At 43.3% G+C, this 144,179-nt stretch overlaps 1 long non-coding RNA gene across 5 annotated transcripts; it reads right to left on the minus strand.

Annotated features, from left to right (window-relative positions):
* Window positions 1-21,330: 21,330 nt before the first annotated feature.
* LOC125425882 lies at window positions 21,331-68,477 on the minus strand. Of its 5 annotated transcripts, none has more exons than XR_007243467.1 (4): window positions 68,364-68,477; window positions 33,814-33,937; window positions 29,459-29,583; window positions 21,331-27,406 (listed from the first exon to the last, which is right to left on the minus strand). It is a non-coding gene; the product is annotated as an uncharacterized LOC125425882 (long non-coding RNA). The 5 variants fall into 5 exon arrangements; XR_007243469.1 differs by lacking the exon at window positions 68,364-68,477 and adding an exon at window positions 39,226-39,599 and having other exon boundaries at window positions 29,459-29,580; XR_007243470.1 differs by lacking the exon at window positions 68,364-68,477 and adding an exon at window positions 39,226-39,599 and having other exon boundaries at window positions 21,331-26,412.
* Window positions 68,478-144,179: the final 75,702 nt, after the last annotated feature.

The following is a 144,179-nucleotide window of genomic DNA, read 5'->3' on the forward strand; positions in this document are numbered from 1 at the left end:
ATTTTCCTCCATTTTGGGGCTAATACAATTGGACCCTCTAACTCAATTGGAGTTCTTACTCTGCCATTCATTCTTTAATAGTAGTGCAAGTTTCATGTCCAGTATCATCCTAAAGACCATTGAGACTTTAAAGGTGTAAGCTTTAGAGGGCCAAACCTTCCTTTGTCAAATAAGAACTTTGACTGAGCTTATACACTAGAAATCTTGTTGTTTTTTAAGGTGCTACTAAACTTGACTCTTGCTCTTCTACTGCAGGCCAACAGATCTATCCTGAAATTCATTCATTAATAGTGCAATCGTAAGCAGAGTTCCACTTTTCTAAATCCTTTGAAAATGAAGAGAAGGAAACTATTTCTTGTCAGCCTTGTATATTAGTGTGGATCTCCCTAATATAATTAACATAAAAGGGAAAAAGAGGCTATCAAATATTTTTTTTCCAAATTAAATTTCATTTTAAAAATTTCTAAAGGAAATTTCAAAGCATTAATAAAGAAAAGTAGTGGAAGATGCACTGAACCAAGTTACACCCATCCAAAATTCAGGAAGCAAAGAAAGCTCTCTTGGCCTCCTTCACTGCTCTCTTGTAGGCCCCTCTTCAAAAACCCACTGCCACACTCACTCAAGCTGCCTCAATGCCTGTTTTGCCCTTCGCAGCTTCTCAGTATACCAAGGTGCTGACCTGGCATGGGAGCGGAGAGGGCCTCTTGGGGCAACTAGCTCTATGATATTAGACAGTCTGGTCTCCCAGCTCCCTACCAGCACATCAAGAGTTTTACCAGTAGGTGGGATCTCCTGCAGGATGTCCTGGAACCAGGCAGGGTCTATTAATCTCTGTGGGTGGGCCCAAATACACCCGTTGCCTAGACAGGGGGGCATGGCAACATCAATTCGGGCCTTTAGTGGTCAGACCATGGAGGATAAGACCACATGCATTCCTGCTGGGAAAATCAGGTCCAGAGTGTTGCCTCTCTGTTGAGTAGAATCCCTGGTGTTAACCAGTGTTAACCAGCCTATCATCCCCATGGATGACACTAGATCAGTGGCTACTGAGGAGGAGGTTGAATCGGCATAGACATTGAAATCACCCCAAACAATCAAGTTTGGGTGCTGCAATGCCCACCCAGAGATGACCTCCAATAGCCGCAACAGGCTGTCTGCCTATGCGCTAGGCAACCAGTACACCAGCAGACAGCCAGTCTCTCAAGGCAATCCCAATGAACGACCAAACACTCTATGCCCGTGGTGGCGAACCTATGGCACTCCAGATGTTCATGGACTACAAATCCCATCAGCCCCTGCCAGCATGGCCAATTGGTCATGCTGGCAGGGGCTGATGGGAATTGTAGTACATGAACATCTGGAGTGCCATAGGTTCGCCACCACTGCTCTATGCCATCAATCTCTGGGACAGGGGATGTCCCAAAGGGAATAGTATCACAAATGAGCATCACCACGCCACCGCCCCACTGGCACTGTGTCTGAGGCTGCTGGACTGTCACAGTACCATCCGGCATGAGGTTCTTGAGGGCAGCTGTCTCCCCTCCCTCAGCCAGGTTTCCATGACACATACAAGGTCAACAGCTTGCTCTTCGAGGTAATCCTGGAGAGTAGCAATTTTGTTGTTAATAAACCTCGCATTCATTAATAGCAGCCTTGGAGCAGAGTTATGAACCCCTACCATACAACCTGCATCCCTCAGGATAGGCCACAGGTCAGACAAAGAGCAAGCATATCTGTATCTCCCCCTGTGTCTTGCATTCGGCACTAGTAATATTTACAGGAAACCAGTTGTCATTTCAGATTCAGGATGGAGTGGGGGGGGGGGGAGAGGTTACATTGATTACTAATTTTGGGGTAGAACATTACCAGTTTGGGATTCAAATATTTGTAAGTTTTTTCAGATTCTGGAGTTTTAGGACTATTATTTTAAATAGGTAACCAATTTGAATATCTGGGATAGCAGTTTTTAAAGTCAATGCATTAAATTTGCACAGAAAATAGTCCTCTCTCTATTCTAAAGACCCTTTAGGTTTCAAGCAGATTGAACAAAAGGGTTCACTCTTACAGACCTATGGAGTAGATGCCTATTGGCACAAACACACCTCTTTACTGAAAAAAAGAGCCCAATTTTTACAAAGGAAGGAAGGAGTGACCATGGCAGCAGCTCTGCTGGGTCTTGTGCTTGGTTTGTATCTAGCAGGAGCCACCTTCCCTGGGCCCCTACCTGGGAAATTTGGAAAATCAAAGAAGCACAAGATACCTGTTGTAGCTCAACATAAAAAAGAGCTATATGTGTTTTCTTTTTTTCTCTATTGGGTGTGTGTGCCTTTTGTAATGTCTCAGAATTCCGGCTTTGTGTAACCCCAAACCCTTATATTTAGTACACATTATGTACAGGCAAGCAACACTGCCAGTTGAGGTTTTTGCTCAGTAGGGTTTCTGATTGGCCACAGGAGATCTCATTGAGTGTGCAGAAATTTTTTAAAAAGTTGCTTCTACAGCAAGTGCCACCCCAACACAAGGATCTTCACTGTGTGAGACAAAGTAAATAGCCTGTATGTAAGAAAAATATTTTTAAACAAAGTATTGCTTTTAAAATGTACCCTGTTAAGCACAGTTTTTGCCTGAAATGTTGAAGAGTTCCTATTAGAGTTATGCATGACCTAACTCGCTGACATTTTTTGGCAGCAATTTTGTAGCTACCAGTTCTGCCTCGGGTGGCGATAGTTTTAAAGTTGCATCAACCTCTTGTTTCAGAATTCTAAAGGTACCTGCAGGCTCAAAAGGTTGGGAAATCCTGATCTAATTGCTGCTGCTGCTTGTCAAAGGTCATTATCGCTTCCAAATACTCAGCCTCACTCTCTTGTTAGACTTTCTGTGTTATTGATGTTTTGTGATTTTAATACTGAGGTTTTTGTTTTATTTTTATAAGCTATGTTGAACCCTGCTTTGCAGGACAAAAATACTGAAATGAGTTGTATTGCTTTTTCTTGTACAGTACAGCAAAATACAGCCTTCTTCTCTTTACATTTAGTTGTCTTTTACCTTGTCTAATGCAACCTTCTTCTTCCTGGTTTTTTAAATGAAACCTCAGCAATCTTGCTTGTATCCAGAATTCTGCGGTTAAATCATTGGGCTTTTGTGCACTTACTACTTCCCATGAAGCTTTTTGCTTTGCAGTGGGGTTTACCTGTGTTCTTTTTGTTTAACCAGGGATCCTCCTGTTGTGAAGTATCCCCAGCTGAGCTGCCATTTTGCTCACACACTTCCTTGGTCTTTCTGTACAACCTGCCATCTTCTTTTGGGGGTGGGGGTGGGGTGAGGTGGTCTGTGGTCTGTGGTCTGGAAATACTTTGCGGGATTATAAATCTCAGGTCAATTTCAAGGGTCTATTGATCAAGCAATAGATTCAAAACATTTAAATAAAAAAAGAAAACTCTTTGAATTGCTTTGTAATGCTGGCCTGGTGAGTGAGAGGAACTGCTGTTGGGTGGATGGGGGAGCGGGGAGGAGCCATAAAACCCAAAGAAAGTGAAATGCATGATGATTCCCATTGGGAGTTCTACTTTACGGGTTTTGAAAACCATAGAAATTCTCTAATCTGAAAGCAGTGAGTTTTGGACTGAGAATCCAATCTCAAGAGAATGTATACTCAATGTCATAGAGATCCCAAGTGCATAAATGACCCTTGAATTCCCCCCCCCACACACACACACAAACACACATTCACACCATGAAAAGCCAATCCTTAAATCCCTTAGTCCAATCCTAGCTCCAAACCCTCAATTATGCATTTAAAAATCAATATGGGAGAATTTAAATAAGAAAATTTAAGAAATATGCCATTAGATTGTAACGATGTATTATTTCCAACTTTATATACAGTAAGGTTTTTTTTAATGTATAATGCAAGATATCTATTATTGTATTATATTTTAATTTACTAATAAACTTATTAATTAATTTAAAAAATCAATATGGACTTGTCCTTCTCTCTCTATTGGTATGTCTGCATATGATCATTGTTCTTCCATTGATATGATGTTCATCTCTGCCACATTTAACAATCCTACAATCTCCCATGAGGCCTCATCTTGCCTTTCTTCCTTTTTTTATGAAGCCCTTGATTTAACTCCTAATTTTCATTTTGTGCTAAAAACTAAGGATCAAACTATAGGACACACTAGAATTCCATGGCTGGAATAACAAATATGTAGTTTGGCCATGAAAAACAGGATCATTCTATAAAGAGAGCAGGGCACGAGTCAGGGCAGAGCCCCAAGCTCCTTGACCATATGGCCTCTACTGCCTGGTCTCTTCTTATGTGCCAAGCAGGCTACAGCCCTTGACCACCACAACCCAACTCCTGCCCACACACTTCCTGACCCCAGCCCACTCATCCCAACAACTTCCCCTCTTTTCTGCATCCTGGTCTTGAACCACAAACACAGCTCTGGGTGAGCCCAGAGGGGTGGGCTTCTTTTGGTTTTTTTACATGCTGCTTGAGTCTTGCTACCCAACAGAACAATTGTAGCTCTGTACCAGCCAGAAGACTGGAGACTCTATTGTACATGGGGAACAATATGCTAGCACAGCAGTTTACAGGCATGTGAAAATATATGTAATAATGTAGTTTTAATTTATAAAAGCACAATAATACAAGAAAAGGTGATGAGGCAGAAAGTAGAAAAAATGATAATTCCATATTTTAGGAAATGCAATCTGATAGAAAATCAATAATACACTGAAGCCCATTTAGACAAATGTCTTGTAATAATAAACCTCTTCAAAGAATACATGCAATGTATGCCAGTAATTTCCCCCCTTTTTAATTTGCACTTTAAAGCAAAATTTCTTTTAAATGAATTTATTATGGCTTGGTTTATGGAGTTCAATTTAAAGGCGAAATAAAAAGGCATTTAAATTAATATGAAGAAGGACAGCCAATTTTTACACATACCAGGAAAGATTAAGAATAATCTAGTCACTGAGTCTGGAAAATTCCAGCAAAGAATTCAGAAACATGGTCTTAAACTAAAACAAAATAGGTAAAAAAAAAAGAGAAAGAGAATATACTCAACCAGTGAGTTCAGTCAGACTCCGAAAACTTGGATTAAAGTTGGATTCCACCTCAGTGGAAATGTATGAATATTCAGTTTTTCAATGTATTGTTGAAGGCTTTCATGACTGGAATCAACTAGCTGTTGTTGGTTTTGTAGGCTGTGTGGCCACTGTCTAGTAGTTTTTGCCTCTAATATTTTACCCTTTGACTGGCATCTTCAGAGTCTTGGCATGATAAGATCTGTTCCTCTCCAAACAGCCTGGAAAACTCACAACAGCTAGCATTTAATTTTTCATTTCTTTTAATTTTTGTAAATATTACATCTGTGTGCATTAGTCCAGCCTGTTTTCTTTGTTGGTTTCCCCATTATATATGTATTTTCTGATAGCATTTTTCTCACCTTTGATGTCATTTATATGTTACAGGCTATATTTGTTCAATATTGACAGTTTCTATTTTATTCTTGGAAAATATGACTAAAATTTCATTCTGAACTCTAAGAAACCATAAAAGACATGCCATTTTTGAACTGAAACAGAGTAGTTAGGAAATTCAGCAACATTTCAACACTTTAGCTGTCAATGGACTGTGAATAATGATGTCAATGTTCAACCTCAATTTCCCCAGTATCCTACCTAGTAGAGTTGCTGTTCAGTTTATATGAATTCTGGGAAAAGTGCATGTACAGGAGCCAAAACTCAGAGCTACTCAATTCTATTCATTCTATCTTTAGCTCCACTGGTTTCCTTTATTCACTCCATTTCCCATGTATGTGTTTTATTAAACTAATACAAGGGCGGGAAATGACTGGATTTCCTCACTGTGCCTTTTAACCAATACATCAACTTCCCATGGCTCACCAGAGTGAGTATGAAGCTGCCATATACCAAAGGAAACTGTTGGTCCATCTAACTCGGTATTTTTTTGCTCTAAGGAGCAAGAGATCTGCAGAACCTGTGGTAAAAAAAGAAGAGTCTATCCCAATATCTGGTGCCTGAAATAATTTAACTATAAATTCCAAGGATTAAACCTAGGACTTTTTTTCTTTTCTTTTTTTCAGATGTCCACTGTTCCACTAGATCATCTTAAATCAGTTTTCCATAGGCAGGCTGGTTGGTGGGTATCTACATATATAAAAGCCACTTTGTAACACTATGGCCTTTTCTCCACAGCACAAATAAAATGTATTGAGGATGTTAAGTATTTTGCAGAGTTAACTCCACAGAGGTTTCCCCCCCCCCAGGTTTTATTTGTCCCACCTCCCCTGCCAGCACCTACTTTCACTTTCCACTGAGCAGTTCACAGGAGCTATTTTCTGCCCTCTTCAGTAGACTCCTCATTGCAGCCATTTGCAGAATGTTCCCATAGAGTTTGATCTACTTGCAGCTAATGTGTGCATTTGAACTTGGTCTGCCAGCTCAGTGGCTCTTGAAATGCAAACCTTTGGATCTAGAAGCCAGCCTAAAAATCCAGGAACCAAACTTATCTTTCACTTACCTCCTGACATCACCATGTGCATTAGGAGTTTAGAAACATGTTTAGTAGTGTATAAACAATATTTCAAGCATCAGTTTGGAGAGTCTTCTAAATGTTCCCATTTTAAAAATATTTTGGAAGAAATAAGATGTTTCAAGTAATAAGGTAAATTTCAGGGTAAATTATGAAGGAAGGAGAGCAGTATGTTTGCAAAACTACAGTATTAATGCAGTCAGATTGGCTAGCTACTCCTATGGTTTTACAGAAGAGATGAAAGCACTTCTGACTTTTCCATATCTTGGTGCCATGAGTAGCTGAAAACGGTCTCTTGGGGCTTGCAGTTAACAACCTGACACCTGACTCTATCAGGTACCATATTACATAAATGTAAAACCTAGTTTAAATCTAGTACCTGTTCAACTTTTTTAAAAGATTAAGAATATTAGAATGTGTGGGTTATTTTTATTTTAAGTACACATCATGTCTATGTTACAATGCCAGCTTCTGCAGTCAACTTCCATTGATGCTATTGTCTTCTCTTTTAAAGTTTAATAAAGATACTTGGGCATTTTTGGCAATTCAGGATATCCAAATCATCAAGCCTAGTTTCTACCATTGTTCCAAATCAATTTCAGTTTGGGTTAATTTAGGTTTCATTAATTGTCTAATTTCTTGGGGAATCTGACTATTAAAAGAATGTTGAATGAGATCCATGGCTAAGGCTAAATTTAGACTATTGGACTGGATGCATGCCAGTGCTTGAGAAATGTTTTGTTGTAGGGATAAAATTCCATGAGTGAGTAAATTAAAGTCTGCAGTGGTAAGCTGTTGCCATATTAAATGAATGGTAGCTATTGAATGTTGAGTGTCAGAGAGAGTGTTCATGGACTGTGTGGTCCAATTGGCCATGCTGGTAGGGGCTGATGGGAATTGTAGTTCCTGAACATCTGGAGAGCCGCAGGTTCCCTACCCCTGGTGTGGTCAGATCTCCTAGCTTTGCCATATTTGCCGTGACATATGACAATTTATTTCCCAGGATTTCCATGTTGGCTGCATCTATGAGGGAGGTGCCTGCTCTGATTGGACCCAACCAGTCTTGCAGGCTATGTTTAAGGCGTTTGGGGTTGTTGAGCCACTCCACATGAGGATCCATTCTACCCAACCTCTCTCACTACGGTGTAAATAGGGAGCACATTCAGTGACCATGAGGGAGTATTGAGTCCCATTAAACTAACTTTTACCTTTTTAATGGACATTTGCGGTTGGATTTCAACTGTTTCCTGAATGTCTGTTTTGTGCACATGAGAACCCACCACTGGATAAGCTGCCTTCTGGAGTGTCTCTGGAGTGAAAATAGTGGGGTTGTAAGTGCCAAAAGTGAGAGTGTAATTGCCTTCTAGATGTGAATCATGAAAAGTAATGACTCCAGCAGATCAGAAAGTGATGGTTGGTGGCTATAAATCACACAGGGAGCCAGCCGTGACCACAACCCAATCTGGGGGACCGGACCTAATAAGGTCTTGACCTGGTAGACACCTTTTGTAAAGATGCCAATTTGCTACAGACAGATTGTGAGAGAATTCTGGGGGGGGGGGGTAGTCAGAGAGACTGCTAACAGATCTCTGGCTATTCGCTATTCAAAAGTACCAACTACAATACAAATTGTGAGGGGATCCCCTGAGTTTCAGACAGCAGCCGATACTAATGACAACTCACAGTACTGATGGAGCTCATCCTGGGATAAATCATTGTCCTTAATGGTTTGTTTCTGGAGAGGCTTGCAATAAGCAAGTATATATGGAGGAGGCATAACTTTCCAAGTGTAACAAAAATCTTCTGATTTCCCTGATATCTTGTGAATGTAACAGGCTAAAAAGTCAGGGGCTGTCTATTGCATTCCCAGACATGGAAAAGATGGATTCCCAGACATGGAAAAGATATGGAGCATTCATAGTATCTGGGGTTTCAGAATTAATATAGTGCCTGGTAAAGTTACAAAACATATGATCATGGGGAGTTATTTTCAATTGGCAGTCCCAATTAAAAGCTTGGAATGGATTTTGCTGACATACTGAAAGAAAAAGATACAAGGAGGATCCAGAGAGGAAAAAGCAACATTCTCACCTCCTTCGGCAAACAGTGGAAATTTGAAGAATCTGATGTCAGAAAAAGAACACAACATTTAGATTTTGTTCTGCTTAAAGAGCAATAAAAGCTTCACACAAATCTATGATTCTGTGGGCAGGTCATGGCTTTAAAGAGACCTGCCTTATAAGATTAATTTTTGCAGGAGCAAGATCAATAGGATAAGTTGGAAGATCAGAACTTGGGAGGTTGGGGACTCTGCCCTTCCATTCTTTAAGTTGTGAGTCATGGAAGTACTTTTTCCACCCACCCCCCCTTTTGGTAATCTCCACCTGATAAACTGCTGGGCTGATCTTTTGTCACATGCTCACTGGATCTTGTCATTTGGCAGTCTGGGCATGTTTCTTTTCAGGAAATTTTCTGTACATGACTAGTTGCCCTTCACATTCCCAGGGATTGTTGACCCAACCCAGATATCTATTCTTGGACTGCTGAGGGGAGCCTATTTGCTCTGCCACCTTTTTATGAATGGAGGACACTTCGTCTATCAGTGTACATACCCACTCATTATTGATGACTATTGGTTCCAGATCAGGGGGATGGTCAGTGGTAATCCAGAAGTTTTCAGGAAGCAACATTTTTCACCCAGTCATGACTTGATGAGAGGAAAACCCATGAACAGAGTTGATGCCGCATAGTTTTTTTCAAACCTCATGACTTTTTCAAACCTCATGACTTCTCTGACTTCTTCAAACACTCTTCAAATTTTGTGTTGGTTTCTTTGAGGGGTCCAATACATTCTTCTGGGCAAGCCACATGCCCCCATGTGACTTCAGCATCTTTCTTAGACTCACACCATTTCTTTGCCTCACCATGTCCTTGGAAGGCATCTTTAAGTGTGTTAATAGGATCAGGACAGTGAAAAGAATCCATATCCCAAGGATTTTTCCCTGTCTTGGCTATCCATTTTTCTAATTTGCTATCAAAAAATATTATTTTTCTGAGCATGTTGGCAGTTCTTCCTCACTGCAAGAGAATGAAAAACTGAGAAACCACACAGATGGGATAGAGCTGCTCCTGGCCAAGGAGGGGCTATATCTTGGTGTATCTGTTCAACTCCACAGAACTCTTAACGAATATTCCCTGCAGCTACAGTCACAGATCTGTGCAGGGACTTCTGGCCCAAGGACAGGGTTTTTTTTATTTATTCTGGTGCCTACTAAACTTTACGGCAGCCTTTCTCAGACGGTGCTGGGGAATACTGAGAACCCTATCACAATTACAAATGCCCTAATTACAGAAGACCCCATTTCGTGCGATCCTCCTTGTCTAATTACAAACTACCTCCCATGGTTGAGATAGCCAGGATTCACTTATTTTTGATCCCCTTGCAGTGTACCACAGCTTGACTCTTGCAAAAAGCTGGATATGTGAAGCTAGATTGAAACCGGTAAATTGGTGAAGAGAAATCTCTCTTTTCCAAGAATCACCACTAGACACAAGCATACAGAACTCATTCACACTCTCACTCAAACTATGGTTTCCACACAAGAGTGTGGAATCTACATCTGTGGCACAGAAGATAGGTGCATCTACATTATTGTTCTGTGGAACAGGGTACTGCCTGCGTGATCCACCAATATAGTGAGGAATATTAGCTTAGAGCAGACTGCTTATTAATGTTGCAAGAGACTGGGTAAGGAATCTTTAGTACCAGTCTATATGAATAGCTCTTGGAAGAAAATTTACAGAGAAGGATATAATGCAAATTTTACAGTCTTTATTGTAAGGAGGAGGAGGAGGAGAGGGTGAAGGAGAGTTTGGATTTATATCCCCCTTCGCTCTTGTAAGGAGACTCAAAGGGGCTTACAATCTCCTTTCCCTTCCCCCATCCCATAACAAACACCCTGTGAGGTGGGTGGGGCTGAGAGAACTCAGAACTGTTTCTAGCCCTGAGCAAATGGCCCTTTGGGAGGGAAAATTAGTATTACAAGCAGGGAAAACTTGTTATTTACTTTCAAATTTCACAGCACTGCTAAGTTTTGCTAAGGCTAAGTTGCATCAGTGCAGAGTGCTGGAAGATGCCCTAGAACCAGAACAAGAGTAATTAAGCTATAGTCTCATGACCTTTCTTTTGTCTCCTGGTATTGCACATTCATTTTATCCTTCACTGTAGAGACTCTCCTCAGTTTCCATTTGGGACCAGGGCATTGCTTTTATACTCAGTTATAACTTAGAAACATTTTAATTAAACATGAGCCATTTTTGCTTTCATGCAATTGTTTCTGATGTATGGACATTTGTATACATGTCAAAACAAGTGCATACAGCAAGGAAAGTTTCACAGGACAGTCCCCAAACTGTTACCCAAAATAGTTGGGATCTGTCCCTTTTAGAGTTTGGGAATTAGCAAGTGCAGACCTTATGCTTAGGAAAGGTTTGGCAGGCTTGGAATCTTTGTTGCCAACTTTTACAAAAAATTGCTGAAGCAGGAAATCCACTGGAAAGTATATAAAGTTTCACAATTTATTAAAGAAAAATAATCACACAATAATCAAATCAGCAGAGCACTCACACAGTCTCAGGCTATAGAAAACATTGAGTGGATAGGTCTGAAATAGTTGGAGGGAATTGCGGGAATTTTCAGGGTATTACTGTTCCAGATTTTGGAGCAGAATGGTCCAATGAACAGAGTTGAATAACCCATGCCAGCTCTGGTAGAAGAAACATTGTGTTGGGCACCATATCAACAGACAAAGAGATGTCCAGAGATATTGAACTCTGGCTACTGGGAGGGGGGCTTCTTATAAACGAAAAGGGACCCTCATGGTTATACAAAGTGATCCTTAATTTCCCAACGCAAAGGGGAGTCCTTTCCAGGGAAAGACAAGAGAAAAGTGATCAACTTGAGTGGCAAAACTGAAACTGATGGGTGAAATACTTGAAAGTAATATTTGGTTGTTAGTGTTAATGGGCTAAGCCTGGAAGTGACTTGGGCCGTATCCACATGGCACAATCATACCTGGTTACAACCAATTTCTTATGATCCAGGTCTGTTTTATCCTGGTTTCTCCCTTCACATGGCTGACCATTTTGTGAAGGAATTCAGTGAAGACCGGGAGGCAATACTCCAATTTCTTTTGCACGGGCCCCGGATTTCTGTATTTACATTGCAAGCATATCTGAGCATGCCGGGTGTCCTGCATTCTGATTGGCTGTTGTTTTTGAGTGGCAGCCTGAATGAATATCAGGTGAGGAGATCAGGAAAGTGGGCTGGTAGATCAGGTGGCTGGGCAGGAAAAATGAACCCTTTCTGCTCCCGTGGTGTTTGCATGGTAGTGGGGTCACACCAGGATTTTGGAAAAGAATCGCCAATTTGGCGATTTTTGAATACCCCTGGACGAAGGAAATATTGCAGGGCAAACCCGCTTGAGGTCCAAGAACCATGTAAAATTCTTGTACGGAATCAGGTATTTCTCCTGCTCAAGCCAGGATATTTGGACCATGCAGAAATGTCCTTGATCAGGGCTGCAAGAAAATGGGAATGTAAATAAGGGTGGTCTTTAGAGATAAATTAGAAGAAGTTTAAGGTTAGCAAAGTACTTGCAGGACACTTGGGGCATCCCAAGGATTTTCTGTCCTTGTGGGTACATCAGCCAGTACAGAGAATGAGATCTGCACTGCTGGGCACCCCAAGGGTTGGCATGATGGAAGGATGGGTAGAGACACATCTTAAAACAGAGGCCCCACTTACCCACCCACCATAGGTCAGCCTAGTAACAGTATTTCTTCCTTCTCAGTGTGGGCATTTGGAAAAGGGGAGTGCAGAAGGGAAGTGAGAGAAGCAGAGGGGGTGAAAAAGGAGAGAAAGTGCCAGTGGGAGGAAAGGGGAAGAGAGACAAGGTCATGCATCCCTACATAAGTGCCATAAAGTTGCACCTTAAATGGGGACTTCAATGTAAATTAGAATCAAAGGCAGTTTGCCATTGCCTTCCTCTTGAGTCTTCCTTGATGGTCTCTCAATCAAATACCCATTCTGCTTAGCAGCTGAGACATGCCAAGACTAGGCTATAGTCCCAGAGAAGTCAGTAGGAGGCAGAAAGAAAGAAAGAAAGAAAGAAAGAAAGAAAGAAAGAAAGAAAGAAAGAAAGAAAGAAAGAAAGAAAGAAAGAAAGAAAGAAAGAAAGAAAGAACTATGAGATTCCCCACTGTGAATCTGAGGGGCTCCCATTTATACATTACATTGTTGCAATCATGACAACAGCCCTCAGAGACATATGTATATTTTTATGTCACAAACTGAGGTTGTAGCTTGCCTAAAGCTACCTAGCAAGCTTATGGTACAGGCAAGATTCAGACCAGGGTCTTCATGAGTTGTATCTTAGTCTCCTAACCCCTGCATTATAACAATGTTTGCTAAGCACCGAGGTTGGAGAGGGAAGCCTGCCTGCCTGTCCTACCCCCTTTGGAGGGGAGGGGGCAGCCAGAAGGCCTTCTCAACAGTGGCCCTTCACTGTGGAATGCCCTCCCATTAGAGGCTCGCCAGGCACCTACTCTCTTTGAGTTTTGGTGCCTGGTAAAAACCAGACTCTTCACCTGCATTTGGCTAATTTCTACTGGGATAGGGGTGGGAGGTAAAGGTATCCTGTATACTCCTCCTACTTTTGGGGGTGGTTTGGTTTGGGAGTTTTAGGTTAGAATGTTTTTCAGTTTTAGGATTGCTTGGTTTTATAGTGCTTTATTGTGATAGTGTATGAGATTTTATTATGGCTTTTATTGTAACTGGTCCTGAGATTGTCATAAAGGGCAGGGAATAAATCTAAATAATATGTAAACTAAATTATATCTTCTGCTCTGAGATATAAACTGTTAAATTATTCCTATGTCTGTTATCATACCCCCTGCCCTCCATATGCACACACATACACACACTAGGGAGTACACTAGACAAACACAGCACTGGCATCTTATGGAGAACAATTTCTTTGGATTTATACTTTCTTTTAAATCAGATACAGTGACTTAAATTTGCTCTTGTGCTCTGAGGTTTAACTTATTTAGATTCCTCTTCTTTCTCCCCTTACTATTCCAGCAGATATTTCCCCTTTCCCCTTCTTATCTAGCTCTTTCTGCTATTTTAACCTTGGTTCTTCTCATTTTCTACACTCCATCTAAAGCATCACTCAAAAATTTCCCACAGCTCATCTCCATAGCAGTGTAGTTACAAGTTCCCTCTGTCGGTACATAACTGCAGTTTGGAAGAAAGGAGAGTTCCTGTCAGCCTTGCATGTATGGATATCTGATGCATTTCTCTTTAAGTCTCACTTCAATGTTTCTCATTATAGCTCCCAAATTCTGCTGATCTGAGGCACCAAGGAGAAATTTCAAGGCATTAAAGAAGATTTATTTCAGCAATAAAGGAGATGTGATCTCTTCCATTTCTCTGAAAGCTAAAGAAGGAAAATATGAGACACAGAGTATTTCCTTATGGGATTGACAAAAAGGGGAACCTAATTAAACATTTTTATGAAAACTCCAGCAATCAGACTTGGCGCTTAGTAGTCTAGTATGTATTTACCTGGGGTAAAATGGCATTCAGTACAACAGTGCATATAACTCTTTAAAATGGCTGTTATGACAAGCGGGCTTCCATTTTCACCACACAATTTTAATTATGTGTTTTGATTTTTGATCTATCTCCTTAGGGTTCAAAAGTATACACACAAGTGAAATAATATAAATTGAAATATGAATGAATTCACTTATATAGCATCATAATTTCTGGAAAATCCTGTGATACTTACATTGGTCTCTTTGCTTTCTCATCTTGCTACAAAAACTGAATATTCAACTAAGCATTATTGACATTTAAAGTACCACAGTTGAGAGCCAGCATGGTGTAGTGGTTGAGAGCAGTGATCTCTAATTTGGTAAAGTGGGTTTGTTCTCCCCACTCCTCCACATGAAGCCTGCTAAGTGACTTTAGGCCGCTCACAGTTCTCTCAGAACTCTCTCAAGCCTATGTGGAGATAGGCAATGGCAAACCACCTCTGAAAGTCTTACAGAGTTGCCGTAAGTCAGCTATGATTCAACAGCATACATACACATATGAACGCCATAAGTAATGGTTCAGTGACTTACTGTGCAATCCTCTTTATTTACTTTTTTCTATAACCCATCTTTCTCACTAAGGCTCAAAGTAATTACATAGTATAAGACAATGTGATTAAATAACAGCTGACATTCAACAAACAATGCAAAAGGACTAGGATAAAAAATAGAAATGATGGCAAGCAATGGTCTGTGTCATAAACAGTACATTTAAAAAAATGAATTGCAAAAGCTGGAAAACCCTGCATGTGAGCAAGATGTAATGCAATGGACTGCAAACCTTTTCCCTTTATAAAAGCACCCTCCCGAACAATTCTATTTTGCTTAAGATGTGGTAGCCTTCCTGACTATTTTAGTTGCTGCCAGGCATAGTGGGATCAATGTCGATTAAGATGAAGGAACTTACCTGAAGAGAAGGAAGAGGGCAAAAACACCCTCCTGCCTTGAAAGTGGTAAGAGCCCTTTGAGTTGCATGGCTATTAGTCCATGTGGGTACAATGACCATGGAAATCAACCTTCCTAGGTCAGAAAGGATTTCAGAGGATCCCCAGTCCTTGGGATTCAAGCTATGCTCACATAAGAGATGCATGATATTTAACAGTTCTTAAACTGTCAGATCCCAGGATTAAGCAGGAATTAACTGTAATAATTGCAAAAAGGTAGTTAGCACTATACTCCTAACAACAGGATGTGCATTTGGATGTGCATTGGAACATAATAATCCTTCAGTCTCTACTAGCTCAGCCAGGAGTTTATAAATTCTACCATTTTCCATCTCAGAATTCTTTGAGTAAGAATTTCCTTAGAATGGTTTGCATCATCCCAGAATAAGCTGCTGATATGGTGAAATTGCTATCTCTGTAGTATTGGTTGAAATTACATCATTGTGAAGCTGAGCTGCTTTGTTTGAGGTAAAATACTTTTGGCATTGATTCACTACTTTCTCAAACCAACCTAACCTTCTATAACTTGGAATGGGTTCTACAACATCATTAAATTGCTCAGAGATGCACACTGATAGATTATGGATATTAAGTTCCAGAGTAATTGGGAGATGGGCATTATCTTGTCAAGTTTCTACTTCTAGGTAGCTATTGTAGCTAAGCAGCTCATAAGATGTCAAAATAAAATCTATTGTACTTGCCACATGCTTAGACCAATATGTATACTACCCAGAAATATCTCCTTGGGTTGCCACATTAAGGATGGAGAGATCTAGCTTAGATGCAAGCTGTAATAAGTGGTAGCCTTTCCAGTTTAAGTTACTATCCTCAGAGATTCTAGGAGTGATAATATTTGGAAAGTCTTTTGCTGGTAGAGCTAAATTGAGTATATAATAATTCATCTGAAGGCTCGAGTCTGGCACTGAAATTTCCTGCAATCACTTAAGATACATTTAAGGATGACAGGAGCAGCGAGTCTAAATATAGCTCAAACGTGGACCAAATTTTATATACCCATTATCCAGTGCCATAAGAAGGTAAATAGACATTAATCATCAAGAGCAGTGGTGGGATTCAGCAGGTTCGCACCACTTCAGCAGAACCAGTTGTTAAAATGGTGCTTGTAAACAACCCGTTATTAAATTATTTGAATCTCACCACCGGACGGGTTGCAAAATTAGTCGAATCCCACCACAGATCAAGAGGGTTGGTTTGCTAAGTTGGAGTGTGCAGCCCTGTGCACAGTGTTCATATGATGGCAGCAAGGTGACCTTTGCCTGCAATTTGGTTGCTGAAAAAGAGCCAGGCCTCCCTTAGCCCTTCTTTCTGTTCTTCTGAAGTAGCTAAAAGGTTGATTATGGAATCCAGTGGGTCTTTGAGAAAGAATTCATTCAGGAGAAAGTCATAAGAAACATCCATAAGAAGTTTAATGATACTTGCTTGCATCAGAACTAGAGCATCAGGATCAGAAAACTAACCTACATGATTAGTATGGCAGTATGGCATCTAACCCATCTAAACATTTCACAGAATTCTCCTCTAGCAATATTCATTACTAATAATGTGGAATTGTGAGTAAAAGTCACACTGTTCTGTAAAATCTCATCATCATTTCCTGCCTGGCTGCCAGACCACAAATTCTGGCTGCTGGCCAGGTATGAGACCACAAGAGGAAATAAGGGAACTTATCAAGATGAGATTCTACATTTTAATCACTCCAGAAAACATTTCTGATGGACTGATTAAAGCTTGAATGAAGCAAAGCCTTCCTTGCCATTGCTCAAAAGTACATAAACCCAACATTTGTCCAGAGGTTTTTTCCATTTTTTACAGCCTTAGGGTATAAGACTAGTGAATAAAGGTTCAAGACATCACAAAATGTTGTTTTGCATTCACTTAGTAATTGAAACAGGTGAGACCTGAGAGGGTAGGTTAGGAGATTGTAAGTAGTTCAAGTTTACAATGCAACAACACAACAAGTTGTTAAAGGCCTATTACACATGGGACACTTACCTCTCTGTGCAGTGAGCTCACAGTGGTCTCTCCTCGTAATCCTCTGTTTACACATGGCGACACAGCCTGCAGCATAGCTTGTCTGCTGAACTGTGCTGGGCCTCTCCTTCTCTTCATTCTCTTAACTCCACCCATCAACAGCCTTAAAGGCACAGAACTGATACTGTCTTCCCCCCCTCCCTTCTGCCACACACACACAGTATCTCTGTTGCTGTCACAAGAGAAGAGAAGAGGAGAGAGAGGCTTGTTTTAGAAGAGTCATGCTTGAAATAAAGTTTTAAAAGCCCTCCCAGCCATTGGGAGGTCAGAAGCAAAGTGGGAGGAGGTGGGGTGGAGCCAAAAAGACACCTGCTTGTACTGTTTCTTGAAAAAGCCCTTTCTGTTGTTACTTTACATCAAGAGATTGATCTCCTGATCTCTCAGCATGTGTACTTTAGAGAAGCAAGGAGCCAGCAGCATAGTGGGGGAGCCAGGGGGAAGGCTCCAAGGCACCTGGCAGCTGAGGCTGTGCTGTGCTGAGGCTGTGCAGATAGAGTAGAGATTGAACACAAACATTAGACAGAGATGGGGGGGCTCATTCACCCACCACTATGCTTATGAGATATTGATCTCTCAAGTCTCTTGATAAGTGCACTCAGGGAAGCAGAAAGGAGCTAACCACATAAAGAGGAGGTGGGGGAAAAAAGGCGTGCAAAGTGGTGTGAAGGAGTGGAAAGGCTGGCCCTGGACTGAGAGAATATGTCTGGGGCAAAGCTGTGCTCAGTGGCAAATCTGTCCTGCTCTGGCAGTGAAGCAAGATTTAAATCATGCTATAAGTGGTTTTGCTTGCCACTGAGAGAGTGGAAAATATGGCCATACAATAAATCATGCTGTGGCGAACACTGGCCTTCACTACTCAGCAAAGACCTTGTGCATAATCGACCAAAGTTTCTTTTTTTTCCCCAAAGCAAGAACACTTCCGTTTCATTTATGCCATGAGTGGCTGAATGTAGTTGATATCTTAAATTCAGAACAGACTGTCATACTTAGCCAGGAACCCCTTGAATGCTTCCTGTACTTGATCCCTCTTCCTCCTTGAGAACAGCACAAATTTAAAAGTGATCAAACAAGATTATCTCCTCTCTTCCCAGAAACCAATCAAAGATGTTGGACTTCCCTTTAAGTCAGTTTTCCATCACTTTTGAAAATTCTCAATGTAATTCCATTATTTCTTATTCCCCCCGTCCCACACACAGCCACTGTTGTGCATGCGGAATGTTACACCAGGTCCTTCTAGAGACGGGAGTGTTGAATCGAAAGTTTCACTGTAAATTGGGAGAGTTGTTGTGGAAGAGATGACAGATGCCCCAAATAAACTACCAGCCTGTTTTATGGAAGAGACCATAAAAAGCTACTCTAGGCAAGGGACACACTATTCCTTTGATAAATTAGGTAGAACTTGAGATGAGCCCTGGAGTTGGTTCCAACCATTTGATGTTGTCACAGAGCAAGGATGGATTGTTTTCAATATCAGATTCCAAAGTTTTGAAATGGAGATAGGGTAGGATGTGGATGTCAAGAACCTATAGTCCAAAATGGGCAGACAACAAACAATATTGCAGAACTTTGAGGTATGAGTCCTCATACCTCAGTTATAAAAACTGCCACCAGCTCCTTTGTCTACCCAAACAGTCAGAAACCAAGGGGAAAGCTTCCAACCTTCCTGTAATTAAAGACAATAAAGTCTTTTGTACAAGACAGGCAACTAACAGAATGAGTTTCACAAAGTAGTTAACCTGTTCGTTGTAGCCACATAAGCCTGAATACTGGAATTAGACTGACACCACCTGAAGACAAAAACACCACAATATTATAATTAAAGTGAGTTATTAAAATTGTTCAATAATATTTGTAAAAGCAGGGAACAGTAAGGATTAAAATCAGAAAGACTAACAACATAGGATAATATTATTTCAGTTTATGAGCTACTACCCTTCCAGCTAAAGTCCTCCAAGTATGCAAAGTCCACTCTTATCCAAGAGCATGAACAGGAAGCAAGTCTAAATCACAAGACTGGTAAGTCCAAAGCTCAAAGGTCCAAAGTTGGATCAAGGAACCATTATCAAGTCACCCAGAATAAGACTAGAATGACAATGCTAAACTTTATGACTGGATCTGAATGGATTTGAGACCAATTAACCAATCAGATCTGTGGTTGGTGATGTTAATCAACTACAAAACCCTGTTACTAGTCATGGGACCAACTGAGTGGTCAAAAGTTATATGGTGTGGCCAAGGGCAGAGTGAGGGGAAACTGCGCCCGAGGCGTGCGAGCACCCTGCGCCCCTGCCTCAGTGCCATCCACCCCCACCCTGGAATGCCCTGGAATGCCCCAGCCATGCCCCGACCACAGCACTCAACCGAGGCGTCACGCCCCCTGCCCCATTGGTGCTAAACCACTGGGTGTGGCTATGTTTATCTGAAGCTAAACCTGCCCACTTCTTACACATCTATGCTGGAGCACGGAGATATAAGCATTATAATCTGAATTGATTTTATTCTTGTAAATTTGTCTGTTGTGAGCTCCCTGAGCCCATACAATATTTATTTGTTTGTTTGTTTGTTTGTTTGTTTGTTTGTTTGTTTGTTTGTTTGTTTGTTTGTTTGTTTGTTTGTTTGTTTGTTTGTTTGTTTGTTTGTTTGTTTGTTTGTTTGTTTGTTTGTTTAATGGATTTTAGAACTGCCCACCCCCGGAGGGCTCCGGGCGGTGTACATCAAACCAGAATCAACAATACACACAATAAATAAGTTAAATTCAATTAAAATCATATTACAAACTCTATAAAAACAAAGCAGTGTTACAAATATGCTGGAGGCAATCCCAAGGCGCCCGATCCCAATGGGGATGGGTGGCCTGTAAATCTAATAAAATAAAAAAATATTCTAAGATGATCCTGCATTGATCAGGGGATTGGACTAAATGGCCTGAATTTCCAGTTCTATGCTTCTAAGTATTTTTTCTGTTCCCATTAATTTATTTACCAGTTGATGATGAGCATTAAGTGTTGACTTATACAAATGAGTTTGCTATGCTCAGGAAAAAGTTATTATAGATATATGGACTCAGGCCTAAGCACTAGTGATATCTGTGGAGACAAACACAGTTTGGCAAGCCATGGCAGTGTGTATGGAATGTTTAGGATAGCTGTGTCATGCTTGATATGGAGGTAGCTTGCCATAAGAGATAAACATAGTAGAGCTTCATAGCAGCAGAATCCCATGTATAATAACTATAGAAGATTTAGGTGATGCCCTTAAGCATTCCACTTTACAATTAACTTCAGCTAGATGCAGAGAGACTGCAATTTAAACACTGTTGTCCGGCAATCTAAGATGATCAAAAGGAAACTTTGAAACCTTTGACAGAGTTTGAAACATTGTGTTATATATGTGAATCTCAAGCTTTGTGGTTCTCCTGCTCCATGTAATATCTTTCAGGATTGTATGAACTTTTCACTGCTGCCACAGTGTGTTGACTGTCTGAATATCTGGGATGTCAGCACTTGTGTTTATTAATTTAAATGGAGAAAAATTAAGTGTCAAGGTCAATGGGGTTTAACTGGCCATTACCGTTGAACAAGTTTTATAGACCTGACAGTTACATTGATTATTTGAATATCTATCCACATGGCTAGCTAGAATCATAAGGTTAGAACTTCAGCTGACAAAGCTTACAGTAAGCAATTTTCTGAGACTCAGATGACAGAACTATTAATCCAATATGCTGCAGAGAGAAGAATGAGTGAATGACTTATATGCAGGCAGAGCTTCAGTATAACAAATATGGTCCCCATTTTATAAGATGATCTGTCTTAGTAACAATGGAGAGCCATTCTCCATTCCAGACAAATCCAGCAACTTTATCATACATGAAACTAGGGGGAAAAACAAATTGTATGACAGAGGCAATTGTATACTTTCTTTGTTAAAGATAGTTCAGTCATAATGGGACCTATGGAAAGGAAAGGTCTTGAGGACATCTTATTTCTGTATGTCCCTTTCCACCAAAACAAAATGTGTTACACATAACTGCAAGTTTAAATCGCAGTATTTTCTTTTTAAAAAACATTATTTATTTGATTTTAATAACATACACATCCATTAAAAAAGTAAAGAATTTTTCATGCTAATGTAAAGCAATACACGTGCGTCATGACTTATTTAGTGACAATAGTTCAAATAACGAAATTAAAGCAGATGAATAAACAATAGCAATTATAACAAAAATACAAAGGAGGCAATTAAGAAATACAGTAAAGTTTGTATAAACATATGTTATGAACCCACTTGGGTTCATTTTCTATGTGAACTCCATCATCCAATTGAACTATTTCCACCAACCAGAATGAAAGGGAGACAAGAGATTACTTTACAATTTAAGAAAAATAGACCTAACACCCATCCCCTCCCCCTCCCTTTTCCCAGACTCCCCCTACAGAACTTTCCACCTTCCTGAACCATCTTACATACATATTACTATAGCTAAGCCGTTTATAATATCAAATACAAAGATTGTTTAAAAGATTTAATATCTATAGTTAACATCAGATCTAAGAAGACTTATGTAATTCTCACTGATTCTTTGTAGATAACATTCATAATTATAACATCAGTATTCAATTGGATTAACGTGATCTTAGTAGTTTTGGATAAGTACTGAAACCAGGGTTCCCATTTTGCTTTGTAGTCATCTGAAGAAAGTTCTTTCAGTTGGTTCAGTAACCTGTCCATATTCACGTAGTATGATACTTTAGTTTCCCAGTCTTCCCTAAGTGGCAGTTTGTCTGTCTTCCATAGTTTTGCTAAAGTTATCCTAGCCGCTGTAATCATATATGAAAATAAGTGTGAATGTGATTCCAATTTACATGTCCCCTCCAATGCATGATGTAAAATGCTGGGCAATTGAGCTTCCCCCACCTCCTAGTGGCAGCCCTATCTGGGGCAACTGTTCCATGCACTGCAGAACATGCAATCACTTCCAGCTAATGAAGCCTTCCCTAGCTCCTGGCAGCAGCCCAATTGGGAGAACTAGCCATGTGCACTGCAGAACAAGACCTGTCTCCTCTTAGCAAAAGAATGGGGAGTGTGTGCTGCAGAACAAGTCCTCTTTGCTGGGCAATTGAGCCTCCCCTCCCCTCCCCTCCCCTCATAGCAGTAGCCCAATTGGGGGAATCAGCCACTTGTGTTGCAGAACAAGCCAACTCTTCTGTGCAATTGAGCCTCCTCTAGCTCCTATCAGTAGCATAAACCAGGGAAGGGTGTGCTCATGATGTAGAATGAGTCATTTCTGCAGTGCAATTGAGCCTCCCACACCTTCTAGAAGCAGCCTAATCATGCAAATAGGCATGCATACTTTAAAACAAGCCATCTCTTCTGGGCAATTGAGCCTTCCCCACCTCCTGTCATTGTAGAAATCTGCCAGCTGTCATTTTTCAGGGTTCCCAATCAACTGGAAGGGCACGAGGTTATATTCTCTGTTTTTTATGTTGATTTCTTTGATGTATATTACTGTCGAGATTTCAATAAAACTGTTTTCCTTCATCATTTGCATGCTTATTACCTCCAAATCCCTCAGTTCTAAAAAAAAAATTTTTGCCTCTTGGCGGTACAGTTCGCTCAGTGAAACCTGAAAAAAATCTAACTGTTCAGTTTCTCATTCAGTTAAGTAAGACAGTTAGCTTAATCAGTTCTTTTGGTATTGAGTCAACAACTTGAAAGACATCTTGTAATTATGAATCTGTAGAACTTATGACTTTCTGTTGAGCATCATATACTATTGGAATTAAACTGAGTGTTTTGTATGCTGTTAATTCAATAATAGACACTTCTTTTCCTGAACCAATTACAAACTGAATCATTACAATATTTCCCTTGTGTGTAGTTTCCAGTTCACAAACACCTATAACTAGAATGAGATCCATATTATGTGCTCAGAGCTGAAGTTTTCTATCCTCTGAGCAAACATGCTTGATTTTCATTTTTCTAACAATGAATTCAGGAATAATATTAACTTGTTCATGAGCCTCTAATTTTAAAATACTGTCATTGTCATCCCCCTAGTGACACTTTTGCTATTTTATTTATTTAAGCCTCAGTTATACCCTTAGTTAGAATGGGCTTAGGTTTTTTGTATAGTATTCTGTGGGAAGGAACCTTAGTTAGACCCTGTCCCTTTAAAAAGCCCTCTATAGGCAAGGAGCAATACAGCATTTTTTATTAGTTAGCAGTCCCCTTTTTCAGTTTGTTTTAGCTTCAGGTGTCTGGGGAAGGCTGGAGACAGAAATATTTCAGACATTTAAGGTGTTAGAGATCCTTAGAACTCAGATTAAGCAAGTTTCAACAGGATTGTAGGACAAACAGAGTTCAGTTACAGGATACTGGGAGAACTCAGAAGAAGAATAACTGGACTAGACTTTCTTGGAAGCAAGCAAGGAAGAGTTGGTGTCCATAAGCTCCTCAATAATCTCTAATTGTTTCCAACATCACAAGTATTCTTCAATAGTTAGACTTCATGGGAGGAGTCAGAGTCCTAAACTTTCAATATTATTAAATCATTTTTGAACTATTATTCATTCATCTGTGGGTCTTACACTCTGTTCTGGCCAAGTGCAAGGCTCCTGATTTTAGTTTGTTTGGGGAACAGAAAAGTCATTGTATTGGTTTCGAGAGAAAAATTCCTTTATGGTGTTGTATTTTCCACCTACACACTTGACTTTGGCCCTTTCTGCACAAGTGTAACACAGCGGTCCAGGGACAGCAAAAACGTGGTCCCTGGGTTGCTGTTCGCATTGCAGCAGCGCTGTCTTGGCCACCTGGGAGCGGCGTGAAGCGAGATTTTTCCAAAGCACTGTCTTCCCATCGGTGCGGTGCGAACAGCACCGGCGGGAATACGCTTCTTTCCCCCTCCCCTCCACTCACTGTCCAGCGTCACTCTGGAGGGCTGCAGAGACCCTCCCATGTGCTCTCTAACCCCTGGAGGCATGGAGCCGCCTCTTCGGCTGAGGGAGAAGTGCCAGCCGCTCGCACGCTAGTGTGCAAACGGCCCCCGAGCCTCCGCCTGCATAAATTATGCCGGTGGAGGCTCGGTTCTGTGCGGGTGTGGAAAGGTCTTAATCTTGAGCACTGCCAAAGTGGAGGTGGATGGCTGAAGCTGCAGCTGCACCACTGGTCTCTTCCCCTAGAAGAGACCCACTAAGTCCAGGGACCAGGAAAGCAATCCGATGGAGCAAGGGGAGGACACATTGGTCACAGCCATGCCAGAAATCCTAGCAACTGCACAATTGAGCACATCATAGCGGCATAATGAGGTAGTTGGAATGGACACAGGAAACCAATCAATCAAAAAGTAGCAGCTATAAGGATCTTCCCTGCTAGTCATGCCACACCCATTAGCACATCCTCTTAAAGGCACAGGCCCCCACCAAACAGAATGGAGAGAAAGGAGGGAGTGCATGATCAATGGGACTTTCTTAAAAGTGAGATTTTGAAGGCATAATTTCATTCTTGTAAATTGGAAGTGGGTTCTGGGCAGTATGAGTTTTTATCCAGTTCAGTGGAGACTTGGTAGATCTCTCAGGGGCCAATGGTGAGGTCGTCTTTAGAAGTTCTAGCAGGGTAGCCTCTGGCATTGCAGGAAGATTGTCTATAGGTGTGACTGCAGTGACAGACCTTCCCTGGTCTCTCTGGTCTTTGTGTTTGTCATGTTAATCAAGTAAAACCTCTCATGCCTGCCTAGAAAATAAATGTTCTTCAAAAAGTTGCCAACCAGAAACTACTAAAAATGTTCTGAATTGAACTAGATTGATATCCAAAAACAAATAGGCTGTTAGAAGTTTAAAAGGGGTTATTTTTAAAAAGAAGATTGGCATAGAAACATTCCACTTTTATGGGAAAAGAAGAGTCCATTTTCATTATTTAAATAATATGTACAAGCACTAAGATTAGGTAATTTTAAATAGAAACAATATAATGGGAAGTCCAGTTTGTCATAGGTTGGGAAATATAAACAAAAGAGGATAATTTCATGCCATATATAACTCTGGGAAGCAGGAAAAGAAGTTCAAACACTTAAAATATGTCATGTAAACACATTTTAATCGTGTCTTTTAAGATGACATAAAACTGCTAAAAAGGACAGTAAAAAAAGCAATCATGAAAATGACCATAAGGGCAGCAAAACACTCAATTTTGGATTGGGGCAGGGGAGCTTTGGGAGCAGTGTTCCACAGACATTAAAGACCCCCAGAGTAACTGAAAATGTGTAGGTTCATATATCCCTAAAAACAAAGGTAGCATTTTCACAAATATAAATCAGTGACTTGGAATAGAATTTTGCTTGCCTATCTTTCCATTCATCTTTTACCACAAGATAGCATTCCATACAAACCTTCCTTCTCTTGCTGTGAATGGTAATTTATCCCAAGTGAAGAACTATGTAAGTATTTAGTAGTGCATGCTTATGCAGAATGACACCAGTTTCAGCCCATTGCCAGGGAAGCATAACATTATAGCTACTTCAGCCTCTCTTTCTTTCCAAGTCTAAATGACATCATAATCTCCTCCCCCCCCCCCATCCCATTCTAAAAGCAGTCAGCATGCATGTTTCTTTGGAGTCATAAAAGGCATAGCTCTTCCCTTGAGGCTTTCCCTTAGAACTACTGCAAAATGGGATCTAATATGCTTCACTGATATGCCTTTTTACATGCTAACAAAATACATTTGCTTGGCTGACCTAAGAACAAGGTGGCCACATCTCCTTCCATGCTTTCCTGCTAAATATAACTCATACAAGGAGAAGAAGAAAATAAGAATTATTCAGTAATTCAAAACAACGAACTCTTTCTAACCAGATAGTCCCTATGCCTGCAAAAGGGGTTCTTTTCATGCACTGTTTAAATTCAGAATGTATTATTTTCCATATATATTTTCTGCAAAAGGCTAATGGAGGATGTTTTCATTAAATGAGGCCTTCTGTGTTGTTCTTCTTTGCTGCCAAATATATTCAGGGGCTGACAAAAAACACATTTCTAAGGGAGCTCAAATATGCCTGAGCATCTGATGCTATCTCTTCAGTGATAACAAAACCTCTCAGAAAAGGAAGAAAAAAAGGTGGGGGGGAAGGAGTTCTGTGCAAAGCCCAAGAGGCACAGACATGAAGTGATGATAAAAGAAGCAAAATGTTACCTAAAGATTTAAAGTGGAGATATAGATTAAAACCAAAAAGGAAAAAATTCATCACAAAATCAACTTCAGTGGGAGCTTCAATAAAACTTTGAACTCTTCTTTTAGAACCATAGATTTGTTTTTGTTAGACATTAAGCAAAAAACGTGGCTTCTACCCATACAGAGAGAGAATAACATTGACGATTGAGTAGGAATATCTTTGTATGATCTTTCATGTCTGTTCATTTTCTTAACTGCACTGGGACTATTAAAAAGCCACCATTTGAGAATGTTCACTTCTGAAAACTGTATTTGTATAGAAAGCCTTCTGTACAGAATAGGTAAGATTCGAACATTTTATCTAGTTGTTATTTAGAAATAGTACACTACTACTTCTACTACTTCTACTACTACTACTACTAGAGATGTATGTTATTATTAATTGTAGTAGCAGCAGCAGCACCACATCTCTGGAGGTAGTGTGGTGTAATAGTTAGAAGAGGCGGACTCTAATTTGGAGAACCAGGTTTAATTCCCCACTTTTCCACATGGAGCCTGCTGAGTGACCTTGGGCCAGACAGATCTCTCAGAACTCTCTCAGCCCTATCTACCTGACAAGGTGTCTATTGTGGAAAGGGGAAGGGAAAGTTCACCTGAATGCAATAAAGAGTATTTCATCTACCTACATTAAGTCATGCATGGTTTCAGTTAAGGAGATAAGAAAATAGATTTTTTTAAACTGGAACACCATTCAGTCTAAAATATTTGTTATGCCATTCTGAGAAATTTATATCTTGTTTCAGTAAACAGAGATCCCATCTACTTGAAATGTATTACAGATGAGCACCATGGAGGATAGCAGAAGGAAATAGTCATAGTAAACAAAACTGGATATGGTTCTGGTGGATTTTCTGGGCTGTGTGACGATGGTCTGGTGGATCTTGTTCCTAATGTTTCGCCTGCATCTGTGGCTGGCATCTTCAGGGGTGTATCACAGGGGGAAGTCTGTTACACACTGTGTCCAGAGAGAAGGGAATGTTTGGGGTATATATTATCCATGTCCCAGGGTGGGGAACCAATCAGTACGTGTTTGGGTGGAACTTGTTATGCAAAGATGTGGTTGATAGTTGATAGTATTTTATTGTATTGTCAGACTGCACAGGGAGGCCATTGAAATTCACAAACACCAAGACAACTTCAACAGGAAAGAAGAGACTCTGAGAATTAACAAAGCTTGGCTACCAGTACTTCAAAACACCAAAAGCAAACCCCAAGGGCATGCTAAGTTCATGAACAATGGACTCCACCCAAACACAGGATTTGCATTCACCAATACTGCTGCTGCTACAGAGCATGAAAATGTGAATCACTCCCTGGACTGATAAACCCCACCCACAATACAATACTATCAACCACATCTTTAAGTTCCAGCCCAGAAAACCCACCAGAACCAGTTGAATCCGGCCATGAAAGCCTTCGACAAAACTGGAAATGATCAAGTGCTGCCAAGATACGGTTACATATCTATAGTCACACATGCCTCCAGTTGACAAATATCCTCCTATAGTCTATTTCTTAGATGACACTGAATGTCATTTTTTCGATTTTCTATTCTGAGATCTGGAGAGGCCTGAAAATTGCCTAAATAAAAATATCCTGCCCAGTAACTCTGATTACATAGCATGAAGCAATATCTGTTGTATTTTGGAATGTAAAAGTAGTTTTAAATTTCTGTTAAATCATTTTGTTTTTCATACTTTATAGACAAAACAAAAAGCAATAAAATATGCATATTATATCTGCTCTGTGAATGGTGTGTTTGTGTGCATGAGAGGGAGGGGAAGGATGGAGCAAGTGAAAGAGAGAGCTTTCTTTTTGAAATAATGATTCAGAATCTCCCCAACTGCTTCTTGGTTAATATGCTTCAACATTTGATAGAGGAATAATATTTATACTTTTTTGTCTTTGCTATTGTGTGAGGCTCAAACTAAATGAACAAGCTGTTATTTGGGTAGTTTGGTGAGATGGCCTGCTTGAAAAGACCTGAAAAAATGCTTGGTAGTCATTTGCTAGTCATTTCTCTATATCCCCCAAAGTTTTAATTCATTTTAGAAATGCCATACATCTGGACAATTTTCTTTCTAATATTCTCTGAGCAGTCCTTTTCAACACCAAGGAATTGTTCCTGGGATAACAGTAGCTGCATGAGTTAACAGCCATACTGGTCAGGCTGAAAAGGGTTATGCAAAGGAAGCAAAACTGTCCCCTCCTCTTCTGTCAACAGAAGATGCGCTTCCTAATACACATCCCATTCCATGTGATAATGCTAATTTAAACCCAAAACAAGCTGGATCAATGAGGATAAGAACCACATTCAAGACTAGGCTTGGCGATCCGGAGCCACCAGAACCACGTTCTGGCCGAGCTCAACGAGTTTTGGGCAATTTTCGGGCATGCTTTCCCGACCCCAGGCTTCCCGAAACTCGCTCTCTCTGAAACCCATGGTTTCGGAGGAGCTGCTGCTCTGAGGCAGAAAAAAAAAGCAGGGGGGAGGAACGCAAGCTGAGCAACGTGATCCTTCTTGGCTGCTGGAAGGAGTTTTTTTCCCTTCCAGCAGCCAAGAAGGATCACGTTGCTCGGCTCGCGTTCCTCCCCCCTCCTGCTTTTTTACTATCATCTGCTGCCTTGGACTGGTGAGGGTTTGGAGGAGGGCTGCTAAGTGGCCGGCTGCAGTGCTGACTGGGAGCAGGACCTTCCCAATTCCCCTCCAGTCCAAGGCAGCAGATGATAGTACAAAAAAGTGGGGGGGACACAAGGCAGAAGGAAAATAAAACACACAAAACAATCCCAGCACCCACCACCCTGGCAAGGGCCCACTCCCACCCCCCAAAAAACACTCAACCCCAAGACTCCCCCTCCCTCCACACTCAAAGTTCAAAAAAGAAAAAAAATGGGGAAAAATTAAAACCCCAGCAAAAAGGGAAGGAAAACAATTCCACTTGCCCCCCCAAAATTCCACAACCCAAAAAAAGCCTCCCATCCCCTCCAAAAGCCCAACTCCACTTACCCAGCGTCGATCCTGCTGACACATCCTAGGTCACCGACTGACTGACTGACTGAATGACTGGAGTTGCAGTAGGCCAGCCAGTACAAGGCTTGGGTGCTGTATGGTGCAGGTACTGTTGAAAACTGCTGAAAAAGTAGAAGAACAACCTAAGAATCTCCTGCTAGTTTTGAAATGTTGTCCATTCCAAAGCACATTTTTACAGAACTTTAACTATAATACATTTACCTGATCTAACAACTGTGCCTCAGGAATCCCCCCCCTTGGACTCTTCCTTTACTTACATCAAAGAATTTCACGCTTTAGATGTAGTGGCCCCATCCCCCCCCATTATTTCCAATGGGTGCTAATAGGAGATGGGGGCTACCCTTTTGAGGGTCCATAACTTTGGCCCTCATTAATCAAACTTCACCAAACCTGGGGGGGTGTCATAAGGACAGTCTCCAGGTGATACCCTGAAAGTTTGGTGCTGCTAGCTTTAAAAATTCTGGTTTGTGTTTTTCACCCCTCCTCCACATGAAGCCTGCTGGAGTGAGTGAGCAGTGAAAAACACAAACCAGAATTTGTAAAGCTAGCAGCACCAAACTTTCAGGGTATCACCTGGAGACTCTCCTGATGATGTTCCCCAAGTTTGGTGAAGTTTGGATCATGGGGGCCAAAGGTATGGACCCTCAAAGGTGTAGCCACATCTCCTATTAGCTCCCATTGGAAACAATGGGGGATGGGGCACCCCCTTTGAGGGTCCATAACTTTGGCCTCCATGATCCAAACTTCACCAAACTTGGGGGGTAGCATAAGGACAGTCTCCTGATGACACCCTGAAATTTTGGTGCCAATATGTCAAAAATACGCCCCCTGCAGGCTGAAATGTGAAAAACACCCCCAAAAAATAAAAAAAACACCCAAAATTCCCGATTTTCCCACAGATTCGGCCCAGTCCAAATCTGCAAGGTTCAGAATTCGGCCAATCCAAACCCATTGATCCGAATGTGGGCTGAATCCGAATTGGAACAAATCTGGCTGGTATTGACCAACCCTATCAGGACTACAAAATGTTTCAAGTGACTGGTTGCCTATGAATAAATACTGCTGAATGGGAACCATAGGTGACCTGGCAACTGTCAATTTTTGGTTACAGAGATCATATCATTTCCTGTGCTGAAAGATCTCCACCAGTTACCCATCTATTTCCGGGTGCAATTCAAAGTTTTTTGTGGTTCTGTTAAAAACTTTAAGGTTCAAGCAAGGGAACCTGAAGGCCCATCTCTTCCCATGCTATTCAGCCTGCCAATTAAGATCTTTCTCTTAAGCTCTGATTTCTTTGCCTGCACTTTCAGATGTGAAGTGAGTTGTGACTAGTAACATAGTATATTTTGTGGTGGCATTTTTTTTGATGTTAGAATGCTGTTTCCAGACAGACCTATGATAGAACAGGGTGCCCCTGTTTTTAGGACAATGCTGTACCTCCAGAGATGCCATGGACAGTACAAGCCAAGATGGGTGCAATATCCTGGGCTTGAGCTTTGGTGTCAATAGGAAGAATCTGTCTGGACAAGTCCCTCATGAGTATGCATACTTGCCAGCTGCACATCTCCTGGTGCCTCAGTATTGCTGTTTAGAAGATGATGACCACAGCCATTGAAAATGGCCACAGACCTGATACCAGCACACCTGCTCTCTGGTTCACACAAAGGTATGCTAAGCATCCACAAGCCTAATACAATCAGTTTTTCCTACCAGCTATTCTTTCCTTGCTAATCCTATCACACCCTTCCTGCTCCATTTTCCCACCACAGAACTTGCTGAAGAGTTGGGAGATTCTGTGTTCTGAAGTGGTTGCATTGCAGCCAGTGGGGAATTTCTGGGGTGGGGGGTCTTTGGGGTGCACATTTTTAAAGCTAGCACCACAATTTCAGGATGTCTTCAGGAGACTCTCTTGATGATACTACCCAAGTTTGGTGAAGTTATCTGCAGAGTTTAAAGTGGAGCTACTCTGGTAAGATGAGAAGTCTTTAGACTTCTTGCACTCGTTGCAACCTTCTAACACACTTGGAAAATAATACTCTCCACACAAGATGTTCTTTCTAGGAAGGTTTTACTTTAGCAGTTGCAAGGTTGCACAAGTCTATTCTATACAAGACTATAAGACTATACAGAACTCTTCAGCAATAACAAAGTCCAACACACACAGAACTTAATTCAGTCTCTACCTCTATCTCAACTTAGCATAGCATATAAAATACATACATCCAACAGGATACTTTTTTCCCATCCTGGCATCAGCCTCTCATTGGTCTAGAGAGTCACAGTTGAATTCACCAACCATGTTAAAGTTTAACTGCTCCTTCGCCCCTAGACTGACTGTCTCCAGCCTGTGGGTTTTGCAAACTTCTGCTAACTTGAAATTACCTTTTTTATGAACCTTTATTCTCTTTTTTATATATCATGACAGAAGTTTGGTTCAGGGGGTCCAAAATTATGAACCCTCAAAGGGGTAGCTCCATCTCCTGTTAGCTCCCATTGGAAACAATGGGAGATGGGGCACCCCCTTTGGGGGTCCATAACTTGGGACCCCCTGAACTAAACATCACTAAGCTCAGATGTTACCATGAGGACATTCTCTGAAAGATACCTTGAAATTTTGGTGCCACTAGGCACCCCCAGCAGGCCAAAAACCCCCAAAACACAAAAAATACACAAAGGCCCCTTCTGCACACGCAAAATAATGTGTTTTCAAACCACTTTCACAACTGTTTGCAAGTGGATTTTGCTATTCCGCACAGCTTCAAAGAGCACTGAAAGCAGTTTGAAAGTGCATTATTCTGCAAGTGCAGAATGAGCCAAACAATCAGACGGACTCGAATTTTTCGGGATACCTGAATATATTCGGGTATCCCAAAAAATTCAGGTCCATCTGATTTTTTTTGTATTTTTGATGTTTTTTTCGGGTATACCAAATATATTTGGGTATATATTCAGGTATACCAAATATGATATTTATCTTATTCAGGTATACAGATAATTTTATGCCCAGATAAACCCACATCTTAATTTTACCAACTATTTCCAGTATTGCTCAACCCTAGTCTCCCCCAAACTCTGGGTGCATTTATTTACCATTTGTGTGTGTAATTTATATTATTTTACTTTTTCAGTAAAAATGGTTCAACTTTTTTTCTGGCCTCCTGCAGTTTCCTAAGGGAAAGACCCCTGCAAACCTAGGTCACAAATATCTTGGTTACCCCCCTCTTGTAATATAAGGCCTGTTACCTGCTAATTTACCATCCTAAAAGGGGATAGACCCTACCTTTTCAGGTAACAATGCCCGCTCACTTGAGGCTTGCCTAATGTCTAGGTTCTGGGCTAAAATACATTCTTTACCAAGGATTTTAATAAATGGCTTATCTTATGGGTAGCTTTTTATAATGCTTATGGCCAGTGGCTTGTGTTTTAATGCTGTGATTTTAACTGTAAGCTGCCTCAAGCAGGTTCCTAGAGAAGAGGAATAGTTTCTCATTCTCAAGGCTCTGTGGTTGCCAGCTCAACAGCCCCTTTTAAAACTTTCCCATCAGCTTCAAACCAGTCAGACTGTGGAGAGAAGCAACACTGGAGCAGAGGGGTAGGGAGGATTCCTCAGTCCCATTCACCTATCTCTAGGACACAGTCTCGACAGCTAAACAACAACAACAACTGTGCTCGTGGCTACAGACCCTTGAAAGCAGGAGAAAAGAATCCTTCTCATTCCAACTTGTGGCACACAATATGCAATGTTTTGTTGCAGGTCGCACTTGCCTTTTTTTAATAAATAAAAATAAATATTCTTGCCTTCACAAAACAAGTTATGCATTTTATTCTAACATGTTTCTTTTTTTAATTTGACAGTTTAATGTTTTTAATGCTGTTTTTAGTATGCTATTATTTTTAGTATTATTTTAGTATTACTTGAAGTTTTTTTTGTGTATGCTAGTTTTGAAATAACAAAGTGTTATGTAACTCAAAAGAACTTCTCCACATTTAGCCAGATTGGAGGCACTTTGCTGAAAACCAAGATTTAACAAAACATAATGAAAGAAGTCCAGTTTGTGGTCATGCCCCTTCTTTTGTCCAGAACAATATAGTCTGTTTCAGTGGCTAGTACTTTAAGTACCCTGCATTTATTTCACCAACCTGAAGATAAGTGAAAGAGCATGACACCTGGAAAATATAAAGGTTTACTGAGGTCTATGTCAGAAATCATAATAAGATGTCTGGTGGTGGTCTGGTTCATACGGTGGAAGAGCCACTTACATCAAAGCCTGCTAAGAATGAAGGAAGGTTTCATATTATGCTCAATAAAGAGGTGGGATACAAGCCATTACCTGCCTTGAGGTTCAGGAAAGGGCAAGAAAGCATCCAGATGTCACTCAAAGGGTAATGGAGAAGTCATATCTATGCTGTTTCTTTCTCAGCTATTTAAGAGGTTGCAGTGCATCCGTTTTCCCACTGGCAAACAGGAGAGGAAGGAAAACGAAAAAATAAACAAGGAAGGCAGTTATAAAAGCAAAATAAAAACTACAAACAGTTGTTCAGAACTAGGGTCATGTCAAGATCTTGAAGGTGATGTTTTAAAAGACACTTTGTGTTCCTCTGTGCTATTTATGCTACAAGTAAATGACAAAAGAAAATGGCAAGAAGTTTTAACTTCAATGTAGGGAATGTTCATATTTTTAGTAATACAAATGGGGGAACCCCAAGACTCAGATGATGGGGGAAATTCTTTCCTATCCTTTTATCTTGATTCTTCCTCAGCCACCCAGCATCCTCCCCCCCCCTTTTGGATCTTTGCTTTCACTTTCTTCTTCTGCTCCTGCCTGGGGCACTTTTCCTCCTTTTCTGTCCCCTGCTTCTGTTGCTTCCCCTACCCATACCCCCTTATCTACCCTTTCCATCACTTTTCCAACCCCTCCTCATATTCTCATTTTTTATCAGAGTTGCTGCTGCCTTCTCCCTTCTTCCTCCTCTACCTGGGCTCAATTGGCTGTGTTGGTTCCTCGCCCACCCACTGCTGTCTTACTCATCATCAGCCAGCATAGCTTGCTATAGTGCCATTGCCACCTGTGCCTGCCTGGCTCAGGCTTGCCGTGGCACCTTCTCCTTTCTGCTTCCTTCTGCTACTTCCCTTTCACTTGCTCCTCTGCTGCTGCTTCACACTTCTCCTCTACCTCTCCTTCCCTGTTTTCTTATTATTCTTTGAGACACTGCCCACCTGCATAATGGCTGTCCGCTCCCTTTGCCATTGTCTGTGGTGTTCCCTTCCTGTCTCATCACTATTCATTCTTTCATTTCCTACTTTCAATGTGAAGCTTCTCTAAAGGGAAGCCCTATTTATAGCACATAAGATAGTTAAAATATGTAATTGCTAATAACCATGTTTGATTCCCAGAAGGGAGATGTGGTGAAGAAAAAAATACCTTCCATGTTAATATTCTAAGGTAAAACAAGGAGTAATCCCTGTAATATCCAAGTTCCCTACAGTTATATGGTATAATTTATGTATATAATAAAATATGCAACTTATCAGACTGCAGTTTTGCTCAATTGCTACCTACTTTGGTCAGCTGCCTGAATTAGAAATGGTCTTGGGAACATCTCTAATGATTTGAGAATTTTCAGCCATATATGAGCTTTATACTCATTCATTCTCTTGAGCTACAATCCTTATTTCACTTATTCTATGGCAGTTTAATTTAAATTAATGATCCTATTTCAGCAACAATGGCTTGTCTTCTTTCCTTTACTACTGAATTGGCCCCTCTATGTCAAATGTACAGCAAGCATACCTATCTGCAAGAAATATTTCCAGTTCAAGCTTAAAAAAAGTACCTGCACAATATATTGAGAAAAGAGTGCATGAGAAAGAGAAGTGAAGGAAACAGAGAGAGAGAGAAAGAATGCTGATACACTGTACCAGGCTAGATCTATTCCATCAAAAGGTGATGTATAGCCTCATATGGAGAAACTAACAGTTTAAACTTTTTCCTTGAATCTGCAGTTTTTATCTAAGAAGTAATTTTCAACCAAGAGGAAGAAAGATAATATCTTTTAATCTCGCAGGGCTTTAGAAAGCTGGTGTTGGTGTCCCAAATACATCGAACCATTTTCTAAACAGCAAAATAATTTTAAATTAATACCTCTCATTTATATAGCCCTTTTCATCTTGATGGAAGGCCACAGTACATTCAAGACAATCAGTTGTAGTCGATAATGCTGCAAACATTCCCTGAAACATCTCTTTATCTGCTATGGAACTGTAACTTTTTATGCAGTGAAAAGAGGAATGGTTTAATAGACTACAATATTACACAACAGTTTAAGAAACGATGTGGCTGAAAAATACAACAGCTAAACAAAACACAGAAGAAATGTTGCCCAAGCAGCAGGGCCAGAGCTAGAGGAAACTGCACCCGGGGCAAGCGTGCACCTTGTGCTGCTGTCATGCCCATGCCCTTGCCTGCCCCATTCCAGAACACACCCAGAACACCACACCATGCCCCCAGAATGCCGCTGCCACACTCCCTGCCATGCCGCCGCTCCAGCGTGCACCCAGTGCATCGTGCCCCCTGCCCCCTTGGTGCTGTGCCACTGACAAGCAGAAGGTACAATAAGCAAAACCAATGTCAATGAAGTCCTGCTCCAAGTCTGATCTTATGAAACAAGAGAAGGACCATTGTGATTTCCCCTGTGGTTGGATCCTATAACTCTTTGCTTGTCATCCTCTCTTGGCTTTTGAATCTCAGCATTTTCTACATAAGACTATGTCAGTCTGTTTCAGGAAATAACAGCACTAGAATCAACTAGGCCGTAATTGCGACAGGGTGCAGGGCACATGGTGAGCTCCAGAGCAGTGAGCATGCATGCCCTGGGTCGGCTGGGCGACCAAGCCACACCCAGCCTGATCGTGTGATGCACACAAGGGGTGGAGAATGCTCCCTATATATTAGACAGCACACAGTTGTTCCGGCCTTCTCTGATGCCTGGAGCAAACTGAACCAGTGCTTGCTGTTTTTAGTGGAGCTATGCCATTCAGAGGGCAAGGGAAGGCTTGCCAGAAGAGTTTTGGTACTTGTGGATTTGGGGGACTCTTCCCGCCCTCATTTCCCTCCCCTCTCCTTGTCGGGAGGTGGTACGGTCAGTATTTGGCACCAAAGAAATTCAACGGGGGTCGCATAGTCACCCAAACATCAGCAGGGGAGGAAGTAGTGAATGGAACCCCGGGCATTCAGGCTGGTGGGGTTTTTCAGGCCCCGCAGTAGGTGGTATCTTTCAGGGCTGGGTTTACAGCCAGCGCTGAACCCTCCCCTCACTGTCCAAAGGGCTCAGGAGCCAGGGGCTCCACGGCAGGACAGGGGGGGACTCCCTCCACAGTTTCATTGACATCCTAGCTGGTTGCTGCACAATTACCTCCAAGCTTCGCCGTGCCGCCATTGGCAATGACGTGGCCAGGTTGTAGTATACCCGTGCACTCGTTTTGGGCCATGAGATGCCCGGGTTCAGTTTACGTGAGCCAATCTACCCCTGGAGGTGGCCCCCTTTCCCTATTTTATTCCCCAGATAGGGTCTTTTAGTGGTGGTATGGCAATGCCAGGGATTTCAGGGCCCCCGACAGCTGCTCCTATAATTCTGGCTTATATGGCGAGTGCCCACCAGTGCAAGGGTTATACCTGGTGCATCTGGGTAGTAGCCCCTCCCCCCAGGGCCTACTTCAACTGGCTGCAGTATTACACATGGGCATTGGCAGGCTTGGCATTCCTCCTGGTGAGTTTGGCCTTCATTCAGGATTGCAGCCGCCACTTTGGCTGCCTGCGTTGGCTGTTTCCCTGTGCAAAATCCAGGCGGTGGGTCTTTTAAGGCTGTTAGGTTACAAAATATACAGGAAATTTCACCTGTTATTTAATGTCTATGGAGAGCCGCAAAACAGGTGACCCGGATTTGGATCATCAGGCACAGTAATGTCCACTGGGTGGGCCAGTATGTTTTCTCATCTGCCTGGGATGCAGATTTGGAACTTGGAAAGGATGTGGACATTGTTTGGCTTGGCTAGCGGGGTATGTACTGGGAGTCTCTGTTGCCCGCTATCCAGGGGCCCCCTTCAAAGGTTTTGTGTGCCTCAAGTGATTGACATCCACCTCAGCGAGAATGACCTCCCAGCTTTGAAAGACCTGGAACCATCCTTTTGAATGGCGGCCAACCTCCGTGAGGTGATGGAATTTCTACAAGGCATTAAATTAATTTAGTCCTGCCTCCTCCCAAGGCTCTTGTGGATGGAGCTGAAAAAAGGGAGCTGGAAAAAAGTGGTTGTGGCATGCTGAAAAGTGTGCAAGGGGGAAGCGCAGGTGGTCTGGGAGCTTGGTGGTAATGTTATCCCACACCCAGGCACAACCACTCAAGAGCAGGTGCTCTTTCGCTCAGATGGTGTGCACCTGTCCGAATTTGGCTGGTTTGAAGGCTTGGGAAGTGTGGTGGGTGGGTCAGCTCTGTAGTGATTGGGCAGAGGAGCACATACTTGTGGGGAGGCCAAGCTTGCACTCAGGACCTCCCCGTGGTTGGGGGCCTCCTTAAGAGGCTTGGGGTGGGGAGGGCTCATGGTGCATGCTGCAGAGGCCTCTGCAATTCGAGCCTGACACCCCAGCAGTTTGGGGGCCACAAAGGGCGAACGCCCTGGTGGCCCAGTACCTCTCCATCCTCCCCAATAGGGATTGGGGTTGTTGCTGGGGTCAGCCAGGGGTGTTGACCGGCTGCTGAACAGATGTGCTCCTCTTGCTTGCAACAGAGGAGTGCATCCTTTTGGGGAGGCCAAGCTTGCGCATGGGAACTCCCTGTGGTTGGAGGCCTCCTTAAGAGGCTTAGGGTGAGGCGGGCTCATGACGCATTGTCTTATTCTGGCATGCAAATAATTTTATGCCTGAATAAATTCAAATCCAAATTTTACCAAATTTCTAGGGTATTGACGAAGCCTAGAGAGAAGATTAAGAAGAATAACTCATGTGAAAGATGTTGCATCTATAGCAGTTCAATTCTATGTAGTTACTCCAGTTATTCTGTGTGTGTGTGTGTGTGTTTATGTGTGTGAAAACTAGATGACAAGCCAAATTGTTATGTCTTAACTTTCTTCCTATGCAAACATTTTTTTAGAAAAACCAACCTTATGGCTCTCTTTAGTTAATACTTCAATGTGATCCCCCAGCCATAGTCTGAAGTGGTATGGTCCTGGAACATTTAACAATCAGTCAATCATCTGTTTCTGTCACAGGCTGTCTAAGCATTCCTGACATCTGGCTTTTGGTAACGCGCATGATGAGTTTAAGAGGAAAAAATGTACCTGCTTCTCCCCAGGAAAATTTTGAAGTATTATGATAGAATATGCTGCTGTCTAGACAAGCCCCTAAATTTTCTATTCTACTGTTATGTTTTATTAATCCTACTTACACCTGCCGAGATCAACCCATCATTTATCGTTTTTGTGACATATTTATATCTTGTAATACTTGTAGGCAATCATTCCATACTGCATAAACATTTAATTCATTAAACCTTTGCATTATCTAGTGAAGCTGTTGGGAAAAAAAACATTCCAGCACAAAATAGGAATTATGCAGATTTCACTTTAGCACAGGTACACCAAAGTTTTAGAAAATAATGTCTGAATGAAAATAATATTTATACTTTATGTATACTTTCTGAAGGATTTTATTTGTCATTAATTAAAGATGACAGTATTTAAGCAAACACACCTGAGTCAGAGTGGCTGGAAAAAAGAGAAGACATCTGGGAATATCCTTACAGATGAGGCAAGGTTTCAAGGAACATAAGGCATTTAGCTTGGTGTTCATATTCATTGTGGATTCATTTTTTTCAGGAATATCAGATTAGGCTTTGTTATGCACTGTATTCTGACTTGATTTTTCATGTCTTCTTTCTTTCCCCAAACAGTATCAATACAACATCCATAGTTTCTTTCCTTGAAATTTTAAAAAATTAAGCTCTGCAGTTGTACAAAGTAGATCTAGGGGAGGGGGAAGTATAAGAAGGCATTACTTTCTAAATTCAAAGTAACTTCATTCCATTCAAACAGGGTTAAACAACTGTATAACCAAATGTATGGCAACTTTTTGGTCTGAACTTTTTTACTTTACAGTTCAACGGATATTCAGAAAATACACTTACTGGGGGAAAATGCTTTCTGCTGGTAGCCAAGGACTCTGGAATCTACACTACTGAGCTAATATGTGTGCTGAAGCCTCTGTTTCATAGATTCCTCACATTAATACCCTAGCTTTGCTTTAATTAACTCTGGACACAGGAGCAGACCAGAAAGTGAAAGTGGTCCCCACTGGAAACAATGGAGGATGGGAGCATCCCCTTTGGGTGTCCATAACTTTGCCCCTCCTGAACTTAACTTCACCAAACTCAGGTGGTATCATCAGGACAGTTTTTGGGTGATACTTTGATATTATGGTGCCACTAGCTTTAGAAATGCACCCCTGTAGTCCAAAACGTGAAAAAAACACCAAAAATACCACCAAAAAACAAACCAGAATACCTTGCATTCGGATTAGTTCATATTTGGGCAGGACATATGCAGACAATTTTTATCTGAATATGCCCGAATTCACCCCAATTCAGGCTGAATCTGGTATTTGTTTCATCTGAATCTCCAACCCTAGCTCCGAATCAGGGCGCTTGAATTTGGTCTGAATCTTAGCCAACTTGTGCAAATTGGGCCCAATTCAGCCATGCCAAATTGCTAAGCCTACTGGACTCTTTCATGTTAATTCACTTCCTTCCTAAGCTGTGGTGCCCAGAACTAAACACAACACTCCAGGTATTATCTAACCAAAGTAGTATACCAATATCTCATGTGATCTCAACACTACATTTTTGTTGATGCAGCCTAAAAGCATGTTAACCTTTTTTTTACTCCCACATATTAAACTCATGATCCATTGGAATCCCCAAATCTTTTTCCAGCTGAACTTCATCTATAAGTGTGTGTGAATGTGTGTTTTGTCAACACTTCACACTAGTTCATTTTAAACTTCATTTTATTTTCCTGGGCTCAATCCTCCACGTTCGGCTGCATTCTATTTCTATTCTCCAAGTTATTAAATATTCTATCCAGTTTATCACTATAAGCAAACTTCATGAGCACATTCTTATTTAAGTCATTGATAAAGATACTAAATAGCATTGGGGCCAGAACAGAACTCTGATGCACTCCACTTTTCACCTCTCTCTAGGTTGATGGGAAACCACTATCACCATTTGGGTATATATTGAGATTCGACAGTCCAAACTGAATTTTACTGGATCCATCGATCTCGGATACAGATTCGATGAGTAGGCCGAATCTGAGCTGTCCGGTCCAAACAGATCCGAATCCATGGGATCTGGATTACCAGCCAATCTGTGTTTCTTATTTTGCGTTTTTTCACATTTCGGCCTGTAGGAGACATTTTAAATATACTAGCATCTAATGAGAGTCATTTGAGACTGTCCTGATTTCTCTGTTTGCGTGACGATGGGGCCAGGCTATGGGACCCCAAAGTAGTCCCTATCCCCCCCATCCCCTTCCAAATGGGAACTATGAGATGAGGGCTACCCCTTTGAGGGTCCAATCCCATTCTGAACCAAACTGCACCAACTGAGGGTACCGGTAATTCCTATTTAAGGCACTGTACATTGGTACTGATACATTCATAATGTACTTTCTTAGTACTCTGTATTTAATAAGATTCTTTTCTTTCAAGCAAGGACTTAGCTGCATTGTCATCAATAGGGAATTTCTTGAGGGGTTGTGGAGTGCACATCTTTCTCATGAATCCCATTAGGGTCTTCAGGGGCTAGGAGAAGTCTGATGACACTATCTGGTGGCCTGGGGGAACTCTACTCAGGGAAAGGGAGATGGGCCCTGTACCCTTTGGGTCCCAAGGAATTAAAAACCCCAAGCAAAATTCCCAAACCTGATGGTACAATCCAGAGACTCTCCAAGATACCCTGAAAGCCTTGTGACCATACCTTCAGAATGTGCACCTCACAGCCCTCTACTCAGAAATTGACAGCAAATACAGCCAAGCCACTTAAAATTTAACTTTGGGCAAATTTCTGGGTGCTCCTGCAGGGGACGCAGTATTCTGAGATGTATTGGCACCCAAATTATCAGGGTATCATCAGGCACTGTCCTGATGCTGTCACCAAGTTTGGTGCAGTTTGTCTAGGTATGGACCCCCCGTGTAAGTGTAACTATCCCCCATTGTTCTAATGGGAGCTGATAGGGGATGTAGCTGCACCTTTGAGAGTCCATAACTTTGGTCTCTGAAGAACTGCACTAAACTTTTGGGTACTACTGTGGACAGTCTCCTGATGTTACCCCAAGCTCTGGTGTCACTAGCTTTAAAATGCTGGTTTTATGCAGCTCCCACCGGGCCACCTAGCAGGCTCCCCATGTGCAGGAGCGTGAAACATGAAAAACTGAATTTTGTAGCTAGTGGCATTGTTCTCAGGAGTCATCAGAGACTGGTCCCTGATGACACCCCCAAGCTCTGCGTAGCTTGGTCTAGGGGGCCAAAGTTAAGACCCTCAAAGGGGGCCTCTATCCCCCATTGTTCTTAAATAGAGCTATGAGATGGTATACCATTTTGAGGGTCCATAACTTCTAGCCCCTAAACCAAACTGCACTAAGTAAGGCCACAGACAGTCCTCTGATGATACCCCTGATATTCTTTGGTGCTGGATAAGGTTCAAAATGCTTCTGCAGGCACCCCAAAAATTCTGTCTGGTTCTTTTTTCTGCAGACTCTGCATTGGTTGTCAATGGGAATTTTTGGTGGAGGGAGTTGTGGGGTGCAAGACGACATAGTACAGCCTAACAAATTAGGGGTATCTTCAGGAGTTTTGATGACACCATCCAGGTTTGAGGAACTTTGCTTCTATGGGGGCAGGAGAAGGGACCCCTACCCATAACATTGGAACCCCTTGAAGCCAACGGGTCAAATTAAAACCTGGATGTGGTGCCACAAGAGACTCTCCCAAAGACACCCTGAAAGCTTTGTGGGTTTGCCTATGAGAATGTGCACTCCACAGTTCCTCCTCCTCCCACAGAAATTCCTCCCATTGGCTGCAAATGGAGCCAGCCAGCCACCAGCAGAGCACAGAATCTGGGGGGAAATTTCTTTGGTGACTGTGGTGGGTGTGCAGTTTTAGAGCTACTGTCACCAAAAAATTCTCAGACATAAATGTACTGTCTCCTATGATACTCCTTAAGCTCTGGTGAAGTTTGGTTTAGGGTCCAATGTTATGGACCTTCAAAGTGTAGCCCCCTCATCTCCTGCTAGCTCTCCATTGGAACAAATGGGGATGGGCACCCTTTGAGGGTCAGCTAACTCTTGTCTCCTGAACTAAACTGGGTACTAAACTTGAGAGGACTCACTAGACAGTCTCCAGATGATATCCTAAAATTTTGCTGCCATTTCTAAAATTGCGTCCCCTGCAGGCCAAACGTGTAAAAATAATTCAAAAAAATTCAAAAAATAATAAATGGACTCAATTTTCTGGATTTACCTGAATTTTCGGGTATATCCGAATCATTATGATTTGGATTCGGGCATACAAAATCATATTCTTGTATAGCCCTAAAATACCCAAATCCGAATTTTACCGAATTTTTTTAGTATTGACCAACCCTATTTGGGTATGATCTACCAACCTGGCCTTAATCCACTGAAACAATAATAGGGTCTAGTCCATATTTCACTAACTTCGCAACAAGAAATCATTGGGACCAATGTCAGAAGCTTTCCTAAAATCCAAATATACCGCATCTATAGCACTATCATGATTCACTATTAACTCTACTGAAAAAAGAAACTGGATTGTTCTGCCAAGACTTATTCCAATGAAAGTTGCTGACCTGATTTACTGACCTCAGGAACTCTGAACTGGAGAGCACAGTCTCTGGGTGTCAAGTTCTTTGTAAAACCTGATAGTCTCTTGGTCTCCCCATTTTCCTCAGGCAAATCCACTAGTAGCTTTGTGGACTTGGCCATTACTTATGAAGCCTGCATTGATAATCTCTAGTTGTAGTGTCACTTCAGACCATAGATACCTAAAATGAACTCCAAGTATTTGAGAAAGATCTAAGACATCTTTTAAATCCAACGCAAAAGCACCTCGCAGATTGAGGCCCTAAGTGGTTTTAAAGAACAGAACATTTTCTGAAGTGACAAACAGAGGTTGCCATTCAAGTTCCAACACCAGCAAAAGCATTTGGGAGTTGGAAACAGGTAAAAAGGGCATCACATAACACCACAATATCATTTCCAGCCAGCAACTGCATCATTAATGCTCTAGAATCTCCTAGAATCGTCTCATGTGATACGGTAACTTCTACCTCTATGGGTTCTACCTCCTCCACTGAGAACTAGCAGGGAAAGCTCTATATATACCATTATCTTCAATGATAAGTAAAAGGGATGTTTGTAACACTATATCTCATTCCGTGGAGAGTGCAAAAATATTTTTGTATATTAGTATCTCCATTTGGGACAGAAAGGGGGTTAAAATATGTAGCACTCATTTACATTATGAATTATTTGCATTTTATGAAGATCTATTAGATAGACATTATATAAGGTACTGTTCACTGCTCACTTCTGTTCACTGCTCATACATGAAAATTCTTTGTGTGATATAGAAGAGTTGATTTATAATTTTCCCTATTTATATAGTTGCTTGAGCTCCGTGGAAGATTATCTATATCCTTATGTACCTGCCTGACTTTGTATCAGCACAGCAGTAGAACAATCAATTTTATCCAGGAGTAGTTCCCACAATCAATTACTACACTGTAGGAGATATCAAAGCTGTATTAAAAGAGGGAAATGGTAGTAAAATGCCAGCAGGCGTTTAAGTGATGCATTAAGTTCCTATGTTGAGTAACACTGAGCCTGCAAGTCACTATTAAAGCTCATTTATGCTGGCAAACAAGGACATGGATTGTCTCTTGTTCTAAACTTCCAATTGAGAATAAGCCTGTTTTACACAAAGAATCCTTCCGCGACTTCCAAAAGTCGCTGGCAGGTATTAGAGATTTCTTTGATCCCACTCCCCCCCCCCCTAACGCTCCATTAACCTCCAACATCTGTTCTCTCTGCATTAGCCACAAAGGCTCTGCTAATCTCCCTATCTCCTCTCCTTCCCTACTAAAACAGTCATCCTTTAATAGAACAGTGCCCTCTCTACAACTCCCTTTGCTTTGTACTCTGCCCAGCCACAGGGGAACTTAAGTAGCACCGTAGTGCAGAGGTTTTCCCCATCCCAGCACCATGTGGGCCTAAAGTTGGCCACCTGGCCCATTAGAAATTAGTGTGAAACAACTGATGCATCTTACTGTAGCACATTAAATTCTTTTCCTTTCTGTAAAATGAAAGGCTGCTTCCGGTGGGAATCTGCTGGTTGAGTTTTATACCGCTTCAGACGCGGCGGAACGGGCGGCAGGTCGGCGCATTGCGCCACCGGGAATTCTGAAGACGCTTTCTGGGACCGGGCCTTGCATGGACGGGTTCTGAGGCGCAGCTAAGGTACGCCGGGCGCCAAGGAGCTGGTGCCCGACTCAGCCTAATCTGAGTCGGCGGCTACGCTGAGGTTCAGATATTGGCCCCTGCGCTACCAGCAGGCGACAGGGCTAAGGGTGGTCCCAGGCTCGCGACGCTTCGGAGGCCCGGGAGAAGGTGGAGTGCCGGGTGGGAGGTGGCGCAGAGCTGAAGCCAGCTGTCACTACCAGCGGGAGCTTGATGGCCGGGCGCTTCTCAAAAGAGGCCAGCCTGGGAACGCTACTTCGAGGGCCGGCCGGGCGGCTGCGCTGCGAGCAAGGCCAGGCCACGTGCGTATAGGACATGCCTGGGAGACGGGCAGGTTTCTACCGTCTCCAGGGCCGGCCATGACCCTGCCCGTGCAGAAACGGCCTATGTTTCTTGCAAATTGGAACCTTTTTCAGGTGTTTTCTGCTCTGATATTGATTGTGTCATATGTCACTTATGCTGAAAGGTATTAGAAAAAGTATTAGGACAATGGCCAGAATGCCATACTGCTGTGTGAATGCTGTGTCTGGTGCTGTGTACAAAGAGTGTTAAGAAACTCCAAATACTTTTAAAATATGGTGGCTAGGAAGCAAGCAAATGGGACTTATAGATGCCATGTATTGCCAGCATCAAAAGATCTTCACTGACTTCTGCTTTGTTTCTAGAGCAAAGTTAAAGAGCTCATTATTACCTATAAAGCACTACATAGACTGGCACCAGGGCACAAACTTGCTAATTGGTTAAGATCATCATTACTCTGTGTCTCCCAACCTTAGAGGCCAGTTGGATGAACACCAAAGCAACTCAGTAGTGGTACACCTACAACTGCTTGTCTGCTTCTGCAATTATTTTAAATTTTGTACACCAAAGCAACTCAGTAGTGGTACACCTACAACTGCTTGTCTGCTTCTGCAATTATTTTAAATTTTGTTTGATGTACCTCAGGGGGAGTCTTCAACAGTCTTGGGGCCACTTCTGACAAAGCTCTATCTCTGGTATCTACCTTTTTTCACTTTTTAAAAATCCACTGAAGATGTTGGTACCACTAGAAGGGCTTCGTCTGCTGATCTCAGGGCATGGGCAGGTCAATATGGAAGGAGGCATTCCTTTAGATATTTGGGGCACAAACCTCATGGGGAAGAGTTGAGATAAAATATTAGGAAGGAAGGAAGGAAGGAAGGAAGGAAGGAAGGAAGGAAGGAAGGAAGGAAGGAAGGAAGGAAGGAAGGAAGGAAGGAAGGAAGGAAGGAAGGAAGGAAGGAAGGAAGGAAGGAAGGAAGGAAGGAAGGAAGGAAGACAGACTTTGAATGATCGATAAGACTGCCTTTGAAAGTATCTTGGAAACTTCAGTTGCTGCACAGCATGGCAGCTCACTTATTAGTACAGTCATCACATCAGCCTTAAAACAGCTACAGGTGTTTTCCCAAGTGTTCTAATCTCATATAACATGTTGATTCTTACATCTAAAGTTCCATCATAGTTTGGACCTGTATACCTGCTTATCAGCTTCCCATTGTCACCTTATGTAAACAGACAAATGTTTGTAGCAGTTGATCCTTTAATGAGCACAGTATAATCAGCTCTGTGGTGGTCCTAACACTGAGGAACAGAATGCTGGAGGAAACCCAGCATTGTCCCTCTCTTTTATCTTTTTAAGGAGCTGCTAAAGTTGCTTTTGGCCTGTACCAAGGCAAATTTGTTGTAATAGGCCTGTTTATATGGGTTGTTCAATATGGTTTTGAGGCTTATTGTCTAATTCTTCATTCATTGAACTTGGGGGGGGGGGGTTAATTGTATTTTAATGTGTGTGTACTGTTAGTTTTAGAAAATCAAGATATATATATTAAAATAAATACATACGTACTCACACAGTTAATAAAAGTGCTATTGGATATGCCTAAATCCTTAAATCCATGGTACGGTTGGAAGGTACATAATATAGCAAAATTGTTGGAAGCCAGAATCTGGTAAGGGTTTGGATGCAAGCACGTAGGTAAGGGGGTTCTCGGGTTTGAACCCCCCCCCCCATTCATGTCCGAAGCTCCGCGCACCCGTTTGTGGGTTTTTAAAACATTTTTAGTGTTTTTCGGTTTTTGGCCTGCAGGGGGCGCATTGTTCGGGCTAGCAGCACCAAACTTTCAGGGATTGTTTGGTGGACTCTCCTGATGATACTACCCAGGTTTGGTGAGGTTTGGTTCAGGGGGTCCAAAGTTATGGACTCCCAAAGTGGGTGCCCCATCCTCTATTGTTTCCAAAGGGAGCTAATAGATGGGGGCTACTCCTTTGAGGGTCCATAACTTTGGACACCCTGAACTAAATTTCACCAAACCTGGGTGGTATCATCAGGAGAGTCTCTTACTGATACCACCTAGGTTTTGTGAAGTTTGGTCCAGGGGGTCCAAAGCTATAGACTACCAAAGGGGGTGCCCCATCCCCCATTGTTTCCAATGGGAGGTAATAGGAGATGGGGCTACACCTTTGAGGGTCCATAACTGTGCAGCAACTGAAAGTCTCCTAAAGATACCCTAAAATTTTGGTGCTGGTAGCTTAACAATTGCACCCCTGACAGCAGGCACCCCCCAAATTTCCTTTTAAATCCACCCCCTTCGGCATGGATTTAAAGGGAGAATCTGAGGTCCTCAGTTTAGAAGAAGAAGAAGAAGAGTTTGGATTTATATCCCCCTTTCTCTCCTGTAGGAGAGAATTCCAAAAGTGAGCTTTAGTAATCTCTCTTGTCTCCTCTCCCCCCCTCACAAGCAAACACCCACCTGTGAGGTGGGTGGGGCTGGAGGAGAGGCTCTGAAAAGCTGTGTGACTACAGCTCAAGGTCACCCAACTGGCGTGTGTTGGGGGGGATGTAGATACAGGCTAATCTGGAATTCCCAGATAAGCCTCCCACAGCTCAAGCTGGCAGAGCAGGGAATCAAACCCTGGTTCCTCCTAGATTAGAAAGCACCTGCTCTTAACCCACCTACGCCACATTAGGAAAGTGGGATGCTGTTTCACGGTGGGGGATAATCCACCCCCAAACAGCAACACCACCTTTCAATGTTATTTTAACTGGGGGACCCCAGTTCTTCTTTTAAAGGTGGATTTAAAAGGAGATTTTGGGCTCTCCAGTTTAAACACCATTGAAAGTGATGCTGTTTGGGGGTGGATTCTAGCATCACAGCGGCTGCCCGGGGGCAGGGGGGGACTCAGATTTTGCACAGGGCTCCATTTTCCCTCTACGCCTCTTCCCAGAGGGGAGGGCAGAAGGAACTGCCAGCTGCTGGCTGGGAGCCCAGCTGGTGAAGGGCAGGGGAGGGCAGGGCGGGGAGTCTGCCGTCCCTGGCCTTGGAGAGCTGCTTTTATAAGCGCTAGGCTGGGGGCGGGGCTTGGGGAGGCGTGGCCATGCCCTAGGGGTGGGTGGGGGTGTGGCCCCACCCCGACTCCCCCATAAAAAATCTATACCTACGTCCCTGTTTGGATGGGATTTCTCCTTAAAATCCTATGAAATCTGCCTTGAGATTCATAATGGAAGGAGGTGTGATTAAATGCAACAAACAAACAAATCAATTCCTAAGGTATCTGGATGACAATCCATTTCTTTTTCATTTTTTTTAAATTAACTTTCTTGCTGGGTAGATTGAAAGCAACTTTTCAAACTTTATATTAACAAAAAAGCCTGAAAATTAGGCCAAGGATGCATTGATCTGAGCTAGGATGTTTTGGGAAGACAGCCAGGGAAGTGCATGAGTAATGGAGCTGCAGAGTCACAGAGAGCCAAGTTCATATTGGAAATGCCTGATCAATCTTTATTTGATCGATAGACATGCTAATCATCATAGGCACAATCTCTGGATAACATGGATAATTGATAAGCCCTTTAATATGTCTCACTATCATGAAAGTCCTCCCATATTTAAATTTTAGATTATATTAACATTTTGTTTTCTGTACCTGGAGGAGCTATGAGCCTGCACAACCTCACTTGTAGTACACATATATCCATTATTATAAGAGGCTTGAGAGGTGCTAAAATATAACAAGAACTTGGATTTGATTGGACAACTTTGTGGCTGCTAGGAGAAAAGTCAGTAGATTATTAGGATCAACCCTTAACATTTGCTAGTTCACCATTATGAAGTTTCTTACTCATGGTTTGTTTCCAACTGTATGGTACAACCATATGGTACAACTCCTAAATGTGCAACCCCCCCCCCTTCCAAATATTTGGATTACTCTGGAATACCAGAAGCCAGCATTTTCAGTCTCCCAGGACTGGTTTCCCTCCCCACATTCCCAATTTGTCTATGTCATTTGCTGAAGATTGCAGTAACAAAAAAGTTGTTGGATCATGGACGGCAGGTATACCTAATGCTTTTCAATGGGCAATTCCAAGTGGCTAACATTCTTGCATTCGTGGCTAACATTCCAAGTGGCTAACATTCTTGCATTTGTATCTGCATAGCTATGGAGATAGCTCCTCAAAAATAAAAGAAAGGAAAACTATATATTGCCAGAATCAGCAGGACTAGCTAAGTACAACTACCGTGTTTCCCCGAATATAAGACAGTGTCTTATATTAATTTTTGCTCCCAAAGATGTGCTATGTCTTATTTTCAGGGGATGTCTTATTTTTCCTGTGTTCTGTTCGTCAGGCATGCTTCCAAACAAAAACTTTGCTATGTCTTACTTTCGGGGGATGCCTTATATTTCGCACTTCAGCAAAACCTCTACTATGTCTTATTTTTCGGGGATGTCTTATAATAGGGGAAACAGGGTATGTACTTTTGAGGCTGAAAAGGGGTCTAGGGTCGGAGCATGTTGAGCAAACATCCTGAGGCAACCTTCAGCAAGTGGTAGCAGGGAGAATCCCTTCAGCTGCACACAAAGTGTCAGGCGCAAGCTGAGGGTGAAACTGACTAGAGAGCAAAACAATCAGGCAGGAAAAATAAGATGCCTCCAGATCTCTGCATTCCACACAGACAGGCTTGGGGGAAAAAAGTGTACTTTGAAGCGTTCTAAAAAAAAAGACACCTTGAGAGGAAATAAGGCATTCTGAGGATGTCTTGGGGGGAAAAGCTGTGCAAAATTCCTTCCTGAGATATTTTTTTTAAAGGTCCTCAGGTCATCTTATTAATTTTGTGTGAAATAGACCAACATTACCTTGATATCTTATTCTTCATCTAAAAAATCTTGCAGCAACATGCATGAAAATATCCATTTTTTTCCAATCAAAAATGTTAGGAGATTATTGAGACTGAGATTTAGGGTATAGTGACTGAGACAATTTCATAGATGTGAGTGTAATTAAAAACAGTCTACTTACACCACACTAATTTTTACAGCAACTGCATGTTTCTCTTGTTACTTTATTGTCATTCCTCTAAAATGAGCTCAAACATTTAATCATGGAGGGCAAATATTGAAACCCAATGTGGAGCACAAGTTAGGATATGGGACTACTAGAAGAACTGGATTCAAGTCCCCACTCACCCATGAAATTTACTGGTGACCTTGGAATGATCATGATCTTTCCTCCCAACCTACCTCATAGGTTGTAGTGAAGCTAAGTCAAAGCAATAGAGAATTATCCATGCCACCCTTGCATGAAGAGCAGAATAAAAATGCAGATGGCATCAAGGCTGTTCATTTAAAAAATGCACTTGAAATAGGGTGATGATATTATTTAAATGGGAAGAGAGATGGAAACGGGAGCGAAAATAAGAACAGTCAGATGGACAGTACTGAAATGTTGGTTTCATCTATCATGTCTCAAAATGTGAATAGCATTCTATTGTGCAAGTAGAAGTATCACTGAAAATGCCAGGATATATTTTGATGCAAGTCTATGCTATTAGAAAGTTCAAAAAAATTAAAAAGAAGTTGCCTTTGGTACAAAGGAGATGACACACTCCCTGAGATACATAGAGCCCAAGCTATGAAAGCTCAGAAGGCAATAAGGACACAGTACTGATCATTCATTGAAACTAGTATACAACAAAAAAAAACGAAAAAAAAAACACTGGACTAACTTTAGCTACTGAGGGGATAAGCAAAATCTTCTATAAAGTAAAAAAAGAGGATTAAGTCAAAAGTAGAAGTTGCTCTTTAATACCCTGTGAGGGGTGATAAAAAGTTCTCCACCTTCAAGACAGTGAATATATATATCTAGCCAGAACATTAAAGAGCAAAAAATGTGCTAAATTTTTGAATGGATTTTGCATCACTTTTCCAATTAGCCACAAATTACCCTCACTGCTGTGTTGCATAATTGTGATACTTAATAAATTGATGTTCTCAATACTTAGCCAGTATTTACTTAACACCCAATCACTATTTTATTAGCTGGAAATGAAGTGCCATATGAAGTAGGACACTTAATATTAAGTGCTGATCATAACTACTTGTTAGTAAAACCAAACAAAATTTCTCTTTGGTGTGAATTGGATACCTTGGCAATGTTCTCTGCCATTTTTGTCATCTCTGCATCCGCTCTGTAGTTCTACAGTCAATTTTTTTTTGGATCTTTGGCAAAAACCCAAAGACTATAACTACTTTGCTGGATAAATTATGATCAGCATAGTAATGAAATTAATAAAGATCAAAGTTGGCTTAAACAAGTTATGTGCTATTTTATCAATTTTTACCATAATTGCCATAAGTTGTTTGCTGGGATGTGGAATGGTATAGTGTAGCTCAGTTTCATCAGATCTCAGAAACTAGTCTGGGTCAGTACTTGGAAGGGAGAATTCCAAGGAAGACTGGGCAGACAAAGGCAACGGCAAACCTCTTCAGTTTAATTGCTTGCCTTGGAAACCCCACCAGGGGTTGCTATAAATCAGCTACAACTTTACACACAAACACAACTTGTTTTGGAATGAAATGGAATTGTTTATTTCCTATATGAAATGACCATACACAACTGAAGATCAACAGAAGAACTGTAGATCACATGCCATGTTGACAGTATGTAAGGGTTCAGCATATACAAGCCATTTACTGTAGCTATTGGTTGATAATCTTTTGAGCATTAATTATCTGAAAGCCACTGGATCAACTTAATAAATAAACACAACACTGTAACAGGTTTCCCACAGTTATAAGGTATAGTTGGGGTAGGGGGTATGAAGGTTCTGGGTACACTGTTATAACTTCTTACTTCATTTTGAATTATGGGATTGCAATTTTTTCATGTGTTGAAATCTTTCTTCTCTGATTGCATTCATTCACATCTTTGAGTCTATCTATTGTTTATGTTTTTGCATTTTTCTCTTTAAAAAACTGTAAACAAAAATTATACATTAAAGAAAATTGTGACGCAGAGTGATTTTGCATCATAATGATGTTTCATGACTCACTAAGCAATATCCGACACATCCCAAGTGTTCTACTATATTGAAGGGTCCTGAAGCCAATCAATACCCTAGAGTTTCTATTCATGAAGTTTGATCCAATCTAGCAATCATCTGACATGTATTTTTTTATTTGTTCAATTTTAGCACACCGCCCCATCCCCAGGAAGCTCTGGGTGGTGTACAACATAGTCATCATACAGTACAATACAGTACATTGTGTACTAGTCCTTTTAAAACAGGATTTTTCCAAGTCAACCCAAATACTTTCATCATAAACCAAGTGTCAGAGTCCGTGCACAACCATTACATGACAATTTGGGTATTTTAGAAAGGAGCGCCTGTGACTTATCACGGGCGCCAATGCTGCTGGGGAAGGGACAGCCCCCTCGGTGGCTGCCACCTTTCCTGGCCTCGTGAGCTCTCATCTGGCCCATGAGGCCCTGCTCTGGTGGCCACACAGGCGCAGAGAGTGGCAGGGGTGCAGGGACAGTGACATTGGGAGTCCCCCCTGACATCACTTGGAGGAGGCCAGGAAGCCCATGTAAGGCCATGCTCGGCCTTTGTGCCTTCCCTTTGCCAAAGCCGGACGCATTCTCACCCACCTCTCCCTGGTTGGGTTGTTTGTTAATGTATGTTTCAATTTGTTTTCGGTTTGCGCATGCAGGACTGATCTTTATATTTGGGGACATCAGGAGAGATACCCGCTTTGAGGGAACCTCCTTAAGATGTTTTGGGGTGGAGCAAGCCAATGGGTACCATGCCCAGATGTGGGCTTCTATGGCTTGTGCCCCTGACAGCAAAAGAGTCTTCAGGAAGTCTTCTGGAACCTCACAGCTGCTCCATGTTGCAATTTTTCTCAGCAGGCGGGCTGGAGAAAAATTTAGGTTGCTGGGGGACAGCAATTGGGCTGCCCAGTGTACAGATCAGACCCCCATGCTGCACCTTACACTTCTGTTTTACCTTGATCCAAAAGGCTATGCCAACCCCTTTTTTTATCACACAAGATCTTGTTGTTGTTAATTCAGGGTCATCTGTGGGAGGGTTATAAGTTACTCCTCTCAGGCAGCAAGAGAAGCTCATAATTACCTGTGCCATCATATATGCATTTTCTGTCTTGGTCTCTCAGTAACAATAAACTCTGACTTATGTGGAATGCTTCACATCAATGTCTTACTATCCTATTGTAACCCATAAACCCCCAGAGTTTCTAAAATATATTCCAGTTTGCCCTGTTTTTTTACCCATGTGTGTGTCTGTATTAATAAAGGATTTGTTGATGTTCTCCTCCAGGAAGCCTGCCCAGGTGTGTTTGCGCGCCTGGGAAGATGTAAGTATCTTTACTTTGGGCTGAGGGATGTACAAATAAGAATGGTATTCATTTGATTCTTTCTCTTTTTATTACATACTAGCACGCCCGGCCACGCGTTGCTGTGGCTGAGTCTGGTGAAGTGGAAAAGAAAGAAAAGGGGAAGCGAATGGTTCGAACATGTGTCATTGCACAATGATTGCAGGGGAGGGGAAAGGGCCCCCTTGCTCCCCTCCCTCTCTCCCATTCCATTGCATGGCAACCTGACCGGTCTCTCCCTAACGTTCCCCTTCCTCTGCTTGGGTGGGTAGGCCATGTGCAGATGGCTGGTCCTGTCCCTTTCACTCCCTTCCCTTGCAGGCGAATTATCTAGCGTAAAACACGCTGGGAGGCATGAGCTACATTGTGTTCAAATTTCAGAGCGTTTGGTCCAGCAAACCCCTGGACCCTCCCTCACCTTCCCCTTCCTCCGCTAGGGTGGGTGGGCCATGTGCAGATGACCTGCCCCATTCCTTTCACACCATAAGGCAGTGGTTTTCAAGGAAGGCATGGTTGGTTCCCTTGTATCAGAGAGTGTTGCTTTGATGGCCAGCAGACGGTGCTGTTGCGGAACAGAACTGTGGCTCCAACTGTCACAGGTGTGGCATGTACACAATAACTGACACAGTTGTGACATGTACACAACAGGAGGTGTGGAAACAGTATGGAAACCTGGCCGCACGCGAATGCGACGTTGTGTGAAAATTTCAAAGCAATCGGTCCAGTAGTTTGGGAGACTACCTGTCAGCAGAAAAACGCACTGATAGATTTTTATATATATAGTGTGTATACAGGCCATATATACACACACACATGTATAATATAGATGTATTTTAGTTTCCTTGGTTTTACATTGGTTTTCTGGGAACAGCCACGATATGAAATCTGGCCAACACCCTCCTGTCACTTGCCTGGCAGGTATACCTATCAACATAAACAAAAGACTTTTTGGACTTACAAGTGATGGGATTAAGGTGTGCCTTGGCCATTTGGAAGACATCACCCTACTTCCCATTGGACTATTTGAATTTTCCACTAGCAGAATCTCAAGACCTATTGGATTATTTGAATTTTCCTTTGATAGAATCTCAAGACACAAGCCTCAGGCCAGAAAGTGTAGCCTGGGACTTAATCTCATCAGCACAGGCAAAAGACTGTTCTCCTCAGGACTCTGGCTTTGTGGTTTTAATGTTCCTCTTTGTTTTAGATTGTTTTGTATTGTGCTGTTGGGGACTGCCCCCTTCCTCCCTTTCTTTGATTAAAACTGTATAAAAGGTCTGTGCTTGGCTCTGCCCAGCGCAGTGCTTACCTAGAAGGAGCTTGAAATCACAATAAAGAGCCTCTGCTCTGAAGGCAGCCTGCTTCTGCACTCGCTCATTGCTGCCAAAGCTGAAATCACTCTGAAATCACTTTAAAAGTTACCAGGGCAGCTGGTGACACTATCATTTCAAAGATACTATCTGGAAACAACATCTTGTACACTGCAAAAATTAGATGGTGCTGCAAAAACACACTTGTTTCTGTCTTGTATCCCTTTATTGAAATGCTGGTGTTATAAGGAAGATCAGCTTTCTGAATTTCAACTTTTGTGCCTCTATCTTAAAAATGCACCCCCTAGACACCCCTAGAAATTCCCCATCAACTACAATGGAGCCAAGTCAAGATCAAAGAATCTGGGAGGCTTCAGCAACTATCTATGGTGGGAAAAATGATTACTTTTCCCCCATCATAGACATACATGAGGGTTGCTGTTTTATTTCAAATTGCACTGAGCTAAGGATTGTATGAGGGTCCAGGGGTTTGCTGGACCAAATACAAAAACACCCGAGTTGGGGGGCGGGGAGCAGGAGAGATTTAACTAGATGCTTAAAAGTACTCCTTACAAACATTAACACTAAAACAACAGCAACGTTAAATCAGAAATGCAGAACTTTTAAAAAACACAATAACAGTTAATTGCATAACTTTTAGAGAAAGGGAAGAACAATAAAAACAAGCAGTTTTTTCCCCTTAAGGTAACTTTTACATAAACAGGTCAACTAGGTTTGTATGCAGGCTTACCTGGACCTTGGGTCCTGAACCCAAGGCCTTTGGACCTAAGCCCTCAGCCTCCCCACCCCTACCACAATCCATCTCCAAGCCCAACTAGAAACAAGTTAAACAAACAGCGGTTAAAAGGATAAAAGTCATTAAAAATTAAACTGGGTCAGTCAATAAAACACTTCGGCAACTTCTTCTCCAGGTGGGCCGGCTTTACAGGACTGATGGTATCCCTCAAAGACAAGTTAACAAAAGACCAGACAGAGGGAATACAAGTCCAAAAGAGACAAAGAGAAATCTTGAACAGTCTGGAAAAAAATGGGCTGGTCAGGGCCAGTACTCTTTGGCCCAGGCACCAAAACTCAAAAAGTTTGAAAGTATCTCAGGGAACTAAAAAGTGTTAAGAACCTTCGCTGATTATCCAAAAACCACTGTTTGCATTCTAAGGCCCCATGGGCCAGTAGTAACTTTTCCCCCTTCCCCCCTCTCTGCAAAGGTGCAAAAACTCTCCCTGCAGAAATGCACGCTAGCCACTGGCTAGGAGAGAATCTCCAGAGAGCTTTCCTATTTGTTGCCCTAGAAACCAACCCACAGGGCATGGGGACCAGACTGCAGTCAGCCCTGCTTCAGTAATGCAGGAGTGGTGAGCTTTAAGCATCCCCCCAGACCCTACCAGAAAGTCCAGAAGAGACACCCAGCAAAGGTAAGTAAGGTAAAGGGGGGGTGCTCCAGTTTGGAAAAAAAAAAACTGAAGCAGTTTAAAAGGACTCCAAGCAGCTAGCCCAGGGGTAGGGAACCTTTAACACTCAAAGAGCCATTTGGACCCGTTTTCCACGGGAAAAGAAAACACTTGGAGCCGCAAAAAATTTTTGACATTTAAAATAAAGATAACACTGTATATATTGGATTTTTTTAACCTTTTATTCAGCTCATTCTGAGAAGCGCATGGATGCGTCCGCCCTGCTGCCTGCAGGGTGGGCAAGGATGGGGCCAGCAGCTCAGCCTTGCTGGCTGCTGGGAAAGCGCCCGCCCCGCTCCAACGGGGCGGGTGAGAGGGGAAGCCTGTGGCGCAGCCCAGCCGGCCCTGGGCAGTTGGTGCACCTGCCCTGCTGCCTGCAGGGCGGGCAAGGATGGGGCCGGCGGCTCGGCTCGTGGAGCCGCAGTGCAAGGGCAGAAGAGCCGCATGCGGCTCTCGAGCCGCAGGTTCCCTACCCCTGAGCTAGCCACTGTGACAAAGTCCCTTTAAACTTTAAATGGACAAAACACAATAACCTGAATAGCAGTTTGGTTTATCACGTCTTTAAAGTATTTGGCTCAGGTTTGGTTTTTTTTGAAGCAGCTTGGTATTTGGGGCTGAATCAAACCCAATAAAGCTGAATAGGACTTTTTTCAAGCCTTTGTTTTCAGATTCGGCTTTATTGAATCACCAAGCCTAGTTCCAACAAAGGAGATTGGTTTTCTGGGTCTCTTTGTAGGGCTGTTATTTTCTTTCGTTGGATGCAGGATTTAAGCAAGAGAAAATGCCAGTTTGTGTAATGAGAGCACCCCTTTATTTAGAGGAAAAGAAACCCCGTTATGTATACAACACAAACCTTTATATGGCTTAGAGACAGCTTTACAAAGGGAAGATTTTTTCTTTACAAAAGCACAACTGCTAAATTTCTATTCAGCACTTTGAAATGTAGACTCTGTGATCTGTTAAATTTGTTCTATGATCAAAATGGTTTCAATTGGCGGGGGGGGGGACACCACCCTATAAATGGAGCTCCAATCACCATAAGTGGCAGCAGAGAGTCATTAAGAATGACAAGTAGAGTACTTTTATAGTATATTTAGAGAATTCTTGAGTGCTGATGAGCTCCTTCAGCCTGTGAAACTGCTAAGCATTGCTGATGAGGCTGTATACATTACACTTTCATCCTCATTCAAATATTTTTGAGCTGAAAACAGCCTTGTTTTCCCCTCTAAGAACTGATGTTGCCATAAATGCAAATGCAGCAAGTGTTGTTTTTCTACCTTGTGTCCAGTCTTTAGCATGTATTTTTATATATACATTTTTTTACTGCATCTTTCTCTGCATCTTTCTCCACAATAGGAACTAAAAGCAGCTTATATCATTCTCCTTGCCTCCATTTAACCCTCACAACAACCCTTTGAAGTAAATTAGTTTGAGAATATACCTCCCAGAGCCCTTCGGGGGTTGGGCAGCCTATCAAGACTTCTTCTTCTTCTTCTTCTTCTTCTTCTTCTTCTTCTTCTTCTTCTTCTTCTTCTTCTTCTTCTTCTTCTTCTTCTTCTTCTTCTTCTTCTTCTTCTTCTTCTTCTTCTTCTTCTTCTTCTTCTTCTTCTTCTTCTTCTTCTTCTTCTTCTTCTTCTTCTTCTTCTTCTTCTTCTTCTTCTTCTTCTTCTTCTTCTTCTTCTTCTTCTTCTTATTATTATAGATTTCACAGCTGCCAAATCTTTAGCTGGTTGTTGGCCTTCATTACAATTCGAGCCTCACCCAGAGGCCTAGGAAGTTGTAATGTATTGGCGTAGTATTCGTGCGGATCCCAGCAGGGCTGCCTTCTAAATTTGACAGATGTTAATCTTGTCAATTCGAAGATGTTCCAAGTGCTGCCCTAGTGTTTTTGGGATGGGGCCCAGCGTGCCGATTACCACTGGGACAGCCTCAGCTGGTTTGTGCCATAGACGCTGAAGCTCGATTTTCAAATCGCGGTATCTAGTGACTTTTGATGGCAGAATGGGACATGAACATAGGTTTCTCAGAATCAGATCCAAAAACTATGCATATTCATGAATAAATAAGCATCAAATATTGCTAAAGTTGATGTCTCTCTCTCTGTATGGGTGTATGTTTGGGCTGGAGGGAGAGAGAGAGAAAAAAACAGGTAAGTTGATAGGTAGGTGGGTGAAAGTGGAAAGGAAAAATAGAAAGATGAGTGCATGGGAGTTGCCAGGAGGAGGGAAAGAAAAATAGTGTGGAGAAGAAGAACTTGACCTTGAGTAGTTATCTCCAATTGGGAGCAGTTTTGTTTTAGAACTTCTTACAAAAATGTTTTCAGTGAAAATTGATAACAACTTCTTTTGAACTATAGATTTTTATTATAAACTCATCAAGCTACAGGAAGACCAAGATAATGTCTGATACAACTGGGTGTTAGACCAGAGTATTGTACATCAGTGCACCCATAGTCCCAGAAAAACAAACTGACAAGTTTGCTAAGTGGTGTTTGGTTAGTGCTAAGTGGTGTTTGGTTAAGTAGGGGTTTTCTGCATTGTGAGAGCTCTTGCCAGTGCTAAAATGCTATTATTGGAGAACAAATAACAGTTTTTGACATGAAGTAGCTGTTGTTGCAACAACCTAATTTGTGGCAGCGGCATCTATTGATGTACTGTTCTGTTTGTCACAGCGGAAAAGCATCCATTGAGAGGAATGAGGAGCAATTTCATAATGAAAGCAATGTCAAGCCTATCAAGGCTTTCTGGTGTGTTTCCTGTTCAATTCGTTAGTTCTCAGGTTGACTAAATACTGCTTGTGACACTTGATCTATCCACAGAGCTCTCATCTGATCTAAACATTCACAAGATAGACAGCTCACAACAGCCTCCAGAGATCAATAATCGGATGAATGACAACAACTTGTCAGTGAGCAAGTACACCCTATACTTCTCCTCTCCAGGATTGATAGAAACCCAAACACAGTTTGAAGCCTCCACTGTTCAAGTATTATAAAATACGGGCCATCAAATTCATTTAAAAGGTAAACCATTAATAACAAATCTGAAATGCCTGAAATGAGACAATCTATAATACTTTATGATTATGATTGATTTTCCACTCAGAGCCAGAGGACAATTCATCTATCTACAGGGTGGTATGTGTGGCATTTCCTGACAGCTGTTGCTGCATTTTGTTTTTCAGAAAAACAGTGGCTTTGTTTTGACCAAGCTAATTCTGCTTTGCAGGTAGTATAAAATCAATCAGCAAAAATCAGAACCTCCCATGATTAATTTAGGCAAGGCCCTAAATGTTCAACTGCCTACTTTGTTCTTGGCTTTTTCATAACAATAAAAATGTTAAAATCCCAATATCTAGTCATCAAAATCTTTACACAGCCTCATTCATTCGTTCGTTCATTCATTCATATCACACCTTTTTCCTTGGTTTAAGCCATAAGATATTTTTGTACTTTTGCCACCCCTTTCTCCTAGCAAATTCTTCTTCTTTTACTCCACCTACTGACTCTTTTAGAAACTTTCTATATACTTTTAAAAAACTGAATAAGAGTGGCAGGGCCATCACCATCAATTTTGTCTACTTCAGGAGCTAAAATGTAAGCCAATGACCATTGGTCCCATCAGCTGTCATCACTCTGAAACTTATCTGATGCAAAGACGTTTGACTCTTATTTCTCTCTGCTCTGGAAAAATGAGAAGACCTAAATAGTGATGTTTGCAGAAATACAAAATATATATCTCCCCCCCCCCCACACACAAAAAAATCCTTAAATGTTGGGGTATATTCAAGTATATGGATGATATTTGGAATTTTTAGCAATACTGGTATCTAGATCCCAAATAGTTCTGGAAATATCCAGAAATTGGTGGGACTATCCAGGGCCAGCATTTTGAAAATTTAAAGGGTTTTTTTTTGGGGGGGGGGCAATAGAAGGGAAAGGGAAGGAGGCAGTTGTCTCAAGGAAATGGGATCACATATTATGCAACTTCCAGTTGTCTGCGCAATCACAAGAGAGACTATATTAAAGAACCCTTTGACTATTATTTCACTTAGTAATGACACACATAATAAGAACTGTGTCAAGGAACAGTGAGAGGATGATCCTAAGATTTGAATTTGTCTGTTGTTGCATTACATCTCCATATACCTAATCACAATTGCCTTTCCTCTTCTAGCCTTTAAAGTTTGCAACTATGCATGCTAAGGGCCAAAACAGATGTAACACTTTATGTTTTGCTGGGGCAAAAACTAATAATCACACATAATTCCTCCTTCTTAACATCTTGTAACACCTACAATTGCAACATCTGGTATTATTCCGCCAGTTATTATATGCAAGTTATATGGAAATAAGGTAAGAAACAGCAGATAGTGACAATGTCAAGCCACAAAGTTCAACTAAACATAGAGGCATCAAAAACCAAAAACCAAGAATTGATGGGGTGGACACTGTTTACGCTAGCTCAACAGTAAGAATGTTCTAAAATGGCAGTGGGGAATAACTCAGCTTAGCAGCGAAAGGTAGGCTAGTGAGGGAAGCTTTACAACAACTATACCAGAAAATGGCTTAGAAACATTCTACAAAGAATGCCAGGAGACCAAAATGAAATTAAATATTTTTATAGGTTTTTGGTAAAAATATTCATACAGTAAGACGTAAAGAGGCTTACACAACAGTTCCTAAGAGATATAAGCAGGGGAGAAAAATAGGTTTGGATGAAAGATTAGGAGGGGAGTAGCAGGGACTTATACATTACCTAGGTTCAGATGAGAAGTTCCTGAAGAGGGCAAGGATTCAGACAGCCAGCATGTGAATCCAAGAGAAGGGTGATATCATGACAAAACTATCTGGATGCAAGGGAGGTTCAGGCTAGTAAAGAGCACTGAGCTTGTGGCGAACTGTACTTTTCTACCTCAGAGCACAGTCTAGGGAGGGAGTAAGGAGCTCTCTTCCTCAGTTTCTTGGATTTTCATGCCGGAATAGCTGGGTTGAACTGATTAACAGTTTATCTATTGAGACATTTGAGCCAATTGTCTATGATTAAATCAGGGGTAGCCTTAATGGCTTGGGCAGAGTTTCTTTTAGGAGTCTCTGTCCAGGTGTGGTATGCAGATTTGGCTGAGGTGTTAGAGGTCAGGGAAGGAGCAATTGTAAAGGAGGTGGTTGCTAAAGGCAGGGAAATGCAAAACTTGTGGCAGGGTGTTTCCTAGATCCTTTGTATTGCAGCACCCTTGGCAGGGTGTGGTAATCAAAGACATGTTCATGAGGCTTCCAGAGGTACTGACTGGATTAACCCTTTCAGCGGTTTAACCTTGCTAACAGACCTTTCTGCACGCTTGGCCTGTTCCTATTTCATTTTGGTCTGGACATTCTGCTACACACACACACACACATAAACACAACACAAACACACATGGCTGCTGGCATTTGCCAGTACATATTGCACAAAAACTGCTTTGAATCTGTGGTCCAATAAAGCAGGGTGAAAAGGGTAGGACAACAACACAGAAGATAACTCTCTTTTCTCCTTCCCTGGCACGTCTGTATCTGAACAATCTGTGGGTGATTGACCTGAGGGTTGAACTGAAATGCCAATAGCAGTGACAACAACAGCATCCTCCTCAAAAAAGAGGGCAAGGGTGGGAAGTCAGAGCAGGGAGGAAAGGGAAGGATGGCAGAATGACAAGGATGGGTGGTTGGTGAAAAGGTCAGGCTGAGGAAAGAGGGCAGTGGGAAGATAAAGAGGAGGTGGAGATCAGTATTTGGGTTGAGGAGGATAAGGAGGAATGTGTAGGAGGAAACAGATAGGAGGAAGAAGTGGCAGTGGAGAAATGAATAGAGAAGGTGACCAGAAGGGTGTCAAGCCAGAGGAGAAAACAGGAACCAGTGTGGTAGTTCTCCATGGGTTTCTCATTGGTTCCCACTTGTAATGTATATTATAGATGGCTTTTTGTATTATGTTAAAAAGCACTAGACTAGATGACATATCCTCTTATATCAACCACAAAGGAAAGAAATGCTATAAGAGGGTGAAAGAAAAAACAGACATATACAAAACTCTTCCATTGTGTAATGTCTGCAAGAAATACCCAGATCCATGCCAGCTTAAGAGAATAGTATCAGCAACTTGAACACAAATTGGGTGACTTACTGCTTTGTCCCTTTTATGGTTATTTATATCTAGAAACCAATCAACATCTAAAAAGGAACACAATAATTTATACATTAGGAGCTGCCAAATTGACGTGAATGTAAGCTGGTCAAACTTGTTCCCCTTTTCTTCTGGAATCTGATGACAATAGCAAAAAAATTATGGGCTTGTCAGTCACAATAAGATACATTATGCTGACACAATTTTTCTAAAGTAAAAGAAAACATGAATGAAAAATGCCAACAAGACCAAGTGTCTACGGTATGCATGGGGCCCCCTTTTCGTGCCTTGCCAATATCTGTATTAATGAAAATAGATCTGTGAGGTGGGAAATTTATTATGGCAGCAAGTTAACAAAAAAAGACTTGTCAGTGTGATGGAAGAGGTTATTTGTGCAACAAAACCAGAGCATGAGGTAATTTTCAAGCAAAACTCAGACTGCCCATCTTTTCCCTCTGTAGTCAGCACAGGATACTGCATTTCAGGACTCTGACAGCTGCCTCTAACATTTTTCATACCTGCCAATTTTTGAAATCACAAAAAAGGTTGAAACTCCCTAGCTCCTGATCCTGCCATTGTTCTCCTGATCCCAGAGCTCAGCCTGAAATAGCCATCAAATTATGATAGGTTAGAAGAAAGGGCTTGCCACCATAGGTCACTGCTTAACCTTTCTTAACCATAATTTTAGTGCCTCATCCCAAAACTACTTTGTCTACCCTCTTTCCAGAGAACTGCAAACAGGTAATGCTTACCTGCTGAATCCTTTTAATCTGAGTTACATTTATTTTAAAAATGTAAGTCCCTCTTAATCTGCTGCTTTAGAAACTTTAACAAATGCAATATAAATATACATGTGAGTTTCTGTGTATTTCTGTGAGTTTTTCTCAACTGAAGGTCCTGATGAAAGCAAGTATTTGCTGTATCCCACCCCCTGCCCAGCCAAAAAGCTCATGTGGACTGTAGCCATGGAGGCTGGGGTTAAAGCAAGGCTAGTGATTGCCAGGGTGACACAGGGGAATAAAGTTCCATAAATAGGCTACCAGCCGGGCCTGCAGCTGGGAACTGCTGATGACCTATGTGCACCTTCATGCAAGAGTGGGCTTGGACTGGAAAATGTTCCTAGAAAAGGGCCCTGGCATTGCCCCCAGACGACCTCATTTCTAAAAAGAGGAAGGGAGAGTCAGCCTGCATGGAAGGAAAGAGAAGCAGCCTGCATGCCAAGTGAGATAACTCTTTTAAAGTTCCACAGGGGACTTAGGTGGACAGGCAGCATCCCTTGTGTGGGCCATGGGCACTGCTTCTCCTGAACTTGAGGGCATTATCCAGGCTGTGCAGACATCATATGGGGCAGGTGCCATCTTCCCAAGGTGGCATAGGCTTCCTTGGCCATGTCGGCAGGCTGGGCACTGCTAGGGTTGCCAGGTGTTCAGTTATGAATTGGACAATGCCATATTTTCCATTTTTGTCCAATTAATAAACTGAGCAAATACTGGATAAATAAATGTCCAGTATCTTCTAAAGTAAGTCTGCAACCAACATGGCCAAGCTCCATGCTCTTTCTTTTCCTTGCAGCTTGAAAAAATGATGACACTCCCACTTCAGCTGTTCTCCATCACAGCCAGCAAGATTTGAAAGTAACCATGACTACAACTCGTGGGAAAGCAGGATACTCTAGGAATTCCTATTAGCTTGACGAAAAAGAAAAATCTGGAGAGGAAGTTGCTTTTCAGAAAGTTTAAAACAGTAGTAACAGTGCTATAAAATGCACTTGTGGTCTCCACCACATTTTCTCATCTCCCCAACTCACTGTGCCCCAGATCAGAGAATCTCTGCAGTTTCTGAAACCTCTGAAAGCATGTCTTTTCCTCTCGCTTCACAGGGAAAACAAAGAAAGATGGCATGTGTTTGCTTTGTATCATGTTTTCTTGCTCCTCCTAACCTTCCCCCACCCAACCAAAAGCAGTTACTTCCACTCTTCAGGGTAGCAATTCAGAACTGTCAGAAGAGCTTTTTTAAAATATATATATATATCAGCAAGTTTATTGTTAGACCAGTGAAAATTACATGAAATTTACATGGTCTAACAAAATAATGCAAGACCCAAGATGGCATACACACACACAAAAAGGTAGCAGAGACCTTCCCATCTGGAGGTTGCACAGAGAGAATGTGTGGGTAAAATAGCAGGCTGGCTCAGTTGAGGACCCTTTATAGCAGAAAAATCCCACCTAAACGAAAAGTGGGGAAAGTCCACTGCATGAATAGAGGGCCAATGTCTGTTGAATTTCTACCTGCTGCACAACATTAAAAATCCAAAAATACCTATATGAATTTGTACGTATCCAATGGACATGTGTGACATAGTAATGTTTAGAATGACACAGACTATGAGTAGACTGCTTAGAGTTCTTAATGCCTGGAGAAAAGTATCTTGTTCCTTTAATAGAGGCATAATAGAATCTTATTGAACATGTCATTGAATGCTTCAATAACTCTCCACACATAATCCTCTATTAAAGAGATGGGACATTTTTCTTTGTGTGTGTGTATGTGTGAGTGTTAGTTGACATTTTTTTCAAGTGGGTCCACTACTTTTGCCGAAACCATCTGGCAACTTTAGGTCCTGTCTCCCTGCACACACCAATTTTCTCCTGGTCTGTCCAAGGTGGGGGTGAGGGGGAAGTCATCAGTCTATAATGGCTATAATGGCTATAATGACCAATCTGCCTAATCTCTACTCATTTTTAAGATGGCCAGCTGTCCAGAACTGGCCTACACAGTCTGATGTTTTCATCATTACCCAGGTATTCTTTAGAAGTCTCTCATCCAAATACTAGCCAGGGTCAGGGCTGAGTGTGTGTGACTGGCCCAAGGCCACCCAGCAAACTTCCATGGCACAAATAGGGACTGGAACTCAGATTTCCAAACTCATTATCTGACACAATGACAGTGTAAATGGGGTGGTCAAACATATTAGTCAGAGGAAGAAACATTACTTAGTACAACACTGGGCAGGTAAGCACATTAACCCATTCATTGTCTCCACTGGAGTATATGGTCCAGGTCTGGAGATGGGAATTTTCTCCAGGCCAAGGTCTTTCTGTTAACTTAATCCTGTTAGGAAGAATAATTGTGGGACAATCATTGTGCAAGCTGATTTGGAGGGAGACAAATCCAGACATAGTTCTTTCTCCTTAAAGTGTGCTGAACCAATGCAAGGAGTTGGTTCCCCATTTTGGCACTGTGCTCTTAGGCACCCCAAGGGTTGGCTGAGGTGGGTAGAGATGCCACTGTCTTTCAAACAGGATCCCCTTGGTCCACCATAGGTTGGTCAAGCGATATCCTGGCACTCCTCCCAACTTTAAGAAATAAGTACCAAGAGCATCACACTTAGAAGATACATATATAAACTGAATCACAGCTATGTATTTTCTCTCCTTAAATAGAAAGATACATTTTAGAGGATTCAAATTCAGAACTTATGTTAGTTTAATTAAATTGTACTTATTGAATCCAAGAATTCTTATACAGAGACACAGTTTATGCTCCATTTAGAAGTTCTTCTGAATGTCAAAGTTAAATTTACATTTTGTACACTAGATTGTCAAAGTGGTGCTTAACGTTCAAGACAAGCTTTTGTTAAGTGACAACTGTTTGTTTCTAGCATGAACTATAAGTACTTTGCTTTCAGTTAAAACATAAATTGGATATGGAAAAGGAAAGAGCTTTTGCAGTAAATGTAGTACATTTTATAATCATAGTTTAGGGCTGTATGCCAGGCCATGAACACCTTAAAAATCTGATTAGTTTTTCTCCAAAATAAATGTTATTTTCCTAAAACATTATTGTAGGTGAACATTTTTAAATAGCAGAGGTACCATAATAAGATAATTGCCAAAAACCAAAAACCAAACAAAAACCAAACCAAAGCCATTGAACCTACATTCCAAAGCATCCATTTTTTTTCCAGGGGAACAGCCAAAAATCAAAAACAGCCCACCACAATGCAAGCATTCAAATGCAAAACTAATACAGTTGGTAGTCCAAAAGGAAAATTAATCATAATTATAAACCTAATAAAGGCATATTCTAAAATGGTGCACTTCCAGAACAGAAGGGTGGAGCCTAACCCCCGCAAGCTGCATACAAGATAAGACAGGTGGCATTCAGGCAGCCAGAGGAAAGCCTGGCCCACCAGAGCCCTGTACAAGAGGCAAGAGCTAGTTGTACCTGGCTCCTGCATGCAAAGTGAGGCAGACACTGGTACCCAGCCCACCCCCAAATGAGCTGAGGCAGATGGTGACAGATGGTCTGAAGTGAGTCCCAAATGAGATGAGGCAGATGGTGGTTACCAGTGGGGTTGCTAGGCCCTCCCAGCCACCAAAGGGGGATGTGGGAGTAGGATTGACAGATCCAGACTGAGAAACACCTAAAGATTTAGGGTGGAGCCTAGATATGACTGTGGCCTCAGTGGGGGTAGAATGTCATTGAACCTACATTCCAAAGCATCCATTGAACCTACATTCCAAAGCATCCAGCCAACCAATACGCCAAGCTTTACTCTTGGGTCTAGCTTCTCTCTTTTCTCTTTGGGAACATATGCATAAACTTTAGCACCAAAAGCCTTTAAATGCTTCAATACTGGCAATCTGTCATTCCACAATTCAAAAGGGCTCTTTATACACTACGATTGTATAGACATGTGGCAGTGTTTATTGCTCCGCAGCAGGGGTCTGGCAACTCTGCTTGCATCAATAAACAGTGTGCAGTCTCTAAAATAGTCTGCTAAATCATTCTCCCACTCTATTATGGGAGGAAGTGTACTTCCAAGATCTTGCATTTGCAATTCCTTCACATTCCAAATATTTCTAAAAGTCATTACTTGCATACTCAGAACCATTGTGAGCAAAGAGGATTTGGGGTACCATGCCAAATTTATTCTTGACAGTAGCCAAATGAATCTTAAACTTCTGAGGGACTTCATTCTTTGATTTAATCATGTAAACAACAGAAAACCTACTGAAGCTATAAACAAAGCTGAGTATATACCTGGCTCCACTATAGGATGGCGCCAGAGGCCCAACAAGATCACTGTGAACTTACTCTAAAATCCTTGTCTTTGTGGTTGCATAATTTTTAGAATGTCTGGGAGAAGTTGTTTTCCCTTTGAGACAATAATCACATCTTTGATTGCTCAAATTACATTCAACCATGTGTATGCCACAATTTTAATATGTTGTCTGGTAGCATCAAAGCCCCTATGTCCCAACTTCACATATTATGCATGAACACAGTCTTTGTGAGGGCATTCTCCCCCTTTGACTTGAAAAAACTCTTCATTATAGCTTTCAATATTTCTTAAGTAATAATAATATTCATGTTTTCTGTGTGGCAAACTCCATATTAAGTTCACGATCAAGAATCTTGCATTCATCCTCTGAATACAATCTTACATACAGATTTCAACTTCAACATTCTAGGCACAGAAATTAAATTGTCTGGTGCAGTGGGAACAAAAAGCACATTCATGAGCTTGCATGGAACAGATACACCATGCAAATTCATGATTTGAATATTTACATCTCCATGCCCAAGCGGTTTAAAGGGAATGCCCCTAGCCCGTATTAGGCTGTCATCACAACTTTCCATTTCAGAGAAATATATTTTATTACTTACTTCATGACGAGTAGTGCCTGAGTCAAGCATAAACAAATTGGTTTTTTTTTTGTCTCGAGGTCAAAGTTGGCAACAAGAAAAACCTTTCCTGACTTTTCATTTCCTCTTTCTTTCCTTCTGGCTGGAGGGGAGGATTTTCCACCTCTCCTTTCAGGCACCTTTGATCTTCAGTAACCTGAGACTCTGTAGGCATTTGAGGCCACATCTGGGCTTCTTTGTTTCAACTGGCATTGATATGCAAAATGGTCTAGCTTTCTACAGTAAAAACACTTTGTTTCCAGTTTGTTTGAGGCAGCACTTTCCAATTTTAAAAGATAAATCTTTGCTGAAGTGCATTTCACTGTATTCAAATTCTGCATTCTGCAGGAAGCTTATCACATAATTAATATCTAAATGTTCTTTTGCCTCTAAAACTGAGACCTTATTGTCAAATCATGTGGCAAACTCATGAACAGAGCAGTGAGAAAATCATCATCTCTCAGCTCAAAGCCAAAGCTTCTGATTTGAAACATTAAGTCTTGCATCGTTGCTAAATGGTCCTCTAGACTGCAATGTGGAGACATCTTTGTGGTAAATAACCATTTTCTAGGAGATCTCATGTATTGGGGTGACTGTATAGAGTATCTGTCTTGAATTGCTTTCCACAGGGAGCATGCTGTCTGGCAACTTAAGGTGAATGCAGCTTCTCTTTCCTCAAGGGTGGATGAGATTATAAACATGGCTCTTACATCATCCTTTTAAAACTGTGTTGCCTCCCCCTCATTCTCATTCCCGGGGTGTTCTTCTGTTAATAAATAGTCAATATGTTGAATAGTTAAAGCTTGTAGCATACAAGTTTTTCATAGCAGGAAATTATTTTTCTCTAGTTTATGCAGCAGGGGCAGACTGGATTTATGTGTGCAACTGAGCTGGGTGCGTTGTCAGTCATTCCATTTGAAGAGGATGTGTTGCCTGGAGCAGTCTTTCTTGGTATGGTCTCTGTCTTCTGCTTATGTTTTCCTATTCAAGAGACACTTGCAAAAAGGCAGGACTTGTAAATCCACACATGCAGGCAACAGAAACTTTCTATCACCCTTTTTAAACTCAGCAACTGATTGCCAAAAGAGGTCTCTCTGCAGCAAATAAGTTTTTCTGGGGTCGATTGTTGCTAATATATTAAATTTACTAACAGGTCTTTCTGGTAAGGGTTAGGGGTAGGGGAAAATGAAATGCCTCTTGCAAGTTCTTGAGAGTTCCTGCTTGTTATTTTCTAAACCTTTCTAGAGAAGCAGCTGGATGCAGCTCTTCTGGCAGGCTGTTCCAAAGGATGGCAGTAAAAATTCTTATAGTTCCTTTGATTCCATACTCACCATTTATTCTGGTATGTACATGATTTGCTCATTCAGTTGTTACTGAGAATGCAAATGACAGCACTGTCAATCAGCTACATTCCAGTTTTTCTGGGTTGTTTTTATTGCCTGGTTTCATGGTGATTTTATTTATATAAAATTCAATTGTAATGCCAGCCATCCTCATGTAGACTCATTCAGTGGTAGAAGGCTTCTCAGAGATATTGCCCCTTCCTTTCTTTTGGTGGTTTAAATCAGCTTCTTCTTGTTTATTCATGCAGCAGCCTGGAATGGATCTTAATCAGGTGTTGGTCCCATAGGAATAGTGGGGTGGGTCAGAGACTGCTGTTCCCTTCGCAGCAAAATGTGGTTGCTCATTAATTTGGTTTGTTTCAATTATCTTAAGCCCAAAATTGCAACATTATAGTGATGAAAAAATCAACTTGGCTGCAAGGAAAACATCAGTAGTTAAAGACTCTACTCCAACAGAAAACAGTTAATTAAGCATGGAAAACAAGATCATTCCAAACCATACTTTGAAACAAATGAGCAAAATAACACAATCGGCAGAAACTACAGGGAGAATTGATACCTTTGCTGAACAGGATTTACTTTCTTTACTTTAAGTACAGAAAACAGGTGGATCTTGACTGGGATGGTCACTGCAGTTTTTTATGGGGAATTCCACAGTATATTAAGTGTTCTGTAGAACCTCCATTTCAATTCAACTTGCTGCTAATTGCAAAAGACGAATCCCTATAGCAGCACAACAGGCTCAGTGTGGAAGTCAATAGCCCTTAAAAGAAATGAAGTCTGAAACAGTTTGTTCTCAGATAATGATGCAGTTTAATGCACTAATGTTTTCTTCATGCTTTGTAGTCGACCCACGCGGTCAGCGTAAGAACGAGACGAGACGCGGAGATAACATCTGGTGGAGATCGCCAGCAGCGGGAGACCGGAGGTCCGTGTTCCTAGCGAATCTCCCGTCCGCCGGTTCCTGGCACCTTTTATTGTTACTCTATCGGGGGCGTGAAGGAGGGAGGACTGGGGAGTTCCGAGAGCTGAGGCCTGGCAGATCAGGTGATGCATGATCTCATCTGGCTAATGCGCGGAGAAGAGCTGCACGCTTCCAATCCTCACCTGGGGCATCGCCTGTCCCTGGGCGCCGGTGATTGAGCCAGACAGTCGCACCTGTGACTCATGGGGGAATGAGGAGTGGGGTGCGATGCAACCGCAAGGTCGCAGGTCCGCTACATGCCAACGTTTATCACGGCAACTGCCGTCGCGCACTACTACATCTCCTTTACATTTTAGAAAACGGGTCAAATGCTAAGGGCGATTTAAAGGGACGCTGTCCTCCGTCATCGTGATGGTCAAGCTGACCAAGCTGCTTGTGCAACATTAGAACTTGGTTTCGCGGGTAAGGGAAATGCGAGGGGTTTCCTACACACGCTACAGGCAATATTAGACACGCGATTGAACGTAAAACAAGATCCGATAACAAGGCATACAATTAAACCAATGCAGAGCTGTACAATAGCACTCAACCATCCTTCCGCAGCCAGCCCAGAGGGCTGACCACCAATGGGGCAAAACATCATACTTCAGGATTAGATACAACTTCTTGCAGCTCAATGACTACATGTGGATCAACTGGGAATTATCAGAAAGATTAAAACAACACATATTATGCAATATCTCACAACCTTGGTGATGCAACAACAACAAATAATCAATAGCGTTAACGCATTGTCTAGGGTCGCTGATCTAAAGTTCTGCTGCTCTTTGAGCCTATGCAATCCAGATGCGTGGAGGTAGAGTTGATGGACTTCGCAAGATGGGCACAGGCCAGCCGGCCAATAATCTTAGCATTGTAGTAGGAAGCGAACCGTATCCTACCAGGGAAGTTGCGAGGGAGACGCACTCCGCTTTTCGAGAGTGGCGACCGCCGCCCATTGCGAGCTGGTATCGGCTGGCAGGCTGGAGTGGCGTAAGCGGCGGGCGTCCGGGCTCCCCGGGTGGAGCCTTCCGGGTAGACAGAATACCGGTGAGGCTACTGAGGCGTTGCAAAGGGTTCCGGCAGGGAGCTTCGAAAGCAGGGATGTAGTTAAACGCCTTCCCCGCGAGGTCCAGAACCAGTACCCCTGGGGAGCAGGATGTTCTCCAACACGGGGAATCGTCCTCCATGTGTGTAGCAGTTCCAACTGGTTTCAGCCGACGACGGTCTGGTCGGTTCCTCTCGTTTCAAGCTGGCGCTCGTGATATGTGGCGCAGGTGTTGGACTCCGCGGCAATAGCCGTAATCGCCTTTGGTGGTTAAGGGAAAGATGTTTCAGCCGGAGGGTTTGGACGACGGGTCCCCAGTCGGGCGCTTCCAAGTAGAGTACCTGATGGATGAGGCATTCATGAAGGGGTTCTCGCCTACAGACCTCGCTTTAGGAAGTCTCCGGCTTTACAGATCGTATGGAGCAGGCATTGGGAAGCCAGTGGCGGCTCCCCGAATTCTGTGGGTAATTGGCCCAGGCAGAAGATGAGGACGCTGGCAGCGGCAGCAAACTGCTCCCCAGATGCTGGTCTGGTGAAAGCTCACCAGGGTGGCCGACGTACATCGGCATCGGAGGCAGAGCAGGCAAAGTTGATGGTGGGTTGCTGAGTTGGTGGTGATGATCGCAAAGAGAGCGGGCACAGAGGTTCTCGGTGTCTCGGTGGTCTTTGGTTTAAGAAAGCAGCAGCTTAGGCCTGGCTGGTGGCGTCACGCCTTCTGACGCCTCCCCAGGTCAACCGGTCTTTGCTGGCGACGGCTGCTCCTGTCGCAGATCGCTACGGGATCCTCTAGAGACGCGCTCAATCTCTGGGATGTGGGGTTGTTTCCTCCTGGCGCCATTCCATGGGTGGGCCTGTCGTGGGTTAATCGGAGTCCACGGAACCTGTAGGAAGAGGGATCGCCATGTCGATACCCTCCTTCCCAGTGCGTTACGATGGAACCCGCCAGGCTCAGTTCTAGAGCCGATGGCGGAGATTGGGAATCGAAGTTAGTGTTTATATTTAGGTAGCTGGAAGCTGAAGAAGGCTTGTTTTGCAGCCCAGAAGGTTGCTTTTAATGCAATCTCCTCCTGGGGCCTACACTCCTCTTTCTTTTTAGTTGTTTGACAGGAGGGCAGGAGGTAGCGCCCTGCGGGGAATTGGCTTCAGAGCCGCCATCAGGGTGCGCCAAGGCTTGGTGGGTCCGAGTTCCTCGAGGGGAGGGAACAGGCGAAGTCCTGGGGATTGTGGGTATGCATGTTTAATCAGCAACAACACAAAGGGCTTTGGAAGCACCTTCGGGGATGGGTGCATCCGGGAATGAAGCAATCAGGCTGATTAGGAGGCAAATTCCTTGGCACACACAAAGCGAGAAAGGAAGGGGGGTTTTGCAAGGCGTGGAGTTGCACTTTACCGCGGACCTGGTGGCCAATAATACAGGAAGCTGGATGGTGCTAAATTTTGTGATCGAATTATCTTGGGGATTAAGCCGCCACGACCGCTTCCTTACAGGGCGGTTGCCAGCTGAGCCGCCTGGCCTTTAACGCGGTACTGATAAAGCGTTGCCAGGCGCTAGCAGCCATAACCCAAACGGTTTGGGTATTAGTGGCATAATGGCTGCAGCCCCTTAAATCTGGGGCCTGTCCTGACAGTGCTGCGTATCGTGATCGGCCCAGATTTTAATCCAGGGAGGGCCACAAGTCAGTTAATTCGGGCCTCCCGCCTTTACTGGTCGAAAAAACAGAAGGAAAAAGGGGAGGTAAAAAACAGATTTCCTGTGGAAATTAGGGAGGCAACTTCGAAGGCATCGATTGGAATCAATGATCCGCGGATCGCTTTACTTCCATCCCAGACCAGAGTCGCTTTAACCTTTGACTCATGAGAGGTCTCTTTCCCCAGAGATTGATTACGGATGCTCAGGAACGATACGCGACTGTGAGCCGCCAGCCGGTGTCCTGGGCTTTCGTTGACCGTGAGCGGGCTGGATGTCTGTTCGCTGGGTTTGTCTCCCCACCCCCCCAGATGCGGCGAAGCCTGTCGGGTTACACTGGAAGTCGGCCAATCACTCGCTGCCTTGATGATCGCAACATCACGGTGTCCACCAGGCCCTGAATCCATGAACCTTCTGGCGACAGCTCCAGATATGGACGGGAGCTCCCCGAGCATGCCTTCCACCGCCATGACGGTGAAGTAGGCTGTTTACAAGCTGGCTTCGCCGGGGCTCGTGAAGCCTTTATTGGGTCGCAGCCGGCAGCCGCATGGGGCAAGAGAATCAGCCGAGCGCGAGCTGGCCCGCCGGCAGCCTTCCTGTGGGATGTTTGTCCAGACCTGGAGGTGGATGGGTCCTGGTGGTGCGTAGTTCATCACCCGGGACGCATGGATGACAGTCCCTGCTCAGCGGCAGAGGCTCTTTGGCAGCATCTAGCCCAATTGTCCCGGTAGGGATGGGCCTCGCTTACACAGTTGGGGCTTACAAGAACCTCGGTGGGGAACTTAAAGGAGACGCGGGCTTGTTTTAGCGTGAGCCGCAGATGCCACGAGGGGGGGTGGTTTTGGCAGGGCCTTGGCATTTGAGCTTCGCCTCTAGTACTTCCCTCCCCAACTTGGTCCTGGCTGGGAGATCGCTCGGCGGGAGCTTCCCCGACGCGCAGTCGCCTCTCTAGTGGGAAATTCTTCTGGCAACGTGGCACCGGTTTTGCGGCCTTCCTCCTGGGGAGGACCCTCCTCCATCGGGTTGCAGGCCCCCCGCCGGGCTGCCCTACACTCCCTTCGAAGCGTCCGGTCTGCCGCAGTTAAAGCAGAAGTCATCTCGAGACCGCCTCCCGCCGGGTGGAGAGCGCTGCGCCAGTGAGGCTAGCTTGGTGGGCTGGAGGATCCAATGTCCTGGCAAGCTGGAAGCATGCTCGCCGCCAGTTCAGGATTTTGTCTAGGGCTCCTCGCGGATTGCCCCTGCTGGCGGCACCTCCATGGAAGTTTTTCCTCATGCGCGGCGATACGAGAGCTTCGCTTTGGCCTCCCTCGCCATTCACCTGCCTCCTTGAGCGCTTTCCTGAGCCTGTTCACAAATTCAGCATAGGGCTCCCCGGGGTTTCTGCCGGATGGAGGAGAAAACTCTGAGTTGGCTACCGGCATTGGGGACTTTGATAAATGCCCTCCTTATAGAAGCGACTCAGAGGCTTAATCGCAGCGGGTGGCCTCTTCAGGCAGGACAATCTGATCAAGCTGGGGTTGGCAAAAGCATCGAAGCCGTAGTGCCGAGCGGCGTGGTAGGCCAGAGGTGTGTAAGCTCTGTTGAAGCATTGCCGGGCGAACTCACTTTCGAAGACCACAAATTCGCGCAGGGCCCAGGAGCATGCAAAGGTGGTTTTCCAGTCATCTTCGAACCATTAGTAAGTTCCTCGGCGCAATAAGCCCGCAAGCATTGTGCCTATCACGAAGCTAGTGACCTCTACGCCCCGCAGACATTGCTTTGGCGGAGCTCGGCAAGGGATATTATAGTTCAGGGGCGGTACTCGACAACCCTCGCTTCTAACTATGCCATCCCCTTCGTATCTGTAGAAGTGGATGGGGCACAACGCTAATAATATCGTATCGCTCTTCCTCGCCAGGGTTTCCTTCTTCTGCAGATCGGCTATTAATGCCTACGCCAGAAGTTTGAAACCCGGGCGCCATTACGTGGGCGCTGACGGAGGTGCAGTGGCTTCGAAAAAATGAAGCGGAGCAGGAGGGGCGGCTGGAGCCAGCTGGAGAGTTTGAATTCGGGTGAAGGAGCCGGCAGGGCAGAAGGAGGACAGGCGCCCAATTTAGTGGATAGAGAAAATTCTGGGTTGAAATTGAAGGTGAAAAGATCGAAAGGAGTGGCATGTCTACAGCAAGGAGCCGAGGGTCTTGGTGGCTGATGGCTTACAAACATTGTCTCCATCGTCAGTAGCAGCCATTACATCGGGCGCTTGGTGTTCTGTGCTTAAGAAAGTGCTTCCGATGTTTCTCCTGGCAGTCCTTAAGATTCAATGCTCCCCCCCCTGGGTACCATGGACACTGGAGCTCAATCTCCCAAACCGGCCTGGCGAAGCTCCCTTCTTCTTTACGGGACTCCTGCCGGTGATTGCTAACGCTTTCAGCTCGCTTCAACGCTGCTTTTGTCATATAAGCCCTGCTTTTGCAAGCTCCCATACTCACCGTGTTCCGGCTTCGACGAAAGACTGTCCTAGGATCGCAATTCCTGGATGCTACCGATCCAGAGGGACAGGCGATAACGGTAAACGGGGGTCCCTTGATGCGCCGGACCCAGCCGGACTTCGGTATCGCTGCCCTTCCCAGGCGCATGACGGTGAGCAGGGTGGAGGTTCGAGGATTCCTGGTTTCTAACCAGCTTGTAGTCAACTCTAATAACGGGTCAGCGAAGAACGGTGACGCAGACGCAAGCGGAGATAACATCTCTCCTCCAGGTGGAGATCGCTTAGCAGCTGGAGACCTGAGGTCCGCGTTCCTAGCGAATCTCCTCGGCCTGCCGTTCCTGGTAACCTTTTATTGTTACTCTATCGGGCTTGAAGGAGGGAGGACTGGGGAGTTCCGGAGAGCCGGGAGGTCGGGAGACTACCCGGTGGGTGATGCATGATCTCATCTGGCTACTGCGGCAAGGAGAAGAGCTGCATGCGCTGCCTGAGTTTAATCCTCACCCGAGGGCAAGATCATTGTCCCTGCTACTCGGGTGATTGAGCCAGACAGTTCACGCACTCCAGACTCATGGGGAATGAGGAGTGGGGTGCGCGATGCAACCCGCATGCCAAAGCAGGTCCGCTACGCGCTAACCGTTCGACACGCACTGCCGGGTCGGCAGTGCACTACTACAATGCTTGCTTTGGAGGTTCAAATTATGATTAATGTTTCTTTTTGCTAACACCCTGTTTGGGAAAAGGAAATAATTTCTCTTAATTATAAGAAAAGCAAAGGCTCCCCATTCTGTCTCATGTCAGCTACAAAATAAGCTAGAGAAGTAGGTGAGGGAATCGTTAATAGAAGTGGTAAATAGTTTTTTTGGGGGGAGGGGGGACCTTTCACCAAAGGCAGCCAGCATAATGACACCTGAATTTCTGTAGCTATTTCAGAACCACAGTTTGGAACAACTCTGGGCTAACATTACCAGTTCTGTCATTGAGCATGTGTATAAGTAAATTACATTCAAGTGCAATTCCAGTCAAGCTGATTCCGCATGGGCCAAAAACAGCAGTGTGAAAATGGTGTAAAAGTGTTTAAAACGGTGTAAAAGGGTTTATACTGTTTTCACACCATTTTCACACTGCTGTTTTTGGCCCTTGCGGAATCAGCCTAAGTGTCTGCAACTGTGTCCAATATTTCAAAACTGACTATAAAGATTCTCTGTTATTAAGTCTTCTGCCACCATTGGAAAGTTTTTCGTTGTCAAGTCACCTAAATTATGGCAACTCCATAGGTTGTTCAAGACAAGAGATATTCAGGAATGGTTTGCTATTGCCTGTCTCTGTGTAACCATCCTAAACTTCCTTGGTGGTCTCCCTCCACATATTGAACAGGACCATCCCTGCTTAGCTTCTGAGAGCTGATGAGGTGGGGCTAGCCTGAACTATGTGAGGGAGGCAAATAAGAACAGCAGAAAATGGTCACAGAAGTATCATTAATCATTTTCTCTACTCTTAAAAATGTCCTTAGTATTGGGTTGCTATATTGTTTTGAACAAAAACAAATGTGTATAAGTAAATTATTTCCAAGTGCAATCCCAGTCTAAGAATCTGCAACAGTATCCAGTATTTCCAAACTGATTATTTACAGTTCTGTAAAGATTCTCTGCTATTAAGTCTACTGCCACCATTGGAAAGTATTTAGTTGTCAAGTCATTTAAGAAGAGTGACCCAAGATCACCCAGCAGGCTTCATGTGTAGGAGTGTAGAATCAAACCTGATTCTTCAGCATGGTGAAGCTGGAGAGCCAGTGTGGTGAAGTGGTTAAAAGCAGGTGGATTCTAATCTGGAGAACTGGGTTTGATTCCCCACTCCTCCACCTGAGTGGCAGAGGCTTATCTGGTGAACTAGATGTATTTCTACACTCCTACATTCCTGCTGGGTGACCTTGGGCTAGTCACAGTTCTTCGGAACTCTCTCATCCCCACCTACCTCATAAGGTATTTGTTGTGGGCAGGGGAAGGGAAAGGAGCTTGTAAGTCACCTTGAGTCTCCTTACAAGACAGAAAGGTGGGGTATAAATCCAAACTCTTCTTTTTTTTCTTCAGATTAGAGTCCACTACTCTCAACCACTACACCAGGATGGCTCCTGTGCAGAATTCAGTACTTGTAATCATGTTAGTGATGAATGCTCATTCATACTGGTTAGACAAGGACCAACTGTGTGTGTGTGTTAACTGCCAACAAGAAAAAAATATCCAATCCAATGTGTGGTGGAAGGCCCATGCTCAGAACTCAGTCCCTAGGTATCTGGACTCTTATTTGGATAGGGACCGCATCACATGGGGAGAGCATGTTTAAATAGGAATGCCAGCCTCCAGATGGGCCCTGGAGTTTTTTCAACTTGATTTTGAAGCTGGGCACAATTGAAAAGAGTACAGTATTTTGTCTCACTAAAAGATCTAAGTGTGGTTGGTAGTTGTTAGGCAGAAGTAGTGTGCTTCCACTGTAGAAAATATTCCCAACAGCTTTTAGACCTCCAGCCTTCCACCACCCCAAAGACCAAACTGGGTGGCTTGCTTCAGCTATTCCACCAGGCCTGGTACCAGCTTTCCCAAGCACAATCCAACCCTCTTTGCCCCACAGACCAAGCCCTGGCCTGGCAGGGCAGTGGCAGACATCACAACAACTGGCTACCAGGTCTGCACTGGTCAGCCAAGGGAGGAAAGTCTCTCCTGTTAGTGCTGCAACCCACTTGGCTAGACCACAGGGCTTGCCATTGGCCATCCCAGTGCACCTTGCAGAGTGAAAAGGGTATCCATCAACCTTCCCTAAATTTGCTCACCTTTTTCACCTTCCTTTTCACACTCACTGCTCTCAATCTCATTGCACTTTATTTGTTTGTTTGACTTTTTAACCACCCTCCCCCTAGGGTCTTCTTGGTGGTGGCTGCATTCCTCATAGCCAGGCTGGAGCAAGAGGGAGGAGGACAAGTCGCTCTGTCTATCCTGCATGGAAGGGCAGGAATCTCAAGTGCATGTCCAGTCCCATCCCACCCTGCTGGAGGGGGCTTGAGAGGGCAGGTGGGCTCTAGAACCCAAGTGGAGCAACAAAGAAGATCCAAAAAGTGGCAATGGATGACTACAAAAATGTACTTTTTTTTTGGTGTGACAGGGTATAGGAGTAATTGCTGTATATAATCAAAGACTACTGAGATAATGATTGTATGTTACTGCAGATCAAATCTGGCAGAAAAATGTAGTTCTTTGTGTGTGGGGGAGTTTTTGTTTATATTCCTTTAGGTAATGGTTCCTGCTCCAGCAGTTATTTTGGCTTCCATTTTGAGTTGGTAGTTCACAATAGTAAAAATGGAGGCTGAGACATTTTTGAATTGCAACTTCAAAATGTAACTGTGCAGTAATTCTAGAGCACCTGCACAAAATTAAAGTGGGAAGGGGGTTCCTATTGAAAGGAAATTGGCATGGACAACCATACAAGCTGTTTCTAATGACATATCAACTCAAGCAGCACAGGATCTATACAATGCAGTTTGCTGGCATAGGTATGTGAGATGTTGGTTTTCAGATGAAACCAATTGCAACCATGCAACTTTCACTATCATAGATAGTTACACTCACAGGTAATTTATACATTGTGAATTCCATTTCTTGTGCCATTTTCTATCAATGTGGCTTTCTTGGACACTTTCCCATATATCTTCTCCGTCATATGAAACCTGAGGATGACATGAATAGAAACCCTTACAAGTGTGCATGCCAGCAGTTCTAGGGATTGTTTTAGGCATGAGTAAACTCAACTTTCCTCTGGAATAATTCTTCCCCAAAGCAGGTGGGAAAAATACACCTATAACAAGAAATAATAAATTTTACTGACTAATAAGCAGATAGATTAAAAAAGGAAGGTAAAGACATGAATTAATCAAAGGCGGTTCTTAAATGCAATAAATAATCTCACCCATAGTATAATGATCCCTTATTCAACAGTAGTGTTCAATCCTCTTGTAACTCCTTTTGGGGGGACCAAAGTGAGGGAGGGGAGTGTGTGCTAAGTCCTGGCTGGCACCAAAAGAAAAAAAAACTACTAAGATGGAGGGGGTGGAAGGAGTTGATGAAAACTTAAAACTGTCTGGGACTGAATCTAGAGGTCTATACTAAGCACATGGTTCAGAGAAAGTTATTGGGTTTCAGAAGTACCTAAGAATGGGTGAGGTGTGGGGATCTGCAGGTGAGATACAAGGTGAGAGAAAAAGGAGATAGAACTGATAATATAATTCACTCAAATTCAGCAAGTAGATTTTTGCTTATAAATGTGTTGGAGCTCATGTACAAGAGATGGGCTTTTCAGTTATGATTAACTTTAAAAGACTAGATTGTTCCCTTAGATGCATTATGGCCTTAAAATCCTTTTAAATCATCTGTAATGTGCGTTATTACAAACACTGACCATCTTGTATGCGGCCGCAATCTGAAATGAACTTTGGCCGTTTCCGCGACGTACAGACCAAAAGCAAACTGACGGCCTGGAGGCAGGTAAAATGCACGCCCCCAGGCCACCAAGCCATTCGCGACAGGCGGCGCTGCTGAAAGCGCGAGCAAGCATGCCGACACTGGTTGCCCTTCCCCTCCCTCAGAGCGGCGTCAGGCTAGTCGCACTAAAAAAACTAACCCTTTAAAGGGTTGTTTTGAGGGAACAAGCTGCGGTTCCGGCGTGTTCAAGCAGTCTGACGCTGTGCTTAACATATGCTGGGGAATTCCCTTCCCTTCCACCCACCTTGTCCCGTCGGCGGCCTGCTGGCCTCGAAGAAGCCCCTCCTAAGCAGCTGTCCTCCGACCCCTGGAAGGTCCAGGAGGGCAGCGTATAGGCTAACTGAGGCGCAGGCCAACAGAAGAGCCAACAATGAGACAAACTCATCAGGTCGAAGAACAGACAAGCAAGTGGGGAAAGGGCAGAGGCTACACTCTTACGAGCCGCCTCGTCATGATCTGTCGGCCTCTTCTGAAGCGGCTTGCACGCGTCGCGAACTCAGGCCTCCACCCCCACGGCAGCAGAATTCTTGCTGTTGTGGGGGCGCAACGAGGCCTGTGCAGAAAGGGCCTTAGCTAGTTGGGATGTTTGTCTATAAGGAGAACCTTTTTAGAAAGGGTGCCTGAAAACCTTTAAAAAGTGCATCTCTCAGGGAGCTTTAGGGGGACTTAAGGAACTTGATACAGCATAAAACTTGATATCAATATGTAATGCATGATATACCCACTGTGACAATATAACAATTAACTGATTGAAAAGAAGAATGAAAAAGCTACTTACCCCCCTTTTATAGTTAAATAAGTCTTTCTTTAACAATATTGAGTCTTTGTTAAAGCTTTGGTGACTATAATAAGTTTTTTAAAAAATTGAAAAGACAAGGTCCAAGTAGAATTGTTCTCCTGTGAGATCAGGCAAAATTGTGAGGCTGGGGTGTTACCCAAAATTGTGGGAGTCTCTCCCACTTAGAGTGGGGAATTAGCAAGAGCAGACTCTTGGTTTAGCAAAAGGTCAGGCAAGCTCGGCCTCTTGGTTGCCTATGTTTCTGGAAATCAGCTTTTGCAAGAAATTCTGCAGGGAGAGTGAATAAAGTTTAACTATTTTATTAAGGGATAACTATTTTATTAAGGGATACACAAGCACACAATAATCAAAGCAGCAGAACACACAGTCCTAGGTTATATGCAGTGTTGAGTTGATAGGTTTGGAATAGATGGATGGAATTGGACATTAAGGGTTATAGTCACCTGATCTTAGAGCGGAATGATCTAATGAACAGAGCTGAGCAGCCTGCACTTAGCTCTGGTAGAAGAACAATGTGTTGTGCAACAATAACAACAGACAGAGAGCCTTTGCAAGGGGGGAGCCTATGAAAATGGGGAGAACTTAACCCATCTTCACAGGCACCCTCCTGGCTCCTCCCCCTTTGCAAATGAAGAGTGCCTATGGAGATGGGCTGATCCAGCTTTGCAAACAATAGTTGTCAAGAGTTTGTTGTATTTTCTCACACAACAGGCTTTACTGCTAATATAGCATAAACAAGTTTGGGAGAAGGACCATCCACCAAATGCAGAATCCTAGCCAGGTCATGCAAAAATAAATTCAAACAGTAAAGCACCAGTGTGCAGCCTTGCTTAACTCCTCAGTTTGATGCAATTTGTTAGGTTAAATCGTTGAAAGATGTAAGTCTGACTTGGTGGCTGGTGAAAGAGTATTATTTAGGTATCAAAAAAGTAGGGGCTTATGTACTCCCAACAGTGAAAGCATTTCCCAGGGAAGATTCCTAGGAACTGAATCAAAAGCTCCCTTAAGATCAAGATAGGCAACAAAAAGCTTGGACCTGCCTATCCTGCTACATTTTGTAATAAGATGAGTAAAGGTGTAATTCTAATACTGTTTTATGGTTTATAGGATGTCTCATATTATCTTATTAAATTGCTTTATACTGTGTTATCTGCCTGAGTTTCAGCAAGGAAGGTGAACTATGGTTATGGTTACAGTACATGCATCAGTTTTTTTTCTGTGACACCTTGTTAGGCTCCATTTTTTATCCATCTGTTTTGTAATTGTTGTTTTTAAACTATGGCCGTTTCCGCACAAAGGCGGAAGCGGCCGGGTTGGCGTTTCCGCCGAGCGACCCGGCAACGCTTCACCAGGACCGTCCACCGCGGATAGTCCTGGAAACAACTGGAGCAACCAGGCACCTTGAGCGTAAGCCCGGCGACTCCGGCCAATGCCCTATATGGGCCTCCAGTAGCACGTCGCCCGAAGACGAGGGATACGCCAACCCTGCGCGCCTGCTCCAGTAAAGGCGCAGGGCGAAGAGCGTGTCCCAAACTTCCGGCTATGGCACGCCAGAGGACTCCCGAGTTCGTAATTAAGATGCCGGGTGGGAAGTCGATCAAACGCTGCCGTTTGCTTCGGCAGTGGCTATGGCGGCATTTCTAACAAAAGCACTTCAAAGCGCTCTGGAAAGCGGCTGGCTGTCTTGTGCCGGCGGTAGCGGCAACTCTTACGATACCAGCTGCACCTGTCACGAATAATAAAGCTGACCGAGGCGGCATTTTTTGCGATCCCAGGCCGCCATTAATTGCCCGTGCGGAAACGGCCTATGTTATTTATGATGTTTTAAAATGTTTTATATGTGTGTTATATTTATTATATAGGTTAGACTCTATGACATTATGCCCTCCCCACCATAAATGCTGCCCTTGCACTATGGCATCACTGAGAAAGGTGTCAGTGTCCCTAGAGATAGTGGAACTAACAAAATAATGTTAAATCAATCACTACAAATATCTAAAGGCTACAGTCAGAAATGACTCAAAAAACAGTATCAAAAATAATATACCAGAAACAATTGCTGAATTACTGAGAGGATTTAAAGAAATGGTGATCTTGACAATTGATTAGATGGAAGAAGACCTGAAAGCGACAGAGGAAGTTAAAGATTTGAAGAAAAAAGTTAACTCTGTAAAAATGGAAATTAAAACACCCAATCAAGTTATTCTCAGTCAAATATCAAATTAGAAGGCCTTAAAATTGAGGAGAGTAGAAGAGAAACATGAAACTTCAAAATGTTAAAAAGAAAATCTCTTCAGCTTTGGCCAATTTTATGAAAATGTAACAAAAAGAAATGGCTTCAAAAATTGAAAAAGTATACAAACTCAAAAAATCCAAAATCACAGGGACTGTGTAGAGACATTGTTATCTTCTTCTATGCAAAAGACTCTGCAGATCAAATTATGGAGGCTCACCAAAAATCAATGTTTAAGATGGAAGATAAAGATATTATCATTATGAAAGAGATTCTTATGCAAAAATATAAGAATTATGCTTTTCTAGTGGATGTGCTAGGGAAGAAACAGATGACATTTACATGCTATAAATGGAAAGGACTCCTCTTTCCTCATAAAGGACAGCAGGAGAAAATCACTTCTGCAGTAAGAATTTTACATGAAAAACATCAAGGAACATACCTAATATTGTTTAACTGTTGCAGCAACTGAACTATAGATGAAGTCAGTAAAACAGACCAGAATATTAGATATTAGTAATAAGAGGAATGTCACATGACAGTCTTAAGTATTCAGTTTGTGAGACAGAAGATTAAGGAGGGATCAAATAATTTTATATAATTGCTTTCAAATCTGAGAACTAAATTGGAGAGTTAAGGTTACAGTATGTTTGCATTTTATATGGAATCAAATGATAATTAGAATAGCTTTTTAAAGAAAAACATTGCTGGTCTAGATATTAATAGAAATAACGGTATAACATTAAGGGTGAGGAACATTCAGATTTGGATAGCGATTGATGGGGCTGGGGTTTGGGTTTGGGAGGTAACCAGCTGTTGGCAGGGGTAACCTCCCTTACATTAGCCTCTGATTATCCTTTAGTTCCAGGCTAGTTCGGGAGAAAAACAATTCAAATGCTACTAGATACTGGTTCCACATATTCAGAGATTAACAAAAAATATGAGTCATTTAGATAGTAGGAAACACGTGAACATAATTGGTGCAGAGGAGAAACTGATGCTTGTCCCCCAACTCAAAGACACTGTTTCTTCTATAGGTGATAAAAAATAAAACAAGCTTTCTTAAATATGGAGGATTGTGGAGGATTATTTGATCCCTCCTTAATCTTCTGTCTCACAAACTGAATACTTAAGACTGTCATATGACATTCCTCTTATTACTAATATCTAATATTCTGGTCTGTTTTACTGACTTCATCTATAGTGGTAGACAAGGAAGAAGTTCTGGCAGCCATTGATAAACTAAATGCTACCAAATCCCCTGGCCCAGTTTGCATTCACCCAAGAGTTCTTAAAGAGCTCAAGCATGAAATTGCTGATGTTCTCACTTTAATATGCAACTTATCCTTGGGAAATCAAGGCTCCATCCTGAAGACTGGAAGATGGCCAATGTCACACCAATCTTTAAGAAAGGATCTAGGGGGGGGGACCGGCCCAGGAAATTACAGGCCAGTCCAGTTTGAAATCTGTTCCTAGTAAATTAGTAGGAATCTGTCTAATTAAAGAGATAAAATTATATAAAACATGTACAAAAGCAAGACCTGCTGAGAAAGAAGTCATGACATGGCTTTTGCAGGAGGCAAATCACATCTTACAAACTTACTAGGAGTTTACTTTGAGGGATGTAAACTAGGCATGTGGATAAGGGGGAACCAGTGGACATTGTCTACTTGGATTTCCAAAAGGCTTTTGACAAAGTTCACCTCACCAGAGACTATTGAGAAAACTCAGCAATGAAGGAATAAGAGGGGAAGTCCTCCTATGGATTAAAAACTGGATTGACGAAAACAGGAAGCAAAGAGTGGGTGTAAATGGGAAATTCTCACAATGTGGAGAGAGATGTGGAGGAGTGGGTGTCCCCCAAGGATCCGTATTGGGACCAATGCTGCTTCAACCTATTCATAAATGACCTGGAAGTAGGGTGGAGTAAGCGTGGTGGCCAAGTTTGCAGATGATACCACCAAATTATGTTAGGGTGGCATGAGAACCACAAAAGGATTTACCCGAGGAGGTCCAAGCGGGACCTTGATAAATTAGGTGAGTGCTGGGCTAAGGAAATGGCAAATGCAGTTCAATGTAGCAGAAATGCAAAGTGATGCACATAGGGGCAAAAAATCCCTTCATATACACACATACAGGGGTCAGTGCTATCCAGTCTCACACAGACCAGAGGAGGAAAGGGATTTAGGCATCTTAATTGACAGTAGTTCCATGGGAATGTCAAACTCCAATGTGCCTGGCAGCTGTGAAAGAGGCAAACTCTATGCTGGGAATAATCAGAGAAAGGAATTGATAATAAGAAACTGTAAAAGATTGTCAATGCCCTTATATATAAAGAAGAAGCCGTGGATGCGACCACACTTATGAGTTACTGTGTTCAAGTTCTGGTCACCACATCTCAAAAGAAGGATATTGAAGAGATAGAAAAAAGTGCAGAGAAGGGCAACGAGTGTGATGATTGAGGGACTGGGAGGCTTTTTTACCTTCCTTATGAGGGGAGAAGGCTGCAGCGTTTGGAGACTACTTTTAGTTTGAAGAAGGAGGCACGTCTGAGGGGGGATATGATTACAGAGGAGTCTATAAAATTATGCATGGGAGTAGAAAATGTTTGACAGAGAGAATTTTTTGCTCTCTTCTCTGTACTAGAAACCAGGGGGGGGCATTCATTGAAAATGCTGGGGGGAAGAATTAGAACTAATAAAAGGAAACACTTCTTCACGCAACGTGTGATTGGTGTTTGGAATATGCTGCCACAGAAGGTGGTGATGGCCACTAACCTACTGATTAGCTTTAAAAGGGGCTTGGACAGATTTATGGAGGAGAAGTCAATTTATGGCTACCAATCTTGATCCTCTTTGATCTGAGATTGCAAATGCCTTAACAGTCCAGGTGCTCAGGAGCAACAGCCGCAGAAGGCCATTGCTTTCACATCCTACATGTGAACTCCCAAAGGCACCTGGTGGGCCACTGCGAGTAGCAGAGAGCTGGACTAGATGGACTCTGGTCTGATCCAGCTGGCTTGTTCTTATGTTCTTATGTTCTTATTGTCCTGTTTCACTGTTAGGCAGAGACCTCCTCTCTAAATTGCATGCTGACATTATTTTGATTCAGAAGGATATCAACTTGTTTTAAAGGCCAAAAATTTTCCCCCACATTGAAATCAAATTAATGGAGGGGTCTTAGTCGGTGAGGGTGAAACAATACTTCTTAGCCCAGAGGGTCCATGAGGGGTTCTTGTAGAATGCACATCTCCTTTTAATACACCCATTATTAAAGTAGAAAAGAAGGATGGGACATTCTGAACCAGCTTCCGATCATCCCTACTCCCCCTATTATTGTGTCTCAACAGGTCTAAAAGGCAGCAACATTTTCAGGATGGGGATAATTCAACTTGCAACTCATCAGCTGGGGCTTTGGCTCTTGATTTCTATCTTTAAAAGAAAAAAAAAACACCTTTGCTGACTACAAAGCTAAATTCCCCAGCAGGAGATCAGAAACAAACTCCTGCTGATCCCTCATCAGTTGGGAGTTGGTTTCTGATGAATGCAAGTAGCCTGCTCCTGCAAATCTACAGAAACAGGTTGCAAGCAGCTGAACAGTCCATCAATTAATTGTCTACCTGGCTGTCACTGATGAACAAGACATGAGTTGAACTGACAGGTATTTCAGTATCCCTAGTCAAAACTGTTCCCTGCATGTGAAATGGTCAGAAATATTACCAAGAGATCCTTACAGGTCCTTGCTATCTATGGTAATTTATAAATGGTTTCATAATTGCAACATCCATTATCCCTGTCCCCAAGAGATGTTGTTAGTACTACTGAAAGTTTCCTTCATTTTCATTGAAATTCATCAGCTGGTAAGTGAAAAAAAATCAACTGGACTTTTTTTTCTTTAGACCAGGGGTAGGGAACCTGCGGCTCGAGAGCCACATGCGGCTCTTCTGCCCTTGCACTGTGGCTCCACAAGCCGAGCCGCCGGCCCTATCCTTGCCCACCCTGCAGGCAGCAGGGTGGGTGCACCAACTGCCCACGGTCGGCTGGGCCGCGCCACGGGCTTCCCCTCTCGCCCGCCCCGTTGGAGTGGGGCAGGTGCTTTCCTGGCGGCCGGCAAGGCTGAGCCGCCAGCTTCATCCTTGCCCACCCTGCAGGCAGCAGGGCGGGCACATCATGCGCTTCTCAGAATGAGCGGAGTAAAAGGTAAAAAAAACCCCTATATATATAGTGTTATCTTTATTTTAAATGTCAAAAATTATTTGCGGCTCCAAGTGTTTTCTTTTCCCGTGGAAAACAGGTCCAAATGGCTCTTTGAGTGTTAAAGGTTCCCTACCCCTGCTTTAGACCAAACTGCATGGTACCTTACAAATGTTTCTTTCTCTCTCCTACCCTCTCTCAGGGACAAACTACTCCATACACTTTTAAAACAAAATAGTTATGAGTTCCCAGACCTGATTCCCTTTCTTCCCACAGCAGCTGCAGGGAACATCATTTTACACATCTATGAGGGCCTGATTCAACCTAGGACCATGGCTGTGGGAGGGGAGGAGTTTGTGTATTCTCCTTGCACCATTGCCCCATGCTTAAACAGATCCAGTGGAAATTGTTTGCCTGTTCTGAGCTCTATATGCCTGCATTATTGCACTTCAGAATGGAACAGATAGCTCCTCTGAGACTGTTCAAGTGTAAGGAAATGAAAGTATGCATCCAATAATTTTAGTATCCCAAACAGCACTTTTCTTAGCGCTTCTACTTGCACAAGGGGTGATGCACGAACAAAAATGTTTAGTGGGATCCAGCCCAAGAAAAAACATGTTAGCTGGCAGTCCTAAACACACTTCTGAGCTTAGAAACATGTTGTATGGGCATCCCTATGTAATGATTTTCTGCTGCTCCAGAGACTAGGACCAGCAGTAATGGCTTCAAGGCAAAGTAAAAGAGATTCCACCTAAACATCAGGAAAAACTTCCTGCAGTAAGGGCTGTTTGACAGTGGAATGCACTGCCTCGGAAGGTGGTGGAGTCTCCTTCTTTGGAGGTTTTTAAAGAGAGGCTGGATGGCCATCTGTCAGGAGTGCTCTGATTATGTGTTCCTGCATTGCAGGGGGTTGGACTTGATGGGCCTTGAGGTCTCTTCCAACTCTATGATTCCATGATTTTATGATTAAAGCTATTCTATTTCTATGGGTTTTCAAGGCAAATATAAAAATTACATTTTCTAGAATGTTCATTCTTATTCCAAAAGTCTCTTTGCCACTTTCTCATTCTCAAACAAACAAAATGTAGTTCTCATGCTGAAAATGCTCTTTAAGGAACACAGATAGAGACAATGAAAAAGCACATGGAGTAGGGACATTTGTAATGTAAATGAGCATGGTAGTCACTGTAGTTGTTATTTTTGGACAAAGGTGTTCTCATTTCCATCAAATGAGAGAATCCCAAAGATTACTAATGATTACTGCATTGTTTGATCTCACCCCAGTAGTCACTTTAGGAGCCATTATTTATTGCAACATTTATTGGCTGCTGATATACCCTGCCAATAAACCTGCAGAGACCTTTAATGATAGTGGTATATGACAGTACATAAACCTCAGAGTGTGATTAGCTAGTTTTATTCAAAACCCTCCACTAGTTTTATTCAAAACCCTGAAGGAAGGATGATGCTTTTTTTGTTAACTTGTTCCTTGATGGCTCCATTTCTTTTCCTGCCAAGAGAGTTAAAGCTAGGATTTGGAAGATAATGACTCCTCTATTTTTTTTTTAAATGGCTTCTGCTGAAGGAGCTCTGATGGCAGATAGTCAAGTTAAAATAATCCACCAGCAGGTGGCACATGTTGTCTTTTTCCATATTGTGAGCATCAGTTTGTGTACCAATGACTTAGGCTTTTGTGTCTCTCTTGGCTGAGACTGAATTACTCTGATGAATCATAGTTCTCGTTATCTTCTACCGCTTGTGCTTCTATACTTTGTGGTGATAATGCAATCAAGTGTGCTTTCAACATAGTGACAGAGGCTTTTGTAAAATATATGTGCACTTGTCTTTAAACCAACCCCCCCATCCCTGTGATCATGATTAGAAGTTTTCATAGATACATCATTGTCCAACCCTTTTATAATTTTAGTTTAAAGCAAATTAAACAGAGATGTGATGTTCCTGTCCTCATTTCATACCTCTGGAGTAGGAGGTGCACATTTTCCTCTTTATTGGTTATTAATTTTTTTTCATTGTCAATTGTATTTGTTCATGTTATTATATTCATGTAATTATCCTTTGTTTCATCTTCTTCCTTTTCCCTTGCCCCAGGTTAGGGCTCAGGTCGTTGTCATCACTCCATCATCCCTTTGTGATATGTTCAGGTCAATATGTTTTGGGGCACCCTTGGGAAAAAGATTCCAGGGCGCTTGTCTTTAATACGACCATCTCAGTGTGGATTCTATAACGAACTCACCCTGCTAATTCAGAAAATATCTATAACCAAAGTTCTTTCTTAACACCCCCTCTCACCAAGAGGATCTTTTACTTTCTAAAGGCTTCATTGTATACATGTTCCCAAACCCATTTCTGTTCCTATTGATTCCTCCTGCCTTAAAGCGAAGTAAGAAATGGTTATTTATGTGCCTTTAAATTGTAACAGCATCCACCAGATTTCCTAATCATCATGAGTCAGTGAAGGATGTTCTTTGCTCCACAATACAGTGAGCAATTTGTAAAAAAAAACAAAACAAAAACCCTTTCTTGCTCCCTAGGATAAGCGGAGTTTGCATATCTTTTTGACTGCAACAACCCTCCCCCTATCGGGGGGGGGGGGTACCTGTTAGCTCAATCAGACATGCACATTTGTACACATTTGAACATGTATGTTGTCACACTATCTCATGATTGGGTGCTTGACAAACAGATCAATTTATGATCCAACAGTGATCCTAGAGGATATGTGACTTGTAGTCCAACCCGGGGGGGGGGGGGGGGGGGGGGGGGAAGGATAGGTAAATTGACTCTTGGAGCTGGTGCGGGGTCACGTTGGTGCATTTCCCAACCTCGCTGGCATAGACTCATAGAGTTGGACAAGGGACATCAAATCTAACCCCTTGCAATGCAGGAACACACAATCAAACCACTCCTGACATATGAGGCTCCATCCAGCCTCTCTTTAAAAACCTCCAAAGAAGGAGACTCCACCATACTTCAAGGTAGTGCATTCCACTGTCAAACATCCTTACTGTGAGGAAGTTTTTCCTGATATTTAGGTGGAATATCTTTGCCTTTTCCTTCACCTTGAACCCATTACTCCTGGTCCTAGTCTCTGGAGCAACAGAAAACAAGTTTGCTTCCTCACCAACATGACATCCCTTCAAATATCTAAACATGGTTATCATGTCACCTCTTAACCTTCTCTCCACCAAACTAAACATACCCAGCTCCCTAAGTCTCTCCTTGTAGTGCCTGGATTCTAGACCTTTTACCATTTTGGTTGTCCTTCTCTAGACCCATTCCAGCTTGTCAATATCCTTCTTGAATTGCGGTGCCCAGAATTGTTCACAATATTCCAGGTGAGGTCTAATCAATGCAGAATAAAGAGGTACAATTACATCCCTCGATCTTGACACTATACTCCTATTGATACAGCCCAAAATTGCATTGGCTTTCTTGGCCGCCATATCACGTCTGATTCCCTTTCACATGTAGTGTTGTCAAGCCAGGTATCACCCATGCTATATCTGTTCATTTCATTTTTTTCTGCCTAAGTGTAGTATGTTACATTTATCTTTGTTGAAATTCATTTTGTTTGTTTTGGCCCAGCTCTCTAATCTGTCCAGGTCATTTTGAATTCTGACTCTGTCCTCTGGGGTATTAGCTACCTAATTTGGTGTTATCTGCACATTTGATTAGCATGCCCTCTACTCCATCATCTAAGTCGCTGATAAAAAATATTGAATAGCACTGGGCTCAGGACAGAACCCTATGCACCCCACTAGTAATTTCTCTCAAGGATGAAGATGAGTCATTCATGAGTACCTTTTGTGTTTGGTCAGTCAACTGATTACAAATCCATCTAATAGTAGCATTTAGTTCACATTTCACTAGCTTAATTGCAAGAATATTATGGGGCACCTTGTCAAAAGCTTTATTAAAATCAAGGTATGCTATTTCCACATCATTCCCTTCATCTACCAAGCTTGTCACTCTATTAAAAAAAGAGATAAGATTAGTCTGCCATGACTTATTTTTCAGAAACCCATGCTGACTTTTTGTGATCACAGTATTCCCTTCTAAGTGCTGGCAGACTGCATAAGTAGCACTTGCACCAGTGGGGAGGGCAAACAAGGCAGACACTGCATTGCTGCACATCCCCCAACCGAGAAGAGTCTGCACCCTGCAGAGTTGTACTTGCCTAAATATGAATGCCAGCATGGCTGGGATGGGCTTGGGGTGTTCATAGAGGGGAGCTGACTTTAGTAGGTTTCCACCAGGCTTTTGAGCTGGCAATTCTTGGACTGACTGTCTTGGACTGACTGTTTTGCCCTATGGAGGGCTTTCAAGTGGTGAGCAATTTTCTGGAGTTTGCTGCCTCACCACACTGCCTGAAAGTCTTCTAGCTTGGGCTGTTGATCAGTGATTGAAAGGATTCTTTTGTGTAGTATGTTGTTGGTTTTATGTGTACAGTTTTACCCACTGCCTCTTTGTACAAGCATTGTCTTATACCCTTGAAATGTTATAAGTAGCAATGGAGCTTTATTTTAAAAAAAACGAACAGGGGGAAGATATATTTTGTCCTTTTACTGTTGTAAGCATTTTATCTAGCAGCTTGAAGTTGAGACAAAAGTCCTATCTATGTTACACTGGTGCTTCATTCTTTAAAGGGAACACTGATAATTATAGTTCATGCTGAAGATCAGGTCGAACAGACAGAGTATGTCCTGAATGACAAATTCTAAAATTCCCTGGAGAAACTTAGGCAGTTAATAATACATACTTCTATACATATTTATAGAATTGCCCATATTTCTAAGGGGAAAAGCATTATTCACAGAAAATGGCTCGGATAAAATCACCATTACCAGCAAAATTTCTTTTAAATAAAAACATACCCAGTAGTACAGACAAATGTACTGCCACTGGTAGCTGGTTTTGTTTAAACTTCATTGATGCTCCCATGTGTGGATTTTTATTTCCTGGCAGGAGCGGCAGGAAGCCACCATAGTATTCAGGAACATCCAGAGGGCATTGTGTCCAATGTGGGCACATTTGTGCCCCCTGTTTTCTCCTTTGGAGTTATATTAAAAAGATAATTACTTTAATTTAAGAGTAACAGCTGAGTTAACGGGGTGGCACTTACATTTGGATGCCTCCCCTGTGGCCCCTATAAGGAGGGGCAGAACTTCAAAATGGTACAGGTAAACTCTGCATTTCTTCACTTCATCTCAGCCCTTATTTCTTTTCCCATCTCAGCATTTCATCCCAGAGTGGTAAGAATATGAAATGAAAAGGGAAAGGGTGGTGGTACAGATGAGACAGCATTTAAGAAATAAATGCTATTATTCTCTTACAGAATATATTCTAACGTTGTACTAACTACATTCATTGAATGAATTTTATATTAATCATGCCTTAGACCCCCGTGAGTAGAGCTGGGAGACTGTGGCATCGGGGACCGGTGGCAGAGGTTCCCCCTTGTCTTTCGGCTCGGATTCCATCGCTTCGGGAGCCCTGCCGGAAAGAACTGGGTGTGGCGGCTGCATTGGGGCTTGCTGTGAGAGACAGCGAAGCGGCTGGTCCTGCAGGTGGCGCTGCGGAGGCCGTGCTTGCGACGCGATTGTCTCCTTTTCGGACGCAGCCTCGGAAATCTGCCCTGACGTAGCAAAGGCCATATCCGTCCACCCATAAGCAGCGGAAGAGAACACTGGAGGTGAATTGGGAGGCTAGATGCCCGCGACGGCATAGCCGACAAGATCTGCTTGAGAAGCCGACTGAGTGGCGGGGAGTCACGGGGGAACTGGATCAGGTGTTTAGCAACATCGCTGCCGGCCTTACGCCGGACAAATCAGCCGTGAGAGGGCTGATTGAACTATACCACGACAGGCAATCTTTGACTGTGGAGTTTTCTACTCGGGAACCATCTGGGGTGACTGGTGGCAGCGGCCCTCTGGCTGTTACCCGAGTTGTTTCTCCGTGCCGCTACCCCCCAGTGATTTGTCTTCCCAACTTGGACATCCTGCACATGAGCAATCAGTCTGGGTGGTGTGAGCCCCATACCCACGATCTGTGCAGCAGACTATGCCATCATCCTATTGACTCTGCCAGCAGACCATGTAATCTTATTGCTTATTTAAAGAGGGCGTAGAGATTGGTGGCAGCAACTCCTTTTGTCATCTTATGCCCTCCTTCTTGACCTCTGACTTAATTCTTCCTTAAACTCTCTGATTGTGGTAAATTGTGGTTTACAATCTAGAGGAGTAATATGAGGGTAGTAGTCTGTAGTAGTGTAGTAGTTTGATTTGTTATAGATTGTATTGAATTGTATTAGTGTCAAGTCAGTGGGTAGGTTATAGTTAGTTCCCCAGCTCTACTGTAGTTTAGGTTTAGTTTAGGTTCACCCTATTTACTGGGTTTATTCTATTTATCTATCAGCAGAGCTGGACCCACCTCTGGTGGGGAAGCTTAGTTTAGTCAGGCTCTGGGTGAAGGGAGGTTGGCAGAGTCATGGGGGCACCAACTTTGGGGCTAGGGATCCCAGTGCTGATGGGACGGGGAAGATATTGCGGTAGGCGGTGGCCATATGATAGAAGGCGCACGAGATATGGCCATGCTCGTTCGCCTTCTGACCTCCGACCTATCCTGAAGTACGATGGTGGCTGGAATCAGGGACACTCTGCTTCGTCTTTGGTGTTGATCAACGCCAGGTCCATTAACAATAAGACCACGGTGCTCCAGGATTTTCTTGGAGCCCAGCAGGTGGACCTGGCGTGTGTCACCGAAACCTGGGTGCGCGAAGGTGAGACCGTCGCCTTTTCGCTGAAATTAAAGCGCCACCAGATTCCAGCGTGGTAATCTCCATCAACCCGCGAACACGGGGCGGGGGGGGGGGGGTGGCTTTGTTCACCCGTGAATCTATCCCTTTTAGGGCAGTCCCCGTCCCGGAGATCGCCGGCATGGAATGCGTCGGCCTCGAGTGGTTGGCCCGATGGAGAGGCTGGCTGTCACTCACTGGTGTACCCGATTAAGCCCTAGCGCACCGGGAGACGGCCTGCCGTGGCTGCTGGAGGTGGTGTCGGACTGGGCGTTGCGGTTCCCCAGGCTTATTGTCTTGGAGGACTTCAATGTCCATGTTGACACCACCTCATGCGTGGTGGCTACGGAGCTAGTGTCATCCATGGCGACGCTAGGCCTCTCCTTAATAAATTCTGGCCCCACTCATGAGGCCGGGCATACGCTGGATCTGGTCTTCAGGTCGGGGGTAAATCTGGTCATATCCTCTGTTAGCAGAGTGCCATGGTCTGACCATTATGCCCTGAAAGTCTGGGTGGACTCGCCGTAACACTCCTGTCTAGGCGACGGGCCAATTTATGCCCGCCCGCGGAGACTTATGGATCCACTTGGTTTCCTGAATGCTCTGCGGGACCCTGAACCAGCCGGCACACTCGATGAGCAGGTGGAGGACTGGAACTCCCGGCTCTCGATGCCATCGAGGTTGTTGCCCCTGACGGTTGTCCTCGCCCCGTTCAGCGTGCTCCCTGGTATACTGAGGAGTTGCGCCACATGAAGCCGAGAGTGCTTAGGCGTCTATGAAGCGGTGTGGAAGGAAATCTGCATTAGCCGAGGCCACGCGAACATCTTATAGGGCGTTTATGAAAGCCTATGAGTGCTGGCGGCGAAGGAGGCCGAAGAGAGGCTTTCTTCTACTCCTCTCTGCGCATCCGCTAGCTCTCGCCCGGCACAGGTATTATTTTTGTATAATTTGGTCTTTGACCACCGCCTATCCCGGAGAAGGTCTTCAAAATTCTACAATGGTGAGCATGAGCTGTGAGGCTTTTATGAGCTTTTGCTTGGATAAGGTCACATCGCTCCACCAGGATCGCCTTCCCCGCGTTGGATACAATTAGTGAACTGGAGGAAGCTCCCTTGCCCGTCTTCAGGCCCTTGTTTGGCCCAGTTTTCCTTGCTCTCTGAAGCCGCTGTTGACAGGTCCTTAGCTGCTGTTAGACCTACTACTTGTCCTCTGTGGATCCGTGCCCATCCTGAAGCTTGTAAAACCTGCAGGGGTGGAGCTACGACCCCATCTGTTGAGTATCATCAATGGCTCCCTTGAGGCAAGGAGATGCTTCCCAGATGGGTTGAAGGGAGGAGGCGGTGAGTCCGCCCACTCTTAAAAAAAGACCACCGTTAAGATCGAGGGATCTGGCCAATTACTGCCCGTTTCGAATCTTTTCGTTTCTAGGGGAAGGTAATTGAGAGAGTGTGGTGTTGGAGCAGCTTCAAAGGGTTTTCTATGGATGACCACATCGGCTTTCGACAGCCCTTCCAGTCCGGCTTCCGTGCTGGGCATGAAGGGCGGAGACTGTTCTCAAATCGCCCGTCACCAGACCGCTTCCGTCTATTCTAGCTTCGACCGAGGCGGATCGGCGGCTGCTGAGCAGTATTGTTAGATCTTACCGCCAGCGTTTGATGTGGTCGACCATGACCTTCTGACCTACCGCCCTGGCGCCTCTCTGGGGTCGCGGGGCAGCTTTGTCCTTCAATGGATTGCCTTTCGTTTCTCCGGGGTCGAAGTCAGCAAGTGAGGATCGCTTGAGGGATCAGGCCTCCCGGAAGTGCCAGCTTAATTAGCGCGGTGTACCCCAGGGGCTTTATTATCGCTGCTATTTAACTATCTATATCGCGACCCCTTGCTTTCGACTGAATTACCATTGCGGAGTTTTGGGCTTGACCTGTCATCCAATGCGCAGCTGATGACCACGCCAGCTCATTCTGTTGATGGAGGGGGGAGCAGTCGCCGCCCTGTGGCTGTCAGCACTGTTTGGAAGCGGTTGCTGGTTGATTCGCGGCAGAGCAGGTTAAGAAGAAGAGCTGAACCCATCCGAAGATGGAGATCCTCTGGCTTGGCCGCAAGGGAGGGACAGGGTTTTCCAGCCACCCGGTGTGGGAGGGTTCACATTGGCGCCCGACCCCCTCGATCTTGCGCAGCCTGGGGAGTCCCACCTGGATTTGTCTCTTTCAATGGAGACCCAGGTGGCCCCACATACAACCAGGGCTGCCTTTTTCCACCTTTCGTCAGGCCGGAGAGGCTGGCTCCTTTCCTCTCCCAAAGCAGACCTAGCCACTGTGAGTCCATGCAACTTGGTCCACCTCCAGATTGGACTATTGTAACTTCGCTCTACGCGGGTCTTCACCGCTATCGCGTTTGATCCGGAGACTAAAAAAGCTGGTGGTCCAGCGCGCGGCGGCGCTTACTTACAGAGCAAAAGGCGCCATTTATGATCACATCCAGCCTGTATTGTGCCAGCGTGCACTGTGCTCCCGGTGGAGGATTCCGGATCATCTTCAAAGGTACTGGTGTTGACAACCTTCCAAAGGCCTTACAGCGGCCTGGGGCCCTACGTATTTCGAGACCACATCACCCACGTATTATGTCCCTGCGTTTGCCTCTTCAGCTCAACGGAGGCTAATTTATTAGTGGTTCCTGGCCCCTCAGTGATGCGGCTGGCCTCCACACGGGCCAGGGCCTTTACGGCTCTGGCCCCGGCCTGGTGGAACACCCTTCCTCCGGCTGTTCGGGCCCTGTGGGACATATGCCGCGAAATTCTGCAGGGAGCCTGTAAAAGCGGAGTTGTTCCGCCGGAGACGCTTTGGAGGGGACCAGCGGCTGAAAATGGTGCCCCAGCGGACCTGTCATCATCGAGCTACCATCTAATTGTGGCTTGCCACCCTCCCCCCCCTTCTTTTCTCTTGGGAGAATTTTAACGAAAAACGGGGTTGGTCGGACGCCTTCCCATTATTATTATTATTAGTGTTATGTAACCGCTGTTTTAATGATTTTAATAATTTATTTATTATGTTTTATGTTGTACACCGCCCAGAGCCCCTAGGGGATGGGGCAGTATAAAAGATTAAACAATAAATAAATAAAATAAAAATAGATTACTTGTACCTTAAAATACAATCCCTTAAGATAAATAAAGGGTATAGTTGGAATGTTCTATTTGCTTAAATGTATGCTGAAATGTTTATTTGTAGAAGCAGTCAATCAAACTTCAATAATATATGGAATTTTCATATTATTTTCTCAAATCTGTGAGACCCCTACTCCCATCTTTTAAGCCACCAGGCCAGAAAGAAAAGTACTCTTATTGCCTGTCAATAGGCAGACCTGATGAGTGAATTACATTCTCCAAATGCTGAATTGCAGGCCATAGATTTTGCAGGTAGTCAAACTATCCTGGAACCTCATAAATGTTCTAAAAGACACCAGGTCTCTTCTCTGCAGTCTGAGCAATAAGCCAGGTGTTTTCCCTCTCCTTGAGATAAGGGTGATATGTTGTGGTTAGTTTATTGTTTTATGGTGTCAAAGTGGCCTTCTCCGAAAGAGTACTATTTTTACTAGTTGACAGTGTTGCCCTCAATTCATTACCATACTAAGTTTTCCTCCTACTAATGCTAAATGTCCACCTCTTTTAGATCATGTGACCTTTGTAGTGCCGTGTGGAGGTTTAACCTGTACTGATGTGTAAAAAGTTGGACCAAAGTGGTGTAATCCATGATGAGGTATCAATAACGTATTAATGATGGATGGATGTAACTCTATATAATGAGCATCCTGAAATGTAATCGAGGCCTGTGACTTGGTCAGACATCCTATTAGTTTCTGCTTCAGCTTATATACTTCTCACTCCTGGTGTTTTCGGGGCTCCAGGGTCTTGAGCCTGAATTACAAAGTGTAACATCACAGGCACTGAAATCTCTGGTGTGTGTGTGTGTATGTATTTGCATGTTTGTTTCATTTTTCATACATTTTTGTATACAAAAATGGAAAGGGGAGGGAATGATGGCGAGAGTCATAGAAGCAGCACACACCATTCCTATCTGCTGCTGCTGCCTTGATTGCAATTACTGTTATGGTAACTCATACGTGGAATTATCCTACATTGCTGGAGGATGGCAATACTATGTGCATTGAGGGGAGTGGAAGTAGGGGATGGAAGTTTTCCTATTGGCTCAAATGGTTGATCATTAATGAGGGCAAGCTGGATTTTTGTGATCTATCAATGGTTTGTGAGACCCTTGGAAAACAATGAAAGGCAACCTAGGTGAATTTCTACATAGAGAAAAGATTTATTAAACAGATTCTCATAGAAGATTATTCTTTTCTCTTCTCAAAAGTGTTCTTTTTGCTGGGAGAGGGCATTTTCTCTCAGGAGAATGATGCAGAGGTCAAGGGTTAAATCCTTGCCCCCAGTTTCACGGCCCCAATCTGAACTGCATGTAACAGTTGCTTTAATAAATTAAACTAATGATGTCTGGAGAACAGAACCTCATCTGTAGTTGTGCCTTCAGGCTTCTTTCACTCCTCCACACTTCCAATGTTAGCAATTGCTAGCGAGAAAACTGTCCCCAAACTTTGTTGAGAAAGCACATCATAGGCTGCTCATCCTCTCTTACTTTTTCTTTGTGCTGATCTTTCTGTTCTGCTTAATAAGAATGTAATTCTTCTTTGCATTTGCCAAGGGAGTCATGTGGCAATTTTTTGTTGTTGAGACTTTGTTTTTGTTGAAACAGCAAATAGCCATCTTCTAATTAAAGCTAAATGTGCACATACCTGAGTGTCTCAGCAGTACTGTGTTTACCTCAGTATAGCTTTTGTGCAGTTCTTTTGTGGTTGTCATTAAAGTGGGGCTATATTTTGCTTTTCCCTTCACATGATATGTAGTCATACAAGCCTCACCTGAATCAATTTAATCCCAAACTGCTCTTTTTTCTCCATTAACTTTACCAGGAGTGCAAAGCTGCATAAATTCTTCATCTAATGCATAAGGACACTACATAGATCTCTGATTTGCACAGGATTATCTACAATTGATGTAAGAGTCTGGATTTTACTTAGCTTGAATGTTTCTAGTCTGTGTTCCTTCAAAATGATTCAGAACAGTTCAGAACCAGTAAACAACAACCAATAAAATAAATGCCAGATAAATGAAAGATCAGATACAACCAGATACAATCATTTTAATTCTGCCAGCAATCTTAAAACCCTCTTGAAAACAATTCAGACTAGTAAAGACTAAGAAAACAGGGACCTTTATAATATTTTCAGGGAGACCATACCAGACTTGCAGTGAAAGCTCAAAATAGGGACATGGCAGATCTAACCTATTTGCAGGATGGAAAGAAAGGAAGCATTGATTAAATTAAGCCAGAGTGGTAGGCTCCCTAGCTACATACAGCTCAATCCAGATTGGGGAGGGGGAATAAAGTGACTCCTGGAGACAGTGTAAGGCTACACCAGCAGATTTGCTCTCTCCAGAGCACTTACATTGTGTGACAGGCGTTTTAGAGGTTCTTTCACTCCAATTACATAATCATTTGGGGCTCCACCTGAAGTCCATGTAGTCCAATGGAGGGTTTTCCAGCAAGTTGTGTGTGTGTAGGAGGGAGTGTTTTGATTTTTTTTTGCTTTGCTCTGTGGCTGAAAAGTTGTCTGGAGGTGGTGGGGTGGGTCTGCTGGGTCTGTGAATTGGGCTGCCTGTTACATACCAGAGAAAGCATATCCTAAAACTGGAATAGATTTAATTATTCCGGAGATTTTGAAATCAGATCAAGAGTGGTGGACCCTTCTCTTGGCGGCAGTATTCACCATAATTAATAATACAGGTATTCTATCAAACAGCTGGCAATTGCCATTATAGTACCAATCTATAAAAAGGGTGACCCTGCCGATCCTTCCTATTACAGGCCAATTAGTCTTTTATCAGTAATTGGAAAGCTGTATTCAAAATTCTTATTTATTAGGTTGCAAACCTGACTGGATCGGACAAATTATTGGACCTGAGCAAGCTGGATTCCAAAGGATAAATCAACCTTTGATCACTGCTTAGTACTCTCGTATTTGGCAAATAAATACTCTATTTTCAAAGCTTCCAAGTTATTTGCTGCCTTTATTTGCTACCTAAAAGGAGCCTTTGATTCTGTAACAAGAGATATCTTGTGGGACAAGATGAGGCTATTGAATGTTGACCCCAGACTTCTATTTCTGATTAGACAGTTGTATACCAACACAGCTTGTCAAATTAGATGCTCTGATGAAGGTCACCTAACTAGTAGAATCAGTACCACACGTGGGATCAAGCAGGGTTGCATATTGGTTCCTACTTTATTTAACTTATTTTTGAATGATCTACCTCATGCTTTAGCGTTGGTGAATGGTCATGGTCCTAAGCTACATTCTACCTATGTTCCCTTACTCTTGTATGCAGATGACACTGTCTTATTGTCTTTGTCCAGTATTGGCCTTAATGCTTAATACACTGCTTTGCCAATTATTGCAAAGTGAATAGATTGTAAATTAGCTATGTTAAATCCAAAGTTCTCATTTTTGCCAAGAAGTGGAAGCTCATGTCTTGGCAGATTAAGGGCCACAAAACTGAACAGGTCAAGTATTTTTGCTATCTTGGTATTTACAGTAGATATAATTTGTCATGGCTCTCACAGAGGCAAGCAGTAATTACTTCTGCACATATTAACATTACGACAATATATTGCTTTTTCTATAGCAAGGGTAACCAATACATTCCTGCTGCCCTGAAGGTTTTTGAGGCTAGGATTGGTTCCCTGTTGTTGTATGGCTCCCCCATTTGGATTTTGTCAATAAATAAATCATTTAATTTGTTACATTCCAAATTTCTTCGGAAACGATTGGGGTTCCCTAGATGTGTGCCTTACACTGTGATGTGCATAGAGATGAGCCAAACTACTCTTGAAACTTTGGAATGGAGAGGGCCATAAAATTTTGGCTGTATATACACTTTCAAGCAGGTTCCAATAGTGGTATACTTTGATTCTCAGAAAGATTGGAGCAATTGACTTGCCCTTGGAATCACTTCTCATGCTTACAAGTTAGTCAAGAAAAAGACTCTTGGGTCATAACTCCATCCTTGCATCTAAGACAACTTGTTGTTAATTCCAAATTATTAATTCCATGTGAGCATGGAGTTATGGCAGCATATCCTTGCATCTTGATTAATCCCACCCAGAGAAGATCCTTGGCTACCACAAGATGAAATGTGTCACCATCAGCTCTTTTGGATGGGAGATAGAAAAATGTGGAACATTCTAAAAGGGTTTTTTTATTGTATTGTATATTTGATTTATATACTGCCCTACCCCAAAGGGCTCAGGATGGTGCACAACAACATTATATTAACAACAGTTATTGTAACATCAACAACAGAACATCAGTAAACATAGGATCAATAAACATAACATAGCATTATAAACATAGCATTATAAAGAACAATAAACATAGCATAATAACATAGCATTATAAACCACAACATTAATAGTTATAATATCATAAACTATAAGGCAACAATATTCATAACAACACACAATCAATAATAAGCATGGATGGTGACTTTCCCCTTCTGCAGTATAACTACAGAAAACACAATTACTTAACAAACAACAAAATCATTCGTGTAAAAAGGCTAGCCTAGTGACTAATCTAAAAATACAGTATTCTATCACTAAACTAAGCCTAAACAAATTTAACTATACTATACTAGCCCAATAATGTTTACAACAATACAACAACACACTACTAGGCTTGGAGATTCTGGGAGAATTTGGGCATATTCGGGTGAAAATTGGCCAAATATGTCCTGCCTGAATATGAATGAATCTGAATGAAAGGTATTCGGACTTTTTTGGGTATTTTTGGGTGTTCTTGCATTTTAGCCTGCAGGGGACTCATTTTTAAAGCTAGTGGCACTAAAATTTCACAGAATCATCCATAGACTGCCCTGGTCATGCCCCTCAAGCAAAGTTTGGTTCAGGGGGCAAGTTTATGAACCTTCAAAGTTTGTTCCAATGGGAGCTAACAGGACATGGGGGCTAGCCCTTGGAGATGACACCCAGATCCCTGGCACTAGAGGACCAATGCCCTCTGACAAAAATGAAGCGGAACATTCACAGCCATCTGCCAACCCTTCCCCCGTACAAACCAAAGTGGGAATGGATGCAGCGGCAAACCTCTGGGTTCACTGGGGGAGAGAGGGGGGTTGTGACAACCCCCGACACCATTCCTGGCAAAGATCCCCAGCCCCGCTGGGACCCCCTGCCATCAAGCATGCCTGAACCGCAGCCACTCTTGTAATAAAAAGGAGGGGGGCGAAGATGGAAGGGTGTAACCGATCCTCAATAAACTAGCCCTGGGAGCCCCCCCATTAATCGTGCCCAATGCTGAACACTGCAATGCTAGCAGGGGAGGGAGCAGGCACAACCACTGACAAATTCGGGCTCAACACCCCCTTTTGCTGCCCCGCATACTGGGCCCCGCAGCCTGACTGGTGCATGCCTACCCAAAGTGTGCGAAGCACGAGACTGGATTCCAACCCTATTATAGTCCAAATCTGACTGACCGACCGGGCCCTCCAACATTCACCGATGACCAAGGAAACAACTGCAAAGGTTGACAAACTGTGCCTTGCACCCTCCACTCTTAGGGAGGGAGGGGAGAAAGGGGGAGGGGCATAACGTATACAATGAAACTCCCCTGGCTGCATAAGAAACTCCCGCATAAAAAGAGGAAACAGGGAAAAGGCCACTGGTCAGCCAATGTAGCAATCGACGTTCCCCATTTAAAACTGTGGCCCACGGCATGACAGAATTGTTGCCCCAACAGCTGCAAACTGCAGGCCACCAGGCTGCTAGATGGCCTACCGGTCCTCTTGCCAACTGACAAGTTAATACCCTACAGCCTGCCCCCGTGCCATGCATACCCCAGATACCTGCCCTCCCTGTGACCTCAATACCTCCCAACACATAAAGTGCTCCAACCCCAGGCAGGGGTCCAAACTCACCAGTGAGGGGACAGCTGGGAGACCAGCCCTTCTCGCCAACCAGACTGGGTGAGCGGCATCAACCATGGCCATGCCCTTTTGGTCGACATGATTCCTCCCTGGGCATAACTGACGCTGCTAACTCCCACCTGGGAGCTGGCATTGATGCAGAAAACGACGTCCCCAGAATGCTGACACCCAGACTGGACGAGTGGCGTTGACCATGGCCCCGCACTTTTGGCCAACACGTAACCTCCGAAGGCCTGGCCAATGCTGCAAACTCCTGCCTGGGAGCTGGCATAGCTGCTGAAAACCACACCCCATGCAAGCGGGCAGAAGATCCCGACTGGCCAGGTCTGGCCAAATCCTCTATAGGACTGACCCATCTGGAAATCTCGGGTGCTTCAAACAAGGCCTCTGAGGACCCAGGTGTTGCCTCTTCACTGACCACAATTCCTGACTGGGCCAGCTGGCTCGTAAAAACCGAACCTGGGCTATCCAGAGACCATACCGCATCCGCAGAAATGTCCCAATCCTGTCTGTTCGACAGCAGTGAAACTGCAACATTGTGCAATGGTGCCAGATCGGGCGAGGGAGAAGATGCTCCGGAGGGAGCCCACTCCCATTTAACTCAGTCATCACCCTCCAGAATCACTTCACCCCAAATGGAGGTGGAAAGGTCCATTGCCAGCACCCGGAAAAATGGCACCCAAGCTGGGAACAGAACCACCTCCCAGGCTGCACAACTGGAGCTTCACTCTGAAAACCTGCCTTGGCCAACTCACTCCTTACCTGGTGCATCAAGCAGCCCCCGATGCCTCTTTGTGCCATTACCACTTGAACCACTCTCCACTGAGCAACCCAAAGGGTTCTACTCGAATGCTCTCAAACCAAAACCGTCTGCCTGACTGCGCCCCTTTCATGCCAAAATCCCATTCCAGGTGTCGAAAGAGGCCAGTGCACCTGCATGCTGCCTAATATAGAGAGAGCGTGCTCCACCCTTTTCCCACTCATGGGCATCACACGATCAGGGCGAGGTGTGGCTCAGCCGCCCAGCCGGCCCAGGACACGCATGCTCATGACTCTGGAGCTCACCATTTGCCTTGCCCCCTGTTGCAATGATGTCCCAGTTGAGTCTGTTGTCGTTATTAACTGCAAAGATCGTATTGGAATGCTGTGTATAAATTGTTGTCGTAGTCTTGTGATTATTCTCTGTATGATATTTTTGTCTTTATTTTTCTGATTATTATTTTTTTGTATCTCAGGTAGGGCAATACATTTACTTGCTGGTGAAGTTCTTTTCACCCTTCCATCTTTGTCTTCTAAGGATTTATTGTGCCAAACTGGGACCTGTGTATACAACCGACTAAAAATCCATTTTTGCTCATAAACTCATGTTCTAGGTTTTCATATGTAGGTAATGAAAGGGGGGGAGTTCTAAAAGAAAGGGTTTGTTAGTTCAGCCCTTATATTTTAAATATGTTGCTGAAACCTGCATATTAATAATTAAGTATGTACTGTTCTTAAGTGTATTGAGGCAGTTATTTAGTGTTGAGAAAAAGTCTCTATGTGCTCAAAAGTATATGTTTCCCCTTCCAGGATTCAGCCCCACACCTTCATTCATGGACCTATCGACAAGCGCCTATGTACATACATGAAAACATTCAGAACCTGTAATATGGATCTGTCTTCCACTACTGAATGTGAAATCCCATGATCTCCCTCAATTCATTCATTACTATCCTGTTCTACAATCTACACAGGGCTTCAAAAGTACAGATTCTGATGCTCTTTCTTGTCGTGAAATAGGGCTGGAGATCCTGAAAACATTAATTTAGACTTATATTAATCAGAATAATTTTGGTATCCAAATCATACTCTTCATTCAAACAGGACTGTTGTGAAGTCCAACTCAAATCTGGAAGTCAGAGAAGTTTCTTACCAAAACTGTCTCTCTCAAAAGATTATGTATCTCTTCAGCCACTTGGTTACAGGTGCTCATACAGTACCACACCATACCTTCACCCTGTCTGAATTAGAGCTTTCTGTGTTGATGTAACCTTGGCTCATATTGAGTACTTATCTCAGGTTGGTTGGAGTAAGTTCTATGCAAGGTTTCAATTACTCAGTTTAACAGAACTAAAGTTGTTTCTGACAGATGAGCTTGGAAACATACAGTTCAAATCTCCCTCAATCTGCAGAAATATCAGATGGTGTTAGGTAAGCTTTTTTTTTTTTTAAAAAAAAAGTTGTTGTTCTTAGCATAGATGCCCTCATCTGCCCCTCCCTCTAAAAATTGTATTAGTCAACCTTGCAGAGATACTGAGAGGATTATTGAATTTTGAAAAATTAAAAAAGCAGCATGAGGAAAATAATGAAGCTGCACATTGGTTATGTGCTATATATTATTTGGGGTAGCATGAAAGCATGGTATCATTCAAAGAAGTGTATCTTTTTTTGTGTTTGAATGCCAGTGATGAAAAAGGGCAAGAAATGAGAGTTCTAAAGTTCTGGCAAAACATGATGTAGTAACAGAAATATATTTCACACATATTCATTTCTAATCTCAAGTACCAGAGCATTCAAGAAAAAAGATGTAACCCATTTTTTTTTATCCTGTTAAATACCTTTCTGCAACTAATACAAATTGTGATTTAGGTTTTGTTTTTGTTTTTTTCTGGTGCCAGAAGGAAAATAAAATTTAGTAGTAGAGAAAAATGAATCAATTCATTTAAGCTGCCTTTAATTATTTCTGGAATGAGTGCATAATTTCATCCTTCTGTAGTGCAGAATATGGTATTAATTATGGGAACAAAAACAGTAGAATAGAAACAATACTATTGTAACTTTAATTTCATCCTTCCTATTTTTTTCCTGTGCATCAGATGTTCAACAAGGATAGCAAAATGAAGCAGCAATCTGCAGCTTTTCAGCCAGCGCTTAACTAAACAACAAAATGCCCTCTCACCAACTAGAAAAAACTTTTTTGTAATGTAACCCCTTAGTTATAGCTTTGTTTTGTCTGAGGTTGTTTCATGTACACTAACTATTTTGTTATCTCAATCATGTATTTCTGCCCTTTTAAAAATGTCATTCTTGCCTCTGGGAGAGCAAAGTAATGAGACATGGCTAAGAACTTAAGCATACACAGAATGGGTGGTGGGTGGGCTTGGCTCAGTTCTTACAGTCATATTATACTTGCTGGAGGAAAAACAGCCTATCCATTCTGCTTACAGAGACCAGAATTCTAAACACAGAAACATCCTAAAACTTTGAACGCGTGTCCTTCAAGAAACAACCATCTGTTAGTGGGGGTGGGGGGGTGGGGGGGGTGGGGGGTGGGGGGGGTAGACATGGAACATGCTATGCTATTATGCTAGTTATGCATAATTCAGTACATTTCAGAAAGGCATATAGATGCAGCTTGTAAGGAAACTCTCAGCTACTGCATGAAGAGTAAACCACTAGACTTGAAAGAAACAGCTTTGCTTTGGTGTACATTTAAAATGGGAAGTGTGGCACTTAGGTATGTAGGACTGAAAGCAGGCTTCTTAGTGTTCAACTTATCTGGCTTCACTTCAAATGTGGGCATGCATAGTAACTTCTACACCATTTTGGCATAGTCCTTTTAAACCAAGTACATTTGTGCTGATCAGTGCTTTAGCAGGGAGAGGGGAATAAAAGGGGATGTAATCCAATCCTCAACTAGTGGTGCTTCCTCCAATTTCTGGATTAGGTTATGTCTGTACACTGGATGCCTTAGGGACAAACTTGACATATAGTGTGCATGGATCTGACCTGTCGATGCTGCTGCCAATCCTGATTGCCCCAATGGCCCCAATCCTGATTGCATCCATAATGCAGTGGATTGAGGTGAACATGTTCCTTTTTCAAGTGCCAACAGGTCAAGGAAGGCAATTTTGATGCTTGAAAGGCATGGGTAAAAACAAGAGTACCTCTGCAAGCCAATCAGGATAGGGTCCACATGACATTTTAAAAATCACTTTAAAATGACAGCATGGTTGCCAGCATGTGTCATTTGGCCCTTAGACCACAATCTAAAGGACACTTTCTCATTAAACAGCACAAGTAGGAAATGGCAAGAATTTCAAGCAGAGGTGGGATCCAACTAGTTCTCACCACTTCTCTAGAAGTGGTTACTAATTTTTTTCCGAGTGCCGAGAAGGGGTTACTAAAGTAACCTCCCTGCCCAATAGGGACTGGAGGTGTATGTGTGTGGTGGCGCCACTGTTTGAATCCCACCACCATCGGAACCTGTTATTAAAATTTTTGGATCCCACCACTGAACAAGTGTGGTCATCTGCCTGCCTAGATAGGGAGAGGGTCTGATGCTTCCTTGCTTATGGTCCTTGAAGAAGGTTCCATTCTTGTCTTTTTTCCCCACACTCATCTTCCTTCCTTCTTTCAGATGCTGTTGACTCTAATGTGGGACTGAGTCCTTAGGAAGGCAGCAGTATACTGTGGTATGGCTCTGACGGGTGGCTCAGACAGGCGGCATAGCGGTGGGCCAGCTCCTGCACAGCCACGGTGAACAACTCAGCCAGTGAGCGGCACCCCAGCACACAGTGGGAACTGCCAGGTGCCAGCCGGATTGCTGCAGGTGGGGCATGGGAACCTAGCCAGTGGCTACAAGAGTGGCAATACAATGTTGAAGCAGTCTTTGGACATGCTGAGCAGCCTCACTGGAGAGAAATGTGGCCAGGCTAAGGAGGATGCTGGGATACTGATGGAAGGGCAGGGTATTCTCTGGCCAGCAGGACCATCAATGATAACAGGAGTAGAGTGTTGGCACCAGCAGGAAAGAGGGAAGAGAGATCACAGCCACAAAGGAATGGCTAGAAGGAAAGTCAGTGGCAGGAGGTAGCAGAAGCCTATCTAGTACTCAGCCAAAAGCAACAGGCAAGGCAGGAAGTGCTGGAGATGATGGGAGAGGCAGAAGATATGCCTAATGAAGGCAGCCAACTCAGTTTTGGCAGGAATATGCTGAATGGCAGAGGCGTACTGGGGAAAATGGCACCTGAGGCAACTCCTACACTGGGCACCACCACCCTTGCCCCCTCATGCCCCACTTACCTTTGCAAGCCTACAAGGAAACCTGGAGGCAGGGCTTGGCAGCAGATGGCTCAGACAGGCGGCTCGGGTGGGCACAGCAGTGGCAGGCTGGCTCTGTCCTCCAGGGGCTGGCATGCTGCTGCAGTGCATGTCTGGGCTGCCCACCACCACTGGACTGCCCACCACCTGCCCCAGGGAGAGCAGGAGCCACTCTGCAGAGAGACTGGGGGTGGGGTTTGGTGATGGGATGGCTCTGATGGGTGGCTCAGACAGGCGCCATAGTGGCGGGCCAGCTCCTGCACAGCCACGGTGAACAACTCAGCCGGCGAGCGGCACCCCAGCACACGGTGGGAACTGCCAGGTGCCAGCCGGATTGCTGCACCACAGGAGAGGTGGGGCATGGGAACCTAGCCAGTGCCCAGCACACACACCCCTCACATGATGAAATGTCCCCATGGGCAGTACACCCTTCTGGATGGAAGAAGGCCAAGAAGAAAGTCAGGCCTGTTGGAACCCTAGAAAGTAGCATGGCTTCAACTAACAGTTGTCCAGGGGATGGCGGTGTGATGAGGAGAACCAATGGGGCACATCAAAGGAGCAGGAACATGAAATAAATGTTCAAGGAGGGAACCCCACAGGGCTAGCTTAATCTTGAAGGGTCAGTACCCAGTCTGAGGCTTTGGTGAATGTGATAACTCTCTAAGGGAATGTTTTCCCAGCATACTACTCTGAGTGATGGCCTTCAGTCCTTCTCAGCTAGATATGCATGTGTGTAAGGATGAGATATCAAGTTCACCCCTTCATGGCCACTAACTTATTTCCCTCTTTCTCTTATCTGGCTATCAAGGATAGTGCATAAATTCCAAGTGGTTTTCATACTTACCTCAGTTGGAGCCAGCTGTGTACAGAGTCTCTTTCTCTCCTCCCCCATCTTCTAGGCATAGAATCTTTGGGCTAAAAGTCTTTATTCTACACAACTACTTAAAGCAGGAGGCACAAATGGTTAGAAAACTACTTCTAGAAAGGAGGGAAAACATTGCAGGAGACAAGAAGCAATACTAGCTAAATGGAATTCTGTAGACCATCCCTCTTCTTTCTGTGATCTGTGGACTTGATCAGCCCCTGTCTTCAGACACTGGATCAGTCCCAAAGACTGGACAAAGGTAATGTTGTTGGATATCCCCTGTTTATGAAACTGCAGAGGAGACTCTTCTCTTTTCTTTGGAATGATGACCCCTGTGGGGGAAATCCTCCTTTTCCTACCACAACAAGTTACCCACAATATTCCCACCCAGGCATCAGAGGCTTGCTGGCCACATTCCATCTATTTGGGCTTATAATGATTTGTTATGCAGCACCTGTAAAATTAGAACAAAATCTTACATAAAAAGAAGAAAAAGCCCAGAAGATATTCTGTTGCTTGCTCTGAACTTTTTCAAGACATGCATCTCACACTATCCTTCTTCAGCACAGCGGGGATCTGTTTCCTTCTAGCATATTACTGCAACTTCAGAGAGACTTCCCTTAACACAAACTGCAACTCTAGCAGTGGAAGAGATTCAGGGGCAAGAACCTGAAACAAAGCATGTTGAGGAGTCTTTAGATGTACTTTAAAGTTGCCTGGACTTTAGTAGGAAAATTGTCTTCTTGGCAAAATCCTGTGCAAAGTTAGGCTCTGCAGCATAATTAAGTCAGGAGTTCAGGGTCTTGTTTCCTATTGGTGCATTAGAATAATTTGTACCCAAAGGGAAGTGGCAATCTAAATGTGGGCATGCTAGATGAGGAGGGTCAGGAGACAGTGGAAGGATCTAGGTGAGACTGTGATTTACTTTTATACCTGTTTGGCAAAGACTGAGCAGCCGCTTGATAACCTTCCCTGAGCCTGTGATAGAATTATATTTGCATTGGGAAGGAGAATCTATCTCTGAGGCCTTAAGTTATTTTTCCTGGAAAATCTGGATCATGGTTGGTAGCTATATGGAAGTGAGGTAGATCTGGGAACTGAATAAAGGAAGTCTGATTACTGTTCTCTTGGAACATTCAGACAGTTAAACAGTTGGGAGTGCCTGAGGAGAATATCTGCCTTGAATGAGATTCCCACTTTTAATATCAAACCTGATGAATTTTACTCCCATACCTCTCAAAGCTGGGGCCAGAGGATCTTGGAGTACAAACTGATGCAGATCTCAGTGTGTGTGAGTGTGGGATGGGGTAAAGCAAGGTGGTCACAGCTGGGAGTCAAGAATGTGTCAAAATTTTCAAATTTAGAGCAGCATCAGGACCTTTGAAATGCATGTGGCTTCCACTCATATACTGTTCACATAATGATTGAAACTAAAATGAAGGAAACTTTTTAATATGATCCCCATCCTATTATGATTTGCAGAATTATTTTGTCTTTGAAATGTGTTAGTGAAATCACACATATAATAAAACCCTTCATTCTTGGGTGTTGCAAATGCTGTTTTCACTGCAGACAAAAATACAACAAAATGGTGTGATAAGTTCAAGCTACAGTTACATAATCATTCATGGTGAGTTTCCATTTTCTGAAAGTGACAGATTCTGAACCATTATCTGTGGCATTTGGGAAATGGAGGGGAAAAATACATCTAACAATGCCCAGATGGCTTTGCTTTTGACCTAAAAGGAGTTTGTTGTCAAGAATTATTGATGATCTTGATAACTTTTGTGGGTTTTTTTTGTATTGAAAGTAAAACTAAGGAGGAAGAATGTAAAAGAACGGGGGGGGGGGGGGGGGCAGTCACCTCCGAAAAGAACAAAACTAAAAAATCAGGATAAGACAAATGGCTCAATGGATCTGCTAGATAGACTTGGACATGTGCAAGGATTCTGGTTTTTGTGTGACACAAAAGTAAAGGGACATCTCTTTCTAGGATAGTCAGTCCTACAATAGCAGATGCTACTGTCATCTTGTACCAAGATGTACTGAATCCAAGTGACAAAGCTGACAAAAAGACTTATGTGGTTTAAAGTCCTTGTGTACTTTATTGCTCACATTAGTTTTCAAGCAAAGAAAAAATGGGGAGCTCAATCTTCATTGACATTCCTCATGATATTGTCTCCTTGTATTCTTGTATTCAGAAAACTGAAGGTGGCATGTTGTATCTTTAATGTGGTGTGAGATGCCTCCTACATGGAAAGGCCTGCAAAACTAATTATAAGTCTACGAGAATATAAAAGATGGTAAAACACCCTGTTAAAGTTAATTCTTTGATTTTTAAAATACACTTTTTTAAAAAAATTGTAAGCACACAGGTCAGCTAAACATGAAACATTATTACCCTATGAATATAACTTGACTGAAGAAAGGTAGGCTATATTCCTGATTTACCTAGAATTCTTTCTTAGGCCGTTTCCGCACGGGCGTTTAATGGCGGCCTGGGGACGGCAAAAACACCATCCCCAGGCCACCATTCGCACAGGGGGCGCAGCTGCTTCGCAGCCGCGCCGCCCTCACTCCGCCCGCCCGTCCCCACGCTGGCGTTTCCCCAGTACGCTCGGAATCGCACTTGTTGGGGAAACGCCGGCTGGAAGCCGCTGCCGTTCGCACGGCAGCGGCTTCCCGGCGCTTCCCCCCCCTTTTCTCCCTGTACTTACCTTGTCCCTGGGCCTCCGGCGCGTTGCCGAGGCCTGGGGATACGCCCCCCTGCCCTGAGCCGCTGGAGCAGGCGCGCAGGGCCAGGGGGGCGTGTCCTGAACACCGGCAATCTTTTCGGAAACTGAATACGCGCCCCGAGTACAGGCAGTGGCTGGTGCTCCGCGGCGCCGGCTGCCCAGCTCTTTCTAGGACCATCCATGCCGAAGCCCGGTCCTAGCATTAAGTCGGAGTCGGTCGTTGAGTACGCCCGACCGGCCGCTTCGACTGACATTAGATGCTTGAGCTTGTTATTAGATAGCTAACATGGATACTAGCTAACATTGCATACTCTTTCTAATTTTCCATACAGTGTCGACATAGGGTGCTGTGTGAAGGAAGAGGGGTCCAGATAAACGACCAGTTCCTGAAGCTTCTCAGAATCTCAGAACTGTGGCCCTCAAAGCTTATGCCATTATAAGATGGTTAATCTTTAAGTGTCAGAAAACTCTTTAATCTTGAAAATAACCAACAGTCGCACCCAGCACTGAAGCCACTCTAGACAGACCAGGGCAAGGGAAGAGATAGTCTGAACCCTTCTCCCCTGATGTATTCCCAACCACTGTGCTGGCCTCCCCCACATTGTCACCAGGCCCCAGTGGGTAGGATGGAAGGAGGAAAAAAGTTCCCAGGGAAATGGCACTTTCATACAGATCCATGCTTCATCTCTACATTCCCATGTCTGCGACATGGCTGGAGGCGTGAGTTCCACCAGCAACCAAATTGAACCAGTGCAGAGGAGGAAATCTTTTATGGCTTGGTGGTTGACAATAGGAGCATAGACACTTTTGACACTGTTTCAGGCTAAGATTACAGGATTCCTGAGACCTTTCTTCATTAGCTTAGATGAAAAAAAAACCCCAAGCAATACTGATTTTTCCACTCAGATATAGTTTTACTTTGTTTCTCACGGAAATACCTCCTGTTAGACTCACAGAGTAAAATATACATTATGCTTAATCTGAGGACTGGGATACTGTCTGCATCGCATATTCCAGAAATACATTCAGAAACTTACTGAGGTACTGCTTTGTAGATTTACTGCATGTATATTTTATGCATTTAGATATATAATAGTGAATAATTCAAAGAACTGGATACATTTACTACAACAGGATGCAATGTTCTTATTTGATCTGCTCAGGTTTAAAATATGTATCATAAAATTTAAAGCGCTGATGTGCTATTTAAATATTTAATAATATTGGAAGCATCAGAATCTATCCCCTGAACAGTGCTTATTTATGTCAGTTTAAAATGATGTGGTGCAAAAAATCAGAATTATTCAAATAAGTTTTAACTTTGCTTACATCTTAAATCACAAGAATACTTTTCTAAAGAGTCTTTTGAATCCACATCTTATCTGTCATTTATAGCAGCTTCTGAGTGTCCTGCTATATATTCCGGGACATCAGAAATGGATCTCCTAAGTGGTTTTTATTGGTAAGTAACTGCCATGTTAGGGAAGCACAATATGGAAAAGGAACTGCTATGTAGAGAAAGGGGAATTAATCCTAGGGCGATTATTAACTGTGGAATAGCTACTGCTGAAAAAAAACCTCTATGCTTCCGGTGTGCTTTCTTAAATAGGAGAAAAGATCAACCCTCCCAGCACCATACTGCATTAGGCTAGTAGAGATACCTGTGAGGAGGGAGAACTGGCATGAGGACACTGACTTCACCCCTTTTCTCCACCCATTTGCTGGACCATCTGCACAATGCAATGACATGGAGGAAATGAGCATGTACACACATTCTTCCTGTGATCAGTAGCATTTTGAAACAATCATCATTTTAATGATGTATCAAAAAGATAGGAAGATTGGTTTCTGAAATCTGGAAGGCAGGTTTACCACCATTTGAAAATAATACCTGGTAGGCCTGGCCTCCAGAGGCAACTGCCCTTTGAAATAGTGGCTTTTTAAAGTTCACATGGATGATGTGCTGCATGAAGAAGAGCAAAAAGACCCTTGCAACCAATTTTATGATATCAGAATCGGGTGGGCGGGCGAGAAGAAGGAGGGAAGAAAAAAGGGGGGGAAGGGGTGCACACCCCAGTGTCCAGGGGGAGAATCTCCCACCAATGCCCAGAACCAGTTGTCAACAAACACTGTAAGTGCAATCCCCTGGTTGCAAAGTGGGTGCAAAAACTAACTGGCATTGGCAACCCACCATCAAAATGTCTTCTGACAAGAAAGAGGAGTCTGCACAAATTGGTTGTGCAGATTGATGTTCTGGAAAGGGCAGCAGGGTAACCTTGGCTTTCTACCAGCCAAATAGTTGGTATGGCTCCAAGGCCTATAAAACATCCCAATTGTGTGGTTAAACTTGCCTCTCAATTAATTACTAAGGTGAATGAGTCTAGCTTGATGGCTGCATTGGTCAATGTGGTGAAAGCAGCAGCATGATATCAAGTAATGGCACTGCAGCATTGTTGGATCTGAGTGCACCTGCAGCTGGCTATACTCAAGGGGAGCAGTCATATGTTGAGAGTGCAACATCTACAAACACATATGTTGAGAGTGCAACTTCTACAAACATCTACAAACAAGGCACAGACTATGCTGATAAGGAGGTCAGGATTCACGGTAGTGAATGTGTGGACAGGCCTTGGGGAGGTTATGGTTTACTCCTATTGGCCTTCACAACAACTGTCTTACTTTCAGCAACAATTTCATTCAAAAGAGAGGTGGGTATGCTTGGAGTAGGATGTTTCAACATTTGAGCCCAAACTCATCTGGGTATACCTGACCTTTTATCAAGTCTGATTGTAAAGATAGGGTCTTAATTTTGTTGAAACACTATCCCTAGAGGTGATCATCTCTTATTAGAAACCTAAATGAAAATCTGGTATGACAAGTATATAGACATTTTCTCACTACTATTTCAAGAGCTGTAGGTCAAACAAGAAGGTAATGATAGCAATGTTGTGCCCGTCAAGCTCCTTCCAGTAATCCGACTCAGGTTCACTGAAATAGATTTATTGTATCAGAGCAATGAACAGGTACACTTCAGAATTGCTTTGCTGGATTTAAAAATTCTCACACTAAAGAGCAGCCAATATCTCCTGCTATGCACCCCTTCCCTTAAACTGTTTTCCACAAAAGTGAAAGTGTTCTCAAGTCATGTAGTTTCTCTAAAGTCAGGACCCTGATAAGGGCCAGGTGCTGTCTGGAAAGGGAAAACAATTTATTGGTGCCACAGTCTCCTGGAGTCTCCCGGGTGCTCATGGCAAAACCAAGGGGGACAGGGGCTTAACAAGCAATTGGGAAAAATAGGAAGATCATAGGAAGACTGCTGGTCATATCTGGGTCAATTAGCTATATGGATATATTATAATATATATAGCTGTTGTTATTGAGTTGCAGCTGGAGAAAGTACTAGCTTAATAATGTATATGGACATTATTCATCAAACATATGGAGAATATACCAGGTCAGCACTTCTGTGTTATGACAAAACCCTCAAACTTTGCTCTGCAATGGATCCTGAGCTAGCATGGGATAAAGAAAGCCACTAATTCTAGTTGCAGTTCTTGGGACCTATGAGGCTGCTTTAACAGAGGTACTCTGAAAGTAACCACCTCATTGCTAAATATGAACCTGAGCCATACTTGGCTGTAGGTAGCAGGCAGTTGATTTTATCCTGGCTGCTGTCCTGGAAACTTAATAACACTGGGGGCTGCCCTAATAAATTGTCTAGGTTCAAATATGCCTGTAACTGAAGTGGGGGAAATCAACCTGGGCCAGCCTGCAGGATGGGGTCATGGTGATGATGATCCCAGAGGTGGCAAGAGCAGTGGTTCAGGAAGCAGACCTCTGAAATGCACCCAGCCCAATTTGGTTTTAAGTGCTTCTTTAGTGGTTGGTATTTATAATATTTATTTGAAGGACAACAGACACAGGTTGCAGGTCTGGCAGGGGAGAAGCGTCCAGCGTTCTTCCTCTTTGGAGCATCTTCTCCCTCCACCTTTTATTATCAGCTTATCAGGGTAAAAGACAATGGGACCAGTGGGGGATTACAGGCAAGGGTTGCACCACCGTGGTTAGCAAAGGCATGTATTTGCAGGAGCCAGAGAGTCTGCAAGTCAGCAGATTCTGCCCAATACACATTCGCCAAAAGGAGAGGATGGGCACATGAATGACCCATGAGCTTGGCATGTCGAGCTAAGAGGGGGCTCCTGGCCGGGAGTGTGCTCACCAGACAGGGCTCCTCTCGGCGTCCAGGTTTCCCTACATTTACTTGGTAGCAGGAATTTTAAAAAGTTTAAGGGGCTTTTACATATTCTCCATTTCCTTGCAACTGACTGGTAAGCAATGGAGTGTCTGCAGAATGTGAGTGATGTACAGACATAGATTTGCTTCATGACAACTGCATTTAGAATTAGGCTTGAATACAGCTCAAATAAAATTAGTATCCATTGTACATGGACTTTTAAGGCACATTTGCAGATAGAATTATAGGGAAAAGAATTTGAAATTACAGAGTCTGAATTTAGTCCTAGATAGAAGAAAAAGCATAGGAAGGACTTGCCACACTGTCTGGATGTTTAATGTTCTTCTCCATTCTCCACTTTTTGTGTGTGCTGTTATACAAATGCAACAAAAATGTCCACAACGTAGTGGACTCTTTGATGGCTATCCCTAAAATATCCAACTTGGGGGACGGCAGTTTTACGCACGCACGCACGCACGCACGCACGCACGCACGCACGCACGCACGCACGCACGCGCACAAAACATAACTGCAAATGGGGTGTTTAACATTACACCTTGTTCAAATGGGTTTAAAGGGAGGGAGAAAATCACTAAATAGCACTCTGTCTCCATGTCTTTAAAATTATTATAGCTGAAAAAAACTTTTTGTCTTTACAAAAAGGTCAGACCCAGTGTAAAGCGACAATGGATTTTCTCTCCCTCAAGAATATATGTTGCCATAGATTTTGTACTATGGTTGAACAATATGATACCATTACCTCTATTTTAGCTTTGAAACAGAAGCTCCCCAAGTCATAAAGTAAAACAGGAACTGGAACTGCACATAAAATGAAATGCATAGCTGATTCTACAGAGGCATCCTTTGCTTGATACAGATGTTAAGACCAACCAGTTCTACTGGTTTTTACACTCTTATTATAATTGGCTATTATTGCATAAGTATACACTATAATTGTTAGCTCTGCACTAGCTTAAGCAGCTTTAGCAAGCCTGAACAACTTTTGAATAAGTATGGTGAATTCAGAAAAATGGCCAGGAAAGCCCACACAGTAGTCAATAGGTATCCTGGCTTTGCTACATGCCTGTGGTTAGAGCCAGCCTGTCTGCTAGGTGGTCCTGGGAGGTTGCCTAAGATGCCAATGGCAAGATCCAGCCCTGTTACCCCCAACCCTTTGCTTACCACCCCAGAAGCATTGGGGAAGGGATGGGTCTGGCCTGATCTAATTCTCTTCCTCCTCACTTTTTTCCTCCTTACCTTAGCTGCATACGTCATGGTACTGGAGGGAATACAAGGAAGATGGCAGCTTCTAACTGGAGTGAGAATGGGCACAATTCTGCTACTTTCCTGTGGTATGTGGTGTATGTGAACACTACCTTTCTGCTTTCACTGCTTCTCTGGAATATGAGAGGCAAAGAAACCATCTGACATATTTTTGCTTCTTCCCAGTATGAGGGGAAAGGAAAGAAAGATCTGTCTTCCCACCTCCCCCTGTGCAAGGCGGCATGAGGAGATTGGGTACCATTATTCCACCTCTCTCTGCATCTCTACAGTATTGGTAGGAGAGCAGGTGATAATTTCCCACCTCCCACACCCAGTGTGTGAGGACGAGGACACCACTTCCTATCTCTAAATGCTTCCCCACAGTGTGGAGGGGACAGAAGAGCAAGCACCATAAGAACATAAGAAAGAGCCTTGCTGGACAAGACCAGAGTTCATCTAGTCCAGCTCTCTGCTACTCGCAGTGGCCCACCAGATGCCTTTGGGAGCTCACATGCAGGATGTGAAAGCAATGGATTGCTGCTGCTGCTCCTGAGCACCTGGTCTGCTAAGGCATTTGCAATGTCAGATCAAGGAAGATCAAGATCAAGAATCTCCTCCATAAATTTGTCCAAGCCCCTTTTCAAGCTACCAAAGTTAGTGGCCATCACCACCTCCTGTGGCAGCATATTCCAAACACCAATCACGTGTTGAGTGAAGAAATGTTTCCTTTTATTAGTCCTAATTCTTTCCCGCAGCATTTTTAATGCATACCCCCTGGTTCTAGTATTGTGAGAAAGTGAGAAAAATTTCTCTCTGTCAACATTTTCTACACCATGCATAATTTTATAGACTTCAATCATACCCTCCCTAAGTCGTCTTCTCTCCAAACTAAAGAGCCCCAAACTCTTCAGCCTCTCCTCATAAGGAAGATGCTCCAGTCCCTCAATCATCCTCCTTGCCCTTCTGTGCACTTTTTCTATATCTTCGATACCCTTTTTGAGATGTGGCAACCAGGACTGAACACAGTACTCCAAGTGCGGTCGCACCACGGCTTTATATAAGGGCATGACAATCTTTGCAGTTTTATTATCAATTCCTTTCCTAATTATCCCCAGTATAGAGTTTGCCTTTTTCACAGCTGCCATGCATTGAGTTGACATTCCCATGGAACTATCAACTAAGACGCCCAAATCCCTTTCCTGGTCTGTGACTGATAGCACTGACCCTTGTAGCTTGTATGTGAAGTTTGGATTTTTTGCCCCTATGTGCATCACTTTACATTTTGCTACATTGAACTGCATTTGCCATGTCTAAGCCCACTCTCCTAATTTATAAAGGTCCACTTGGAGCTCTTTGCAATCTTTTGCAGTTCTTACCACCCTACATAATTTGATATCATCCGCAAACTTGGCCACCATGCTACCCACCCCTACTTCCAGGTCATTTATAAATAGGTTAAAGAGCACTGGTCTCAAAATGGATCCTGGGGGGACACCATTTGTTATATGTCTCCATTGTGAGAACTTCCCATTTACATCCACCCTTTGCTCCCTGTTTCTCAACCAGTTTTGAATCCATAGGAAGACTTCCCCTCTTATTCCTTGATTGCTGAGTTTTATCAATAGTCTCTGATGAAGAACTTTGTCAAAAGCCTTTTGGAAATCCAAGTGGACAATGTCCACTGGTTTCCTCTTATCCATATGCCTGTTTACACACTCGAAGAACTTTAGTAAGTTTGTAAGACAGGACTTGCCTCTGCAAAAGCCATGCTGACTCTTTCTCAGCAGGTCTTTCTTTTCTATATGTTTTATAATTTTATCTTAAATGATATATTCTACTATTTACCAGGAACAGATGTCAAACTGACTGGCCTGTAATTTCCCGGGTCCCCCTGAGATACTTTCTTAAAGATTGGTGTGACATTGGCCACCTTCCAGTCTTCAGGGATGGAGGCTGATTTCAGGGATAAGTTGCATATTAAAGTGAGAAGATCAGCAATTTCATGCTCGAGCTCTTTAAGAACTCTTCAGTGAATGCAATCTGAGCCAGGGGATTTGGTAGCATTTAGTTTATAATTGGCTGCCAGAACTTCTTCCTTGGGTGCTGTGTAGTTTCCGGGCTGTATGGCCATGTTGTAGCAGCATTCTCTCCTGATGTTTCGCCTGCATCTGTGGCTGGCATCTTCAGAGGATCACCACCAGATGCCTTTGGGACAATACATTAGGACAATACATCCTGCATGTGAGCTCCCAAAGCCTTCGACAATACACTGAACTTCTTCCTTGTTTACCACTATCTTCGCTAGTTCCTTGGATTCGCTTCCTAAGAAGCTTGGTTCAGGTGCAGGAATTTTCCTCACCTCCTCTTGGGTGAAGACAGATGCAAAGAATTCATTCAGCTTCTCTGCAATCTCCCTGTCATCCTTTAACACACCTTTTGTTCTTTTGTCATCTAATGAGCTTACCGCTTCCCCAGCTGGCTTCCTACTTTTGATGTGCTTGAAGAACTGTTTGTTGCTGTTCTTGATGTTCACAGCCATGCGTTCCTCATAATCCATCTTCCCAGCTTTTCAGTCTCACCAAGCACAGAAGGTGAGCAGAGGAGGAGCTATCTTCCCCCTCCCTGTAGCATATTCCATTGCCTTTCCCCCCAAAATGTTGGGACTTGCCTTGCCTGGACCTGCCAAAACAAACTTTTTTTCCTGTTCTTTCTGTTCCTTTCAATATATTGCTTTTTTGTTCTTTTCTGTTTCTTTGAATACATTTGTACAGTCATCTACAATGGTTCTAATTTTTGGATACCAAATAGATAAGTTATCACTAGCCCACAAGGTTCACACTTAATATTACAATGAATATATAAATTTTTGTAAAAAATATCTAGTCTAGTGACAAGAAGCAGTTATTTCTCTGCATAGAACTATGTAAATTTAGCTACACTATAAACGTATTTCAATGTTATCTTATATAAAAATAATGAAGTTGGCCAAATCTTTTGACAATTAAATCCAGTGACTGGAGAAGTGAGTGGCAAGACAGTTTTTCCTACAAAACTGGAAAAGCTCCCAGTTTGTAGAAAAAAAGTTAAATCTAAAAAAAAGTGAGGGATTAAAAACCCCCAAAAGACTGCTGGAGTGTCTGCAGTTTTAAACAATGAATTCTCTCAGTGGCTGTTTCTAGGCAACCACAGTATTCCAAGAACTGGTACCATCACTAAAAGTAAGAGTAAGGGTACAGGCCTATTTTGGCTATTCCAGGCTTTCCAGGCCTATTTTGGCTATTCAGGAAGAGAACCTTGGGGCCAGGCCTGACCAGGGCTTCCAGCTTCAGGTTGGGAAATTCTTGGAGATTTTGTAGTAGAGTCTGAGGAGGGCAGGGTTTGGGGAAGAACATGCCTCAGCTGAATATAATGCTATAGATTCCACTCTTCAAAGCTGTTATTTTCTCCAGGGGGACAGATATATTGTCACCTGAAGTTTAGTTCTAATTCTGGGTAATCGCTGGGCCCCACCTGGAAGTTGGCAACCCTAGGCCTGACTTACTGAACTGAGACTGGCTGCTTGCTATTGTTCAACAGCAGCCACCCTATGAAAGCCAATGTGATATAGCATTTAGAGCTTCAGAGTAGGGTCTGGGAGGCCCAGATATGAATCCCCATCTTCCTGTAGAAGCTCACTGGGTAATTTTGAACCAATTACCTCCTTTCAGCCTAACCCATTTCTCAGGTTTGTTTGTAGATGAAAAAAGAGGAAAGGAGAATTATGTAAGCTGCATTGATACTCACTGTGGAGAATGGTAAAGCATAAATAAAGTAAATAAATATGGAAGGCAGATAAAAGATAGGTTGACGAATGACTGAGAAGTAGAGAAAGGAGAGAGGAGATGGAAGTTGCAAGAGGAGGGGAAAAGGAAATAATGTGGGCATAGTAGTCTCTTTTCCCTTGAAATTTCTGTGTGATCCAAGTGGGCTCATTCATATCCTCCCACATTTGATATGGTGGGCTACAATTTTCTCTAGCATTGTGTATCCAAGAGCAACTTAGCCCAATGTAGTTTTTACATGCATTGTACAGCTGAAAAACTATCCAGAAGTAGCAAGGGCAGCATTGATAATTGCAAAAAAAGCTGACAAAGGGGTTTAGATCCTACAAAATTAGGATATTTGGAAGAGCAACTGGCATTTTCATTCTATTTACAGTCACTTCCAGTGGCACTTTTCTGCCCAGGAATGATAATGTAATGGATTATATATGTGGGGTCTGGGTCGATTCCCCACTTCAAAAATGAAACTAGATACAAACCAGGTAGGTTTGAGCACATGCCTTTTGAGCACGGTTTTAAGGTCCCCACTGCAGCTTCTGCCCCATAAGTGGCAGTAATGCAGCAGCCAGGCAGGAGTACTCACTGTCGGCAGATCAAACATGCCATCTGCTCAGGAGCTATCCTGATTGGCTGCTGTGTTGTGCTGGGGTGGAGATGTTTTTTATTTTCAAACTGACAGATCCACGTCTCTGCGAGCATGCAAGAATAACCCTATGTGGTTGTGGATACGTGGATACGGCGTTTAGCGTTTCATTGTATTGCCTTTTACTCAATGAAACATTCAAAACCAGCCCTGCATTGCCTCGTATCCACATCGATCTCGGGCATGGGAAATGAAAAAAGGACACGTGAGCATGCACAGAGCAACTGTATGGGGGAAATGGGCAATAAAGGGCAAGCCCCGTTCCCGTGCTGCTTTGTCCTCTCATATACACATGGATATAACATTTTGTGCTACTTTGTACTGCCTTTTACTCAGTGAAGCATTCAAACTGGCCCCACGTTGTTTCGTTTAGACATGGATCTTTGCTGCACAATTTTTTTAAAAGGGCTGCGCGCACATTGCGTACAGCCCACTGCTTCCTGATTGGATGAAAGGCTCCACGTCACTACCAGCGGCGGGAAAAACGAAACCAGATTCACCCCCGAAATTCCCCACCACTCCACATTCAGCATGTGTTTTTTCAAAAGGTCTATTTTCTTCCAGGTTCTGAAATAATGTGCGCTGAGGGGGGAGGGGAAGAGCGGCAGAGACGGGGCCAATCCATTTTCGGCGCTGGTGTAGTGGGGAGTTCCACTGGAAACCTGAATATTTTCTGTGATGAGCACGCATCTAATGTGGGGAATCAACCCTAGTTTACCTTGTTATTTTCTGTTGCATAATCTCTAGCAGTAAGCGCAGTACAGGCCACAAGTAGATGACTTGTATAAACCTTATTACATATAGCAAAGTGTTACTGTTTCACATTAAATTCTGCATGTTGATATTTCCTATTGGGTTCAGTTTTTGTATGGTTTATGTTCTTTTCCTGAACCCAAATTCTGTATGTTACCCTCTTGTACTAAGCTAAGTTACCCCAAAGACTCCTTGGAATTATAGTTTAGTTTGGAATAGCTATTTTTGCTTGGTAGCTATTGAGAATTTTCTGTTGCAGATCTTCAGACCTCGTGAAATTTTCTTGAAGACACAGAATGACTATTAAAGCATTTTCAGTCTGTAGTGTTGATATGTATCTGTGAACAATATTGGACAAAATGGCAAAAGGACAGTTAAAAAGACATATTGAATGAGTTAAGTGCTATGCAATTACCCTCCAAGGGTTCAGTTACATTCTGGGTGAATTGAGAAACAACAGCAATTAATTCCATTTTGAGGTAAAATAATTGCTCCATTTTCACTTTTCAAGGAATACATCTGTGCACAAGAGAACCAGTGACAGGAAAGGGCAAGACAGGAAAAAGGAGTAGGATGACTCCATTTAAAAAGATAGATGTCTTCTGAAAACAAAAAGAACATTCAGAACAAGAATTCTTAGTTACAAGAACATATATTTCCTTAGCAAAGGGTGATATAAAAAGATAATTAAATCTCAGAGGCCCTTTTTCATCTCATACAGCCTTTCTCTGGGTGGAAAACAAGCACTGAAGATGCCCCAAAAGATACTTTCAGACTTGCCACTGTCTCAAATGCAAAGATGAGAAATGAAAGAATTGCATTGATTTGTTCCTGTTTTTATAGCACTTAATGTTCATTGGGGAGGAAGCAAGAGGGAGGGGTTACCAGGGCCATTTTAAGAAAATATCATAAATGCAATTTTTTTTTGTTTTAAAAATGCCTTTTTTGCAGATTTTTTGCCACTTTTAAACTGGTAACCATGTCTATTCCTTCAACAATAGCTATATGTACTAATATTTGTAGGAGATAATGTTTACTTACATGCAGAAAAGTCTGTTTACTGATTAATGCACATTGAGCTGATGTTACTTATTGATCTTTTTAAAATAAATATGAAAAGGAAGGCCAATTTATGTTCAGATTTTCAATGGAATGGTCAATTTCTGCTCCATTTGCAAAGGAATGGAAATACCAGCTACCACTCCTTCCTATGAACAGCTGGTAGGGGAGGGGACTAGCATTTGCAAATTTGATTTTATATCATGCAATTGGTGACAGAAAATTGGATTACTTTTGTGATTGTTAGTAGGAGGCACTTGACTTAAATGCTGATCTCAGACATAGAGTTGCCAGTTTCTGGAGATTTGGAAGTAGAGTTTGGGGGGTGGGCTTGGAGGGGGAGGGACTTTATTGGTTACTATGCCATAAAGTTCACTCTAAGCCGGCATTTTTTCCAAGTAATAGTAATATGGAAATTACAAGCTTGTTTTAAAATGTTGTTCAGTTATTGCCATTGTGCTGGTTGTGAGATTTTTTTACATTCACTGACATGAAGGATATCTTTGCAAAAAAGCTTGCCTTCTAAGCTTTGTTAGATTTAAAGTACTTGCAGGGGCAAAACAGCCATGATAGCTACCAGGACTTTTCCTAGTAGGCAGGTAGCCTCCCTACTACCACTTGGTAGGGGTTGGGGTGAAGGCGAGGTGGACTGGGACCCTCTTCCATGGCGAGTTTTCCCTCTCAGTCTAGGCTAATTAAGGTAACTATAGTAAATATTCAAGGCTTGACCACTAAAGCCTTGCAAACAGACCTTTTGTCTGAATACTGCAGCAACTCAGGTTAGCAAAGTTCATTATCAATGAACAAATCAAATCAGGATTTAAGCTCCTTTGCCAGTAACCTATGCAAAAGTACTTAGAATCAGGCTGAAATCCATTCTTCAGAGGGGTTTGGGGTTTTTTTTTTGTTTGCTTGCTTGTTATTGAAGGACAAAATAAACCCTTTGTTTAGCTTCCATCTGCATTATTTAATAAAAGTTCAAGTAGCAAGGAGCCAGTCAGAGGTGCAGTCAGGTACCATATATATTCGTGTATAAGCTGACCCGCATATAAGCCGAGGCACCCAATTCTACCTCAAAAAACTGGGACATTTTATTGACTCGCATATAAGCCAAGGGTGGGAAAGACCCATCAGGAGGCAGGGTGCTGAGCAGGGAAAGGAGCCACAGCTGGAGGAAAGGAGCGCCCCAGAAGCCTTTGGAAGGCTTTTTAAGAAGGGGCAAGGCGGCATGCACGGGTCTGGGGGGAGGGAAAGTGGCTGAAAGCAGGAGAAAGCGAAGTGGAGAATGCCTCCTCTCCCTCACTAACTCACGCTTTCTTTCTTGCAAACTCAAAGTTTAAGATGTTGTTTCAGGGAAGCTGCCGGCTTTCTAAGCTCTAATGCTGCAGCATTGCCCTTTTAAGAAAACCATAGACAGGCTACCTCGAGAGGCAGCTTCCCTGTAGACTTAGAGTTTGCAAGAAAGAAAGCCGGCAGCTTCCCTGAAACAACGCCTTAAACTTTGAGCCTGCAAGAAAGAAAGCGTGAGTTAGTGAGGGGGACAAAGCTTTGCCACTCATAAGTAAGCGCTGTGGCTCTGCGTGGGGGGAGGGGGTGACCCGTGTATAAGCTGAGGGGGGCATTTTTCAGCCTAAAAAAAGGCTGAAAAATTCGGCTTATATGCGAGTTTATACAGTATTACTTTTTAGTATATCAAAAAGTTAGCCGGTATGAAGATTTGTGTTTACATACCATTAAGGAAATATTATGGATATGGGATGTTTGTGAAGACATCATTTTAATTCCTTTGACATGCCATACTTAATGCTTGACAACCTGCTTCTCATATTAAATTCATCCAGCATGACATGCCATAATTAGAGTTGTTAACAATAGGTGGGGTTAGTTTGCATACAATATCAAAAAGGTATCCAACATGGCAACCAGACTACAAAAAGGATCATTATCATTTATTCTTCTACTAATTAATCCTTTGCATACATATTCTAATAACACCCATGAAATACAAAGATCTATAAATAATTACATGCATCACATATACATCCAACATATCGAGTAGCTTGGAATTGAATTGCAGAGCTAATTATTGATTCAAAATTGCTCTTCATAATAACATGAACATGTTCATTTTAGCCACACATAGGTCCTTAGGATGAATTAGTTCAATTGGTTGCTAAGTTGCTCCTTGTGATCAAGATCAGAATTAGAACCCAAATCACCAAAAAAGCCCAACCATGAAAAAACCCTCTTTGTGTGTGTGTGTGGGGGGAGGGTGTCTGCTTTTTGTTTTACCTGAAAAACCGTATGCTATTTGGCAGAGCCAAATGAGCTTGGTGCTGGAAAAGCCTCTGTTTGTGATCAGGGAGACAGCTGGGTTGCTTGCAGAAAGCAGTGTTCTCTGCTATCTGCAAGCAACACCCCACCCATCCCACAGCCGGTTGATGGCTTTGCAATTGGCGAGGAAGCTGCATAGATTACTGGCATGCAAACTGTCCCCCCCCCCTTCCCTAAGCCAGTTGCTGGCTTTGCAATTGGGGAGAGAGTTAGGTTGCCTGCAGAGAGTGGAGTCTATGCTCTTTGCAAGCACCCACCTCCCCAGGAGAAAGTTCTCTCAGCCACCACTCTGAAGTTCTATGAGGACTTGAAAAACAGTGGTGGAAAGGACTGAAGTTTGGCTTTACCAAAAATTTCTAGGTTTCAATAACTGACCCCGAAATTAACACAGAACCACTGTTCTAGATCAGAAAGGCAAGTTATCAGTTTATTTAACTTGTTTCATGCTTTAAAAGCTACCAAATCAAAATATGTTGATGTTAGGAAGAAAATCTCACTCTACCCAGTCGCAGCCAACTTGTTGCAATCCTTTCCATGAGGCAATTGAAGCAGGATAGCCATTGTTCATGTAGCAACCCCATGGCTGGCCTTTCTTAGTTCCTTAGCACTGATAAGTTAAGGCCACTGTGGACTAATCATACAGCATAGGAAATATGGGTTAAAACTAAAAGGAAAAATGATATATTTCAATACTGACAGCTCTGTTCAGTAGACGGTTATATCCTGCTACATCCGTTGAAGCCACTGGGCTTACAAGCATGTAGCTCTGCTCAGGGTTGGCACTATAAAGTGGAAACTTCTAATACCTCTTTACAGCTCTGGCACCGGCCTGGTGGAACACACTACCACCAGCTATCCGGGCCCTGCGGAACCTTGGAGAATTCCGCAGGGCCTGTAAGACCAAATTTTTCCGCCAGGCCTTTGGAGAGTCCAGCCACCGATAATGCCCCCGTCCTCCCCCCCCTGCTGGCAGGGTCCCCTAACATCATTGGGACCCATCCTCATTTTTTCTGGAATATGGGTCTCGTGGGCCCTATTTTAGAATATATTTGTTTTTAAACAATTTATGCTTTATGTATGATTTTATGTTGTTCACCGCCCTGAGTCCTACGGGGATAGGGCGGTATACCAAGTTTAATAAATAAATAAATAAATAATTGACTTGCAGAATTATTTTGTTTATCCAAATTCTTAAATGCATCATGCCCACAAAATTGCAGGTAGATTAAATGCAGTTGTGTTTTGATTCTGTTTGTCCAAATGTTTATTTTAAAGTGTTTTGTCAATCCCAGGTTACATTTATTTATTTACTTTATTTAATATATTGACCAATATTTGTCTTCCACTGGAACATCTACAGACCCAAAGCAGAAAACACAATAAAACAATCCAATGAAACAATAACTATTAAAACTATAAATATTTCAATACATCAACAACCAATCTAAAAATACCTTACACCTCCAACAGTAAGATATTTCTCTTCATTTTGTCCAGGCTGAGTTAATGCCAATTAGGCTTGGTCAACACCCTAGAAATTAGGTAAAATTTTATTCAGGCATAAAATAATCTGTATGCACGAATGAAACAAATAACATATTCGGATATAGCGAAATATTCATCTGATTTTTGTTGTATTTTTTGGGTTTGTGCAAGTTTGTGCCAACAGGGGTGCATTTTTAAAGCTAATAGCACCAAAGTTTCAGGGTATCATCCGGAGACTCGCCTGATGACACCCACAGAGTTTGGTTAAGTTTGGTTCAGGGAGTCCATAGTTATGGACTTCCAAAGGGGGTGCCCCATCCCCCATTGTTTCCAATGGGAGCTAACAGGAGATGGGAGCTACCCATTTGAGAGTCCATAACTTTGGCTCCCCCGAACCAAACTTCACCAAACTCAAGTGGTGTCATCAGGACAGTCTCCACATGAGAATCTGAAATTTGGTGCTGCTAGCTTTAAAAATATGCCCCTGACAGGCACCCCAAAAATTGCCCAAGATTCTCTGCTCTGCAGTGCCTAGGCACCATTGTAGCAAATGGGGAATTTCTGTGCAAGCTGCACATTTTTGAAGATAGCGGCACCAGACTTTCAAGGTGGCTCCAGGAGTCCTCCTGGTAATAGCATCCAGTGTTGGTGAACTTTGCTTCTGGGGGCGGTTGGGGTGGGGTTGAGAGAGATCTGGGAGAACTCAGCCCGCAGGCTTCATATGTAAAAGTGGGGAAACAAAATTAGCCTTTGGGGGCCCATAAAATTGAACTCACAGAAGCAGTTCACCAAGCCTGGATGCTATTACCAGGAGGGCCTCCTGGAGCCACCTTAAAAGTCTGGTGCATCTATGTGCAGCCTGCTTACACTTCCACATTGGCTACAATGGAGCCAAGGCAAAGCAGAGCACAGAATCAGGGCAAATTTCTTGGGGTGCCTATCAGGGATGCATTTTTAAAGCTAGCAGCACCAAAATTCCAGGGTGTCATGTGGAGACTGTCCTGATGATACCACATGAGTTTGGTTTGGGGGGGGGCTAAAGTTACGGCCCCTCAAATGGGTAGCCCCCATCTCCTGTTAGCTCCCATTGAAAACAATGGGGATGGGGCACTCACTTTGGGGGTCCATAATTTTGGTCCCCTAAACCAAACTTCACCAATCTTGGGTGACATCAAAAGGACAGTCTCTGGGTGAGTCCACTAGTTTCAGAAATGTGCCCCCCTGCATGCCAAAATACTAAAAACACCAACAAATACCCAAAAAAGCCCAAATGTCTTGCATTTGTTCATATTTGTTCATATTTGGGCAGGACATATTTGGGCTGATTTTGGTCCGAATACGATTGCGTCCAGATTTGTGCACCCAAATCTCCAAGCTTAATGCCAATACTGTCGATAAAATAAAATAAAAACACATCTTCCAGCTTTGCCGAAAAGCCAGGATGGTAGAAGCACCACCTGATCATTAGGGGGAGGCTTTTTTAGAGGCAAGTGGCAGCCATTGAAAAAGCATAAGCTTGGCCTGTTGCTTTAAAGAAAGGGGTACTGACAATAGATGTTGTTGTGAAGAATGAAGCTGCTCCATGGGATCATAAAGAGTGAAGCCGTCCTCAAGTATGGTTGGCCCAGGGCATAAAAGAGATTCTGGTGGAGATCCTAAGGAGGTCTTCTCCAAAGTAAATCCCATTCTGTTCAATTAAACCCAGGAAAAAGATCTTAGGGTTGTCATTTCTGTGTAAGCTTCCTCATTCACTTGCATATGAGAAAGCAGGATGGTGTTGCATGTCAAGACCCTTGAAGGTAGGGAGGAAAATACTATTGCACCACAATATAATCTTCTTACCCATGTGAAAGCGTACTTGTATATCACTTCTTTAATTTATAGTGTTCTTGTATTATTTGAATGTTGATTGTCAAATTGTGGGAAGAATCTCTGAATATATTACAACTAGTTGAACAACTTATGTGCATGTACTGAAGATGTATTCTGGGGGAACCTCAAAAGTTAAGATTTTAGCTGTGACCTTCAAGCCAGTCATTCCTATTTTTCTTGTAGCAGAATGAATTCCATAATGAAACATATTTTATTGGTTTATTGCAGTTGCTAAGGAAAGGAGGTTATCAACTTTTGGAAGCACAAAGATGGTTTCAGGGACTTTGTCAATCGAGCATAGCCTTGCCATCAAAGGACATTATCATTGTGTAAAATTTGCTAGAAGGCAAATACTATTTACACACCCTCTGGCCCTGTTATCCTGAAATGATAAGAAATGTCACTGTGGCATATTGAGATGAATAATAAACATTCCTGCCTACCTACTTATACAGCCTACAGAGCTGAATCTGCTTGCTGTCATGACGCAGGAAAAGAACATGCTTGCCCTTTCTTGTTAAGAATTTATTGGAACCTTTCCTGTTAATTACATCCATGGTATGGCAAAAAGGGGAAAGTTCAGGGAAGAGTTGTACTTTCTTGTGAAATATAGGTTATCCATTTTTAATTAAATTTGGTCTAAATGTAACCCTCTTTAATTCTAGAAGCTAATTAAAAATGAAATAACATTGCTGAGTGACATCATTAACCAAACTATTCGTATAAAAATGCTAAATGAAAAGCCCTACAGGAAGCAAAGTGTTTTCTTGAGTCCCTTTATGATGGTGATGGAATGCTGGTGGACAGCTAATGGAACTTTACTGAACAAGGTGATGATGGTGGACAGCTAATGGAACTTTACTGAACAAGGTAATGCATTTTATAAAAAGTTTGATCCAAACAATCCTTGATCTGTGGCTTAAGGTAGGGTACAACACATACCCTGTTTGCCCAAAAATGAGATCTACCCCAAAAATAAGCCCTAGCATGATTTTTTGGGGATTTTTGGAAGATGATTGATATATAAATCCTACTCCAAAAATAAGCCCTAGTATATTCCCCGGTGCAGCTGATCTGTACATGTAGGGGTGCAAAATCATGGCAAAAAATAAGACATCCACTGAAAATAAGCCCTAATTCATCTTTTGGAGCAAAAATTAATTTAAGATCGTGTCTTATTTTGGGGGAAACATGGTAGGTCACTTTACACACCAAAGTTCATGATATACACCAATTTATTTATTACAATTTTTTCTTTGTTTTCCAAACAATCAGGATCAGGCCCTAACCCACATTTTTAATTGACTTTAAAATAACAGCAGCATACTCCAGGCAGCCAAGAGGACACATACCCATCTATTTTGGCCCTTGGTTTGCTATTGCCTGAGGTTTGTGGGTAGAGACTCGGTTATTGGAGGTCATATCCCTAGCACACTAATTAGTTTCCTGGGAGCAAGTGACCAGAATGATCAAGGGAATTTAGTGGAGACTGTTGTTGGGAAGTATAATACATGAGCAATAACCTCTTTTGAGAAAGAACACATGACTTAAGTTCCTATGAGAGTTCAGTGACAGACTGATGAAGCCAAAGTCCCACACATCAAGTTTCTCATTACAGGAATCTGCATAGTTTCAGGTATTATATATTTCAACTCAACAGTTTTAAATGGCAATACCAGTCACAGAGATAGAAAGCCAGCAGTGGTGTAAACTATCCAATATTTTTCAGGGAGTACCATATGTATGCACATTTGCTTACTGAATGAAAGTTGTGAGTGTGTGCTTGATGCATAGAGCTTTTGGGGATCATATTCATTTTCTTGAGGCTAGGGTTACCAACCTGGAGACGCAGAGCAAGACAGAGAGATATATCAACAAGAGATTCAGGAACCTGCTAGAATGGCTCAGCTCCTGTATTGAGAACTCCTGCCATAATGATTGGAGATTTCGAAGTAGAAGGAAATCAAGCTGAAGAGGGTGGTAAATGATGCGTCTCTTACCAGTGTAACTGCTTTTGTGTTGGACGTACAAAGGTTCCTGTTAAGTCACCATGCAGTCAAGATTTCTATTACAGACCCCTCTTTTATTCATTTATATATATATAATGTCCTATATATATAATATATATATATAATGTCCTATATATATAATGTCCTGTTTCGTTTTCACCAAACGAAACAGCAAACATGTGGAAAACTCTCAAAAATATCACCGGTTACAGCAAACCACCTTCCCAAGCTGAAGGAAATCAGCAATTGGCAGACGACCTGAATGTGTTCTACTGTAGGTTTGAAAACAATCTACAGTCACCTTTCTCCACAACCTCTATTTCAGATGCACCAACAATAGCCAAACTTCCTACAACTGAACCCATTTCATTGGGTTTACAACCCCTGGTGATCTCAGAAAAGGAAGTGCAAGATCTATTTCACAGACAGAAGCCTGGAAAAGCACCAGGCCCAGACAAGATAACACCTTCTTGCTTAAAAGTCTGTGCTGTCCAATTGGCCCCCATCTTCACCCAAATCTTCAACAAATCACTAGAGATGTGCTATGTTCCTTCCTGCTTCAAACACTCCACTATCGTCCCAGTGCCGAAGAAGCCTTCCATCAAGGAACTGAACGACTACAGACCAGTTGCTCTAACATCTGTAGTTATGAAAACTTTTGAAAGGCTGGTGATGTACCATTTGAAAACCATCACGGATCCACTGTTGGACCCCTTGCAATTTGCATACCGAGTGTAAGGAATTCCATAGAAGCAGAAATAAAAGGCTTTTTGGTGTAAAAGACCGTTTATTCAGACATCCTAGAAAGCTCACGTACACGACGTGGCAGGAATAAAGTCTCCCGCCAGAAGCACAGGTTATAACTCTGTCCATCCCATTCCCCCTCCCGGATTCCCATGGGAACGGAGTTCTCATCTCTCTCGCAGAGATAAGGTCTCCGCCAGAGTCTCCGCCGCAGATGCTGGCCCATCGCCCGGGTTATGGAATGCAGTCAAGGCCAGGCGGCTGTCCCGAACATCAACACCATTGAATCCTTTACACTCTGCCTCCCTTAAGAAAGACTTCTCCCCCCCAGGTTTGTGCGGAAGGTGCGATGGAAAGCAGAAATGAGGGCAGGGGCGTCAATATTTTCGGAATAGACCCATTGATTATACCCAGAGGAATATCCGCAAGAGACTAAATATTGCAAAGCGTTTGCGATTAAAGCGAGAGTCAGGATGCGTCAATTTCGTAATGCTTGTGGCCATCAATTATAGTGTGGAGGTCTCTCCAGTAGTCGTGCCAGGCTATCCCGGAAGCGGGAGCCTCCTTGAGCAACAAACTGGAATGGAAGACAGGATGGATATTATAGAGAAATTGGAACAAGTCCAATCGAGACAGTGACATCATTAATCACTTTAGTAATCTTAAAGGTCCACGAATCTTTACTTGCCCAGTTTGAAAATTTATATGCGTCTCCCAAGGATTTTGGTAGACAAATACACCCGAAGCCCTGCGTAAAGGGAAGTCCGGCGGTGCTTATCCGCTTGAAGTTTTGGGAGTCTTTAGCCTGCTGTAAAGGCGGTCTGGACCGTTTTCCACCCCTCGGCCAGAGAAGAAATCCACTGTTGGAACTACGGAGGATTCAGCGGCTTCATGAGTAGTTGCAACAACGGAGGAAGGATCGACCAGACACAATTTCAAAGGGTTTTGTACTGCTATGAACGCATTATTATAGAGTATTCTGCAAAGCGAGGTGCTTCGCACCAATTGTCTTGGTGATAGTTGGTGTAACAAGCGTAAATACTGCTCAGGGTTCTGTTAGTTCTCTCGACTGCACGTCACTTTGAGCGTGGTAGGGGCGGCAATTGCCGAAGCGACTAACAAGCCCAGGAAAGCTTTCCCAGAACTTTGAAATGAATTGGGGCCAGCGGTCGGAGACCACCTTGAAGTGAGTGTAGGCGATAAATATGCTGAATGAACAGGCAGCAGCTAACTTAGGAAGCGGAGGATGGAAGCACATGGGATGAAATGGGCTTGTTTAGAAAATAAGTCCACCACCACCCACAAGACCGTGTTGCCTTGACTTTCTGGCAAATCCGTGTGTAATAAAATCCATGGAGATGACTTCCCGAGAGCGGGGAGGCCACGGGGAGAGCTTCAACAGACCATGGGGTTTTCCGAGACGGATTTGGCTTCCTAAATAAGAGCAATTGCTGATATATGTCTCAATGTCCTTGCGCGCCAGCGCCACAGAAGTGGCCGGGCCAAATGCAGGAGTTTAAGGAAGCCAAAATGTCCACCCGGCGGGCATCATGACAGGCCTCAGAACCTGCTTACGAGGAGGCCGCATTACCAACAATCCCCGCCGCCAAACACCATTCTCCAGAAGCGCAGTGGGAGTCACCTTCCTCCGCTGGTGGCTCGCGCGCAGCCCGCCTCTCGGAGTTCACCGTAGGAAAGGAGAGACCAGGCACAGGGAATGGGTGGAGAAGGGAGGAGTGGGCGTCTGAGATCAGTGACAGCCAGCTGGTGGGAGGGAGAGAACAGTCGCGGCGGGATATCCCGGTAAGGCAGCTCCACCTCCCGGGCAGGCGTGAGAGCGCATCAGCCAGTTTATTAGTTTCCCGGGAAAAATGGACAGTGAAGCGAGAAATGCGGCCGCGAGGTTGTTTTGCGGACATCTTGAGGGGGGGGTGGAAAAGTGACCAAGTTCTTGTGATCCGACCAAACTTGAAAGGGTGTTTAGCCCCCCCTCCAGCCAGTGAAGCCAAGTGGAAAGATGCTACTTTGATGACGCGATCTCTTTATCCCCTACAGTCCAGTTGAGCTCAGCACCGAATTTCTTTTGATAAATAAAGCACCGGAACCAGCCTATCATCTTTATTTCTCTGCAACAGGGCTGCACCAAAGCGCTTTGTCCAAGGCATCCGCGTGAACCACAAGGAGATCTGGGTCAGGTGTTTTAGGATAGGTTCATTAGTAAAAGCTGATTTTAAAAGTTGAAAGGCTGTCTGACATTCTTTAGACCAGGAAAGGGGCCCGGGCTTGGCAGCCTGTGGGTCTTTACCCGTAGTGCGTAAGAGGTCTGTGAGTGTGAGAGTCAGTTCAGCGAATTGGGGTATAAAGTCCCGGTAGAAGTTAGCAACCCCTAGGAAAGATTGGAGTTCCTTCCGATTAGTAGGGGCAGGCCATTGGAGGACTGCTTCAATCTTAGCAGGATCCATTTTAGCCCCTCGGAGATCCGGTAACAAATAGTAGATAGAAGTTTGGTGGAAACAACATTTTAGAAAGTTTGGCAAAGAGGGTTGTACTTCGAACCAAGGCTTCATGCTCTTCCATGGTTTGTGAATAAATTAAGAAACATCATCTAAGTATACCACTACTCCTTATTACAATAAGTCATGTAGAACCGTTGATAAGGGCCATAGAAGCTCCGGGGGCTAGCAGCGAATGGCATTATTAAGTATTCATACTGTCCAAATTTTGTGTTAAATGCAGTCAAATGTTCGTAGCCTTCCGCCAATCCTGACCCTGTAGTAGAAGCTTCTCTTAAGTCCAACTTAGTAAAAGCGCGTCCCTTGAAAATGCATCCTAAAGGGTCCTTGATTAATGGCAAAGGGTATTTATTGGACAGAGAACGCATTGGAGTCCTCGGTAATCCGTTGCAGAGCCTTAAAGACCGATCCTTTTTTTTAACAAATAATACAGGAGCAGCATGTGTGTGTTTGGTAGCTCGTCATTATGAACCCACGAGCAAGGTTCTTGTCTAAGAAGGCCGCGAAGTTCCTTCTCCTCATTAGGACTCATGCGGTAGATTCTACCCTTGGGCAGTTGAGCCTGGCATGTCACGATTTTGCAGTCAGTGTCTCTATGGGGTGGCAATTGATAGCATTCTTGCTCCTGAAATACCCTGGCCTCAAATCTTGGTAAGCCGGTGGAATGCGGTAGGTCGGGAGCAATTGGGCGTGCACCTTCGAAGACCAGGGGGGTATGTCAGGAGGTGAGTTTTCCCCAATTCATGTATGTTCTCCACAGGGAGGGTCAGTGAATTCTAAGATCCGTTCTTTCAAATGAATTTTGGTTCATGCAACAACAACCATGGCATGCCAGGACTATGGAGTGTTTGGCCACGGTAGCCAAGATAAAACTAATTTTCTCCCCAATGGTCGAAACGCCGGAGGACCGGTTGCGTTTTGAACTGGGCGGTCCTTGACGAGAGGCTGCCGTCCATTTAGGTGAACAGTATAGGCTTAGCCAGGGGACTCGGTCTAGTCAAGTTCCTCCGCCACCTGGGGCGGCATTACACAATGTGCGCACCCCCAATCTACAAGGGCTGAGGCTATAATCTGGCAGAATTATTAGCTTAGCGGGGGTTGGCCAGAATGCGGCAGATAAGTAATGGGAAGCTGCCTTCACTCACATCTGGAGTCGAACCCATATCCATGGGGGCTGAAGAGAGGCAAACAGCTGCTTCCCCCTCTTCAGGGTAGCCGGTAACCGCCTTAGGCGAGCCTGTTGGGGAAACAGTTAGCGTGGTGGCCAGCAGATGGGGTGTAGCGGCGGAGTGGTTAGCTTCTGTTTTGGGCAGTTGGCAGCTAGATGACCGGTCCTCTGCAGTAAAGACACAATCCCAGGCGGCGGCCGGAGGTGGTTTGGTAGAGGCTGCTGGGCAACTACGGTCGCGGTGGTAAATGCTTGAGTTTTGAAGTAAAGCGGCCCCGGCATGGCGTAATCCAAAGCGAGGGCGCCACTTGAGATCCTAATTGATCCAATCAGCAATAGTGTAGTAGAGGATCGAATAAGAACACGTTTCACGCGCGGTTGCGTCGGCGGCATCCAGTATTCACATTTCATGCGCTCAGGCCACTCAGGAGGGGTCGAGCAGCCGCGCTTACGAAAATTCAGGCAAGTTCGGCAAAGGGCGGTTGCCTTGCTGAATAGATTTGATAGTGCGGATGGCTTCATTTTCAGCACCGGATCTTGGAAGCGAGCCCTTAAGGCTTGGAGGAGCGCCAGGCACCGTCGCGAGTATCCTCCTTGCAGATCAAAAGATTCACAAACCAGTCGGCTGCCGCTCCATCCAAAGGCGGAACCCGATGTCCCGTATTTTTTTAGCGTTCAGACGGTACAAATGCGTCATAGTCCTCCATGTGGGCATCGAGTTGTAACAGGATGAAGTAGGGGAGTTGGAAGCGGTCCCATCCGAAGGCAGGAGTATTGGAGGTCTGTAATATCCTCTCTCCGGCCCTTAGAAGCCCACAAATTGATTTAAGCAGGTGAGGCAGCGGTATGGGGACGAGTCGGTGGAATTGGGGGCACCAACGCCCGAGCGCCCGCTGGTGTTCTGGAACGCGGGTCTTTGGAAGGTGGCGAACGCATGAGTAGCAGGTCCCAGCAGCGTAAGCCCTCTGGCGTTGGCTGTACCAGTGACTTAGCGTAGACTCAAGCGCAGGGCATCTTGTCCTGCTGCTTCTTCAGCTCCTTTTCCAAAGGCGGCTAAAGTCCTCTTTCCTTAGAGTCAAAGGCATCCTGAGTCGCGCTATGCAAAGCTGCTTTCTCTCATTCCAGTTTGGCCAGTTAAAGTCTCGTTGAATAGCTGCAGTTAGTTCACTTTAGCGTGCATGGCCTTAGCAGCTTTGGCGTTGGCTCTAAGTCCAGTTTGGAGTGTTCTAGGACCTTATCATGGACTGATAGATTCTGCATATATTGCCATTGCAAGCGTCTTTGGCCGCGGTCAATTCGAGTTGGATTTCTTTGCTGCTGTTCCTACGGTCTTTTGCAGGTTTTCAGCTCTTGCTGCAGCTGCTCCGTTCCTCTTCCCATAGCTGGCGTTCACGGGCTATGCTTCCTGGGCATCTAAGCAGTCGACCCACTTCCTCAATGCAGATCTGGATGGGAGACGCAGGCTTTTAGCAGTTTCTCTTCATCAGAATGCAGCACCTGCGTGTCCACCGGCGGCTCCAGCGAGCGCCTCAGGTGCAACTGCTGATCCAGGATCTGGGGGGGTCGATCAGAAGCTGGTCACGGATACCTCCCAATCCCGATATAGTCCCGGTTTCCAGCGGTGGTCTTAGGGCCGACTGGTGCTATACCGCGGTGGATTCTTCAGAACATCACCAAAAAATACGAGTCAGGAATGCGTTCAATGGACTCCTGTGTTGCCGCACATGAAGAGGTGGTCAGGCCGTCTCCTCCGTGACAGGAGTTGCATCTGAGGTTTGTAATCCACCGCGGAAGCGGGCGGATATCCGATCCACAGGCTCGATCCATTGACCTTGGCGCCCCAAGCGGCTAATGCAAGTCCACATGATCGTCTCCTGCGTCCCCAGCGGGTAAAGAAGGGAGACTTCGTGTTGATCACGAGGGCGAAGAGTTACCAGCCGAGACCCGTTCTCCCGCCCGGTTCCAAATCCATGGCTTCGGGCCCTCGCGCACCTTCCACAGATTCAGGAATATTCAACCTCTCATGCAGGGACACCAGAGGTCAAACGCGCTGGGAAGATAGATGAACTTGATTTAAAGGCCACAATGTGCAGGAATTCCATAGAAGCTAGGAATAAAAGGCTTTGGTGTAAAGCCCGTTTGTTCCAGACATCCTAGAAAGCTCATTTTGGCGTGGCAGGAATAAAGTCTCCGCCAGAAGCTGGGTTATAAACTGTCCATAAAGACCTCGGATTCCCATGGGAGCCGGAGTTCTCATCTCATAGAGATAAGATTACCATACAGAGTCTCAAGATGCTGGCCCATCGCCCGGGTTATGGAATGCAGTCAAGGCCAGGCGGCTGTCCCGAACATCAACACCATTGAATCCTTTACACCGAGCAAATAGATCGACAGATGATGCTGTTAATATGGCTTTGCACTATATCCTACAGCATCTTGAATCGCCAAAGACCTATGCAAGGGTCCTCTTTGTTGACTTTAGTTCAGCATTCAATACTATCATACCGGACATTCTTCTAACCAAACTAAATCAGCTAGCAGTACCTAGAGCATGGCTGTAAAGTGGATCCTTAAGCTTCCTAACAGATAGGAAACAGCAGGTGAAGCTAGGAAAAATTACATCAGACACCTGTAAAATGAGCACAGGGGGCCCCAAAGGCTGTAATGCTTTCACCACTTCTCTTCTCTCTGTATACCAATGACTGCATCTCAAAGCGATCCATCTGATTTAAAATACTGAAATTTGCAGATGATACAACAGTGATTGGTCTCATTAAGACTAGCGATAGAGCCGCATACAGGCGGGAGGTTGAACAACTAGCCTGCGTGGTGCCACTGGAACAATCTAGAACTGAACACACTTAAAACCGTAGAAATGGTGGTAGATTTCAGGAGAAACCCTCCCATCCTACCTCCTCTCACAATATTAGACAACACAGTATCAACAGTAGAGACCTTTAAATTTCTAGGCTCCATCATATCTCATGACCTAAAATGGTCACTAACATCAAAAATGTCATCAAAAGCACAACAAAGAATGTTCTTTCTCGCCAACTCAGGAAGCTCAAACTGCCCAAGGAGCTGCTGATACAGTTCTACAGAGGAATCATTGAGTCTGTCATCTGCACCTCTATAACTGTGTGGTTTGGTTCTGCAACTCAACAAGATCGACACAGACTTACCAGAGAATAATCAGAACTGCAGAAAAAGCGGAATTGCTGCTAACCTGCCTTCCATTGAGGGACCTGTATATTGCCGCGGGTCAAAAAGGGCTGTGAAAGTATTTACTGACCCCTGCAGCATGTCCCTGGACATAAACTGTTTCAACTCTTACCCTCTAAGCGTCGCTGCACAGAGGCACTGCACACCAAGACAACTAGACATAAGAACTGAGTTTTTTCTCGGGTATACCCATCACTCTGCTAAACAAATAATTCCCTCGATAATGTCAAACTATTTATTATATATTTATTATATAATTACTGCACTACTTTTTTCATTATTCCTATTATCTATCTCCTCCCACTTATGACTGTATGACTATAGCCTGTGCTGACATTTCATTCATTTTATTTCATGATTTTACATTTTATGTTTTCATTACTATTGATTGTTTCCTGATGCTTACTAGACCTATATGACAATCATTAAGTGCTGTACCTTATGATTCTTGACAAATGTATTTTTCTTTTATGTACACTGAGAGCATATGCACCGGAGACAAATTCCTTGTGTGTCCAATCACACTTGGCCAATAAAGATTCTATTCTATTCTATTCTATATATATAAAAAATGAATAAAAGAGGTGTCTGTAATAGAAATCTTGACTGCATGGTGACTTGTCAGCCTGGTGAAAAAGTTGTGGACATAACATAGTGTGTACACAGACTGCTTGCTAGTGTGGAAGAAGAATAGTCATGATGCACATTGGAACCAATGTCATTAGTAAATGTAACTGTACATTCCTGGAAGGAAAATATAGATTATTAGGTATAAAGTTAGAATCCAGGATTTCAAATCTAGCATTTACAAAATTGTTACCTTTTCTTTTTGAGAGCCAGCATGGTCTAGTGGTTAACAGCAGTGGGATCTGGTGAACTGAGTTTGATTCCCCACTCCTCCACATGCAGCCTGCTGGGTAACCTTGGACTAGTCACAATTCTCTCAGAACTCTCTCAGCCCCACCTATCTCACAAGTCACTAAAACAGATAATGATGTGATATTGGGTGATTTCAACTACTTTCACATTGTTTGGGTAAACATGTGCTCAAGTCATGCTGTAGAAATGAGGTTCTTGGATATCACTGTGCACTGGAAAAGATGGTCATAGAGCCAATCATGGGGTAGCCATCTTGGACATGGTTCTGAACAGGGCTTGAGAGTGGTACACAATGTAGTTGCACCAGCTGGGAGCAGTGACCATAGTGCTACTAAGTTCTGCATTCTTATCAAGGAAAAGTTACCCCAATGTCCAAAACAGTAACATCTAATTTCAAAAGAAGGAACTTTGCAAAAAGGAGGGCAATAGTTAGAAGGCAGCTGAAAAGGCAACTGAGTCATATCCCTTGAGGAAGCTATTTAAAACCAAACTGTCTGATGTCCAGATAAAATGCATACTCAGGCATATAAAGGGCAAAAAAGACTTCTTAAAAGTAGAAGGCTTAACTAACAAAGTGAACAGAAGAGAGCACACGGTCCATCTAGCAAGTATTTGTGAAGTTAATAATTAGGCTTGCTAAAAGAGAATTTGAGAAGTAGATTTCTAGTCTAACAATAAACTGTTTTTGCATAAATACATCCAGAACAAGAAACCACCTAAAGAAACAAGGATTGCTAAAGAAAGAATGGGAGATGATAGACAAGTTCAATGAAATTTCACAAATTGGATGAGTGGGCAACAATGTGGCAAATGAAGTTCAGTTTAGGGAAGTTTAAGGTGATAAACATTGGAACAAAATATCCCAACTTTTAGTATATGCTAATATTAGCCAAACAGGCTACATGAGTCAATGTTTGGAGCATCTCCCTTGTAAATCAAGTTCAAACATGTGCACTTATAGATCATTAAAAAAAAATTAAGGTATCACTTTCTGGTATATACTGGGGTCCCAATTTGAGTAGTGCTTTGTTGTGAGAAATAGAGAGATTTCCAAAACAATGAGGTGGAAAATAGACAACCAGCAAATCTTCATTGGGAAAAATATAACAAGTAGAAATAGTGAAAGGCACACTAATTGGTTGTGCATACACATAAGTGCACTTACAGCAATACAGTAACAAATCCAATACTTGCTGATATTCTATCATAGACCTATTATAAATTTATTCTGTCATCTCACATGTAGTTGTTTTTAGCACACAAGGCAAAAATCTGTTCTGCTTGCCAGGAATCCACCAAAATACATGATACTCCATATGGATAAATAATCCATAAACAGCATTTGACTAATAAAACTACCATCAGCTGACATCTGGGGAAACAGACCTGCTAAGAAGGAGGCTGATCCTGTTTTTCTTGCTGTCAAAGTAATTGGGCAGCCAGGTCTCCAAGGTCTGGTAAATCACTCAGCATGGACCAGAAAGGTTCTTTGGCCACAGAGTAATAGCATAATGATTAATTAAGTAATCTTATTTTTTTCTAAATCTTGTAATTCTTCCTGATCAATTCTCCTCTTACCTTGCTCTGTGTAAGTAGCCCATTCCCAGTCTTTCACTGGAAAAAAATGAAGCTTTGAAGACAGATTGGCAGAGGAAAGTGTGCTGTGATTGATTCCACCTGTTAGAAGAAAGTAAAATTGTTTTGCTGAAGAAAAGGATTTATGGATTTGATGAAGTGCAGCAAGTTTTCAGCATTTATCTGATATGAACACAAATCACTGCCCTCCTTTTGCTTCAAGAAAGATGGAACTGAATATGGAAGTTTGATAACCATACACATAAACATATTAAACAGAATCTTTGCTTTGCAAAAGAGTAGAAGAATCCTTGTAGGTGTAAGCAGTGGTGGGATTCAAATAATTTAACAACCGGTTCCGGTGGTGGGATTCAAATAATTTAACAACTGGTTGTTTACAAGCACCATTTTAACAACTGGTTCTTTTGAAGTGCTGCAAAACCTGCTGACTCACACCACTGGGTGTAAGGATTTCCGCTATGTTTTCTGTGCCTCCTTCCTCTCAAAGAAGTTCAGGAAGACTTCAGGTGGTATTATGGGCTGCTGTGGGAAGGAGAAACAGAAAAAGTAATGGGCTATGGGTAGAAGTCCTTGTTCTCATGGAAATGTCAGTCTGGATTTAATGCAATGGCTACGCTTGAGATATGCTTGGAACAGAGGCCAAATGGTCCGGTAATAGCTGGAATGATAAATGCAGGTATATCAGGATGTACACGATATGGGGATTCTTCTAGCTATATGGTAAGACTTAGGATTGTACAAAAATTTAAAGCATAGTGGGAATAACAACAACCTAAAATGTTTTGATTTAGGGTAGCTAGGTCTGGGTTGGGAAATACCTGAAGATTTTTGGAGTAAAGCCAAAGGTTGGGGCTTGGAGAGGGGAGGGTCTTCAATCAGGTATATAGTCCACTTTTTCAAAGTCCATTTAGTTCACTTTTTCAAAGCGACTGTTTTCTCCAGGGGAATTTATTTTTGTAGGCCTGGAGATCAGTTGTAACTGTGGGAGTTCACCAGCCATTACCTGGAGGTTGCCAATGATATGATGCCCTCATGTTGATGGACTCTTCAAAAAGGTAGATGCACTGCTTCCCCTTTTTTCCTAATTCCGAAATCTTGATGTTCCTTCTTACTTCTACTCTCAAATTAACCATTCCCTGTCACCACCACTACCCACTGAATTGGCAGATTATAAATGAGAGTAGGAGTGGCACTTCAGCCCTCTGTGCCTCCAGAGTGATGTGCTGGTTTGCTGCTTCATTCAGCCAAGCTCCAGTGGGAATGAACTGGGTTTTTTTGCAGCTTAAAGAAGGAAGGAGTTCAATTGCCCCTTCCCTTACTTCACCTTCAGTAAAGTGGTTGAAAGTAGGTCATTACATTGCTGGGGTACAGTAATCAGGCTTCTAGTGTTTAATTTATAAAGTATTAATAGATGAACCATGCATACATTCCAGATTACTTAAAGGAAGCAGGACAGTGCAAAAGATGAAAAATAGAATGGTGAATCACAATCCATCTTGCTCTATGTCTTTCATAGACTTATCTATGGTGCATAATCCTTGAAGGTACAAGCCCTCCAAGTTACTGCATTTTTTAAAATTCAAGGGCCGTTTCATTGCTTAGTGAGAAATATGGCGATAGAGTAGCTAGCGGTAAAAGAACACGCCATAAGCGTTCGCAGCGCTTAGCTTGGCCCGGAGTCGCCGCATTCTCGCCGTCCTTGAAGAAAGCAGGCTAAACGGCCTTGTGAAGGCGTAGCCCGTATTCAGAAAAAAGCAGCTTAAAACCACTCTTGTTCCCCTGTGGCGCGCTCGGCGCCGCACTCGTCGCGAGGCGACAGCATAAAGAGAGGAGCACGATGCTTCAAAATGGCGGCGACTGCCAGGCGGTAAGCTGGGTCACCTTTTCCCCCCACACACACACACGTTCGGTCCCACAGGTGCACTTTCCCTGCATAGCCAAAGCACCTTCCCCAGACCAATGCACTGCAAGGACGTGACAGCAGTAGCTGGGAGGAGAGGCACTGACAGATAGGGGGCGGGCAGGACATCAGGAGCAGTCCGCGTTGTCCATCGCACTGCTGCACGATGGGCATGGCGTCCAGACCTGCGAGAAACGGCCATAAGTGCTTGAAACAACGCTATCCAGCTGAACGCCCGCTTCCCGCCTTGCGCTTCCCGTCGTCGCGATACCGTCCTCACATTTCTCGCGGGGACTCTGCGGGCCGCCCGCAGCTCGCCTGTCTGTGTGAGCAGCTTTTTTTTTTTTTTTAGGGATCGCGTGCGCAATTTCCTGCGGCGATCATCGACGTCGCTACTGGCCCGTCGCGGAAGCTTGGCCAAAGGTTTGCTGCATATCTTCCTGTTATGCGGCTTCTCATGGTTGAAATGGAATCCAA

The sequence above is a fragment of the Sphaerodactylus townsendi genome, linkage group LG02, assembly GCF_021028975.2.
Source record: "Sphaerodactylus townsendi isolate TG3544 linkage group LG02, MPM_Stown_v2.3, whole genome shotgun sequence".
Classification (NCBI taxonomy): Eukaryota; Metazoa; Chordata; class Lepidosauria; order Squamata; family Sphaerodactylidae; genus Sphaerodactylus; species Sphaerodactylus townsendi.